The sequence below is a fragment of the Pseudopipra pipra genome, chromosome 3 (assembly GCF_036250125.1).
Source record: "Pseudopipra pipra isolate bDixPip1 chromosome 3, bDixPip1.hap1, whole genome shotgun sequence".
Lineage (NCBI taxonomy): Eukaryota > Metazoa > Chordata > Aves > Passeriformes > Pipridae > Pseudopipra > Pseudopipra pipra.
In genome coordinates this window covers 110,734,881-110,856,776 of record NC_087551.1, presented here as the reverse complement: position 1 = coordinate 110,856,776, position 121,896 = coordinate 110,734,881, and the positions used below count along the sequence as shown (strand labels likewise).

The following is a 121,896-nucleotide window of genomic DNA, read 5'->3' as shown; positions in this document are numbered from 1 at the left end:
CCCCATTCCTTCCTTTTCTCACTGCTCCCCTGATCCTGCACAAAACCCACTTTCCCGGGTGTTTTCCTGAGCCAGACTCCACTCAAAAGAGTCAATCTCATCTACAAGTAAAAGCAGAGCAGGAGAGCAGTCACACAGAGCAGGGCAATCCTGTTCTGGAAGAAGTGGGGCAGAGAGGACCCTCAGGGCTGGTGTGGGCAGTGGGCTCTGCACCCACCTGTGCCCCCCATGGCCATTCCTGCATCACTGTTTGTGTGTCAGTGACCACCTGTGGAGAGTGACAGGGATCAACGTGTTCACACATCAGTTATCAACCACTGCCAGACAGTGATACAGCTCATCATATTACACTAGGACAGGGCCACAGCAGCAAGACATGTAAACAAAACACAGGTCCTCAGAGTTCAAAGGCCCTGGGTGTGGCTGGGCTTAATTTCTGATTTTAACCTTCAGCACTGTAAATCTCATCACATTCAGTAAGAACTTTCATGATCACAGATCCAGAAATAGTGCATTTTATTGCAGAAATACAAGTTTGGAATTGCCATTGATAAAGGCAGTTACTGGATTAGCACAAATATTTTTATTAAAAAAAAAAAAAGAACAACAATTGGTAATTCATTGAGCTTTACCATCAGTTGAGCCTAAAAACCCAATTTCACCAGGGCACAATGTGACATAGCTGGAGGAGCAAATCTTACCAAAGAGGCATCCCTGCTTTTGGGGCATAGAGAGAAGCAATCCCATTGACCCATCTACAGAGTGGGGTCATATTGTCATCCTCTGCCATGGAGGATTTCAAATGCCAAATTTATACTTTTGGGAGAAGTGGATGTGAGACTGAAGTCCTGAATGGTAGGGATCAGCCATCTTGTATACAAATGAGGGTTATCAAGAGTTTTGATTAGAAAGAGCCTTGCACAAGGGCTGAACAGAGCAGCATTAGTATCACTCCATCATCTGCCTGCCTCAGGCAGAGGTCAAGGGACTCTGCTGGATAATCTCTCCAGCAGATTTTCATGCACACATTGATTCCTCCACCACATATCTCAGGGATTTATGCCTCATTCCTACAGTCAGGACTAACTGACTTTGTTAATTACAGTAATATAAAAAAAGGTTTATCTAAATCAAATCAGAATAATCATTTTTTTAACACACAATAATTTAGTTCAATAAATGTGAATGAAGTTTTCTTTAATTAGATCAGGAAGAGTGAACATCTGTATCATCTACTATGGCTGGAAAGCTCCTTTAGAGATTAAATGACCTGGTTTCATTAGACATTAAATGCTCTGTTGATCTTAAGGGACAGATCAACATTTTCCAAAGGCTCCAGCTTTTCTTGCAGTTCCTACCTCATGCAAAGCTTCATACAAACCAGAATCCTTAGCAGTGTGTTTTCCAGTTTGGGATTGCTGAAAATCAGAATAAGGGAATGAACACCGGGAAAGGCATACAGATACGTGAATACAAGAAACATCATGGCATTTTCATTCTTAATAGAATAAATAAGAGTCAAGATCAAACATATAAAGTTGATGCTGTACATTATGAAGAAGGAGAGAATGGATTTCATGGCTTTGATGTGGGCATCCATGCTGAGGTCCTTCATGGAGTTTGTCTGCATGTTGCGTTTGTGTCTCCAGAGGGAAAAGAGAAGGAGAAGGGCAGACCAGATGACTGCTGTGAACAAAATGGCATATCCAAAACCAATGATAAAATAATGGGGGAAAAATTGTTCTTCTGTGCTGATCCTTGTTTTCCAGATCCTTTCTTGACTGGTGAAATTGAGGTTTTTACATAAAACTTCATCAGTAATATTGTAGACAATGATTCCGATAACCAGGGAGAAAAGCACTGACCCCAACAAGAGGCAGGGCACAATCCTGTCAATTTTTACTTTCAGGTAGATGAAGAAGCTGTTCCTGAAATTGGCAATTTTTATGCAATAAAAGACACAAAGAGAAGCAGAAAACCACAAGTTGGAACAATATAGAAAGCTCTGAGCACTCCCAACTAGTTCAAATATGGGATGAACATGAAGATAATTGGTGTAAATTAACAAGATAAAGTAATATACCCATGACATGCACAAAAACCAAAACCTGGAGCATCCCAAAGCCATCAAGATCTTCTCATTAGAGTTCAAGGTGTTCTTTTTGAACCAAGCCATGCAAATCACAGAAACAATGAAAGCATTTATCCACATGCCAGCAAGCGTCTCAAGGGTGATGACGGCCACAGCCGTGGCAGCGTATGAAGTGACACTGAATTGCTCTGGAGAGTGACAAGCTTCCATCCTGGGAGCTGGGAGCAGGGCTGTGCTGGACAAAGGGGCTGTTGCTCCAATGCCAAACACAGGTCAGCGTCTGCTGTTGCCTGAGTGTCAGGTCTGGAAAGAGGAGCTTTATAGAGCTGCTGGTGGGGGGGATTTTGGTGCCGCTGGTCTTGAGAGCAGGGCAGGTGCAGGGATGTAAATGTGCTGGGTATCCCCTTACCTGGTGTCAGTGTCAGTGTGCAGGATTTGCATGTTGGTTCAGGAGGGCTGTGTTGGGTGACACAAACATGGGGATGTTTTTGTGCAGAGGACAGTGTTGTGGTTGTATGACTGACCCTTGTTTGATCCCTGTTGGGTTTCAAGACTGGATTCTTCTGTCCCTTGGTCACCAATAGGGCTCCCACAGAGTTGGGGAGAAGTGCTTCACCTGCAATATTGGGGCAGTTTGGGCACCACTCTATCAGATAGATATTAAGCCATTAGAGACTGTCCATGAAGATGGTGAAGGGCCTTGAGGGGAAGCCTTATGAGGAGTGGCTGAGGTCACTCGGTCTGTTCAGCTGGAGGAAAGACTGTTGGCAGACCTCATTGCAGTTACAACTTCCTTGTGAGAGGAGAACAAGGCACTGGTGTCTTCTCTGTGGGGACAAGTGACAGGACCTGAGGGAATGGCCTGAAGTTGTGTCAGGGCAGGTTTAGGTTGGACATTAAAAAAAGAATTTTTACCCAGAGGGTGGCTGGGCACAGAACAGGCTCCCCAGGGAAGTGTTCACAGCACCAAGCCCTACAGAGTTCCAGAAGCATTTAGATGATACTCTCAGGCACATGCTGTGACTCTTGGGGATGGTCCAGTGAAGAGCCAGGAGCTGGACTTGATGATCCTTGTTGTTCTCTTCCAACTCAGAATATTCTGTGATTCTTTGAACAAATCCTTGTCAGAGTGACATTTTCTTACTGGTATGTGGTGCTGATCTAAACTACATCATCGAGAGTGTAGATTTGGATTACTGTGTTCACAGAAGTATGCTGATGTCATGAAGAGCTGGAGAGGAATGCTCTGAGAAACAGCTGCTAAGGAGGGAAATTTCCTGACTCTTCTATCCCACCATGTCAATAGGTTTGGAACCAGCTGATATTTAAGGTCCCTTCCAGCCTGAGAAGTAGCCCTGTATAAATTGTATTAGGTACAGGCAGAGTTTGTCCAGCCCTCCAGATGGCTTTTATTTCATTTACTATTGAGTTTTGTTATATTAATGTCACTGCTAAGCTATCCCTTTGCTCATCAGCACTCTTGCACGGCAAAGGCATTTCTAACTGTTTCACTTCTCAATCCTGAAAATTTGGAATGTGACCCAAAGCAGTTTCCATACTCTGCCAGCACTGGGCAGCCCCTCCCATTGAGCTGTGACATGTCTTCTGGGTCAGCTTCCCCAGGCTGGGCACATCAGTGCATCTCTCCATGTGGGCTGTGCACTGTGGCTGTGCTGGTGGATAACGTGTCCCCTCCAGGTGCAGCTGAGTGGGGCTGGTGCACAGGGCAGTGATGCTGTGCTGGGGGTCATGTTCTCAGGGCTTTCCTGGAGATGGCAGAAGGTATCTGCAGTGTGGTTTGCTGGGGCTGCCTTGTTTTGTGTGGTGCTGACATTGGCAAGATGCTGGTTTTGTCTGCTGCGTGTTGTGGTATGTGAGGTTGTGAGGGATGATGTTGCCTGGGATGTAGGGAATCAGATGGGTCTTCCAGGGTCTTCTTGTGAAATCAATTGGAACTGTCCTGTTAAAGGAGGAAGTGCACAAGCAACATGAAGGAGAGAAGGGAGGTGTGTTGGTGCCTGTCATATCAAGGCCTTTCAGGGGGGAAATGTGTCCAGATGAGATTTTTAAGATGTACCTCAGGACCTGAACTGGTGAGAGAAATGACCAATTCAGGTTCTGCTCAGTTCATGCTGGAACTATGTCATGTTTAGAGGACCTGCTGTGGAGGTTGGACCTTGGGCAGCTGCCAGCCCCCTCCCCAGCTGCTCCTTCAAACTCACCCATACACAGGGCAGGGCTGAAAAATAGGATGGAAAAGCTCATGGGTCGAGATAAAGGCAGGGAGATCACTCACCAATTACTGTCATGGAGAAAACTGACTTGTCTTGAATTCAATTTATTTCCTATTGAAAATAGAGTAGGATGATGAGGAACAAATACAAAACTAGAACCCTTGTGTCCACCCCCATTCAACCCAGGCTCAACTTCACTCTTTCATTTCCAGCTTTTCCACTTCCTCCCCCACAGCAGCACAAGGGAAAGCAGAATGGGGATTTCATTCTGTTCATAATGAGTTTTTTCCCCCACTCCTTCCTCCTCTCACTGCTCCACTGATCCAGCAAAAAACCCACTTTCCCAGGTGTTCTACTGAGCCAGACTCCACTCAAAAGAGTCAGTCTCACCAACAAGTAAAAGCAGAGCAGGAGAGCAGTCACACAGAGCAGGGCAATTGTGTTCTTGCAGGAAGTGGGGCAGAGAGGACCCTCAGGGCTGGTGTGGGCAGTGGGCTCTGCACCCACCTGTGCCCCCCATGGCCATTCCTGCATCACTGTTTGTGTGTCAGTGACCACCTGTGGAGAGTGACAGGGATCAACATGTTCACACATCAGTTATCAACCACTGTCAGACAGTGATACAGATCCTAATATTACACAGTTATCAACCAGTGACAGAGACATCTCATCATATGACACTGGAACAGAAATGTAAAGCAGAATTGAAATAAACCTGTTGTTTAGCTTGTTTGTTACAACCAGTAAATGTCAAAGCATTTATGGCAGGTTTGCAGAATTGCAGCCAATCCATGGGTACAAGGTCTAAACGACTTTGTTATTGGCAACAATTCAGCTCCAAGAACTGTCAAAATTAAATGAGAATAATAATTTATTTAACTCATAATAATATTAAATCAGATAATTTTAATGACATATTCTTAACCCTAAAGATGAACACCTCTATCATCTACACTGCCAGGAGTGTTGCATTAAAAATAAATTGACTTGTTTTCTACAGAGAAATATCAGCCTTTTTTAAGGGCTCTGGGTTTTGTTACAGTTCCCTCTTGAGGAAAACTTTGCACTTCCCACAGGGCAGAATCCCTAGCAGTCTCTTTTCCAGATTTGGATTACTGAAAATCAGAACAAGGGAATGAAAACCTGGAAAAGTGTATTGAATTAGGAAAATTAAAAACAGCATGTCATTTTCATTCTTCATTGAATAAATGAGAGTCGAGATCAAACATATAAAGTTGATGCTGTACATAATGAAGAAGGAGAGAATGGATTTCATGGCTTTGATGTGGGCATCCATGCTGAGGTCCTTCGTGGAGTTTGTCTGCATGTTGCGTTTGTGTCTCCAGAGGGAAAAGAGAAGGAGAATGGCAGAGGTGATGACTGCTGTGAAGGAAGTGGCATATCCAAAACCAATGATACAATAATGAGGCAAAAAATGTTGATCTATTCTGATACTTGCTTTTGAAATCCCTCCTTGACTGGTGAAATTGCAGTTGTTACTGAGTGCTTTATCCATGATGTTGTAGACAATGGTTCCAATAACCAGGGAGAAAAGCACTGACCCCAACAAGAGGCAGGGCACAATCCTGTCAATTTTTACTTTCAGGTAGATGAAGAAGCTGTTCCTGAAATTGGCAATTTTAATGCAATAAAAGACACAAAGAGAAGCAGAAACCCATAAGTTGGAGAAGTTAAAAAAGCTATGAGCACTCTCAAGTAGCTGAAATATGGGGTGAACATGAAGATAATTGGGATAAATAATTAAAAAAATGGAAAATACCCATGCAATGCACAAATACCAAAACCGGGAGGATCCCAGAAACAGCAAGATCTTCTCATTAGAGTTCAAGGTTTTCCTTTTGATCCAGGCCATGCAAATCACAGAAACAATGAAAGCATTTATCCACATGCCAGCAAACGTCTCAAGGGTCACTATAGCCACAGTCGTGGCAGCGTATGAGGTGACATTGGATTGCTCTGGAGAGTGACAAGCTTCCATCCTGGGAGCTGGGAGCAGTGCTGTGCTGGACAAGGGGGCTGTTGCACCAATGCCAAACACAGGTCAGCGTCTGCTGTTGCCTGAGTGTCAGGTCTGGAAAGAGGAGCTTTATAGAGCTGCTGGTGGGGGGGATTTTGGTGCCGCTGGTCTTGAGAGCAGGGCAGGTGCAGGGATGTAAATGTGCTGGGTATCTCCTTACCTGGTGTCAGTGTCAATGTGCAGGATTTGCATGTTGGTTCAGGAGGGCTGTGTTGGGTGGCACAAAGAGCAGAGATGTTTTTGTGCACAGGATAGGGTTGTGATTCTCTGACTGACCCTTGTTTGACGCTTGTCAGGCTTCAAGATCTTTTTCTTCTGTCCCTTGGCCACCAGTGATGGTCTTGGTGAGCAGGGTGTGCTCTCAGCAGAGCACAGTCAGGGGAGTCACTGTGCTCTTTTATTCAAGAGTCCAGGAGCTTCAAATTTTATCTGAGCTACTGTAACTGGAATTCCTTTTAATCCTTCAAAGGCATTGAAATCCATGTGACTTTTCCCCATGGTGATGCCTGAAGATTAAGTGAAGAGCCATAAAGTGAGAAGGCACTGAAAGGAAAGTTGGATCTTTTTTGGGTGGGTTAGGTTTAAGCATATGGAGGGAAAGGTTAAAATTTCCTGGCTTGGCCCGTTCTGTGGTTTCTGCTCTGGTGTGTTGTACCTTGGAGAGGTGCCCTGTTCAGTGGGTAAGAAACTGTCTGGATGGTCGGGCCCAGAGTGGTGATGAATGGAGATGCATCCAGCTGGCGGCCAATCAGCAGTGGTGTTTCCCATTGCTCAGTTTTGGGGCCAGCTCTGTTTAACATCTTTATCAACGACCTGGACGAGTGGATCGAGTTCACCCTTAGCCAGGAGATACCAAGTGGTGTGGGACTGTTGATGTGTGGGAGGGTAGGAAGGCTGAGCAAAAGGGATGTGGAGAGGCTGGATCAATCGACTGAGGATAATGGAGCATGAGGTTTGACAAGGCCAAGTGCAGGGTCCTGCAGTTGGGTCAAAACAAGCCCCTGCAGCACTGCAGGCTGGGGCAGAGTGGTTGGCAAGCTGTGTGTTGCAAAAGGCCCTGGGGGTGCTGGTTGTCAGTGGCTGAACATGAGGCAGCATGTGCCCAGGTGGCCAAGAAGGCCAATGGCACCTGGTCTGTGTCAGCAACAGTGTGGCAGCAGGACCAGGGCAGTGACCGTCCCCCTGTGCTGGGCACTGGTGAGGCCTCAGCTCAAATCCTGGGTTCAGTTTTGGGCCCCTCATGACAAGAAAAACATTGAGATGCTGGACAGAATCCAGAGAAAGGCAATGGAGCTGGGGAAGGGTCTGGAGCACAAATGTGATGATGAGCAGATGAGGGAGCTGGAGGGGCTCCGCCTGGAGAAAAGGAGGTGCAGGGGGGACTTTACTGCTCTCTGCATCTGCCTGAAGGGATGTTGTAGCCAAGTGTGTTCTCTCAGGCCACAAAGACAAGAGGCAACAAAGTCCAGATGAACCAGGGGGATTTACCTTGGATATTGGGAAAAATTACTTCACTGAAGGGCTGTTCAGGCATTTTTGCAGCCTTCCAGTGCATGCACATGATAGCCTGGGGTCTTGGCTCCATGCCTGGGGCTCCTGCCATTTCCTGCCACCCAGCACACAACCTGCAACTCATACTGTAGCTGCACACTGATCTATCTCCATTGAACATATTCCTGAACTATTTCATGTACAGATAACCTGCTGTGGAGGGTTGACCTTGGGCAGCTGTCAGACACCCACCCAGTTACTCCCACTCTCCCACTTTGCCTAAAGGTATGGTGTAATATAATACTGAAAAAGTCATGGGTCAATATAAATACAGGGATATTGCTCTCCAGTTACTGTCACCAACAAAACAGACTCAACTAGGGAAAAATTAATTACATTTATTGCCATTTGAAAATAAAGTGATGAGGAACAAAGACAAACTAAAACTCTTTGCCTCTTCCCCCCATTCATTCCTGGCTCAAGTTCACTCCTTCATTCCCAGAGTCTCTACCTCCTCTCCTGCAGCAATGCAGGGGGACAGAAAATGGGGTCTACAGTCAGGTCATATTGAGCTGTCTCCACTCCTTCCTCCTCACGCTTTTCTCCTGCTCCAGTGTGGGTCCGTGCCATGGGCTGCAGTCCTTCAGGATAAGGTGGTTCCAGAGTGGCCTCTGCATGGGCTGCAATCCTTCAGGATACACCCACCACACCTTCTCTGCCAGGGGGTCATCCATGGGCTGAAGGATCTCGGCTGCTTCCTGGACTTGTGTGGACTGCAGAGGCACAGCTGCCTCACCGTGGTCCTCTCCATAGGCTGCAGGAGAATGTCTGCTCTGGTACCTGGAGCAACCCCCCCTCTTCCTTCCCTGTCCGTGTTTGCTTCAGGACTGTTTCCCACATTGTTCTTCACTCCACACTGCCTGGCCATATTTCTCCCCTTTCTGAAATATATTTTCACAGAGGAGCCACAACCATTGCTGATGGGCTGAGCTGTGTCCTATGCTTTGTCCACTGGAGTGCCCGGATCTGCCTTTCCCTGGCACAGCCTGGACAGCCCTGCCCTTGCCTCACTGAGACCCCCATGCACCCCCAGCTGCCAGCACCTGGCCCGAGCCCCCTGTACATCTGCCCGTGGGTCATTGCCAGTTGAAAGCAGGACTTTATTCCACGCTGCACGATGCACACAAACAAGGAAAAGCAGAGCAGGAGAGCAGTCACACAGAGCAGGGCAATCGTGTTCTGGCAGGAAATGGGGCAGAGAGGTCACACAGGGCTGGTGTGGGCAGTGGGCTCTGCACCCACCTGTGCACCCCACAGCCATTCCTGCATCACTGTTTGTGTGTCAGTGACCACCTGTGGAGAGTGACAGGGATCAACATGTTCACACATCAGTTATCAGCCACTGCCAGACAGTGATACAGATCCTAATATTACACAGTTATCAACCAGTGACAGAGACATCTCATCATATGACATTGGAACAGAAATGTAAACCAAAATTGAAATAAACCTGTTGTTTAGCTCAGTTGCTACAACCAGTAAATGTCAAAGCATTTATGGCAGGTTTGCAGAATTGCAGCCAATCCATGGGTACAAGGTCTAAACGACTTTGTTATTGGCAACAATTCAGCTCCAAGAATTATAATACTAAATGAGGATAATAATTTATTCAACTCCTAATATTAATTCAAAGAATTTTACTGACATATTCTTAACCCTAAAGATGAACACCTCTATCATCTACACTGCTGGGAATGTTGCATTAGAGATCAATTGACTTGTTTTCTACAGAGAAATATCAGCATTTTGTAAGGGCTCTGGGTTTTGTTACAGTTCCCTCTTGAGGAAAACTTTGCACTTCCCACAGGGCAGAATCCCTAGCAGTCTCTTTTCCAGATTGGGATTACTGAAAATCAGAACAAGGGAATGAAAACCTGGAAAAGTGTACTGAATTAAGGAAGTTAAAAATATCGCATCACTTTCATTCCTCATTGAAAAAATTAGAAACAAGATCAAACATATAAAGTTGATGCTGTACATTATGAAGAAGGAGAGAATGGATTTCATGGCTTTGATGTGGGCATCCATGCTGAGGTCCTTCGTGGAGTTTGTCTGCATGTTGCGTTTGTGTCTCCAGAGGGAAAAGAGAAGGAGAAGGGCAGAGGTGATGACTGCTGTGAAGGAAGTGGCATGTCCAAAGCCAATGATAAAATAATAAGGAAAAAAATGTTGATCTATTCTGATACTTGATTTCCAAATCCTTCCTTGGGAGGTGAAATTGAGGGTGTTACTGAGTGCTTTATCCATGATGTTGTAGACAGTGATTCCCATGACCAGGGAGAAAAGCACTGACCCCAACAAGAGGCAGGGCACAATCCTGTCAATTTTTCCTTTCAGGTAGATGAAGAAGCTGTTCCTGAAATTGGCAATTTTAATGCAATAAAAGACACAAAGAGAAGCAGAAAACCACAAGTTGGAGAAGTTAAAAAAGCTCCGAGCAGTAGCAAGTAGCTGAAATATGGGGTGAACATAAAGGTAATTGGGATAAATAAGTGAGAGAAAGGAATATACCCATGCAATGCACAAATACCAAAACCGGGAGGATCCCAGAAACAGCAAGATCTCCTCATTAGAGTTCAAGGTTTTCTTTCTCACCCAGGCCATGCAAATCACAGAAACAATGAAAGCATTTATCCACATGCCAGCAAATGTCTCAAGGGTGACAATGGCCACAGCTGTGGCAGCATATGAAGTAGCATTGGATTGCTCTGGAGAGTGACAAGCTTCCATCCTGGGAGCTGGGAGCAGTGCTGTGCTGGACAAGGGGGCTGTTGCACCAATGCCAAACACAGGTCAGCGTCTGCTGTTGCCTGAGTGTCAGGTCTGGAAAGAGGAGCTTTATAGAGCTGCTGGTGGGGGGGATTTTGGTGCCGCTGGTCTTGAGAGCAGGGCAGGTGCAGGGATGTAAATGTGCTGGGTATCCCCTTACCTGGTGTCAGTGTCAGTGTGCAGGATTTGCATGTTGGTTCAGGAGGGCTGTGTTGGGTGGCACAAAGAGCAGAGATGTTTTTGTGCAGAGGACAGTGTTGTGGTTGTATGACTGACCCTTGTTTGATCCCTGTTGGGTTTGAAGACTGGATTCTTCTGTCCCTTGGTCACCCATAAGGCTCACACAGAGTGGGGGAGAAGTGCTTCACCTGCAATATTGGGGCAGTTTTGGACACCACTCTATCAGATAGATATTAAGCCATTAGAGACTGTCCATGAGAATGGTGAAGGGCCTTGAGGGGAAGCCTTATGAGAAGTGGCTGAGGTCACTCAGTCTGTTCAGCTGGAGGAAAGACTGTTGGCAGACCTCATTGCAGTTACAACTTCCTTGTGAGAGGACAAGGGGGAGCAGGCACTGGTGTCTTCTCTGTGGGGACAAGTGACAGGACCTGAGGGAATGGCCTGAAGCTGTGTCAGGGCAGGTTTAGGTTGGACATTAAAAAAAGGGTTTTTACCCAGAGGGTGGTTGGGCACAGAACAGGCTCCTCAGGGAAGTGTTCACAGCACCAAGCCCTACAGAGTTCAGGAAGCATTTGGATGATACTCTCAGGCACATACTGTGATTCTTGGGAATGGTCCAGTGCAGGGCCAGGAGCTGGACTTGATGATCCTTGTTGTTCTCTTCCAACTCAGAATATTCTGTGATTATGTGATTCTTTGAACAAATCCTTGTCAGAGTGATATTTTCTTACTCGTATGTGGTGCTGCTCTAAACTACATCACTGAGAGCGTAGATTTGGATTACTGTGTTCACAGAAGTATGCTGATGTCATGAAGAGCTGGAGAGGAATGCTCTGAGAAACAGCTGCTAAGGAGGAAATTTCCTGACTCTTCTATCCCACCATGTCAATTGTTTTGGAACCAGCTGATATTTCAGGTCCCTTCCAGCCTGAGAAGTAGCCCTGTATAAATTGCGTTAGGTACAGGCAGAGTCTGACCAGCTCTCCAGATGGTTTTTATTTCATTTACTATTGAGTTTTGTTTTATTAATATCACTCTGAGCTTTCCCTCTCCTCATCAACACTTTTCAATTGGAAAAGTATTTTTGACTGTTTCACTTCTTGATCATGAAAACTTGGAATTGACCCAAAGCAGTTTTCCATACTTTTCCAGCACTGGGCAGCCCCTCCCATTTACCTGTGACATGTCTTCTGGGTCAGCTTCCCCAGGCTGGGCACATCAGTGCATTTCTCCATGTGGGCTGTGCACTGTGGCTGTGCTGGTGGATAACGTGTCCCCTCCAGGTGCAGCTGAGTGGGGCTGGTGCACAGGGCAGTGATGCTGTGCTGGGGGTCATGTTCTCAGGGCTTTCCTGGAGATGGCAGAAGGTATCTGCAGTGTGGTTTGCTGGGGCTGCCTTGTTTCGTGTGGTGCTGACATTGGCAAGATGCTGGTTTTGCCTGCTGCATGTTATGGTATGTGAGGTTGTGAGGGATGATGTTGCCTGGGATGTAGGGAATCAGATGGGTCTTCCAGGGTCTTCTTGTGAAATCAGCTGGGACTGTTCTGTTAAAGGATGAATTGCACAAGCAACATGAAGGAGAGATGGGAGGTGTGTTGGTGCCTGTCCTTTTGAGGCCTTTGAGTGGGGAGATGTGCCCAGATGAGATTTTTAAGATCTACCTCAGGACCTGAGCTGGTGAGAGAAATGACCAATTCAGGTTCTGCTCAGTTCATGCTGGAACTATGTCATGTTTAGAGGACCTGCTGTGGAGGTTGGACCTTGGGCAGCTGCCAGCCCCCTCCCCAGCTGCTCCTTCCAACTCACCCATACACAGGGCAGGGCTGAAAAATAGGATGGAAAAGCTCATGGGTCGAGATAAAGGCAGGGAGATCACTCACCAATTACTGTCATGGAGAAAACTGACTTGACTTGGGGAAAATGAATTCAATTTATTGCCTATTGAAAATAGAGTAGGATGATGAGGAACAAACACAAAGCTAGAACACCTGTGTCCCCCCCCATTCAACCCAGGCTCAACTTCACTCTTCCATTTTCAGCTTTTCCACTTCCTCCCCCACAGTAGCACAAGAGAAAGCAGAATGGTGGTTGCAGTCTGTTCATAATGAGTTTTCTCCCCTACTCCTTCCTCGTCTCACTGCTCCCCTGATCCAGCACAAAACCCACTTTCCCAGGTGTTCTACTGAGCCAGACTCCACTCAAAAGAGTCAATCTCATCTACAAGTAAAAGCAGAGCAGGAGAGCAGTCACACAGAGCAGGGCAATCCTATTCTGGCAGGAAGTGGGGCAGAGAGGACCCTTAGGGCTGGTGTGGGCAGTGGGCTCTGCACCTGTGCCATCCATGGCCATTCCTGCATCACTGTTTGTGTGTCAGTGACCACCTGTGGAGAGTGACAGGGATCAATGTGTTCACACATCAGTTTTCAACCACTGCCAGACAGTGATACAGCTCATCATGTTACACTAGAACAGAGACACAGCAGCAGGAAATGTAAACTAAAACACAGGTAAACCTGTTTTTTAGTTCAGTCTTTTCAATCAGCAAATGCCAAAGCATTTGTGGCAGGTTTGCAGTGTCATTATTGCCCTTTTGCAACCAGCCCATGTATCAGTTTTGCATATTTTTCTGTCACATTAAGAGCATAAGAGTTTGGCAGAAGATTAACTCCCTTGCATTTCTGCTGGTCCTCAGAGATCAAAGGCCCTGGGTGTGGCTGGGCTTAATTTCTGATTTTAACCTTCAGCACTGTAAATCTCATCACATTCAGTAAGAACTTTCATGATCACAGATTCAGAAATAGTGCATTTTATTGCAGAAAAACAAGTTTGGAATTGCCATTGATAAAGGCAGTTACTGGATTAGCACAAATCTGTTTAAAAAAAAAAAAAAAGAACAACAATTGGTAATTCATTAAGCTTGACCATCAGTTAAGCCTAGAAACCCAATTTCATCAGGGCACAATGTGACATAGCTGGAGGAGCAAATCTTACCAAAGAGGCATCCCTGCTTTTGGGGCAGAGAGTGAAGCAATCCCATTGACCCATCTACAGAGTGGGGTCATATTGTCATCCTCTGCCATGGAGGATTTCAAATGCCAAATTTATACTTTTGGGAGAAGTGGAGGTGAGAGTCAAGTCCTGAATGGTAGGGACCAGGCATCTTATATACAAATGAGGGTTATCAAGAGTTTTGATTAGAAAGAGCCTTGCACAAGGGCTAAACAGAGCAGCATTAGTATCACTCCATCATCTGCCTGGCTCAGGCAGAGGTCAGGGGCCTCTGCTGGATAATCTCTCACCCCCTCAGCAGATTATCATGCACACATTGGTCCCTTCAGCACATATCTCAGGGATTTATGCCTCGTTCCTACAGTCAGGGCTAACTGACTTTGTTAATTACAACAATAGAACTCAAAGGTTTATCTAAATCAAATCACAATAATAATTTTTTGAACACACAATAATTTAGTTCAATAAATATGAATGAAGTTTGCTTAAATTAGATGAGAAAGAGAGAACATCTATATCATCTCCTATAGCTGGAATGTTCCTTTAGGGATTAAATGACCTGGTTTCATTAGAGATTAAATGCTCTGTTGATCTTAAGGGACAGATCAACATTTTCCAAAGGCTCCAGCTTTTCTTGCAGTTCCTACCTCATGCAAAGCTTCCTACAAAGCAGAATCCTTAGCAGTGTGTTTTCCAGTTTGAGATTGCTGAAAATCAGAATAAGGGAATGAACACCTGGAAAAGCATACACATACATGAATACAAGAAGCATCATGGCATTTTCATTCTTCATTGAATAAATTAGAGTCAAGATCAAACATATAAAGTTAATGCTGTACATTATGAAGAAGGAGAGAATGGATTTCATGGCTTTGATGTGGGCATCCATGCTGAGGTCCTTCATGGAGTTTGTCTGCATGTTGCGTTTGTGTCTCCAGAGGGAAAAGAGAAGGAGAAGGGCAGACCAGATGACTGCTGTGAATGAAGTGGCATATCCAAAACCAGTGATAAAATAATGAGGGAAAAAATGTTCTGTGCTGATACTTGCTTTCCTGATCCTTCCTTTACTGGTGAAATTGAGGTTTCTACAGAAAGATTTATCAATAGCATCGTAGACAATGATTCCGATAACCAGGGAGAAAAGCACTGACCCCAACAAGAGGCAGGGCACAATCCTGTCAATTTTTCCTTTCAGGTAGATGAAGAAGGTGTTCCTGAAATTGGCAATTTTTATGCAATAAAAGACACAAAGACAGGCTGAAAACCACAAGGTGGAAAAATTTAGAAAGCTCTGAGCACTCCCAACAAGTTCAAATATGGGATGAACATGAAGATAATTGGGATAAAGTAGTGAGAGAAAGTAATATACCCATGAGATGCACAAAAACCAAAACCTGGAGCATCCCAAAGCCATCAAGATCTTCTCATTAGAGTTCAAGGTTTTCCTTTTGATCCAGGACATGCAAATCACAGAAACAATGAAAGCATTTATCCACATGCCAGCAAATGTCTCAAGGGTGACAATGGCCACAGCCGTGGCAGCATATGAAGTGACACTGAATTGCTCTGGAGAGAGACAAGCTTCCATCCTGGGAGCTGGGAGCAGTGCTGTGCTGGACAAGGGGGCTGTTGCACCAATGCCAAACACAGGTCAGCGTCTGCTGTTGCCTGAGTGTCAGGTCTGGAAAGAGGAGCTTTATAGAGCTGCTGGTGGGGGGGATTTTGGTGCCGCTGGTCTTGAGAGCAGGGCAGGTGCAGGGATGTAAATGTGCTGGGTATCCCCTTACCTGGTGTCAGTGTCAGTGTGCAGGATTTGCATGTTGGTTCAGGAGGGCTGTGTTGGGTGACACAAACATGGGGATGTTTTTATTCAGAGGACAGTGTTGTGATTTTGTGGGTGACACATATTGGATCCCTGTGAGGATTTAGGATGTGGGTTCTTCTGTCCCCTGCCCACTAGCAATGCTCTTGGTGAGCAGGGTGTGCTCTCAGCAGAGCACAGTCAGGGGAGTCACTGTGCTCTTTTATCCAGGAGTCCAGGAGTTACAAATTTTATCGGAGCTGCTGTAACTGAAATTCCTTTTGATCCTTCACAGGCATTGAAGTCCGTGTGACTTTTCCCCATGGTAATGCCTGAAGATTAAGTGAAGAGCCATAAAGTGAGAAGGCACTGGAAGGAAAGCTGGAAGCAACCCCCTGCAGCACTGCAGGCTGGGGGTAGAGTGGTTTGCAAGCTGCCTGTTGAAAAAGGCCCTGGGGGTTCTGGTTGGCAATGGCTGAACATGAGGCAGCGTGTGCCCAGGTGGCCAAGAAGGCCAATGGCACCTGACCTGTGTCAGCAATAGTGTGGCAGCAGGACCAGGGCAGTGACCGTCCCCCTGTGCTGGGCACTGGTGAGGCCTCAGCTCAAATCCTGGGTTCCGTTTTGAGCCCCTCATGACAAGAAAAACATTGAGATGCTGGAGCAAGTCCAGTGAAGGGCAATGGAGCTGGGGAAGAGTCTGGAGCACAAATGTGATGCGGAGCAGCTGAAGGAGCTGAAGCGGCTCAGCCTAGAGAAAAGGAGGTGCAGGGTGGACTTTAATGCTCTCTGCAACTGCCTGAAAGGACATTGTAGCCAAGTGTGTTCTCTCAGGCCACAAAAACAGAACAAGAGGCAACAAATCCAGATGAACCAGGGGGATTTACCTTGGATATTGGGAAAAATTGCTTCACTGAAGGGCTGTTCAGGCATTTTTGCAGCCTTCCAGTGCCTGCACATGATAGCCTGGGGTCTTGGCTCCATGCCTGGGGCTCCTGCCATTTCCTGCCACCCAGAGCACAACCTGCAGCTCTCACTGTAGCTGCACACTCAGCTGTCTGCACTGAGCGTATTCCTCAACTATTTCATGTACAGATAACCTGCTGTGGAGGGTTGACCTTGGGCAGCTGTCAGACACCCACCCAGTTGCTCCTACTCTCCCACATTGCATAAAGGTGTGGTGAAAAATAAGATCAAAAAAGTCATGGGTCAATATAAATACAGGGATATTGCTCACCAGTTACTGCCACCGACAAAACAGACTCAACTAGGGAAAAAAGGATTACATTTATTGCCATTTGAAAATAAAGTGATGAGGAACAAAGACAAACTAAAACCCTTTGCCTCCCCCCCGCCATTCATTCCAGGCTCAAGTTCACTCCTTCATTCCCAGAGTCTCTACATCCTCTCCTGCATCAATGCAGAGGGACAAAAAATGGGGTCTGCAGGCAGATCATAATGAGCTGTTTCCAATCCTTCCTCCTCACGCTTTTCTCCTGCTCCAGTGTGGGTCTGTGCCATGGGCTGCAGTCCTTCAGGATAAGGTGGTTCCAGAGTGGCCTCAGCACGGGCTGCAATCCTTCAGGATACACCCACCACACCTTCTCTGCCATGGAGTCATCCATGGGCTGAAGGATCTCAGCTGCTTCCTGAATTTCTGTGGACTGCAGAGGCACAGCTGCCTCACCGTGGTCCTCTCCATAGGCTGCAGGGGAATGTCCTGTCTGGTACCTGGAGCAACCCCCCCTCTTCCTTCCCTGTCCCTGTTTGCTTCAGGACTGTTTCCCACATTGTTCTTCACTCCACACTGCCCAGCCGTATTTCTCCCCTTTCTGAAATATATTTTCACAGAGGAGCCACGACCATCGCTGATGGGCTGAGCTGTGTCCTATGCTTTGTCCACTGGAGTGCCCGGATCTGCCTTTCCCTGGCACAGCCTGGACAGCCCTGCCCTTGCCTCACTGAGACCCCCATGCACCCCCAGCTGCCAGCACCTGGCCCGAGCCCCCCGTACATCTGCCCGTGGGTCAGTGCCAGTTGAAAGCAGGACTTTATTCCACGCTGCACGATGCACACAAACAAGGAAAAGCAGAGCAGGAGAGCAGTCACACAGAGCAGGGCAATCGTGTTCTGGCAGGAAATGGGGCAGAGAGGTTACACAGGGCTGGTGTGGGCAGTGGGCTCTGCACCCACCTGTGCTCCCCACAGCCATTCCTGCATCACTGTTTGTGTGTCAGTGACCACCTGTGGAGAGTGACAGGGATCAACATGTTCACACATCAGTTATCAGCCACTGCCAGACAGTGATACAGATCCTAATATTACACAGTTATCAACCTGTGACAGAGACGTCTCATCATATGACACAGGAACAGAAATGTAGACCATAATTGAAATAAACCTGTTGTTTAGCTCAGTTGTTACAATCAGCAAATGCCAAAGCATTTATGGCAGGTTTGCAGAATTGCAGCCAATCCATGGGCACAAGGTCTAAAGGACTGTGTTATTGGTAACAATTCAGCTCCAAGAACAATCATAATAAATGAGGATAATAATTTATTCAACTCCTAATAATATTAAATCAGATAATTTTAATGACATATTCTTAACCTCAAATATGAACACCTCTATCATCTACACTGCCAGGAGTGTTGCATTAGAAATAAATTGACTTGTTTTCTACAGAGAAATATCAGCATTTTGTAAGGGCTCTGGGTTTTGTTACAGTTCCCTCTTGAGGAAAACTTTGCACTTCCCACAGGGCAGAATCCCTAGCAGTCTCTTTTCCAGATTTGGATTACTGAGAATCAGAACAAGGGAATGAAAACCTGGAAAAGTGTATTGAATTAAGAAAATTAAAAATATTGTATCATTTTCATTCTTCATTGCATAAATGAGAGTCAAGATCAAACATATAAAGTTGATGCTGTACATTATGAAGAAGGAGAGAATGGATTTCATGGCTTTGATGTGGGCATCCATGCTGAGGTCCTTCGTGGAGTTTGTCTGCATGTTGCGTTTGTGTCTCCAGAGGGAAAAGAGAAGGAGAAGGGCAGACAAGATGACTGCTGTGAATGAGGTAGCATATCCAAAGCCCAACATAAAATAATGAGGCAAAAAATATTGATCTTTTCTCATACTTGCTTTTGAAATCGTTCCTTGGCAGGTGAAATTGAGGTTGTTACTGAGTGCTTTATCCATGATGTTGTAGACAGTGGTTCCAATAACCAGGGAGAAAAACACTGATCCCAGCAAGAAGCAGGGCACAATCCTGTCAATTTTTACTTTCAGGTAGATGAAGAAGCTGTTCCTGAAATTGGCAATTTTTATGCAATAAAAGACGCAAAGAGAAGCAGAAAGCCATAAGTTGGAGAAGTTAAAAAAGCTATGAGCACTATTAAGTAGCTGAAATATGGGGTGAACATAAAGGTGATTGGGATAAATTATTAAAAAAATGGAAAATACCCATGCAATGCACAAATACCAAAACCGGGAGGATCCCAGTAACAGCAAGATCTTCTCATTAGAGTTCAAGGTTTTCCTTTTGATCCAGGACATGCAAATCACAGAAACAATGAAAGCATTTATCCACATGCCAGCAAATGTCTCAAGGGTGACAATGGCCACAGCCGTGGCAGCGTATGAGGTGACATTGGATTGCTCTGGAGAGTGACAAGCTTCCATCCTGGGAGCTGGGAGCAGTGCTGTGCTGGACAAGGGGCTGTTGCACCAATGCCAAACACAGGTCAGCGTCTGCTGTTGCCTGAGTGTCAGGTCTGGAAAGAGGAGCTTTATAGAGCTGCTGGTGGGGGGGATTTTGGTGCTGCTGGTCTTGAGAGCAGGGCAGGTGCAGGGATGTAAATGTGCTGGGTATCCCCTTACCTGGTGTCAGTGTCAGTGTGCAGGATTTGCATGTTGGTTCAGGAGGGCTGTGTTGGGTGACACAGACAGAGGAGATGTTTTTGTGCAGAGGACAGTGTTGTGGTTGTATGACTGACCCTTGTTTGATCCCTGTTGGGTTTCAAGACTGGATTCTTCTGTCCCTTGGTCACCCATAAGGCTCACACAGAGTGGGGGAGAAGTGCCTCACCTGCAATATTGGGGCACTTTTGGGCACAATATCGGATAGATATTAAGCCATTAGAGACTGTCCATGAAGATGGTGAAGGGCCTTGAGGGGAAGCCTTATGAGGAGTGGCTGAGGTCACTCGGTCTCTTCAGCTGGAGAAGAGAGTGAGAGGAGACCTCACTGAACTTACAACTTCCTTGTGAGAGGAGAACAAGGCACTGGTGTCTTCTCTGTGGGGACAAGTGACAGGACCTGAGGGAATGGCCTGAAGTTGTGTCAGGGCAGGTTTAGGTTGGACATTAGAAAAAGGGTTTTTACCCAGAGGGTGGTTGGGCACTGAACAGGCTCCCCAGGGAACTGTTCACAGCACCAAGCCCTACAGAGTTCCAGAAGCATTTGGATGATACTCTCAGGCACATGCTGTGACTCTTGGGGATGGTCCTTTGCAGGGCCAGGAGCTGGACTCAATGATCCTTGTTGTTCTCTTCCAACTCAGAATATTCTGTGATTCTGTGAACGAATCCTTGTCAGAGTGACATTTTATTACTGGTATGTGGTGCTGATCTAAACTACATCATTGAGAGTGTAGATTTGGATTACTGTGTTCACAGAAGTATGCTGATGTCATGAAGAGCTGGAGAGGAATGCTCTGAGAAACAGCTGCTAAGGAGGAAATTTCCTGACTCTTCTATCCCACCATGTCGATGGGTTTGTAACCAGCTGATATTTAAGGTCCCTTCCAGCCTGAGAAGTAGCCCTGTATAAATTGCATTAGGTACAGGCAGAGTTTGTCCAGCCCTCCAGATGGCTTTTATTTCATTTACTATTGAGTTTTGTTATATTAATGTCACTGCTAAGCTATCCCTCTGCTCATCAGCACTCTTGCACGGCAAAGGCATTTCTAACTGTTTCACTTCTCAATCCTGAAAATTTGGAATGTGACCCAAAGCAGTTTTCCATACTCTGCCAGCACTGGGCAGCCCCTCCCATTGAGCTGTGACATGTCTTCTGGGTCAGCTTCCCCAGGCTGGGCACATCAGTGCATCTCTCCATGTGGGCTGTGCACTGTGGCTGTGCTGGTGGATAACGTGTCCCCTCCAGGTGCAGCTGAGTGGGGCTGGTGCACAGGGCAGTGATGCTGTGCTGGGGGTCATGTTCTCAGGGCTTTCCTGGAGATGGCAGAAGGTATCTGCAGTGTGGTTTGCTGGGGCTGCCTTGTTTTGTGTGGTGCTGACATTGGCAAGATGCTGGTTTTGCCTGCTGTGTGTTGTGGTATGTGAGGTTGTGAGGGATGATGTTGCCTGGGATGTAGGGAATCAGATGGGTCTTCCAGGGTCTTCTTGTGAAATCAATTGGAACTGTCCTGTTAAAGGAGGAAGTGCACAAGCAACATGAAGGAGAGAAGGGAGGTGTGTTGGTGCCTGTCATATCAAGGCCTTTCAGGGGGGAAATGTGTCCAGATGAGATTTTTAAGATGTACCTCAGGTCCTGAGCTGGTGAGAGAAATGACCAATTCAGGTTCTGCTCAGTTCATGCTGGAACTATGTCATGTTTAGAGGACCTGCTGTGGAGGTTGGACCTTGGGCAGCTGCCAGCCCCCTCCCCAGCTGCTCCTTCCAACTCACCCATACACAGGGCAGGGCTGAAAAATAGGATGGAAAAGCTCATGGCTTGAGATAAAGGCAGGGAGATCACTCACCAATTATTGTCATGGAGAAGACTGACTTGACTTGGGGAAAAATGAATTGAATTTATTGCCTATTGAAAATAGAGTGGGTTGATGAGGAACAAACACAAAGCTAGAACCCTTGTGTCCATCCCCCATTCAACCCAGGCTCAACTTCACTCTTTCACTTCCAGCTTTTCCACCTCCTCCCCCACAGCAGCACAAGGGAAAGCAGAATGGGGATTGCAGTCTGTTCATAATGAGTTTTCTCCCCTACTCCTTCCTCCTCTAACTGCTCCCCTGATCCAGCACAAAACCCACTTTCCCAGGTGTTCTACTGAGCCAGACTCCACTCAAAAGAGTCGATCTCATCTACAAGTAAAAGTAGAGCAGGAGAGCAGTCACACAGAGCAGGGCAATCCTGTTCTGGAAGAAGTGGGGCAGAGAAGACCCTCAGGGCTGGTGTGGGCAGTGGGCTCTGCACCCACCTGTGCCATCCATGGCCATTCCTGCATCACTGTTTGTGTGTCAGTGACCACCTGTGGAGAGTGACAGGGATCAACGTGTTCACACATCAGTTATCAGCCACTGCCAGACAGTGATACAGCTCATCATATTACACTAAACAGGGCCACAGCAGCAAGACATGTAAACTAAAACACAGGTGAACCTGTTGTTTAGTTCAGTCTTTTCAATCAGCAATTGCCAAAGCATTTGTGGCAGGTTTGCAGTGTCATTATTGCCCTTTTGCATCCAGCCCATGTATCAGTTTTGCATATTTTTCTGTCACATTAAGAGCATAAGAGTTTGGCAGAAGATTAAGTCCCTTGCATTCCTACTGGTTCTCAGAAATCAAAGGCCTGGGGTTTGGCTGGGCTTAATGAAAGTAAGAACTTTCATGATCACGGATTAAGAAATAGTGCATTTTATTGCAGAAAAACAAGTTTGGAATTGCCATTGATAAATGCAGTTACTGGATTAGCACAAATATGTTTAAAAAAAAAAAAAGGACAACACTTGATAATTCATTAAGCTTTACCATCAGTTAAGCCTAAAAACCTGACTTCACCAGGGCACAATGTGACAGAGCTGGGGGAGCAAATCTTACCAAAGAGGCATCCCTGCTTTTGGGGCAGAGAGCGAAGCAATCCCATTGACCTGTCTACAGAGTGGGGTCATATTGTCATCCTCTGCCATGGAGGATTTCAAATGCCAAATTTATACTTTTGGGAGAAGTGGAGGTGAGAGTCAAGTCCTGAATGGTAGGGACCAGGCATCTTATATACAAATGAGTGTTATCAAGAGTTTTGATTAGAAATAGCCTTGCACAAGGGCTGAACAGAGCAGCATTAGTATCACTCCATCATCTGCCTGGCTCAGGCAGAGGTCAGGGGCCTCTGCTGGATAATCTCTCACCCCCTCAGCAGATTATCATGCACACATTGGTACCTTCAGCATATATCTCAGGGATTTATGCCTCGTTCCTACAGTCAGGGCTAACTGACTTTGTTAATTACAATAATAGAACTCAAAGGTTTATCTAAATCAAATCACAATAATAATTTTTTGAACACACAATAATTTAGTTCAATAAATATGAATGAAGTTTGCTTAAATTAGATGAGAAAGAGAGAACATCTATATCATCTCCTATACCTGGAATGTTCCTTTAGAGATTAAATGACCTGGTTTCATTAGAGATTAAATGACATGTTGATCTTAAGGGAAAGATCAACATTTTCCAAAGGCTCCATCCAGCTTTTCTTGCAGTTCCTACCTCATGCAAAGCTTCCTACAAAGCAGAATTCTTAGCAGTGTGTTTTCCAGTTTGGGATTGCTGAAAATCAGAATAAGGGAATGAACACCTGGAAAAGCATACACATACATGTATACAAGAAGCATCATGGCATTTTCATTCTTCATTGAATAAATTAGAGTCAAGATCAAACATATAAAGTTGATGCTGTACATTATGAAGAAGGAGAGAATAGATTTCATGGCTTTGATGTGGGCATCCATGCTGAGGTCCTTCATGGAGTTTATCTGCATGTTGCGTTTGTGTCTCCAGAGGGAAAAGAGAAGGAGAAGGGCAGACCAGATGACTGCTGTGAATGAAGTGGCATATCCAAAACCAATGATAAAATAATGAGGCAAAAAATGTTCTTCTGTGCTGATACTTGCTTTCCACATCCTTCCTTTACTGGTGAAATTGAGGTTTCTACAAAAAGATTTATCAATAGCATCGTAGACAATGATTCCGATAACCAGGGAGAAAAGCACTGACCCCAACAAGAGGCAGGGCACAATCCTGTCAATTTTTCCTTTCAGGTAGATGAAGAAGGTGTTCCTGAAATTGGCAATTTTTATGCAGTAAAAGACACAAAGACAGGCTGAAACCCACAAGGCGGAAAAATTTAGAAAGCTCTGAGAACTCCCAACAAGTTCAAATATGGGATGAACATGAAGATAATTGGGATAAAGTAGTGAGAGAAAGTAATATACCCATGAGATGCACAAAAACCAAAACCGGGAGCATCCCAAGACCAGCAAGATCTTCTCATTAGAGTTCAAGGTTTTCCTTTTGATCCAGGACATGCAAATCACAGAAACAATGAAAGCATTTATCCACATGCCAGCAAACGTCTCAAGGGTGACAATGGCCACACCTGTGGCAGCATATGAAGTGACATTGAATTGCTCTGGAGAGAGACAAGCTTCCATCCTGGGAGCTGGGAGCAGTGCTGTGCTGGACAAGGGGGCTGTTGCACCAATGCCAAACACAGGTCAGCGTCTGCTGTTGCCTGAGTGTCAGGTCTGGAAAGAGGAGCTTTATAGAGCTGCTGGTGGGGGGATTTTGGTGCCGCTGGTCTTGAGAGCAGGGCAGGTGCAGGGATGTAAATGTGCTGGGTATCCCCTTACCTGGTGTCAGTGTCAGTGTGCAGGATTTGCATGTTGGTTCAGGAGGGCTGTGTTGGGTGGCACAAAGAGTGGAGATGTTTTTGTGCAGAGGACAGGGTTGTGATTTTGTGGGTGACACATGTTTGATCCCTGTGAGGATTTAGGATGTGGGTTCTTCTGTCCCCTGCCCACTAGCAATGCTCTTGGTGAGCAGGGTGTGCTCTCAGCAGAGCACAGTCAGGGGAGTCACTGTGCTCTTTTATCCAGGAGTCCAGGAGTTACAAATTTTATCGGAGCTGCTGTAACTGGAATTCCTTTTAATCCTTCACAGGCATTGAAATCCATGTGAGTTTCCCCCATGGTAATGCCTGAAGATTAAGTGAAGAGCCATAAAGTGAGAAGGCACTGAAAGGAAAGCTGGAAGCAACCCCCTGCAGCACTGCAGGCTGGGGCAAAGTGGTTTGCAAGCTGCCTGTTGAAAAAGGCCCTGGGGGTTCTGGTTGGCAATGGCTGAACATGAGGCAGCGTGTGCCCAGGTGGCCAAGAAGGCCAATGGCACCTGGCCTGTGTCAGCAACAGTGTGGCAGCAGGACCAGGGCAGTGACCGTCCCCCTGTGCAGGGCATTGGTGAGACCTCAGCTCAAATCCTGGGTTCAGTTTTGGGCCCCTCATGACAAGAAAAACATTGAGATGCTGGGTGAGTCCAGAGAAGGGCAATGGAGCTGGGGAAGGGTCTGGAGCACAAATGTGATGAGGAACAGCTGAGGGAGCTGGAGTGGCTCAGCCTGGAGGAAAGGAGGTGCAGGGGGAACTTTATTGATCTCTGCAACTGCCTGAAAGGATGTTGTAGCCAAGTGTGTTCTCTCAGGCCACAAGGACAAAACAAGAGGCAACAAAGTCCAGATGAACCAGGGGGATTTACCTTGGATATTGGGAAAAATTGCTTCACTGAAGAGCTGTTCAGGCATTTTTGCAGCCTTCCAGTGCATGCACATGATAGCCTGGGGTCTTGGCTCCATGCCTGGGGCTCCTGCCATTTCCTGCCACCCAGAGCACAACCTGCAGCTCATACTGTAGCTGCACACTGAGCTATCTCCACTGAACATATTCCTCAACTATTTCAGGTACAGATAACCTACTGTGGACGGTTGACCTTGGGCAGCTGTCAGACACCCACCCAGTTGCTCCCGCTCTCCCACTTTGCCTAAAGGTGTGGTGGAAAATATGATTCAAAAAGTCATGGGTTGATGTAAATAGAGGGGTATTGCTCACCAGTTACTGTCACCGACAAAACAGACTCAACTGGGGAAAAACGAATTGAATTTATTGCCATTTGAAAATAAAGTGATGAGGAACAAAGACTAAACTAGAACCCGTTGCCTCAACCTCCCATTCATTCCAGGCTCAAGTTCACTCCTTCATTCCCAGAGTCTCTACCTCCTCTCCTGCAGCAATGCAGGGGGACAACAGATGGGGTCTGCACTCAGATCATAATGAGCTGTCTCCACTCCTTCCTCCTCACGCTTTTATCCTGCTCCAGTGTGGGTCCGTGCCATGGGCTACAGTTCTTCAGGATAAGGTGGTTCCAGAGTGGCCTCTGCATGGGCTGCAATCATTCAGGATACACCCACCACACCTTCTCTGCCAGGGGGTCATCCATGGGCTGAAGGATCTCAGCTGCTTCATGGACTTCTGTGGACTGCAGAGGCACAGCTGCCTCACCGTGGTCCACTCCATAGGCTGCAGGGGAATGTCCACTCTGGCACCTGGAGCAACCCCCCCCTTTTCCTTCCCTGTCTGCTTCAGGACTGTTTCCCACATTGTTCTTCACTCCACACTGCCCAGCCGTATTTCTCCCTTTTCTGAAATATATTTTCACAGAGGAGCCACAACCATCACTGATGGGCTGAGCTGTGTCCTATGCTTTGTCCACTGGAGTGCCCGTATCTGCCTTTCCCTGGCACAGCCTGGACAGCCCTGCCCTTGCCTCACTGAGACCCCCATGCACCCCCAGCTGCCAGCACCTGGCCCGAGCCCCCCGTACATCTGCCCGTGGGTCAGTGCCAGTTGAAAGCAGGACTTTATTCCACGCTGCACGATGCTCACAAACAAGGAAAAGCAGAGCAGGAGAGCAGTCACACAGAGCAGGGCAATCGTGTTCTGGCAGGAAATGGGGCAGAGAGGTCACACAGGGCTGGTGTGACAGTGGCCTCTGCACCCACCTGTGCTCCCCACAGCCATTCCTGCATCACTGTTTGTGTGTCAGTGACCACCTGTGGAGAGTGACAGGGATCAACATGTTCACACATCAGTTATCAGCCACTGCCAGACAGTGATACAGATCCTAATATTACACAGTTATCATCCAGTGACAGAGACATCTCATCATATGACACTGGAACAGAAATGTAGACCATAATTGAAATAAACCTGTTGTTTAGCTCAGTTGTTACAATCAGCAAATGGCAAAGCATTTATGGCAGTTTTGCAGAATTGCAGCCAATCCATGAGTACAAGGTCTAAATGACTTTGTTATTGGCAACAATTCAGCTCCAAGAACAACCAAAATAAATGAGAATAATAATTTATTTAACTCATAAAAATATTAAATCAAAGAATTTTAATGACGTATTCTTAACCTCAAAGATGAACATCTACACTGCTGGGAGTGTTGCATTAGAGATCAATTGACTTGTTTTCTACAGAGAAATATCAGCATTTTGTAAGGGCTCTGGGTTTTGTTACAGTTCCCTCTTGAGGAAAACTTTGCACTTCCCACAGGGCAGAATCCCTAGCAGTCTCTTTTCCAGGTTGGGATTACTGAAAATCGGAACAAGGGAATGAAAACCTGGAAAAGTGTATTGAATTAAGAAAATTAAAAATATCGCATCACTTTCATTCCTCATTGAATAAATTAGAATCAAGATCAAACATATAAAGTTGATGCTGTACATTATGAAGAAGGAGAGAATAGATTTCATGGCTTTGATGTGGGCATCCATGCTGAGGTCCTTCGTGGAGTTTGTCTGCATGTTGCGTTTGTGTCTCCAGAGGGAAAAGAGAAGGAGAATGGCAGAGGTGATGACTGCTGTGAAGGAAGTGGCATGTCCAAAGCCAATGATAAAATAATAAGGCAAAAAATGTTGATCTATTCTGATACTTGCTTTTGAAATCCTTCCTTGGCAGGTGAAATTGAGGTTCTGGCTGAGCGCTTTATCTGTGATGTTGTAGACAGTAATTCCCATGACCAGGGAGAAAAGCACCGATCCCAACAAGAGGCAGGGCACAATCCTGTCAATTTTTCCTTTCAGGTAGATGAAGAAGCTGTTCCTGAAATTGGCAATTTTTATGCAGTAAAAGACACAAAGAGAAGCAGAAAGCCACAAGTTGGAACACTTAAAAAAGCTCTGAGCACTATCAAGTAACTGAAATATGGGATGAACATAAAGGTGATTGGGATAAAATATTAAAAAAATGGAATATACCCATGAGATGCACAAAAACCAAAACCGGGAGCATCCCAAGACCAGCAAGATCTTCTCATTAGAGTTCAAGGTTTTCCTTTTGACCCAAACCATGCAAATCACAGAAACAATGAAAGCATTTATCCACATGCCAGCAAATGTCTCGAGGGTGACAATGGCCACAGCTGTGGCAGCGTATGAGGTGACATTGGATTGCTCTGGAGAGTGACAAGCTTCCATCCTGGGAGCTGGGAGCAGTGCTGTGCTGGACAAGGGGGCTGTTGCACCAATGCCAAACACAGGTCAGCGTCTGCTGTTGCCTGAGTGTCAGGTCTGGAAAGAGGAGCTTTATAGAGCTGCTGGTGGGGGGGATTTTGGTGCCGCTCGTCTTGAGAGCAGGGCAGGTGCAGGGATGTAAATGTGCTGGGTATCCCCTTACCTGGTGTCAGTGTCAGTGTGCAGGATTTGCATGTTGGTTCAGGAGGGCTGTGTTGGGTGGCACAAAGAGTGGAGATGTTTTTGTGCAGAGGACAGTGTGGTGATTCTGTGACTGACCCTTGTTTGATCCTTGTCAGGCTTCAGGATCTGGATTCTTTTGTCCCTTGGCCACCTACAATGAGCAAGTTAGTTTTGCATGCAGCCATTCAAAAATATTATTTCTTTTGATAATGGTTGATGTTAGGCAGAGCATTGCCTCGAGAGAATTTTCATTTCCTCATACTGCCTGTTCTCTTCTTTATGCTTTGCTTTGAGTTTCTTGTGCTTTTATTAACAGAAGAGAAAATGTGTTGTAAGGTTGGATGGTTTTTTGCTAGTTTATTATTTTCTTACTTTATTTCTTCATCTCTCCATTAGTATATGAGAAGAATAGAAGTAATTTCTATTACAACAGGTCTGAAGATGAAATGTCTGTGCTGGGACTGTGTTTGCACAGGCACACTAAATGAAAGTGTTACACCAGCCAGACCGTGCCGTGGCTGGGGTTTAGACTCAGCTCTGTTTGAGGAATCTGACAATTTAAAACTAATATAAGGGTATAAATTAGAGTCTCAATGCTGGGTTTTCAATGAATAGAATGTGTGGCTCATGTCCTTGAAGTACAAGGATTTGGTTTTAATGCAAGTCCATCCCCTACAGGCACCACTCAAGAAGGGGAAGGAATCTCCCAGACTTTGTATCTACCAGCCCATGTGCATATTTTGGATGTCCCTGTGCATCTCAAATGGCACCTGAGCTCTCTGTTTCTGCATCTGGGTGGACACGTGTATGTGGGATCTGAGAGACATGGCCGAACCCTCTCCATAATCCTTGTCTTTCTCCTTTATTGTAGAAAATCCCAGATGGTTAGCCTTGGTTTGCTAACTACTTAGGCTCTTAGATGCCCAGTTTATTCTGGGCAAATCCATTCCATCCATAACTCAACTTCAATGCTCAGAAGGTCATAATTGTTTCAGGACACAATCCTGGGAAAGAGAATAAAAATCTCCTCTGGGCAGGTGTTATGAACTTGTTATGGAAATGTTAATTCAACCTCAAATCCTGCTTAGGCACAGAAGGAGGGCTTCCATGTTCTAAAGTGGCATTAGTTATTTATTTACTAATTTCTGGGGAGTTGCTGTTTAAAGAGATGGATTGGTAGTTAGGCAGTCTGATAGACTGTGTTTGGAAAAGGGGATAGCACAGTGGTTGAGAAGTTGCTCTGGCCTAAATGGTTGTTTTTTCTCATTTCATGGATAGGGAGGAAGCTTTTTGAAGGTGATATTATGAGAAATGCACACCTTGGCCTTGGGCATGAGGTAAAACGTCCCCCTGAGCTGCCTGAGCTGGTGACATAAAGAAACAATTGAGGTTCTGCTCTGTTCATGCTGCTGCTGAGGAAACTTTCCTGTCTCCCCATCCAGGAGGCACTCTGGCAGTCCCACCTCTCCAGCAGAGACTTTCACTGCTGGGAATGAAACCCCTTTGCAGGGGGCAGCTCCTGTGAGCCCCCGGGTGCCCCACTTGAGCCCCTACATACACCACACCCCCTGAGTCAGACCAGGTTTCCTTACCAGCTGCACACTGGGTTTCCCACAGCAGAGTCTCAGACGTCTGGATCTTTAAAGCAATTTAATCATGACACAGTAACAGAGAAGAGCTTGAGCTTGGTGCCTCTGAGAAGGGACTCTCAGCTTGGGGTTTTGTACCCTTCCAGTGTATGCACATGCTGTTTTGGGGACTTCCTTCTGAATCATTTGCTCCTGCTGTGTCTCTGCGTGTCCGGTCACCTGGCTGGTGCCACAGGTCCCTGGGCCCTTTGTTGTGCAAGATACTGGCACCATGCCTGGGGCTCCCTCCATTTCCACACAACCTGCAGCTCTCACTGCAGTTGCACACTGAGCTGTCTGCACTGAATGTGTTTCTCAACACTGGTCTACTTCACGTTTAGAGGCCCTGTGATGGTGGGTTGACTGTGAGCAGCTGTCAGACCCTCAAGCCAGATGCTCCTTCACTCTCACTCCACAACAGGGCAGGGGTGGAAAATAGGATGGAAAAGCTCATGTGTCAAGATAAAGACAGGGAGATGACTCACCAATTACTGTCACAGACAAACCAGACTTGACTTGGCAAAAATCAGTTGAATTTATTGCCTATTGAAAAGGGAGTAGGAGGAAGAGGAACAAACACAAAACTAGAACAGCCTGTCTCCACCCCCCAGTCATCCCAGGCTCAACTTAACTCATTCTCAGATTCTCTACCTCCTCATCCCTGCCAGCAGTACAGGGAGATGGGGAATGGGGGTTACAGTCAGCTCATAACAAGTTGTTTGCTTCAGTCCTTCCTCACTCTTCCCCTGCTCAAGTGTGGGTCTCTTCCATGGGCTGCAGTCCATCAGGATAAACTGGTTCCACTGTGAGCTCTCCGTGAGCTGCAAGAGCTCCAGGAGCTGCAATCATTCACCCACCCCAGCTACTCTGTGTGGGGTCATCCAAGGGCTGAAGGTGGATCTCTGTTCCACTGTGGACCTCCATGGGGTTCAAGGAGCACAGCTGCCCCTCCATGGTCCTCTCCATGGGCTGTAAGGGAATCGCTTCTCCAGCACATGAAGCAACTCCTCTTTGTCCTTCCCTGTTGCTGTTTGCTGCAGGACTGTTTCTCACAATTTTCCTCACTCCACACTGCCAGGTCTGTTTTGGCCCTTTCTTCAATATATCCTTCCAGAAGAGCCATGAGCATTTGCTGATGGGCTGAGCTGTGTCCTGTGGGGGGTCCTTGGGAAAAACGCCTTCAAGTGGCTTTCCCTGGTACAGGGCAGCCCTGTCCTTACCTCACTGAGACCCCCACAGACCCCCAGCTGCCAGCACCTGGCCCGAGCCCCCTGTACATCTGCCCGTGGGTCAGTGCCAGTTGAAAGCAGGACTTTATTCCACGCTGCACGATGCACACAAACAAGGAAAAGCAGAGCAGGAGAGCAGTCACAGAGAGCAGGGCAATTGTGTTCTGGCAAGAAGTGGGGCAGAGAGGACACTCAGGGCTGGTGTGGGCAGTGGGCTCTGCACCCACCTGTGCCCCCCACGGCCATTCCTGCATCACTGTTTGTGTGTCAGTGACCACCTGTGGAGAGTGACAGGGATCAACGTGTTCACACATCAGTTATCAGCCACTGCCAGACAGTGATACAGCTCATCATGTTACACTAGGATAGGGCCACAGCAGCAAGACCTTCAAACCGAAATCGAAATAAAGCTGTTGTTTAGTTCAGTCTTTTCAATCAACAGATGATGAAGCATTTGTGGCAGGTTTGCAGTATTGTTATTGCCCTTTTGCAGCCAGTCAGTGTATACAAGATCTGAATGACTTTGCTATTGACAGTAATTTAGTTCTGGAAACTACCTAAATTAAATGAGAATAATAATATACCTAAATCACAGTAATATTATTTCAAAGACTTTGAATGATATATTCTGAACATCTGTATCATCTACATTGGCTGGAGAGTTGCACTGGAAATTAATGGATTTGTTTGCTATAACCAAATATCAACATTTTGCAAAGGGTCCAGCTTTTGTTACAATGTCTACTTCATGCAAAACCTGCATTTCATACAGGATAGAATCTTTAGCAGTGTTTTTTCCAGTTTGGGATTGCTGAAAATCACAATAAGGGAATGAAAACCCGGAAAAGCATGCTGAAATACGTAAAAAAGAAAGACCATGTGATTTTGGCTCTTCATTGCATAAATCAGTGTCAAGATCAAAAATACAAAGTTGATGCTGTACATTATGAAGAAGGAGAGAATAGATTTCATGGCTTTGATGTGGGCATCCATGCTGAGGTCCTTCGTGGAGTTTGTCTGCATGTTGCGTTTGTGTCTCCAGAGGGAAAAGAGAAGGAGAAGGGCAGAAAACATGACTGCTATGAACAAAATGGCATATCCAAAACTAATGATAAAATAACGTGGAAAAAAATGTTCTTCTGTGCTGATACTTGCTTTCCAAATACATCCTTGGCAGGTGAAATTGAGCTTTTTACATAAAACTTCATCAGTAATATCGTAGACAATTATTCCGATAACCAGGGAGAAAAGCACTGACCCCAACAAGAGCCAGGGCACCATCCTGTCAATTTTTACTTTCAGGTAGATGAAGAAGGTGTTCCTGAAATTGGCAATTTTTATACAATAAAAGACACAAAGACAGGCTGAAACCCAAGAGTTGGAATAATTTAGAAAGCTCTGAGCACTCTCAATGAGTTGAAATATGGGATGAACATGAAGATAATTGGTGTAAATTAGTGAGAGAAAGTAATATACCCAAGAGATGCACAAAAACCAAAACCTGGAGCACCCCAAAGCCATCAAGATCTTCTCATTAGAGTTCAAGGTTTTCCTTTTGATCCAGGACATGCAAATCACAGAAACAATGAAAGCATTTATCCACATGCCAGCAAACGTCTCAAAGGTGACAATAGACACAGCTAAGGCAGCATATGTGGTGACATTGGATTGCTCCGGAGGGTGACAAGCTTCCATCCTGAGAGCTGGGAGCAGTGCTGTGCTGGACAAGGGGGCTGTTGCACCAATGCCAAACACAGGTCAGCGTCTGCTGTTGCCTGAGTGTCAGGTCTGGAAAGAGGAGCTTTATAGAGCTGCTGGTGGGGGGGATTTTGGTGCCGCTGGTCTTGAGAGCAGGGCAGGTGCAGGGATGTAAATGTGCTGGGTATCCCCTTACCTGGTGTCAGTGTCAGTGTGCAGGATTTGCATGTTGGTTCAGGAAGGCTGTGTTGGGTGGCACAAAGAGTGGAGATGTTTTTGTGCAGAGGACAGTGTTGTGATTTTGTGGGTGACCCTTGTTTGATCCCCATGAGGATTTAGGATCCGGATTCTTCTGTCCCCTGGCCACCAGTGATCCTCTTGGTGAGCAGGGTGTGCTCTCAGCAGAGCACAGTCAGGGGAGTCACTGTGCTCTTTTATCCAAGACTCCAGGAGCTACAAATTTTATCTGAGCTGCTGTAACTGGAATTCCTTTTAATCCTTCACAGGCATTGAAATCCATGTGACTTTTCCCCATGGTAATGCCTGAAGATTAAGTGAAGAGCCACAAAGTGAGGAGACACTGAAAGGAAAGCTGGATCTTTTTTCCGGGGTTAGGTTTAAACATATGCAGGAAAAGGGTAAAATTGATCATGAGGTGCATTGAGTGCCCTTGGACTCTGCCTTAGTACAGGATCTTGCACACTGGGGTCACAGGTACCAACAAGATCTTGGCTGATGTTGTAATCCAGGAAAATTCTAATCACGGAAAATAGCTCTAGTGCTACAAGAAACGACAAAGAGCATTTTCTGTCTTCAGAATGATGATGCCCTTGTTTTCTGGGATACATAAATGCAATCACTATATCATGCCAATATTCTTATCACATGCTTCTATTTGCATGTTTTTGTAAAGGGCTTTGTTACAGCACTGACACATGGAAAGCTTTATAAGAAGGCCTGGAGATCATTGCAACAGCAAAACATGGTGCCTGCCACATATTCCCATGAAATCCAGACAGTTTGTAAGCTTATAATACAGGTTCTAGTCAGATCTTCAGCACCCTTTATTTTTTGTATTGCCAAGAAAATATGAATGTCCTTGGTTTGGATGCAGTCATGCAAAACTATAGTTTCTTTTGATACTTGATGATGTTGCTGGAGGGCCCAACTAGAACTTGATTTGGCCATTGCCATAAGGGATCACAGGAATTGTTTTTACAAGTCCACCAGCAAGCAAAGGAGGGCCCAGTAGAATCTGCATCCTCTATTGGATGTGAGGTGAAACATTGCCAGAAAGGATGAGAAGACTGAGGTACTTAATGCCTTCTGTGCCTCAGTCTTTAACAACAGTCAGAGCAGTTGTCCTCAGGGTACTGAACACCCTGAGCTGGAAGACAGAGACAAGGAGCAGAAGGAAGTCCCTGTAAACCTGGGGGCAGCTGCTGTGCCACCTACACACTCTCAGGTCTATGATGCAAGATGGGATCCACCCAAGGACACTGAGAATTTTCCTTTCCTGGCTTGGCCTGTTCTGTGCTCTCTGCTCTGGTGTGTTGTACTTTGGAGAGGTGCCCTGTTCAGTGGGTAAGAAACTGTCTGGATGGTCGGGCCCAGAGTGGTGGTGAATGGAGATGCATCCAGCTGGTGGCCAATCAGCAGTGGTGTTTCCCATTGCTCAGTTTTGGGACCAGCTCTGTTTAACATCTTTATCAATGACCTGGACAAGGGGATCGAGTTCACCCTTAGCCAGGAGATACCAAGTGGTGTGGGACTGTTGATGTGTGGGAGGGCAGGAAGGCTGAGCAAAAGGGATGTGGAGAGGCTGGATCAATTGACTGAGGCCAATAGAGTGTGAGGTTTGACAAGGCCAAGTGCAGGGTCTTGCAGTTGGGTCCCAACAACCCCCTGCAGCACTGCAGGCTGGGGCAGAGTGGTTGGCAAGCTGCCTGTTGAAAAAGGCCCTGGGGGTGCTGGTTGTCAGTGGCTGAACATGAGGCAGTGTGTGCCCAGGTGGCCAAGAAGGCCAATGGCACCTGGCCTGTGTCAGCAACAGTGTGGCAGCAGGACCAGGGCAGTGACCGTCCCCCTGTGCTGGGCACTGGTGAGGCCTCAGCTCAAATCCTGGGTTCAGTTTTGGGCCCCTCATGACAAGAAAAACATTGAGATGCTGGAGTGAGTCCAGTGAAGGGCAATGGAGCTGGGGAAGAGTTTGGAGCACAAATCTGATGAGGAACAGCTGAGAGAGCTGGAGGGGCTCAGCCTGGAGGAAAGGAGGTGCAGGGGGAACTTTATTGCTCTCTGCAACTGCCTGAAAGGATGTTGTAGCCAAGTGTGTTCTCTCAGGCCACAAGGACAAAACAAGAGGCAACAAAGTCCAGATGAACCAGGGGGATTTATTTTGGATATTGGGAAAAATTGCTTCACTGAAGGTGCTTTCAGACATTTTTGCAGCCTTCCAGTGCCTACACATGATAGCCTGGGGTCTTGGCTCCATGCCTGGGGCTCCTGCCATTTTCTGCCACCCAGAGCACAACCTGCAGCTCTCACTGTAGCTGCACACTGAGCTGTCTGCACTGAACATATTCCTCAACTATTTCATGTACAGATAACCTGCTGTGGAGGGTTGACCTTGGGCAGCTGTCAGACACCCACCCAGTTGCTCCCACTCTCCCACATTGCATAAAGGTGTGGTGGAAAATATGATTCAAAAAGTCATGGGTCGATATAAATACAGGGATATTGCTCAGCAGTTACTGTCACCGACAAAACAGACTCAATTAGGGAAAAATTAATTGAATTTATTGCCATTTGCAAATAGAGTAAAGCGATGAGGAACGAAGACTAAACTAGAACCTTTTGCCTCAACCCCCCATTCATTCCAGGCTCAAGTTCACTCCTTCATTCCCAGAGTACCTCCTCCTCCACAGCAATGCAGGGGGACAGAAAATGGGGTCTGTACTCAGATCATAATGAGCTGTCTCCACTCCTTCCTCCTCACACTCGTCTCCTGTTCCAGTGTGGGTCTGTGCCATGGGCTGCAGTTCTTCAGGATAAGGTGGTTCCAGAGTGGCCTCTGCATGGGCTGCAATGGTTCAGGATACACCCACCACACCTTCTCTGCCATGGGGTCATCCATGGGCTGAAGGATCTCAGCTGCTTCCTGGACTTCTGTGGACTGCAGGGCCACAGCTGCCTCACCGTGGTCCTCTCCATAGGCTGCAGGAGAATGTCCAGTCTGGTACCTGGAACAACCCCCCCTCTTCCTTCCCTGTCCCTGTTTGCTTCAGGACTGTTTCCCACATTGTTCTTCACTCCACACTGCCCAGCCGTATTTCTCCCCTTTCTGAAATATATTTTCACAGAGGAACCACAACCATCGCTGATGGGCTGAGCTGTGTCCTATGCTTTGTCCACTGGAGTGCCCGTATCTGCCTTTCCCTGGCACAGCCTGGACAGCCCTGCCCTTGCCTCACTGAGACCCCCATGCACCCCCAGCTGCCAGCACCTGGCCCGAGCCCCCTGTACATCTGCCCGTGGGTCAGTGCCAGTTGAAAGCAGGACTTTATTCCACGCTGCACGATGCACACAAACAAGGAAAAGCAGAGCAGGAGAGCAGTCACACAGAGCAGGGCAATTGTGCTCTGGCAGGAAATGGGGCAGAGAGGTCACACAGGGCTGGTGTGGGCAGTGGGCTCTGCACCCACCTGTGCCCCCCACGGCCATTCCTGCATCACTGTTTGTGTGTCAGTGACCACCTGTGGAGAGTGACAGGGATCAACATGTTCACACATCAGTTATCAGCCACAGCCAGACAGTGATACAGGTCCTAATATTACACAGTTCTCAACCAGTGACAGAGACATCTCATCATATGACAGTGGAACAGAAATGTAAACCAAAATTGAAATAAACCTGTTGTTTAGCTCAGTTGTTACAGTCAGTGAATGCCAAAGCATTTTTGGCAGGTTTGCAGAATTGTTTTTGCTCTTTTGCAGCCAGTCCATGTGTACAAGGTCTAAATGACTTTGTTATTGGCAACAATTCAGCTCTAAGAACTATCAAAATTAAATGAGAATAATAATTTATTTAACTCATAATAATGTTAAATCAAAGAGTTTTAATGACATATTCTTAACCTTGAAGATGAACACCTCTATCATCTACACTGCCGGGAATGTTGCATTAGAAATAAATTGACTTGTTTTCTACAGAGAAATATCAGCATTTTGTAACTGCTCCAGGTTTTGTTACAGTTCCCTCTTGAGGAAAACTTTGCACTTCCCACAGGGCAGAATCCCTAGCAGTCTGTTTTCCAGGTTGGGATTACTGAAAATCAGAACAAGGGAATGAAAACCTGGAGAAGTGTATTGAATTAAGTAAGTTAAAAATATCGCATCACTTTCATTCTTCATTGAATAAATGAGAGTCAAGATCAAACATATAAAGTTGATGCTGGACATTATGAAGAAGGAGAAAATGGATTTCATGGCTTTGATGTGGGCATCCATGCTGAGGTCCTTCGTGGAGTTTGTCTGCATGTTGCGTTTGTGTCTCCAGAGGGAAAAGAGAAGGAGAATGGCAGACAAGATGACTGCTGTGAATGAGGTAGCATATCCAAAGCCCAACATAAAATAATGAGGCAAAACATGTTGATCTATTCTGATACTTAATTTCCAAATCCTTCCTTGGCAGGTGAAATTGAGGTTGTTACTGAGTGCTTTATCCATGATGTTGTAGACAGTGATTCCGATAACCAGGGAGAAAAGCACTGACCCCAGCAAGAGCCAGGGCACAATCCTGTCAATTTTTCCTTTCAGGTAGATGAAGAAGCTGTTCCTGAAATTGGCAATTTTTATGCAATAAAAGACACAAAGAGAAGCAGAAAACCACAAGTTGGAACAATTAAAAAAGCTCCGAGCACTATTAAGTAGCTGAAATATGGGGTGAACATAAAGGTGATTGGGATAAATTAGTGATAGAAAGGAATATACCCATGAGATGCACAAAAACCAAAACCTGGAGGATCCCGGAAACAGCAAGATCTTCTCATTAGAGTTCAAGATTTTCTTTCTGATCCAGGCCATGCAAATCACAGAAACAATGAAAGCATTTATCCACATGCCAGCAAATGTCTCAAGGGTGACAATGGCCACACCTGTGGCAGCGTATGAAGTAGCATTGGATTGCTCTGGAGAGTGACAAGCTTCCATCCTGGGAGCTGGGAGCAGTGCTGTGCTGGACAAGGGGCTGTTGCACCAATGCCAAACACAGGTCAGCGTCTGCTGTTGCCTGAGTGTCAGGTCTGGAAAGAGGAGCTTTATAGAGCTGCTGGTGGGGGGATTTTGGTGCCGCTGGTCTTGAGAGCAGGGCAGGTGCAGGGATGTAAATGTGCTGGGTATCCCCTTACCTGGTGTCAGTGTCAGTGTGCAGGATTTGCATGTTGGTTCAGGAAGGCTGTGTTGGGTGACACAAAGAGTGGAGATGTTTTTGTGCAGAGGACAGTGTTGTGGTTGTATGACTTATCCTTGTTTGATCCCTGTTGGGTTTCAAGACTGGTTTCTTCTGTCCCTTGGTCACCCATAAGGCTCCCACAGAGTGGGGGTGAAGTGCCTCACCTGCAATATTGGGGCAGTTTTGGGCACCACTCTATCAGATAGATATTAAGCCATTAGAGACTGTCCATGAGATGGTGAAGGGCCTTGAGGGGAAGCCTTATGAGGAGTGGCTGAGGTCACTCGGTCTGTTCAACTGGAGAAGAGAGTGAGGGGAGACCTCATTGAAGTTACAACTTCCTTGTGAGAGGACAAGGGGGAGCAGGCTCTGCATTGGTGTCTTCTCTGTGGGGACAAGTGACAGGACCTGAGGGAACGGCCTGAAGCTGTGTCAGGGCAGGTTTGGGTTGGACATTAGAAAAAGGATTTTTACCCAGAGGGTGGTTGGGCACTGCACAGGCTCCCCAGGGAAGTGTTCACAGCACCAAGCCCTACAGAGTTCAGGAAGCATTTGGATGATACTCTCAGGCACATCCTGTGGCTCTTGGGGATTGTCCTGTGCAGGGCCAGGAGCATGATCCTTGTTGGTCCCTTCCAACTCAGAATATTCTGTGATTCTGTGAACAAATCCTTGTCAGAGTGACATTTTCTTACTGGTATGTGGTGCTGATCTAAACTACATCATCGAGAGTGTAGATTTGGATTACTGTGTTCACAGAAGTATGCTGATGTCATGAAGAGCTGGAGAGGAATGCTCTGAGAAACAGCTGCTAAGGAGGAAATTTCCTGACTCTTCTATCCCACCATGTCAATAGGTTTGTAACCAGCTGATATTTCAGGTCCCTTCCAGCCTGAGAAGTAGCCCTGTATAGATTGCATTAGGTACAGGCAGAGTTTGTCCAGCCCTCCAGATGGCTTTTATTTCATTTACTATTGAGTTTTGTTATATTAATGTCACTCCTGAGCTGTCCCTCTGCTCATCAGCACTCTTGCACGGCAAAGGCATTTCTAACTGTTTCACTTCTCAATCCTGAAAATTTGGAATGTGACCCAAAGCAGTTTTCCATACTCTGCCAGCACTGGGCAGCCCCTCCCATTGAGCTGTGACATGTCTTCTGGGTCAGCTTCCCCAGGCTGGGCATATCAGTGCATCTCTCCATGTGGGCTGTGCACTGTGGCTGTGCTGGTGGATAACGTGTCCCCTCCAGGTGCAGCTGAGTGGGGCTGGTGCACAGGGCAGTGATGCTGTGCTGGGGGTCATGTTCTCAGGGCTTTCCTGGAGATGGCAGAAGGTATCTGCAGTGTGGTTTGCTGGGGCTGCCTTGTTTTGTGTGGTGCTGACATTGGCAAGATGCTGGTTTTGCCTGCTGTGTGTTGTGGTATGTGAGGTTGTGAGGGATGATGTTGCCTGGGATGTAGGGAATCAGATGGGTCTTCCAGGGTCTTCTTGTGAAATCAATTGGAACTGTCCTGTTAAAGGAGGAAGTGCACAAGCAACATGAGGGAGAGATGGGAGGTGTGTTGGTGCCTGTCCTTTCAAGGCCTTTCAGTGGGGAGATGTGTCCAGATGAGATTTTTAAGATCTACCTCAGGTCCTGAACTGGTGAGAGAAATGACCAATTCAGGTTCTGCTCAGTTCATGCTGGAACTATTTCATGTTTAGAGGACCTGCTGTGGAGGTTGGACCTTGGGCAGCTGCCAGCCCCCTCCCCAGCTGCTCCTTCCAACTCACCCATACACAGGGCAGGGCTGAAAAATAGGATGGAAAAGCTCATGGCTTGAGATAAAGGCAGGGAGATCACTCACCAATTATTGTCATGGAGAAGACTGACTTGACTTGGGGAAAATGAATTGAATTTATTGCCTATTGAAAGTAGAGTAGGATGATGAGGAACAAACACAAAGCTAGAACCCTTGTGTTCACCCCCCATTCAACCCAGGCTCAACTTCACTCTTTCATTTCCAGCTTTTCCACTTCCTCCCCCACAGCAGCACAAGGGAAAGCAGAATGGGGATTGCAGTCTGTTCATAATGAGTTTTCTCCCCCACTCCTTCCTTTTCTCACTGCTCCCCTGATCCTGCACAAAACCCACTTTCCCGGGTGTTCTACTGAGCCAGACTCCACTCAAAAGAGTCAATCTCACCTACAAGTAAAAGCAGAGCAGGAGAGCAGTCACACAGAGCAGGGCAATCGTGTTCTTGCAGGAAGTGGGGCAGAGAGGACCTTCAGGGCTGGTGTGGGCAGTGGGCTCTGCACCCACCTGTGCCCCCCACAGCCATTCCTGCATCACTGTTTGTGTGTCAGTGACCACCTGTGGAGAGTGACAGGGATCAACATGTTCACACATCAGTTATCAACCACTGCCAGACAGTGATACAGCTCATCATATTACACAAGAACAGGGCTACAGCAGCAAGAATTGTAAACAAAACACAGGTCCTCAGAGTTCAAAGGCCCTGGGTGTGGCTGGGCTTAATTTCTGATTTTAGCCTTCAGCACTGTAAATCTCATCACATTCAGTAAGAACTTTCATGATCACAGATCCAGAAATAGTGCATTTTATTGCAGAAATACAAGTTTGGAATTGCCATTGATAAATGCAGTTACTGGATTACCACTAAATATTTTTTTTTAAAAAAAAGAGCAACACTTGGTAATTCATTGAGCTTTACCATCAGTTGAGCCTAAAAACCCAATTTCACCAGGGCACAATGTGACAGAGCTGGAGGAGCAAATCTTACCAAAGAGGCATCCCTGCTTTTGGGGCATAGAGAGAAGCAATCCCATTGACCCATCTACAGAGTGGGGTCATATTGTCATCCTCTGCCATGGAGGATTTCAAATACCAAATTTATACTTTTGGGAGAAGTGGTGGTGATACTGAAGTCCTGAATGTATACAAAAAGTCCATTTTGGATACAAATGAGTGTTATCAAGAGTTTTTATTAGAAAGAGCCTTGCACAAGGGCTGAACAGAGCAGTGTTAATATCACTCCATCATCTGCCTGGCTCAGGCAGAAGTCAGGGGCCTCTGCTGGATAATCTCTCCAGCAGATTATCATGCACACATTGATTCCTCCACCACATAGCTCAGGGATTTATGCCTCATTCCTACAGTCAGGACTAACTGACTTTGTTAATTACAATAATAGAACTCAAAGGTTTATCTAAATCAAATCACAATAATCATTTTTTAACACACAATAATTTACTTCAGTAAATGTGAATGATGTTTTCTTTAATTAGATCAGGAAGAGTGAACATCTATATCATCTACTATGATGAAAGTTCCTTTAGAGATTAAATGACCTGGTTTCATTAGAGATTAAATGCTCTGTTGATCTTAAGGGAAAGATCAACATTTTCCAAAGGCTCCAGCATTTCTTGCAGTTCCTACCTCATGCAAAGCTTCATACAAGACAGAATCCTTAGCAGTGTGTTTTCCAGTTTGGGATTGCTGAAAATCAGAATCAGGGAATGAACACCCGGAAAGGCGTGCAGATATGTGAATACAAGAAACATCATGGCATTTTCATTCTTAGCAGAATAAATTATCGTCAAGATCAAACATATAAAGTTGATGCTGTACATTACGAAGAAGGAGAGAATGGATTTCATGGCTTTGATGTGGGCATCCATGCTGAGGTCCTTCATGGAGTTTGTCTGCATGTTGCGTTTGTGTCTCCAGAGGGAAAAGAGAAGGAGAAGGGCAGAGGTGATGACTGCCAGGAATGAAGCAGTATATCCGAAGCCAGTGATGAAAGAAATATGGAACAAATGTTTCTCCATTTTGATACTTTCTTCCCAAAAATTTCCTGGACAGGTGAAATTGCGGTCCTTACTGTGCAGTTTTTCAGCGATATCATAGGCAAGGACACTGATAGCCAAGGCTAAAAGCACAGACCCCAACAGGAGGCATGGCACAATCCTTTCAATTTTTACTTTCAAGTAGATGAAGAAGTTGTTCCTGAAATTGGCAATTTTTATGCAATAAAAAACACAAAGACATGCTGAAACCCACAAGCTGAAATAATTAAGAAAGGTATAAGTAGATAAAATTAGTTGAAGTGTGGGGTGAACATGAAGGTGTTTGGGATAAATTACTGAAAGGAGGGAATTTACCCATGAGATGCACAAAAACCAAGACCTGGAGCATCCCAAAACCAACAAGATCTTCTCATTAGAGTTCAAGGTTTTCCTTTTGAACCAAGCCATGAAAATCACAGAAACAATGAAAGCATTTATCCACATGCCAGCAAATGCCTCAAGGGTGACAATGGCCACAGTCATGGCAGCATATGAAGTGACATTGAATTGCTCTGGAGAGTGACAAGCTTCCATCCTGGGAGCTGGGAGCAGTGCTGTGCTGGACAAGGGGGCTGTTGCACCAGTGCCAAACACAGGTCAGCGTCTGCTGTTGCCTGAGTGTCAGGTCTGGAAAGAGGAGCTTTATAGAGCTGCTGGTGGGGGGGATTTTGGTGCCGCTGGTCTTGAGAGCAGGGCAGGTGCAGGGATGTAAATGTAGATGTAAATGTAAATGTGCAGGGTATCAGTGTCACTCTTCAGTATTTGAATGTTGGTTTAGGAGGGCCGTGTTGGGTGGCAGAAACAGCGGAGATGTTTTTGTGCAGTGGACAGTGTTGTGATTTTCTGAGTACCCATGTTTGATTCATGTCAGGCTTCAGGATCTGGTTCTTCTGTCACTTGGTCACCTATGGTGCTCATGCAGAGCAGGGGTTGTGCTCACCAAAGCACCATCAGGGGAATGCAGTGTGAGTAATGAAGTCCAGGAACCCTAATCTGGAGGTCATACATGTTGATCTCCTTTACCCTTTGTGCCCTATCTCTTCCTAACAGTCTCAGCTCAGTACAGGCCAAGAGGACATGCAAATATTTTAAAATGTTCAGAGCATTATCCTTGTTCTCATCTAACTTTAGGCACTATTTTAATTTTTGAGCAATTTAGGAGAAAAAACAAATAGTTAATTGGTGTTAAAATCATATGTATCTCTTCTGTTTTTACTGGTCTTGAGCTCAAAGTTGACAATATGTGAGATTATGTTATAACATGCAATAAAATTTCCCAGCAGTACCTGAGCAATGCCCTGGAAGTCCAAAAGCCTCCTTGTTTATTTCAGCTATCAGCTATCTCAGCTGTCTAAACTACTGGTTTATCTAACAAAAGATATTATCTCTCCCTATGCCCTCTGCCAAAATTACTCCAGTCAGGGAATTTTGCTAACAGTCTCCTGCTCTTTTATCCAGGTAGATATATTTTATATATGCTCCTATTTTTAATGCACACTTATTCGTTCTTTTTATCTAGAATTATAGGTATGTAAAATGCTATAAAAGCAGAACAACTGCTGTTGTTATCTTGTGCTGTGTGTTTCAGATCTGAATGCTGAAGTTGTTAACCTGGATGCTTTTGACAAGTTCAGTCTTGTGCTGCTTTCAAATCCTATGAAGTGGAACAAACTCACCTGAATTTTGAGAAGCTGAGTGGGTAATTTTTTATTAACAACGTAGTTGGTATCACTTTGATATGATAGTTTCTCCAGCTCAGGAGACATTTGTTTTCATTCTTGCTCGTATGAAGGACATAAATACCTGAGCCACATTTCTGCCTCAGAGTTTATTTGTTTTACAATGGAGTCAAAACCAGTGCACACAGATTAGCAAAAGGTATTATCTGCATTTAGTGACACCATTTAATGCCTGTGTCTAGGAATCCAGGGTAGATCTGCCACTGGGTGTGAGAATAATGATGCACAGCAATTTTGGGCACTTCATACAAGGCAGTGTATGAGGCTCTAAGGCACCTGCTGTACTTTCTGTGGTCTCATGTTCTGCTACTTGGTTGAGCCCAGAGTGGAAGAGTAATAGCATTTCCCATCACCAACTTCTTTACAGGAACTGCAGCCAGTTTAAGATCGTACATGCACTGCCCTCCAGGGAGAACAAAATGAAACTAGTGCTGGAGCACCTCTGCTGTGGAGACAGGCTGAGAGAGCTGGGCTTGTTCAGCTTGGAGACAGGAGGATTCCAGGGAGACCTTAGAGCCCTTCCAGTGCCTAACAGGGGTACAAGAGAGCCCTTATATATGAGAGTAAATATATGCCCTCAGAATGACTTATCTTTAGATGTCTTTTATATGTTCTTGGGTTATTTTAAAGTTAAGGGGACTAAAACCAAAATGTTTTTCAGACTGCTCTGATTTTTCTTCAATTTTTTGTTCCTTTCTCACATCCACTGCTGCACATCTGCAAATATAGCCTTTGTGATGTGTTTTGACTCTCTTTACTCACCTGTGGAAACAGCCTCTACATGGTGTATCTCGAGACATGCTTCGCATTTACTAGAAGTGTGTCCTGTTCAGCTTAGGTATGTGTCCTTTGAAACAATCATTCTAAAAGCAAGTGTTGAAGAAAACCCATTTATGCTGCATGAAAGATCTGTCCTCTGGGGCCCTTCTTCTGAAAACAAGAAAAGATCTCCATAGTTTTTCCTCTGCAATGTGACCTCTTACCAGTAGCTTCCTACTTTGATTTGTCTGGAGGAAAATATGTGGCTTAGGTTGAAGGACTGACTCCTTTCCAGGCCAGCCACATTTCCCACTCAAAACCTGCTTGCACTTGAGGTTTCTTTGCAGTGAAATCCACTGTCTCCCACCAGCACTGCTGGGTGCATTGTGTGAAGCACCTCCAAAGCACTTTTTCTTCTCTTCCTACTCAAGCCCTCTGCGTTGTGCTGTGGGTGGTGGTGTCCACAGCACAAGCCTTTTCCTACCTAATTGCTGAACACAGAGGTGAACATGCTCACTTTTCATGTCTTGTAAAGGTTTTTCAAACCACCACAGATGTGAAACGAGGAAGCAGGATTCCACTGCCTGAGTTAAGGGCACTGAGGCACTCCAGGGCACATGGGACATTTACAGGAATCATGCAGGACCTGGGGTAGAACTAGAGATTTCTGGAGCCTTGGCTCAGTTAGCCCATGTGCCCTTCCTGCCCCATGTCCCCTGAGAAAGAAGACAGCAAAGAGCAGGACAAGTTTGTGATCTCTGAAAACCACCAGAAAAGAAAGGAACATCGAGCTGGAAGGCCAGGGATCTACTGATACATGTGACCACTTCTAGATGCCTGTTGTGCATCGGGGCATCAGTTCTCAGATGGGATCAGCTGTGGGAAAACACTGTCAGGGCATTCATAATCATATCTCTTGCACCTCTAATCTTACAGTGTGATGTTAATTATTAATTGAAAGTGGCACTGGGCCAAATTCTAATGGCACTGGAGTGCTATAAACCTGGAATAATTCTGCTTAAGAATGTGGCTTTTCTCCTGTGCAGTCAAGATTGTAATGCTGACAGGTAACAAACACAGTGGAAGGAGTCAGCAACTTTGGGCCTGATTGAGAACTTCCTTTGTGAAGTCTGGGTGGGTCTTTTACCAGCTGTACTGAAGACACGAAATTACCACGTTCGTCTCTGTAATATTCCTCCAATGTGGACTTAGGTAGTTGATAACAGCAATGCCATCATGTGCCATTCAGGAGGCAAATTTTGCTGCTATAATAATATTTCAAAGATGGAAAGTCTGGTGCTGGTTGGTTGATGCTCCACGGAAAGCTCAGCAGCATTCCTTATATATTGCAAGACATGAGAGGGACCAGCTTCTTTTCCCATTGCAGAAATGGGCTCCAGCATCTTCCCACTGTGCCTAACGCTTCTACTATGTTATGTTTATGGTTCTCCACTCTCTGTAAGTAAATCCTAATTTCTACAGACTCTGAGTAAAACCCGAATTCTACAGGCTCCTCTCAGTTCACAGACATCTCATACCTTATAGTGACTGTATTTCATTCTCTTTCAGGTGGGGAACCACTCCAGTGGAGCTGGTAAGTGCTGTGTGAGCTGGTTTGAGTTTTGAAGCTTCTTGTGCTTTGAAGTTTCTTGTGCTTGCATGTGCCACCACATCCGAACACATAACGTTTTGTCTTGTCTTGCAGATGCTGAAGCTGGTGAGATATTCAAAGACATTCCAGACATCAACTTAGGTGAGTTCACGTCCAGATTCTGATGAGGCCTGAAAAGCTGTGAGCAAAATGCTGAATTTTCTGTATTGTAAAAAAGATTAATGATAGGTAGCTCACAGTAACAAGAGAAATATGATCAAGTGAGCTCTGAGTTACCTTCCTCTGGCTATGACACCTGAATCTATGCCAGGACTATGACCCTATGTAAACAAGGGATGCAGAAGTCTTTAATTTCTGAAGTTTGGACAGACCCATGGTGTTACGATAGAAACACATTGTATCAATTGGAAGGGATCTGGAGTCCCAAAGCGTTTTCTACCCATCTTTATATGATTTTGATAAAGTTTTTCAAAGATGGAAAACAACTTAGATGTTTATTGAGCTTCTATGTAAGTAGGAAGAAATCAGAGGGAAGAGACACAACACACTGTACTGTCTTCCTCCATGATTTTTATTTCCTGCAAATTTCCATCAAATATTTCTTTTGATGGTGCACTGTGCAATATTCTTCCTCATGCATTGCTTGACATTACTATGTTCTCCAGAGCACTGTCTCACTTCATGACTGTTGTCACTGCCTGAGAGCAAGCAAGATGTTATCAAAAGAGACATAGATAGTGGTGGCCACCAGATTTCTGCCACCACAAATGCAGACATTGCCAAGTGTAAATATTGAGTAGAAACTGCTGTTACTTTTATTATTACCTATATTTGAGTGTATAGAGGCTGGTCCTTACATATTTTCTGTAAACACTCAGGTACATTAACCTTGTATAAGTAGATTCAATATGGTTTATGAAATGAAATATATTTGATCTTTCATTTACATTGTCTTTCATTAAATTGCTTTCCAGCTGCTGGACAGGACCTCTTTCAGGGTGATATCATGCTCCCTGTAAGTAGTTAAAACTTTCTGTCACTTGTATTTTTGCTGCAAATCTGCTCATCTCCCCACAGCAGATGCATCACCAGCTGTTAATTCCATTTTCAGAAAGATCAGCGAAATGCTCTTAGAAATGAGACTTACAGGTGGAAGTTCCCCGTTCCCTATATTCTGGGTGATGACCTAGGTAATTGAGACACTTCATTCAGATTTTATCTCCAATCCTTATTTGCACTGGAGTCACTGTAATAAAAAAATCTCCCTTTTTCAGAACTGGTTCTCTCATACTGAAATTTTAAAATTCACTAATAACAAGATAAACTAACTTGTTTATGTCAAAACCATTTTTATTTCTTCTACAGCTAACATAACAAAACACAATTTAATCAGATTCAGTAATTTTTCTCTTCAATTATTTTTCTTTTCAATCATTTTTCTTTTGAATAATTTTTCTTTTGGTCCCCTGTGTGTGTCTGTGTACATATGTTACCTCTCTAGAGGGAATGATCTGCGGTTTGTTAAAGGTATCTTCCCTATGCATGTTTTCCAGATCTGAATGCCAAAGCAGTAATTCTCCAGGCATTTGAAATGTTCCGCCTGAAGTCCTGCGTTGATTTCAAGCCATATGAAGGAGAAAGAACCTACATAATCTTTAGAAAAGAAGATGGGTAAGGGTTATATCAGTTTCTGTTTAGTTTTGCTGTGCAGAATCAGCAGGGAATTAATTCCATTTGACTTCAGCAGTCTAAAGGCTCACTGTCAGCAGAGGAAAAGAGGCCACCGAGAAAACAATCCATCTTACCTTTTTAGACACAAAACTTGTAAGATGCTGCCTCCCTCTGCTGACTGCAGAGGCTACTCAGACAATGGACTTGGAATGGGAATCTGATGTTTGTTTGGATGGTTACTCTTCAGTGAGGTGAATCCCAGCATTGTTGTGTTTTCCTCAGCTGCTTCCACTTCACTACCAAGGGTTGTTTTCCATTTCAGTGGAGGGTGAAACAACCCCCATGTGCACCCTCTTGAATTACCAAGGATGTGAATAGCTAGAATTTAGATTTTGAAATCTTTACAAGACAGATCAAAAAAAGCTGTGAAAAGCCAGTTTATTTTAATATTTCTGTTATGTTAATATGTTGATATGGCTCTTTTTTAATGAATGCTTCTCTCAAAATCTGAAAGGGTTTTGTACACAAAGATTCAATTTTTCAGGAACTGGAAGGATTTATTTTATTTCCTGCAGCTAAATGTCTTTTGAAAGAAAATCCAGAAAAGCACAAAAATTTTCTCACTATATCAGCTGTGAATATTTCTTGTTCTCCCAGAACTTCAGGTCTATAGGCACTGTTATCAGGTCTATAGGCACTGACATTTTTGCCCTCAGCCTTTCCTTGGGTAATGTGTTCTATGACGTTTCTCTTACAAGACCACAAGCACCACAATTTTTGGCAAGTTGGTGATGGAGAGCCTGATACTGGAAACGCCCTGGTAGCAGCTATTCACGAGACCATAGGCTCAAGCTCTTTGTTTTCAGTGCCCACATTAGTGTATTCAGAGCTCCTTAGTAAACTCAACCAGACGCTGCTTTGTGATGAGCAAATGAAGCTGCAGCCAAAGCAGATGCTCTTCAGCACTTGCCTCTCACATCAGTCTAGGGCTCCCCTAAAAAGTTCCCAGTGAGTTGGTTGAGGAGCTCCTTTACTTGTTACTTATGATTAGCATCTGCTGAATTGTGGATGAGGGGCTTGTCACTCACAGAAAAATGTACTTTCACACCTCTGTCCAACGCAAGGCATGGTTGCTGTTAAAAAGAACCAGATACAGCTATTCTAAATCCTCTTGGATCATTTCTCTAGCCCAAGTGATTGCAGGCCAGCTCAGTCTGTCTCGATGAGTTTACTGATTCTCTGTGTGTATTATGCTTCTTGGCAAAATGGCAGCTGATGTAGGACTAAACTTCTGTGTATCTCAAAACTCCGTGGTGAGCTTGTCTAACACAGAGGATAAGTGAAATACTGGCCTCATGCAAGTGATAGTGTGGTTTTGGAGGTTAGTCTGCTTTCAGAGTGCAGGATCTGTAGAGTATCAAGGCATGTGGTCATCATCTAAATAATGATTTATATTACTGCTTTTGTATTTAAAACTTTTATTATATTAATTTTAACTTAGTGAACACACACAGAACTTAAATACAGAGAAGAAATCTCTACTTAACAGAGAGTAAGCTCTCTCTCTTCCTCAGGTGCTGGTCCATGGTGGGGGACCAGCATACTGGACAGACCCTCTCAATTGGGGAAAGGTGTGACTACAGAGCAATTGTGGAACATGAAATCCTGCATGCTTTAGGATTTTACCATGAGCAGTCAAGGATGGACCGGGATGACTACGTGAAAATCTGGTGGGATGAAATTATTGAAGGTAGGTATTAACCTTCAAATCAGATTTTGTAAAGTGCAGATGTATCTGTATCTCATTTTCACTCCTAAATTTTAAGACCTTCCTAAAGGTATAATTTTAGAAGCACCTAAGACCACTGTAAATCAACAAATTCTGGTACAACTTCTGGTCAAAGACCAGAGACCGTCTAAGGCCAGAAGTGAGAGGCCCTGCTTGGGAGTCAGAGGACTTCATTTTACCTTGGCTCCAGGACTGGTATGATCTCTAAATTTTGAACAAATCGTTTCACCTCTCTCTGAGTCTGTTTCCTTTTGCCATTTAATGCAAATTGTAAACTTATTTAGATGGTGAGCTTTGAGGTGACTCTTCTTTAATCAAAGGTCCTCTCAAAATCTGAAAGGTTTTTATATTCAGAGATTCAGGCTTTCCTGAAACTGGAAATACTCCCTTTGCACATGAAGAAGCCTCAAAATTATTAGTTCAGATGGGACACATAAAACAGAATTCTATCCTGCTCTCTTCTGCCCAGTGTCTCTCTGCAGGTTCTTTCCTTCAGGCTTAGTATCATCAGATTCAGTGGCTTTATGAGTTTCAGCAAACTTCACAGGCCCCTGGTCCCTAGAAGGCAGTTTCTCCTGTTGTCCTCTGTGAGATCTGGTTCTGTATTACTTAATGATAATTTATTTGAAAAGGAGTGACTAAAAGAGGGTATTTCTTTTTAATTTTTGATAAAAGGTGCAATTCAAGTGTCTGTAAGAAAACGATCCCAAGCTCTTATATAATCTCAAACCTTGGACTGAAGACCTTTGCAATCTGCAGAAGGGAAGGGCACTCTTTATGCAGAGAATCTGTAATTATCCATCAGCACAGTCATGTGCTGTTTCTTCTTTGAGAAAGAATGCCAACTATTCTGAAAATATTATTTGTAGTTGAAAATGCTGGTAATCTCTCTTTGCTTTTTTTTAGCAAAGCATGTGAAATGTCTCCCTCTCTCTGCCCTAGCAGACACTTTCATAAGGAAAAACTTTCTCTCAGGACAAATTATTTCACCAAGAAACCATGAGAAACATGTTTCCAAAAGATATTTCAATAGAAATATCATATCAATATTGTAAATCTAGGGTAAAAATATCTTTCTTTTTTTCTCCAGATTGCTAATGAATTCTTTGCTTCAAAGAAAAACAGAACCTGGAGGCACTCCAGGACTGTCATATCTGTCCCCTTAGTGAGCGAAGGACTCCAGGGCTTCTCCTTGTCCATATATGATCTAATATCCTGGGAAATGTTTGCATCAATATTCACAGGTTCTGCAATGGATACATTAATCTTAAATACATTAATCATTAAGCTTAATCCTTCAGGATCCTTACTATTAGACTGTCTATTCTGACCTTCTAGGTATCCCATTCTTTATAGCTCATTGATATTTGATCTTGAACTTGCTGAAATCACTTGTGGGGGCACAGAACTGCAATCTAAAGGCACTGCTTTGTTGTCCAAATGACAAACAGAAATCTTGCTAAGTTTGAATATTATAAAGTAATTGCTTTTGAGTATATCAATTCTGCCTCAGGAAACTGTATCCAAGGGGCCATGCTAAAGCCATTCCTTTCCAATATCTTTAAAAATGAAGCACTTTTCTGTTCTTTTATTAGGCAGAGAGCACAATTTTGCGAAGTATGATGACAGCTACATCACTGACCTGAACACCCCCTATGACTACGAATCACTGATGCACTATGCACCATTTTCATTTAACAAAAATGCCAGCGTCCCCACAATCACAGCAAAGATACCAGCATTTGATGACATAATTGGACAACGTCTAGACTTCAGTGCCATTGATCTGGAAAGACTGAATCGCATGTACAACTGCAGTAAGTCATAATTTAACCATGGCAAACTCTTTCTTTGATTATACTTGAGCCAGGCTGGTTCACCTCCCTTACATGTTTAAAACCACAAAAAATCTTCTCAGGTGTGCTTGAGGACAGGACCTGTGGTGTGCAGGCACAGTTTATTCCCTCCTCATACCTCTCTTTGGTTCTCCTGTCATTACTCTTGTAAAAGTTAATTAGTCAAGGAAAGTCATTCTGTTCATATCTTTTCTTCCACACTGCTCCTGGGGGTTCAGACCTGTGGTTGTGTTCTGCTGGTGTGTGGGCAGCTTTGTTGTGCTTTTGTGAGGTGAATGCAGCTGCACTTTGTCCTCTTTTACTGACATTTGGTCTTAATTAGATTATTTTGTACCTGAGATTGGCCAAGTCTAGAGTCCAACACTGTCTATTTTGCTAATCTGGTTGAAGATGTTATCACTGATCATGGTTGTCACTGAGAAGTTATTGTCCCCAGTGATCTGTCAGCAGAAGCATCACCTTAGCTGAACTGGCCTAAGGTAACTGCATGGACTTTGCTTGAAGTGGAAGAACAGCTCTCATGCTCATCAAGCAGATAAGTGAGACATAATGAGCAATAACCTCAGCCAAGGAATGGTTAAATACACCACCCAGGGTCAGAGAGGGACTTATCTCTCCAAGGCTGACAAACAAGCACAAAGACACCATCAGTCACTACCACACGGGTGCTTGTTAACCTTCTGCAAAGTGGTCAAATGTTGTTTTTAGGCAGGGAATCTCTCCAGAAATCAAATGTTTCCTCTTTTGAGCTGTTGAGCTCACATCTGCTAATGTGAGGATTGTCTTCTCTACAGGACGTTTATACTAGTGTAAACAAAACTACCGAAAAATAGAGCAGAAATTACTCAGAGATGACCGTGTGTGCATTTTTTTTTCAGCTTCAACTCACACCTTTCTGGACCAGTGTTCTTTTGAGTTTGACAACATCTGTGGTATGATTCAGGGCACCACAGATGACCTAGACTGGGTCCATCAACTGAACAATGTGACAGGGCAGGAGGACCACACACTTTCTGGGCGCTGTAGAGGTAAACCAAAGTAACAGAACACTTTTCTATTCTATGGAAAAAGGCTTAGCTGGAGTAACAGCCCTTGTGCATATCTGTGTGCTTTAAATACAGTCTTTAACAACTTCTCTGAACCTGTTGTTGTCAACCCTTGACACAATCCAGCACTGACTGCTCTAAAAACACAAGATTAAATAACCATATTTAAGACACAACCCAGAAAACATCTGAGTTGTAATTTTTTCAGTTAAGCAAAAAGCCCTTTTTCTTCTCACTTGTCTTGACCCTTTGAGTGTGAGTTTATGTTTGCACTCGTGCTCTCAACAAAGTTTTTCAACTCAGTGTAATGTTCTCCACACCAGCAAAATAAAAGGGGACAAAGAACAATCTTAACTAGAGCCCATTTAAATATAACATGGACAATAATTTACTGCAACTTCCAAAGTCTGAGTAAGAGTTTTGTTGCCTCATGATAAGAATGAAACAGCACTCATAGCCACTCATAAATGTGTTTGCAATGCACATTGTTAGTTAAGCTTGATGAATGCTGGTTGTGGAGGTAGAAGAAAGTTGCAAAGTATTTTATGATAGTAATTTACAGATAATTTTTCTTTTCAAATGGTAATTTTGCCATTTTTTTAAAGGAATAAGATCTCAAAAAGATTGGAGCCAGCCCCAGTCACAGTCACAGGGTGCTGGCTTACAACTGAGAATAAAGACTAAATCACAGCAGACAGTTCTGAAAAGCAAAAGCCTTATTTGTTATTATTTAGACAGGGCAAACTACTACACACTTGCAAACAAAAAATTACTTCTGTGGTAAATTTTGCCTAAGTATGGGAGGAAAGAACCCTGACCGAAAGCATGTTCAATTATGCTTTGTTAGTCTTTGATAAAGGGAAACATTGACTTGCTGCACTCAGGAGTAGGTTATTCCCCTCATGTGACCCACCCACTGGAAAAAAAACAGATCCCCAACTTCTTACAATGCTGGTACTTGTCAGAGGGGTCCAAGAATACAATATAACTCAAGAAAACCATCTGACAGCTTCTAGAAATACATGCTTCTAACCCCCACTGACTCTTAATTCTCTCTCTCTTTTTTCTCACTCTGTACAATATAATTGTAACTGAGAAAATAATTTAACTGAATTGTTTGAGTTTATTGGGAAAAATCCAATCTGTCTGAACTGGGCATTTAACTTGCACTTGGGCTTTAGCTTCTATTGACTCACTACAAAATAAGCATTGAAGAGTTAATGGAAAGGGATGGGTGCCTCTGAGAATCTCCAGAGTGTTGAAATTAATTGCATGAATAGGGAATGTCTCTCCTGCTGGTGCCTCCAAAGGGTCATTGACTCCATCAGGAATTTAGACCTTTTTTGATAACTGGTTCTGCAGTCATCTCATGTGGGGGTAAATTCTGAGTTTCTAACAGACGTGGATCATATTTCTCCCAGATAGTTTTGATATCCTGGGTTTTTTGACTTATTGCCAGCTAAAATGAAGGAGGGAAAGTACAGCTTAACATTTAGGGAGTCTACTGAAGTCTTCTAGGGCCATATTTTAATTGACATAGATGCTTAATGTTGCCTTTATTTGACTTTCTTATAAAAAAAGATGTAGAGTCCAGATCATTTGGGGGTTTGTTACTATAATAATTTCAACAACAGGCTCCCAGCCCTGTTTCTCACTTGAAGCAAGAGTGATGATGCTTACGTTTAATACAGTTAAATTTAAAGTGAAGTGTCACACATTGCATAGAGCAATTAGGTACCTTTGGCAAGGTTTCTATGGATATGAGTTCAAAGCATTGCTACCATGTGGGAGGGAATGGAGAGTATTCCCCTGACCTGGTTAGAGAGAACCTGATAAACAGCTCAAACAGCTCCACTAACCATGCAGGAGACTGTTCTGCCTTCATGCAGCTACAGTACTGTTGGAACTGTTGGAACGAGATGATCTTTAAGGTCCTTTCCAACCCAAACCATCCTGTGATTCTCTGTTATGTTATCTTGGACAAGACTCCATGGAACCAGCCCCCAACAGAGGAAACTTTCACTCAACAGCTAAAAGAATTTCACTTATTAGTTTAACCATTAACTATAAAGAATAGTTAAGAATAAGTAAAAAGCAACACAATACAGATAAGACAAGACATCACAACTTCATATCTTATACCAAGATATGTTATGTGTGCAAATGGTAAATCCTTGTAAATATAAGGATAAAAGTAAACACTGCAAATCTAAAGTAAAATACACCTCACAAAATGTTAACGGGAAATTAAACTAGAGGGGCAGGAATTCTTAAATAATTTCCCCAGACTGAGAAATTGAGTTTCGGAATCTTTGGGCAAGCTATAAAAAAATTGCTTCTTCATGTTCAAGGTCAGGACAGTGCTAATTTTGTGTCCAATCCTTTTTTATTATCATTATTGCTGATAAGAAATTATTTTTACAAGGTAATATAACATACAATCTCTAAGAATCTCATCTTTAGATTATCTTCATTATAAATGAAGAAAAAAAAATGTATTTACTTGTTACTTGTGGTCAGCACTGAATCCTCTGTCTCATACGTTTCTAACATTCCTGAGGAATACAACTTCCAGTTAGACCAACTAACGCAAAGTTGACATGAGCCGACAGCAAGTTCCATAAATGTGCTAAACTGCTACTCCTCTTCTTATCCTGGTCTGTCTTGGATGGTTATCACATAACATTTCCTCTACTATTCATGTTAAGTATGAATGTTAAGTATTACTCTTCTGATTTTTGAAAGAGTGCAGTTGAAATGATAAATTTACAACATGAAGTTAGTGAAAAATCTGGAAAGAGACAGTGACAGTCTACCCTTTCTCCCCAGATGCTGGCCATTTCATGTACTTCGACACCAGCTCTGGCACAGCAGATGAGGTGGCAGTCCTGGAGTCTCGAATCCTTTATCCAAAGAGAACTCAGCAGTGCCTCCAGTTCTTCTACAGGACCACAGGAAGCATTTCTGACAAGCTGATCATCTGGCTTAAAGAGGATGATGGCACTGGGAATGTTCGCAAGATGAGGAAAATCCAAACCTTTCAAGGTAGTTTTGGAAATTAGCTGAATATTTGGGTGGAGGGGACGAGTTGTCTTACTCTAACCATCAATGCAGATGATTGGCTGAGAAACCCAAAAATTTTCCCGAAGCTACCACAATGTCTTGCAATATGGCTAAGGATTTTGGTATCACAGGAGGGCATTTAGCAGACAAACTGTGGTTGTAATAATGTAATTTAGGTGCTTCACAGCAGAAGTCACAACATTCCTAATATTATGTTATGCTTGGTGATTGAGAGGAATTCCAAGCTGTTCTGGAGATCAGTGGACTATATCTCCACTGGTTATATGATCTAACACTGAGCTGCTCAAATGTAAGTACTTGTGCTCCTCTGCAGTCAATAAGAATCCCAGTCTGACTTTTAGATGATCAGAAATATAAAAGCATATGCAGTTTTGGAAATGTGAACTGGATTCCCACTTCATGTGATTTTATTAAATAGGACAAATTCTGCCACCACTAGACCATGTTCGAGGTTGTCAAAACTCAAGACCTTCTATAACTGGATCTGCCTATATCAGGCTGCAGCAGTTTGCAGGGAAGGATAAATCCCTGCGAAAGTGTCAGGCACAGCTAATTCTAACACAGTGGGTCATTGATTCCCACCCTTTTGTTTTGTCTTAGCCCTTAGCTTGTTGCTCTTTATACTAGGGACTGTCATTCCCTAACATGTGAACAGTTCCTTGTACAAAATGTCCAAAGCATTTGGATGATAAAGCAATGTGGATATATTATAATCACAATATCAGCTTAAGATCTCTCACCTTCAGGTCTTCATGAGAGGTCCAGTTACCTAAAAATGCAGCTGGGATGGATGGCTAGGAACTAGTTACTTCGTGATTCCTCTAATCACACTGATGGCAGTGTTTTGCTTTCCTTTCGCCAAAGCTGACAGTGACTCCAACTGGAAAATTGCCCATGTAACCCTCCATGCTCAGAAGAAGTTCCGTTACCTCTTCCAAGGACTAAAGGGCAACCCCAGCTCTTCATCCGGTGGGATTGCTATCGATGACATCACCCTGACAGAGACCCCCTGTCCCACAGCCGTGTGGGTCATTCCTAATTTCAGCAAAATCCTTGAGAACACATCCATTAGTGTTATTCGAAGCCCTCGCTTTTATAGCCCTGAGGGTTATGGATTTGGCATAACTGTGATCCCCAACTATAACAGCGCTGGCTACGCTCGCATCGCCTTTCACCTGTGCAGTGGAGAGAACGATGCTGTGCTGGAGTGGCCGGCCCTGAACCGCCAAGCCACGCTCACAGTGCTGGACCAGGACCCCGACGTCTTGAAAAGGATGTCCTCGAGCAAAAGCTTCACCACAAGCAAAGACCATGTTAGCTCAGGTGAGTGTGTCTGCCTGGGGGAATGCTGACAATGAGAGCCAAGGAATCCAATCCTACTGAGTGTAGGACTCAGAGCTGAGCAACCTCAACTCCATTTCCCAGTTTGAGACACTTTCCTGAGTACGACTTCCCTGTGTGTGATTCAGAATCTCTGTCTGTAGAAGATCATGTAATGTGAAAAGTGGCACATATAAGGTTGGTGTTATTATGAACAATGCCTGGGATGTCTGAGTTTGACCCTAAATACAGAGTTCTCACAAGAGCTGGCAACTCCCATTCTACCTGTGGTTTGTTCACTATGGGAGGTGACATATCACCACAGACTGGTGCAATGCCAGCAGGGTGCTGTATCCATTACTAAAAAAATAATTTTAGTTAAAGCTCCATTTTGGAAGCTCAGTTAACTTCAACATATTTGATTAACTTCAACAAACATAGTCTGAATGCACAGCATTTACACTGTAGCTGCATTTAAGAAAAAAATACATGAAAATACCTGCAAGATCTGTCTGCACCACTTGAAGCCTTTCTTGCTTGGCTGGGAGTAGACTGCAGAGTATGAACTCTTTCAAACAGGGACCACCTTTTAACTCCAGGTTTATATAACATGTAACACCATAAATTCACATCCAGCCCTAGGATTTCCCATGGATGTGTTAATTCAGAAATGTTCAGCCTGGAGAGGAGAAGGCTGAGCCCTTCAGTACCTGTAGCCCTTCAGTTCCTGAAGGGAGCCTACAAAAAAGATGGAGGGAGATTATTCACAGAAGTATGGAGTCACAGGACAAGGAGGAATTGGCTTCAAACTGAAACAGAGTAGGTGGTGAGGCACTGGAACGGGTTGACCAGAGAAGTTGTGGATGCCCCATCCCTGGTGTGTTCAAGGCTAGGTTGGATGGGGCTCTGAGCAACCTGGTCTAGTGGAAGGTGTTCCTGCCCATGGCAGGGGGGTTGGAACTAGGTGAGCTTTAAGGTCCCTTCCAACCCGAATAGTTCTATGATTCTATGAAAGAAATAAGAATAATAGGACAATGTTAGGTTTGCTACAGAATGAAATACTAGGAATGAATCTTCATCCCTTTCCATTTTTCCCAGTGGAAATTTAGTATATATTTTTTCAATATGACATTTAAAACCTTAAGTACGAGTATGTTTAACAGAACCATGGAAATTACCAAAATCTGATAAACCCTAAACCATAAGTACTTAAAAACTAATGGAGGAATGTCTTTATGCAGGAGGGAGCTCTGAGCTGGTGACAATGAGGAGGTAACTGATGTTTGATTAGTCCTCAATGAAAGAGGAGTTGTGAATTTCAATGCCCTCACATAGACTAGGAATCCTCATGCAGACCATACTTAAGGATCTGCTGGCACCCTTAGTTTGTCAGTCTTCTGTGGTTTGTTTGGGCATTTTAGCTCTGAACTCGATTTTATAGATCCCATTTAACACTTTAATGCAAAAAAAGTCATGTCATACTGCCAGCTGCAAAACTTTGTGGTTCTTATTCATCACTCATAATCTCTTTGCAGATGGTAGTGGAGTTGTAATATGGGATAAACCATCAATTTCTGGAACGTTTGATGAATCATGCAATTGCAACAGAACTGTATCCTGGGGGTGGAGTAACTTCATATCCCACAGCGAGATGAGACGGAGAAGCTTCCTGAAAAATGATGACCTGATTATTTTTGCAGAATTTAATGGTAAAGACCCTTTTCCTTATTCTCCTTACGAAGTGGGTGATTCTTTCTGTTTTCGCACATTCGAGTAACTACTACACCTATCTCCAAGTTCTCTTCTAATGAGGATCAACTTTAAAAAGCATTTCTGTGTCTTAGTTTCAGGTGGGTGATGTTGACTAAAGTGATTATGAGTTCAGAGGGATCTAAATGGCAGCAAGTTTTGGAAGGTTAACTTCTCAGACAGCTTTAAGCACCCTGACCAGTAGCTATGCCCATTTCTAACTAAAAGGCCATCCCCATTGTATTTATTTTCAAACACATGGGGTGTAATTTTTTGAAGTACATAGTATCACAGATTTACCTAACCAGTTTCAGTAATTTCAGTATTATTTTCTGTCTTGTGCTTTAAATACACAGAACATGCTGTGGAACAGCAAGAGTTCTTTAAAAGGCAAAAGGAGTACCCTCTGGTCCACAAAACACTGTGTGAGCCCCAGATAGGAGGTGTACTACATACAGCTTCACTCACTGATATCTGATGTCTTTCTCTCCACTTTCCTTTTCTAAAAGATATAATTCACCTCAATAACACTGAAGTTCCTGTTGAATCTGTACAATCTGCCCTCATGGGAGGCCTCATCCTTGAGAGGCAGAAGAGAGCAGCCCAGGATATGAAGCCTGTTCAAGACCAGCTGCCTTATCTGCAAGACCCCTGTGACCCAAACCCTTGCCAGAATGATGGGGTCTGTGTGAATGTGAAAGGAGAAGCAAGCTGCAGGTACCACAGACCTCTTCCCTCCTTGCTCTGTCTTTCTTCTTCAAATTATGCAGCTAATCAGTGTTCAGAGCTACAGATTTCAGAGGTCTAAGCTGTTAGATCTTCAAGGAACAGTAGAAAAAAAACACTTTGCCACAGTGACTGATTTCTACCAGCAGCCACAAGGGGAGGTTTCTTTGCATAAGGCAAAGGAAACCCATTTTGTGGTGCTTCCAGGGTATGTAAATAGCACCCAAACAAAGTGGGGATGTTGTGACATGAACTCCTCTAATGGGAACTGCTCATCCAGGATAGTGAATGTGAGGACCTTCAGGTGAGTCTATAGGGCAGGGCAAAACTCCCAATACGTGTATTTTTTTCCCAGGTGCCTATCAGGACAAGCCTTCTTCTTCACGGGTGAGAGGTGTGAGTCAAGACAGGTCCATGGGGACATCCTGGGAATGGCAATTGGTGGAATAGCTGGAACCATTGTCTTAACCATCGTCCTCATTTCCATGATGGCTAGAAGATAAAAAAACTGCGGGGGAATAAATCTCAACCTGGTGTTTTTCCATAGTTCATAAAACATTGGTTTTCAGTGAAAAATGATGAATAAAAGCTCTACCAACACCTTGGCAGAAATCTGCTTTCTCTGAGGGTTGTGGCGATTAAAATGTGTCATGTAGAACTGCTGTCTGATGGAAGTTCATGCAATGCCTTTCTCATGTGTTCTTTGAAAATTTCATTTCTTCATCCTATAGCAAGCAGCAGTGCTGAGAGTCCACGCATTTTCTCTCAGCCACAGTTCAAACTTAGATCAAATAACTGGTAGAACCTCTGAAAACACTGGTAAAAGTCACATAGAAGCATATATATAAAGATTTTAGAAGTGTTACTACAAAAATTGCTCAAGAAATCTAAAGGGTACAAATCCATAGTTATGTAAGCCAGTCATGGCTGGGCTTCACGAATGAAGATTTGGGAAGGCTCTATCCACGTTTGTCACAAGCACTCTGGTGGCTCATGAGGCCAATACGAGATAGGCATGTCCGATTGCAAAAGGCACAGCAGAAAGACTCCTTAGGTGGTATATTCTGCAAGACATGATTCTTTCTGTGTTGCCTTTTCTCCTCAAGAGTGATCCTGCGTGTGTTCTCAAAGGAAACGGCAGCGTTATAGATGGTGTGTCTCCAGGCCTCCCGATTGGAGGCCAGAGTAGACCAGTTATGATGATCAGGGAAATAATCTCACATTAAAGCTAGCAGTCTTTCTAAAAAGTCTCATCACATAAGGTTTTCAAATCTTCAAATGTAAATCTATTCTGTGGGCATAATCCAAGGGGTTTTTAAACATCTATAAAACTCGCATGATTTCAGCAGGCTCTGGATGAAATGGGAGCAGATTATCTGTTATCAAAGGGTAGAATCTGTCATGGCTGCCATTAAATTCTCATCTCTTTGGAAATCATCATTTTGAAAGTCAAGGAGAGCAGTGGGAAAATATGAAAATGAAGAGTGTGATGAATAAGGTGAATAACACCATTGAACTAACTGCAGATGTCAGGAAGTAACTGATCTAGTATGACCTAAGATCTCTGCTTTCAAGGGCTCTAACAGCTTTCACACCTGAAACTTGGATACCCAGGTTTCCTTCAAAAGCATTGCTTCTTGTTTGAAGCAGTTCAGAAAGCAAATAATCACAGAGGGTGACACTACCCTTGTACTTATCAGATACCTGACACAAGGGATGGCAGTCAAAGCAAAATGCACTCTCATGGCAGTAGTAGTACACAGAGGGCTGTTTTCGACTTGGGTTCATCCTGGTCCTCAGAGCAAGCTTGTGAATAGGGACAAGCCATCCATTTAACTGAGGCATTACCAGCAAGTTAATACTCTGCCTTTGGAATTAAATCAAAACAAACACTTATATCAATTTTTCTTGCAACGCACCTGACTGGCTGGACTCATAACAGGCAACAGATAATTACAGATTGGATTACCTTCTGCCAGATTCATCCCAAAGTTCTGGGAATAGGTTCACCATTGGTAAATATAGGCTTGATTCCCTCACAACCAAATGGTGCTGTACCACCTCACAGCAGTATTTGAAACTGGCCTCAAATCTAAATCTTCATGATTCCATCTATCATATTTTACATTAAATTTTGTACATTTGTATGTGTTATAGATACTTTGCAGGCTCTCTTATGGCCCTCTGCTTAAGACAGGAATCCTGCCTTTAAAGGTATAAAGGTTTGGAAATAACTGGTTCCACAAATGTAGTGTTAGAGCAATAATTTATATCAAACCATTCATCCTGCCTGGCACATAGTGATTTATATTCACTGCAGAGCTGACACTCTGAGCCCTCCAAGTGTGATTCTCCTCTGAGAGGATACCCAAACATACAGACTTTACACAAGACATTCCTTGTAGACTTAACACTACTATGCATTAAATAAATGCAGTCCTCCCTGTGGTAGAGGGCAGCAACCATCTCTGTCTTATCACATTACATATCAAGGGAAATATACAGGACAAATATTGTTAAGGATATAAAGCTTCCTTTTCTTCAAAAATATACCACATACGGCTTTCAGTACGTTCCATCTGAACGAAGACCACGCAGGAGTCATCACGGTCTTCACTTTAGCTCAGTCATAAGTGAAGGTCTGAAATGGACCTTCTCAGCTGGGAATTTTTGGTTCCAGAAAAGTCTTAAATAGACGGTGAAGACCACTATACCCTATGGCCTTTCCAGGCTGTAATACGAGGGCAGGAGAGAAGCTATGAGGTACTTGTGTATCTACACAGGCCTTTGGGATCATTCAGAGGGTTGACAGGGGAAATACCAAAACCACTGGACAACAACTGTGCATAGCACTGCAATTCATGGCTCAGTACTGCATATGCTAAGCACCCGCTCAAGGGCTGAGAATTTGTCACTCCCAATGTCCTTTCTCGCACTTGAAGGCCTTCAAATCTTTGTCATCTCTTCTGAGAGATTGGCAGACCCTGTAAAATTCCACCTCTCACAGCTTCCCTGCCTTACACATTAACGAGAAATGATTGTTCCAGAAGAATGCACCAAGGCACAGTTTAGTCAAAATGAAGCAGTCTACTTCTCCATGACTCCCAGGTACTTTTTGTGTGTGTCTTGGAAAGGGCAGAGGTCCTTTCAGAGTTATGTGATTTAGCATTTGCAGTGCTTCAGTTAAGCAAAGAATATGCCTTGGAAGTGTTTTCAGAGGAAGAGGTGGATGGCTCCGAAGAAGATACTCTGTATTTTCCTGTAAAACAAAGAACAGTGATAAGACATTAGGACAGATACCCTGGGACATGTTGGCAGTGTAAAGTAGGGATAGTTACCCCTGTGCTGATGACCCAGGTGGCTCTGATTTGCCCTGCAGCCCTGACACTGCCTGGATTACAGCAATACCAGCAACCACAGAACTCACCGTGTTTCGTGACACAGCCAGGATAAGTCAGCTTGGATGGCCACTCAAGTCATAGGACAGTGATTTACTCACACAAACGGAGGGACTTAGTGGTCCTCCTTGAGCATGGGGATGCATCCAGAACACAGGCTCTTGAGATGAATCCCAGCTCACTCCTCTTGTGAGCACAAGGCTACCTAAGACCCAAGTGCATGGAGCCTGAGAGCAGAGTGTGGAAGAGGGGAGTTTCAGGTGGCAGAAGCATGGAAAACAGTTGTGGGCAAGTCTCATTCTTCTGGTGGGAGGCTCCTGTGTCTGGCTAATGTGCTCATGTCTCCTTGTTCCATTATCTGACTAATAAACAGGCTTTTAAAAAGCACATGCTTGTCTACAGTAAACTCCTTCTTATCCTGCTTTGACCGTATCTCACCGTCTTCTCTGGACAATGTTTGGATGCAAAGACTACCCACTTAGGAGTGAAATTATATTTCCAGCAATGCTTTTTGCAAAATAAAGTCATAACTGAAATGGTGATGTCCATAAAATGACAGCCAGAGAACCTTTGCAGAGATACAGCTTTAGGGTGGTGAAGAGTACATAGAATAATAAATGAACTGTGTCACGATCTTATTAAGATCAAAACAAAGCTCAGTTAGTGGGTTTTAGAATTGGTGAAACATGCCACCTGTTTCAGAGACAGACAATTATACTGCTACCATTAAGCTACAATTGACTTCTTACAGCTTCTTTGCATTAGAAGATTAAATACCATTTATAGACGCATGGAGAGACAAACAGGCTGATAGATATCAGGACAGACAGACTCTGACAATGAGAACACAGGCAAAGCCCCTTGTCTGTGCTTCAGTAAGGGAGGTCTATTGTCACATACCTGTTTTCCCACATAAGTTGTTAAAGGTTCTTGAAAATGGGTAGCTCATAGCAAGCATTGGTGTCACCAGGATCAGGGAGGATGACTGAAAGAGAGAAAATTGGTTTTTGTCAAAAGCCTAGAACTTTTTTGTAGCCGCATTTGAGGCAGAAAAAAAAAATTCCAGTAAACTGTTGCTCAGTAATACAAGCAAGCAATTCACAGAGGGCCAAGTTAGATGTTTGTGAGGCATCAAGGTCACACATTTGTGTGTTTATGGTGGAGATGAAGGAGATCAGCTTTAAAAAAAACTACAGGACACAAATAGCTTGTCTCTAACTTTTGGTCAGGGAAGATAGCTTAGGCTCCAGAGCTATATCAGGCAGTACGGGGTTCTGGTCCCTCATCTGAGGCAGTATAGCCATTAAGATAAACAGAAAAGCTAAGATTTATGTGAATGGGGATTGTCCTTGATGGCCAATAGCCCGAGATAATCCGAGGCAAATTTAATTTGACACACTAGAGGGCATTAGAACACAACTCACTGCAGTCCTGATGGGAAGGAAGGAAGGAACTTTTTGCTGCTAAAATGAAGTTTCTTTTTCAGTTCTGGAGTGGTTTGAGAATTTAATTAGATTCCTCCAAAAGTTGTGTTAAAAAAAAGGCACGGAAAACACATCTTTTTCTGTTTGGTCCCTCCTCATTTGTTAGTTGTACCTTGATGGGGAATTGAGGCAGTGTTGTGTATTGTCACCTATATCATAAGGTGGTAGAGGCAAAAGGTAAATGAATCAAGTATAAAAAGTTCGACAAAAGACTTTACTATTGTTTTATTTGTTAATTATCAGACCTCAACAGGCTGGAGAAATGAGATGACAGGAATCCTATGAAGTCCAGCAGAGGGAAATGCAAAGTCCTCCTGTCCCTGGGGAGGAACAAACCCACATACCAAGACATGCTGGGGGTTCTCTGACTGGAACAGAGTGAAGGCAGAGCCAGACTTTTCTCCTTGGTGCCCAGTGAAAGGACAAGAGACATTGAAACAAATAGAAACACTGGAAATCCCACTTAAGAGGAAACTTTTCCACTGTGAGTGTGGTCAAACATAGGAAAAGGCTGCAGAGAGAGACTGTGGTGTCTCCATCCTTGGAGCTACTCAACCCCCAACTGGATAGAGCTCTGTGCTCTAGATGACCATGCTCTGAGTGGGAGGGTGGTACTAGATGATCTCTGGAGGTAATTTCCCACTTCAGCTGTTCTGTGATTCCTGTGGGAGCTGGAGTGATTTGATCCAATGCTGCTCTTCTGAACTGACAGTTCAACCTTAATGGACTCCTTAATTCCTTTCAGCCAATATACTCATCTTCTTAATTATCCTGGCTTTTAAGTCGGCTTCCTAGTCCTTTAGCAATACCTGTACAGGCTCTTCTGAATAAACCCTGTCCAGATACCAATATAAAATTAAGCTTTATTGTCATATAAGAATGATGGTAACACCATTGGGGGAGAGGGGAAGGTGGGTGTTGGAACCAGAAGATCTTTAAGGTCATTTCCAACTCAAATCATTCTATGATTCCTACACATCCTGGCATCTTTGGTAAATGCAGAAGTGCAAGTGGAAACAAGCATTTCTGTGTCAGAATACGCAGTTTACCCATCCTCATGCAGCCATCTCAGATAAAGGTATTTTATTCCTGTTGGCTGAAACTTTTCTACGATCTGTGTCTGGGAACGTGGCTCCTTTTGTGCAGAAGCGGAGATGAACACACCTTTGGCATCAGCAAGAAGAGGACAACAAACAACTCTGAGGGCAAAACATGTCCTCAACCAGCAGAGCTCTTTGTGAGGTGAATATCAGTCCACAGCCTCAACTCTTGGCCCTCTCCTCGGGCTGTAAGACACATCCTGGGTCACTGAGGACATGAGCTCCCTGTGTGGTCAGCCTGCCATATTCTGCTTGAAAAGTTTGTCAAGCCTCATCGTAAAAGCCTTTAATTCTGTGCTTTTACTCTTTTGCTCACACTGGGGGACCATTCCCCATCCTTTCTAATGGGTCGTAGTTGCTTAATGCCATAAGCAGATTTGCCCTTGGTTGGATCCAAGGATCATCCAGCCAAGTTGTCCCCATGCCAGCATTTTCCGGTGGCTTAAACAGCTCAGCTTCCCTTTAGTTATTTTGGATGAAAAGCCTATGGTGCTGTGAGATCTGTGGTGGTGAAGGACACATGGAGAGAGGAACGAGGAGCTGCTAAAGTTGGAAGGTGTGAAGGGAAGGACATGTGACTGGCACAGGACAGTCCAGCTCCAAGGCTGCCCAGTAGCCTATAGCAACTGAGCCTTAGTTTACCCTTTTCAAACAGCTTTGGGACATTTTTCTCAGAGTCTTGACCTCTGCAGCACAAACTGAAATTGAAGAAATTCCCCTCAATCATAAGAAAAAAAATTAATATTTTTTTATGCTGAAGGTGACAAAACACCGTAGTTTTTGTGTCAAAAGAGTTAGTGTGTTCTCCAGCTTTAGAGATACTGAAAACCTGATGGGACAATGTCCTAAGCAACCTGCTCTAATTTACCTTGCTTTGATGAGTGGCCAGCTATTTTCCTCAGGCACTCTGTAAACTTTATTTTTCTTGTAAAGATGGTAGTAGAACTGGTTTTCCCCCTTTAATGTGAATGTCTATCCCAAGCAGAGGTATTTTCAGATGCCTGTTCAAGTTGTGCTTCAATGCAGAGAGGCATGTAAGAGCCACTGGGCCAGAGGAACACTGTGGATGGAAGAGAAGCCTTCCAGGATCTTCCTTAAGAATCCAGTCCTCGTTTGCAACAATTATTTATTTATTTATTTATTTTTAGGCACCGAATATTTTGTGTTTAACTCAGGAATTTGCAGGGTGTGGGACCAAAGTCTCTCCTCTTCCAGAAGCACATTCATTTACATTCTATCATTTGCTCATTAAAACATGAGTCTTTGCAACACATAGACATGCTTTGACAAAAGATTCATACTTCCTCCTGTTTTCTGTTCCGAGAAAAAAGGGTAGGCTAACCTGTCTCCTTGTCTCATGACTTCAAGTCACAGTAACTCCATCCTCTCCTGCTCATAGGTGAAGGGGATCTTACCCAAGAAGTCCCCTTTGCATTTCTCTCACATTATGAATAAGTAATAGAGCCACAGAAATTTTCTATTTACTATCTAAAGTTTCAGTTACATTTTATGGTTTTTGTTGTGGAATTTAGAGCAAATGTCCACCAACCTCCTTCTTATTTTTTACCAATTATAGGTAAAATAATGAACTTTGAAAAATGGGCGTATGTTCGTATTTATGTTGTTAGTGTCTTCTCTGACTAGTTCTAATAAAGAATTCAAAATATAAAGTGCATTTGACTTAAGAAACACTTGGAGAATGTTAGACTATTCAGCAATAACTGAAATGCATTCTTAGGTCTAGGTTCTAACCTTTGATTGCTGTGAACTCCATTTGGATGTTGAATTCCTCTTCAACAGGGCTTCTTGTATCTATTTGTTAAAAAATTAATCAATCAGTAAATACAGAAAATCTGTTCAAATTCCAATACTATTTTGACATAATTTAGGAAATAGTTTGAATCCTTACCTTCTTGTCCCAGAGAGTCCCAAACACCAAAATGAATAATCCCTAGGAAACAGATAATTACATGCAGTTTGATGACACCAACCTTTAATTGCAGCACCTCATAATTATCTCAAACATTGTCCATGGTGACTATTTAAACTCTGAACTCTTTGGTAGAGGGCATTTTTCTAACTTCATATTACATAGTGGACTGCTGATGTGGTAGGAGTTCACCAGGCCTGGCCTACTTAAATTCTGTGTACACCTGGTCTACAAAGTAAGACAGATAGTTTCCTTGCACTAAATATATTTGGAAGAAGGAACCTTTGTTTATGGAAGACATGTCCTGCCTATTCTCCCCAGATGAACCAGCAGGTTCACAATGTAAAAAAGCAGGTTCACAATGCAAAAGGTCAATGAGTCTGGTTTGAAGCACACAGTTTTGATGCCATTCTTAAAGAGAGAGAATAGACATAACTGTTTTATCATCAAGAAACCTTCCTGTATTGGGATCCTGCTGGCCACCTAAATAGGTTGTTGTAAAAATCATACTGACAGAAAACTCTCAATCATGTGTGTTTTAGTTAGTTCCTCTCTTTATTATTAGTACTGCTCAACTGTTTTTGGTGACTTTTATGTTGTTTATACTTGAACCCACAGCTGCAAAGAGCATAATATGATGCCTCCAGGTGCACTGTAAATGAGACCAGAAATGCTCAAGCTTGCCCACTTGAACATAATAGGGCTATTTCTGAATTTCAGAAATTAAGATCTTCCCAAAGCTACTGGCAAAGTTGAAAGTTAACTTTAGGTCAGTTTTATCTATAAGGCACATCTGATAAGGCAGATGAGAATATGAAATACTGCTGAATTCCTGGAATGGGTTTCCCAAAGAGCCCTTTTGGAATAAGGATGTGTAAGGCAAATCTGAGCATTTCCTCTGAGCTGGTTTTATGCCCTGCCAAGCACAGCACTGCAATAATGTCACTATATTAAATGATCACAGAGGAAATAAAAATATGTGTAACTCACCTGCAAAGCATTGAGCAGAGCAAAGAGGATGTGGAAAGCTCGATGACTGTTTTTGATGATGGTGGCAAGGCCAAACCCCCAGGTGAGGCCTAACAGTGGTGTCAAGATGGCCACGCTTTTGCCAATTTGAAACAAAGAGTTCCTCTCCTGCCTGTTTGACCTATCCCCAATAGTTGGTCTCAGTATTTTTATTATAACAACTGCGGTGATGGACAAATTCATGGCCACAATGATCAAGGCAGGTATGACGAAGGCCAAGAGAGCTTTGCTGTCCATCCAGTTGAGCCAGCAGACATCCTTTCTGGTGTAACTGTTCCTTGGCAGTGTGACAGCGATGGTGATGACTGCAATGACAAAGGGGCACACATATCCCAGGCAGAATGCCACTGCTTTCTGAGCAGTCTTACTTGTGTTATGCAAGATGAACACCAGTCTGTAGAAGAGAATGAGGCCTAGGCTCAGCATCCAGAAAAAGACACACAGGTAGAACAAATGGATGAAGAACGTGGCCATGACGCAGATATCTCTGCTCAGCTGTTGGTTTTGGTCATTGAGGGAGGCAGTGACAATGAACCACACATCAGCAATGAGGAGGGATGCAGCTATGTTGACTATACAGACGTGGCGCATGTAGGAGGTTGTGTTGTTTGTCACGTATTTCCAGACCAAGGATTCAATTATAATGCAGATCACCAAGCTCAAGATCGAAATAGCCAGGCCAACATAGGAAATATAATCTTCAAAGATTAGCTGGGAGGATTTGTCAGGTGACATCAGAATGGAGAATGATGTCAAGTGACTGCAGGAGCAAATGACATAATCTTCTAACTCTGTGGGTGTGCAACCACGAGTATCCCAGTCCCCACCACGTTTGTTGAGTGTGAAATTCCAAAAGACACATTTGGGCATCTTTAGAGATAAGTTTTTCTTTGCAAATGTCATATTAACCTCAAACTTCTGGCTTCTGTTGCTGCTCACAGTTGTTGTTATCAATAAGCCGTTCACATATTCAGACTCATTCCTGGGCAAAATATGTCCAAGTTTTGAGTACATCACACTGACAATAGTTGAATTTTGGGTTAGAGTTTGAATTTCACTCTCACCGATGAGAACATTAACCGTGAGGTTTTCTGTACTGCGGAAGCCCTTACTATAACCTGTGTTGCTGTTTTCTTGGATAACTGTGCCTTGTAGCTGCACGGTGTTTGCAGAGACAGAAGGGATGGTGTTATTAACTGGTTGGAGGCGCAGGGAGAAGTTTTCTACTGACTGTAGTAACAAAGAACTTTTTAGAGTCTTCTCTTTATTCAGCTCTTCCCAAGCTTCAGTTGTGGAATCACCAACAATTAAGTCCACTGTGGAGAGGAAATTCTGGAATAACAACAGAATAATGTAGTTACTGAAATGCTACACAAATCATTGTTGTTTCTGATGGTAATTTATGCATGCTCCTAGAATTGCCTTTTGAAAAAGCCCAGCACTTTCTTATTTTGCTCAATCCATGTGAAACCTTCAGTTGTTAACCCTCAGCATGCTCTGTTTTCAAGTTAAGGTTTCCAAAAGAAGATCGGTGTGACTATTTCTTTTTACATATTACTTAATGTTTTTTCTTCTCCAACCTTCTTTCCCTTTTTTCTCAGACTTTGTGCTATCTTTGATTTCTTGGTCTCTCTCATGTAGTGTCCTCCATCTATAAACTGTCAAGTCTCTTTGCACTTTTCTGTTCAGAAGAACAGTGCTTTTCCTCTGTAGCTCACAATGAAGGTTCCCAACTATTTCTAAGATTTCTTTTGTTATTCATTTGTTGTAACATCCAATTTCTTTTCCTTGCTTGATCTTGGTTCCTGGAATTTAATATATAATTTCAGCCTACCCTGTCTTAGAATGCTGGAGACTTTTGTGGGTCCTTAGAACATTTCTAGTTGCTAAGCACACAGCAGCCTCTCTTTCAAGCATAGGCTGCTTATCCTCATAATTTTGACTTTTTATAAACTCTTCTGTATCTTTGCTGTTATTTTACCTCATTCCCTTCCTTTCCTGCTCCTGATCCTAACTAATTGTGAAACTTCTTCAAGAAGAACATCATCCCCTGTGACAAAAGGAGTCAAAGGGCTTGGTAAGTGTAGGTAAGACTTAAAATAAAACCTCACCTGAATAGTGAGCTCGTCTGCATCTGCCGGGATAGAGGAGACCATATCCAGGATGGAAACAACTGCACCTAAGTTTGCAGGAGAACTGTTTATTGTGTTTAGCTCCTTTCCAATCTGTTCCTTAAGCTCTGCAAGGTAGTTAGGCAGTTTTGCTTTTGACTCAGGGCTGTTGACCAAGGACTGGAACAGAAGATAGCAGAACATCACACATGTGAAATTTGTCTCTCTAGCCTCACTGAGAGAAAGGTAACTCTGGGTGAAATAAAGAGCACTACAGTAGGATACCAGGGCTGAAAACAGAAGCCTGGCACCTATCCATAAAGTGAAGTGACCAAGGGAGTGGGCATTGTAAACAGGGCCTGGGGACGAGGTTGGGTAGTAGCCTGGAGTTGTTGGTGTGCTCTGCAGCTTCTTCTGGGCTTGTGCCAACCAACATTCATCGAGGCAGTCCCTGAGCATGGCTCAGGGAACACTCCGGGTCAGCACCTGCTCCTTATGGATGCTACGAACAAGGTCACCTTGCCTGGGAGACAGAGCATTCATGTGTGTGCATATGAGCCATGCAGTGCCACACGGCCTTTGGGCCAGAGGAGGGGGACCTTGCCTCTTCCACTGACTTGTGTAGATATAGCCAAACATTCCTTAGCTTTTAAAAGAAAGTTTTAATGCTTCATATGTTTTAGATTATGATAAGAAAAACCAGGCAACAAAATTTTTTGCTCTTTCTTCTCCCCCCACCTCTCTACCCCAAACTCTAGAACACTCATAAATGTTACCTCGGCTCTACTCAGCAGATTATTTATTGATACGGACAGGCAGTCATTCCTCGCAACCTTCCATGAGTTGTTGATGCACTTGTAAGTTGTACTGCCTCGGGTAAAACCATCTGGAGTATCTAACTCACGGCACGGCTTTATCAATGTGCCCCTTTCTATTCCAGTGCCTAATCTGTCTGAGCAGGAAACTTGCTTATCTGTACAGAGAAAAATCATAGAGGCAGAAAACAAGAAGCAGAGAGATTAATAAATTACCCCCATCAAACCTGTGACTTCCTGAAGTTCAGAGGTCTTTAAATCAGGACTTCAGCTACCTCTCTTCATTAATTACAACCTTTCAGGATGTATATGTCTTGCATTCCCAATTTTTTTATGAATAATGAAATTAAAAAGGAAATCTAATAAAGCTCCAGTTTTTGAGTACTGAATCAAATCAACAGACCAATACCAAAAGTTTTAGGATTTATCTGTTAGATTACAGGGTTGGACAGAGGTGGAGTGAGATTATATTGACCACTAAGTGAACAATAATTCATACAAAGTTTGTTCTGCTAAGGGACTCAATGCTGTTGTAGCACTAATAGGAAATTCATTAAGACCTTGATAGTGAGGCCTCAACACCTTTTTGATGAACAGTGAGTCTTGCTAATTGGCCTTGATTGGGTTAGTCTGATTAAAGTAATTAAATTGTCTGCATATTTATTGCCCAAGAGAGTGAAATCTGGTAGATACACTGATTCAACTGTAGGCACCACTACTGTGGAAAAAACAAAATTTCTGCCTCATGGGAATGGCCAACATTACTGTCTTTCCAATTTAGAATAAAAAGCTGAAATATCCAAACACTTGTCAGAACTAAACATCAAAGCTGGATTTAGTGATGCCAAATTCTAACTATTGAACATTCCCTACAGAGCTGAATGCAAGCTGGGTCTGTCCTGGTCCCTGCAGCACCTCATGGAGGTTGCCCTTCTTGTGTTCCAAGTGGATATGCTCTCCCACAGGCTGATCTCCTGAGTCAGATGACTTCTTGAGACACCAAAACATTTGATCTTTGATAAATTATTGGTGCAAGCTGGGAGATGCATGATCACATTTCAACACAGGGGATGATACTTGGTGGTGCAGCCCACACCAGAAGGAAGCAGGAACAGAAGATGACTAAACTATTGCTGCTTTGAACACGCTGGGATCACTGTCAAATACAGCGAAGACAAAACACCTTGTCTATTTATTTTTTAAAGTTACATCAAAACTGATATTTTCCTCTGTATGTAATAATTTCCCATAAAGAAAAGAAAGGAGTCAAAAATTCTTAGCTAACAGAAACTGTTCCTATTAGATGTCACTGGTGATGAATTTGTGGCATCTGATTTAACAAAGACAATGGGATTTCCGATTTAATAGCTATAAATAGTAACTTTTTCCTTACCAGGTATCAGGTGCAGTCTTATATGTGCACTGTCAACTCCCTGTCGATTTTCAAACTTGTGGTTTTTAAACTTGCAGTATGCCGTGAGCTCTTTCTCTTTGCTACAGTCACTTCCTGTGTAATTGTACGTGTAGCAAAACAGATTTCCTTTTTTCTCTTTCCCTGTATGGATGGATGAAGAGAGGTTAACACAGATTTGGGGTCAATCAGCTGAGAACAGCAGAAAGCTTCAGCAAAACTTTCCTTTCTGTGGGTCCTACAAAAAAGAATTCCTCTGTGAAAAAGCTCTCTCTCTGTACACTGATCTGTCTCTTACTCCCTGCTTAATAAATCTGGAAGCTGTTGCATGATCAATATGTTTTCTCTTACTGGTGTATGAGCAAATCCTGCCCAAACCTTTATAACTGTTCAGGAACCAAAATTTGCCTTGGAAATCATTTTGGGGAATACTCTTCCTGCCTCTACCATAGGTGTTTCATAAGATAGGATAGTTTTTGCTGTTCTTATGGTTCTTTTGAACTCAGGATCTGTACCACACTCCCATTGCTTTTCAGTATGCCTGTGCCTGAGGGTCCCTGGATGAAGCCTCTTCCAAGAAGATCTTGGGATTTTTCCTGTCTACCAAAGGACTCCTCAGTCTCTACCTGCTTTACTCTTCAGCCTGTTGTTTTTGCACTCCTGCATGTTGTTTTCTGCTTTTTTAAAATTAACTGTTTTGTAACTCACTTGAAAACTTCCATTATATAAAAACAAACTCACTCGAAAACTTACAGTATATAAAAATACATGAGAGAAGCTGCAGAATTGCCCTAAATTTTAAGATGTAGAAACTTGGGTTTTGTGTTGTTAAAGACCACGTTACCTGCATCCTTGAAGAAAACAGAACAGCCCTTTAAATTGCATTCTTAATGGATTAGTCTACATTTTCTGTGAATTATTAGATTTTCTAAAGTAACATGTTCTCAATACTCCGTTCAGAAAAAGTGGCAGAGTGGAAGATAAAAGTGAATAAATGGAGTTCAGCAATTTCTAATCTGAACACGGGTAAGAATGCCCACTTCTCCCTGCCTGGCAAGTCAAACCAAGCATTGTGTTTACCCATTATGTCTTTATCACTACAGCAGTGACTTCAGTTGCTCTTCTATTAATCCCAGTCATGTTCTTCAGGCATGCTAACCATCCTACAAAAAAGTCCATTTCCCTTTTTTTACACCCTCAGGAGTACTTCTGGGTTGTCCTAAAAGCAGTAAGTATGAATTGTTTGCACAACTGAAAACAAAAAACCCAGAGACTGGGTTATAACATACAGTGAAACTAATGATTCTGCAAGTTTATTGTATCTTACCAACTGGAAATCCATTTTGTCCAATCACAAACGTAACAGAGAAATCTTCTGTGGTGTTCGCACTTAGGCAGCACTCGAGGGTTTGTGGCTTTCCACAAGGTATCGATGCTGCAATGGGGTCTATCAGGATGTTCTGCTTCAGGGGTAAGGAAATAACCTCTATTGTCATATTGGCAGAGCTCTCCAAGTTTTGCTGGGAGACTGTGCAGATGTGGGTGCCTAAAAGAAGTGGTACAAAAAAACATGTCTCAGTTGACAGAAGCGCTCCTCAGGTTTTGCAAGGTGATGAGCCCTAATGCTGGACAAGTAGAGTGCTATTGGCAGCATCATGCCTTGCTGTCCTCCAACACTTATAATTTTAACTGTGGGCTTTTTATTTACTGTGGCCTTCACACTGATTTGCAGGGCTAGGGATGCTGCAAATGATGTGGCACAGAAATTTCACTGCCTTTGTAGCCAATAAGATCATATTCACTCACCGCTCCAGTCCTGTGTGGCAGACTTCACTGTGAGCACAGATGTGGCTGGGAATTTGCTATTTTTGATGCACATATCACAGTCTACTGTTTTTGTCTCACTTCCAGACTGGATTTTCCAAGTGATACTGTCATAACCGCTCGCATCACTTTCGCACGTTAGATTGAATGGATATCCCTCGGGAACTGGTGAGTTTGTACTTGAAGATATTGTTACGTGGGCTGAGACAACACAAGACAAAAATCACATTATTGAGAGTCACTTTTAATCATTTTCTTGCAAATGCCATGTGCCACAGAGGCCACCTACATGTTAAAGAGCTGCTGGTCTGTCACAGCCACCTGACTCTCACCTTTCCAGAGGTACGTCACTCTGATGGTTTGACTGGCCCTGGCTCCGTGTTTAGTCTGCAGCTCACACGTATATGTTGTCACTGTACCTGACTTCTCAGGTGGGCATAGTGATTCCTTTATTTTGAGCTTGTATTCAGTGCAGTTTCCACTCGAACTGGAGACTCCTAGAGACAAATAAAACATCCCTTGAAGGGTTATAGATGTCCAAAAGCACCTCTGGAAATTACAAGCAATCACTCCAGGTAAAGAAACCCTCACAGGCTTGTATGTAATTGACAGTATGGCACTTTTAAATCCTCATTGCTGAAGTTCATTCACATCTTTTATTCTGGCAACACTCACAGTGGTGTCCCAAGTGCCTGAAGACGAATCTCAGCACAGTGCTGGGCATCTACTGCCAAAACCAGTCAAAGAGCAACAGCATTGCTTGGAAACCCCAGGGTAAGACAAAACAAAGAGCATTTTGGTTTAGCCTAACCTGTGATATTTAGGTTTAGCCTAATCTGTGATATTTAGGATGAGTAAAGATAAGTAAACCAGGAGTAAATATTGCAGATGTCAATGTCATCTAATTTTGAAATAAAAATTTGTAGGTACTTGACAGTCATTCGACTTTAAATCTGAAGAGTGATGGTTTAGCTGGAAGCACTAAATCTGTCCTATGCTGCAGCTGACAGTGCATCTGGCATAAAGGCACAGCAGAGTTCCTGAGGGAAAACCTGGCCCAGGGAATTAAGGGCAAAACAGCTCATTGCAGAAGGCCAGGATCCCCTCCTCTCTCTGCAAGCAGTGCTGTACACCAGTACCTGTTCTCTGTGGAAATGACTGTGTGCATGAGCTTTGAAGGTTTTCTCTCATTCTGCTGTCCTGCTTTCTGCTAAATTTCATTTATAGCAAACAGTTAACAATAAACAGTTAATTTATACACATAAAATATTAAGAGGGTAACGGACCATTTAGGATGATGGTTCAATAGACATTTATGAGCATTTCTGTTTATGTCATTTTGTAACTCTTTGTAGCACATTTACTTGGTCCTTTATTAGCTCTTTATATTAGAAGTAAAGCCTTATGTAATGCCACTGACACAACTGGTATGTGCTGAATCACAGCTACAGGTGGAGAGGGGAACTGTGCTCTCAGTATTTAGCTGTGCTGCAGGTGTTTCAAAGCACCTGCCTCTCTTGGTTGTCAAATCATGATATGTGGTACACAGAAGCTCTTTGTACCCCAAGGGTGATCCTGGAGATAGCAGTAGAGACTGATGCACCCACCCTTGCTCCCAGGATTCGACAATGCAGAAATAAGCTTTTTGGAAGAAGTTGGTGTGATGTTGGTCCAGGCAGCTGTTTCCATCCAGGATGTCACAGTTTAAGGTATCGATGTCTGCACAGTGCATGGAGATGCTCAGAGCCCCACTGGCACCTGCATGGCACATATGGAGTCTGCACCTCCTCCTGCCACATCTTTGGAGCACACCCGGTATCTATCCTAGGACTTTGTGGTAGCCAGTTAGGAGGAGATTAAAGCATGAACAAACCCAGCAGGTGAAAGACAGCCTTTTGTTAATCTTACCTGTAATATTGATTGTTCCATTTACGTTCCAGGAAGCAATAAGTGATGGTAAGTGTCTGTCAATGCAACAGGACAGTTGAGGACTGTTCTTTTGGGTTTCAGGACTGTTACATATGACTTCGATGTCCTTTACATTTGGAGTGATACGTAGTGGAAAGACAGATATTGTTTCTGTGGCCTTCAATCTGTAAGACTGACTGCCATTTGTGAAAGTGCATTTATAGGAACCTGTAAAGAATAGACAGTATCTTAGCACTGAGAACAGTTCTTTTGGTTTTGCCTCTATATTTGGAATTAGGATCTACTTCCATATCTAGTTTTCACATCTCTCTGCTCTGCAGTAGCTTTGCTACTTGCTGATCAACATGTACCCTCAGGTCACCTGCAGGATGCTTTCTGCAGACTTCTGGTGCCAAATACATCCAGATTAGGAGGGGTAATGTTGAGGGGTACTTGAAAAGAGACCAGTGTTCTGGGACTGAAATACTTAAAATCTTGTGGACTTGGTGCTTTTGGGACCTGTATATTACCCATAGTCCTTCTGGCATCAATATGTCAGGGTAAGAATGTAGACAGTGCAAAAGTCTCCTACACAGAATGGGTGAGAGATTAAGGGCTCAGAGTGGACTCCACTAGAACTGGCCTTGGAACGCAGGCTCTTAGGCTGCTCAGAAGGGACCGCCAAAGAGAGCAGAGTATTTATCATAGAATGTCCTGAGCAGAAGAGACCCATCAGGTTCACTGAGTCCAACTCCTGGCCCTGAGCAGGACCATCCCCAGGAATCACACCATGTGCCTGAGAGTGTTGTCCAAACGCTTCTTGAACTCTGTCAAGTTTGGTGCTGTGACCACTTCCCTGGGGAGCCTGTTCCAGTGCTCAACCACCCTCTGGATGAAGAACATTTTACTGATATCCAACCTAAACCTCCCCTGATTCAGCTTCATGACTTTTCCTCCAGTCCTGTCACTGGTCATGAGAGTGAAGAGATTGGTACCTGTCCCTCTGCTTCCCCTCACCAGGAATTTGGAACTCCAATGAGGTCTCCCCTCAATCTCCTCCAGCTGAACAGACCAAGTGCCCTCAGCCACTCCTCACACAACTTCCCTTCAAGGCCCTTCACCATCTTCGTTGCCCTCCTCTGGACACTTTAATGGCTCAATATCTTCCTTATATTGTGGTGCCCAAAATTGCCACAATATTCCAGGTGAAGCCGCCCAAGTGCAGAGCAGAGTGGAACAATCCCCTCCCTTACCCAGCTGGTGATGCTTTGCCTGATGCCCCTCAGGACACAGTTGGCCCTTGTGGCTGCCAGGGCACTGCTGACTCATGTCCAGCTTGCCATCGACCAGGACCCCTAGGTCCCTTTCCCTTTATCAGTCACTCTCTTAGGCACAAGTGCCCTGAATGCAGCCTGCCTTGTTTTTGAAACTGGCGATCAGGGCTCCAAACTTCCCTCATACTTTAGGTATGTGGGTTCCCCTTCCCCACAGGGTAGCCAAGTGAGTAGGCCACTTACACAAGAATAGAGACACCAAGGTTCAGGGCATCCTCAGTCCAAAGACTTTTGGACTCATGATTTATACCTCACATGTGTGTGCCCGAATACCTGGCCACAGGCTACCCTTTTTGGAGCTGAGTGTATAATTCATGGACCAAAGAGAACTGAGTGGGAACTTGAGTCCAAACTCTGATAATACATAATAATTCCCCTAATAAGTCCTCCCAGCAAAATGCCACCAGTTCACATGTTTCTGATTTTCAAAAAACCCTAAATGTCAACACATGTAAAACTGTAACTCCGAACTAGCCCCACTAGTGGTTACATCTGCTGTTTTACTGATATAAAATCATACCAGAATCCTCCATCGTAACATCGGTGATTTTAAGGATCGACCTTCTGGTTTCTACAGTCATCTCTATTGAACGCCGGAAGCTGGGTGAGATGATCTGATCCAAGTGATACCAGGTCACACTGTGAAATGCTGAATTTATCTCACAGGTCAGTGTTACTGTATCCCCTTCAAAAATGTTCGAGGGTTCCACGTTGAAATTTACCTGATCTGGGAAAACAGAGAGAAACATTCTGCATTACTGTCATTTCATCTCATGACTATGTGGTGTCTTTCATCTTACAGGGTTCCCAGGTGTTTCACAACTAATATGCACCCAGCAACAGTGGCAGGGCACTACCTCTGATACAAGCCATGAGATTTTCCCTGTGTGTATTCTTTTCCTATCTTTTTCGGCCAAAGATATCAGCAGGTTTTATGCAGAGAGCTAGAAATATCACCACCACTGCTTTCTAAGCTGATAAACTGGGAGGAGAAGCAACCAGGTTGAAGTAATCCTCTGAGACAGACATTCCAGCACTCTGAGAGTACAGCACCTCTGGAGCACTTGATAAAGCAACTGAATTGTAACACATTGTCCAGCAGCAGTATGGAAAATGTGCCAAGGAAGCCAAGGGGAATGTGTTCTCATGTAAACTGCAAGAGGTTTTAATTTTGCTCCAAAGAGTAGGAAGTGCTGGCAGCCTGACATGCTAAGAGCTGTCTCAGTTCTGGAAGTGAACTTAAGGGTGTTCAATCTCTCTCCCTTTCAGAGAGACTGCATCAGGGATCATCAAATAGTTTAGGCTGGAAAAGACCTCTAAGATCATCAAGTCCAGTGGAGTAGCTGGAAGGCTTTGGTTTTTCATGGAAGGTACTGCATGCATGGTCCTCTCATGAAAGTCCTAAGTTTTGATGACAAAGGATAAAAAGATACAGCCAGAGAAACAAATGGTTTTGAAGGCCATGTACCAAATAATCAACAGTATAAGGAAGCTACGTGATTTAGGCTAAAAATACTAAAGTAGAAGTTGAAGGAAAGTACTGAGAGAGCTTTAAACTTACAAGGCACTTCTGTTGTGAAGGTAGATGGTTTTGGCTGGTAGAATGGTTCTAGAACTTGTAGTACAGCTCTGTTGGAACTATCAATCTGACTGGCGCTTGCTGGTCCTGCTTTTACTTCATATTTCACAAAAACACTTCCAGGACTAAACAGATACAAGAACGAGAAAAGCATCAGAATTAAATATTCTTGTCTATTAGTTGTTTTCTATTTGTGGTGACCCATCTTATATGGCTGGGAAGGCTTCACTGGGCTCACCTGTGAAGGCTCCTGTTGGGACTCAAGACTTGCTCTGATATACAAGAAGGTTGTGCTACAGCTTTTTCCTAAGAACAAACACCTTTATGTGACATCTTCCTCGTCTGGTGTTTATTTCTAGTAAACTCTCCTTAGAAAACCTAAAATACAGCTGCATTTAAATATCTGTGGGCACAAGTAATATCTCTTTTATGCAGTGTTGCATCCAGAGTCAATGTACTAATTCATCTTCCTTATGACCTAGGAAATGATGTGAAGATTACTCGCATCCTTTTCCCCTTTTGGGTGGAACTCAGTCTTTCCCATAAAAGGCTTTGAATTAGATGGAGAATGACTATGTTTCTTGGACTCTTGCAGAGTGTCGAATTTTACCCTATTTCCAGGCTCATAGCTGGGCTTTCCTTTGCAGCATTTATACTGTTATTCAGTCTGTGTATAATGGGAGTGGGTTCTAGCCAGAGTGAACGTAGCCTTTGCTAACTCGTGTCTCCTTGAGACTGGACAGAAAGATTGGTGTGTTCAGGAAAAAATGAAACTATTTACTTACCTGAAACCAGTCACTGTTGCCGATACAAAGCCTGGTAAACACCTGTAGCTGGCATTAAACTGTAAACAAAGACATACCACATGAGGTAAGTGCTTTGTATATTATTCCAGTGCGCTTAAAATAGGAAACCCTCCATTCAAGACTGATGTATGAGCATGCAGCATATCTGATAGAACGGGCCTGGTGCTCTCACTGCTGTCACGGGGTAAATGTCTGTTGATGGTTTCATTCCATGTGTGTTCCCATGGATTTAAGCTTGGAAAAATAACGTGATTTTTTTTCCCATGCTTTAGATAGAAAAGATCCCTGAATACTTCCTGGTTGGCCAGTGTATTAAAAACAATGGGAATACTGTTATTCCTTTTAATGGAGTCAGCTTTGGCCCACCTTGTATCTCCCACTGCTGCATACTTCCCAGTTCCCCACACAGTGACAGGCCACCCTATGTCCCAGACACTTAGGGTAAACACCATACTTCTTAGAGGGCTCTCTACCTTCAGAGATGAAAAACTAAAGTCATTACCGCTTTTTCAAGGTCAGCTTTGTATTTTTGGTATAATATAGAGGAAGAATCCCTGAGATCATCCAGAAAGTCTATGCCGAGTCTGACTGACATATACATTACAATGGGCTCTCCCATACCACATGAGTCTGTAAGGAAAGACATAAAAATAAAGGTAAAATAACCAGAAGCAATGCTTACAGAGTGATTTCTTAGCTTTTTCTTCTAACTTAATAATTCTAGAATCATATAATGATTTGGGTTGGAAGGGACCTTTCAAGATCATCGAGTCCAACCCCCCAGCCTGGCCTTGAACACCTCCAGGGATGGGGCATACACAGCTTTTCTGGGCAACCTGCTCCAGTGTCTCATTACTCTGATCTTAAAAAATTTCTTCCTAAATTTAATCTAAATCTACCCTCTTTAAGTTTAAAATAATTGCAACTTGCCAAGATTCATCTGTATAATAAGAAAGTTGTGATTCTTCTAATTTTCTATGACTAATTTATGTGTCTGCCATCTGCTAGATACCTAGACTCCCTTTCCAGTTGATGCAAAGCTGTAGAAATCTTTAGAAGATGAAACATTCAGAAGATGATAGCTTTCCTGAAATGGTTGAATTCCTACATTGCTCTAGATATGAGGATGTTATATGGATGAATAACTGATCAGAGACTTAACTTTTACATAGTGAAATGTACACAGGATGAATCTCCACCTATGTTTCCCTGCAATGAATGGAAAAATCCCCAGTGCTTTGGGAGGGCAATATTCTGGGTGGAGACTCATCAGTGAGTACAAAATAATGTAAAATGCTTAGAGAGATACTGGAATTTTCTATGTTGGGTTCATTTAAGGACATGTCCATACCACATGTGAAGGAGCTCTGGATCCAGAGGCCTGGACTTCTAAGGGGTGTGCAACCTCAACATGAAACAGGTGTTAGCTCTAGTCCTGGAAATAGTATGGCAATATGGATATGGGACTGCCAAGTAATAGAAGCATTGCCTACAAGCAGAATTAATTGGAATGGGCATGCTGACAATATCGGATTGCTTCCAGATCTAGTGCTGCCTCTGGGTGTCTCTGCATGCTGCTCCATCACAAATAAGAAGCAGAGCCTCATGGGTGTTTGTCTTGGACTGCAGAGACAACATGTAGTACTCCACCCCAGTGCTGTCAGGCCTAAGTATCCATTCATCAGTCAGGTTCCTAAAAATTCCTGGGCACCTTGTCACAGGACTCATGAAATAAAATCAAACACATGTGCTGGGCTTTTTAGTTCCTTCTCTTCTCTTGAGCACTCTGGCACACTTTGGTCACATTTGTGAAAATCTGATGAGATGAAACTTCCTTTGCTTGGCAAAAGCAGAAAGTCACAAAGAGGCATGTGAATGACTCCAGGAGCTGGGGATCCAAATGGCACTAAATATCTGCAAGTAAGTTGGGTCAAGGTGGGCCCATATCACAAGGAGAAGAGCTCTAGACCATTTCTACAGTTTCCACGTTCACAGGGAATGTAGCAGCCAGCTCAGTCTTGACATGCTGCTTTATCCCATCTTTTAGCACTATTCTATTCTGACTTCTTACCAGTATATGAGCTGTACAGTGATGGAGTTCAGCATTGTGTCCCCTTACCTTCAGTCTGGGGCTCACAATAAGGTCCATAGAAAGGCATTTTCTGCATGTAGCCACAGGGCAGGGCAGGTTCCAGGCTGAGAGAAGGGCAGGGTATCATGTCACTGCACACCCTGCTTGGCCAGGCATATCCCTTTTCACAGGAACAACGGCTGCTCTTCTCACCACTGGGCAGGCAGACTGTCAGACAGACAGACAGAGAAATACCATGGGAATGGTGATACGTATTTTCTGTATCTTCATGACAGTGGTCCCAATTAAATGTTGCCCTTCTTGTGAGTTCACTTGAATGATGCAAACAGGATGAGCAGAAGACTTGCAAATCTTACTCTACTAATTGCAAATCACTAAACAGAAATGGGAACCAGACTGGTACAGTGGTAAGCCTGATCAATAACTTCTAAGTAACCGAATGGAAATATGAGGCCTGATCCTAAAAATTTATCTGGCATACTGGCCAGGGTCCTATGATACTTTTCAGATTGGATATTTCTATGTTACTTGGGCTGAAAGCAAATATATCAGCTTTTAAAGACTGTAAGAGCAAGATCATTCAGAATGCAGCTGTTGTGTTGTTCTGACTATGTCCTGACAGATGCTGTGTGACAGAAGGTAACATTACCACAAAATGCTTTAAAACACTAAAAAAAAGAAACCAACCAACAAAAAAACCCCAACAAAATACTTGACTGTAACTTTTTCTGCTCCTAATGTGTCATTTGTAAAGCAAGATATTAACAAAATTACTTTTACACATTGCATGTGACCCAGAAGGCCTTTAAAAGATCCATTTGCATGTTGTTTTGGGAACTGCTAAACACTTCCTTTCACTGTTTTATGGGCCAGCGATAAGGAGGTACCAAATCTCCTCTACTATTGTAAATGATTGGTGTGTTTGTACTAGTTACTCAGATATGATGTTGCACAACCCCAGCTTATATAATAAAACCTGCCTGATATCATGCCCTGTAAGAATAAGTTAAGTGAGTTATACAGGAAAAGACTGCATCTCATGTAGCCTGTCTCTGTCAGGGTCAGAGTACAGCCTCTTACAGCGAATTACGTCCCAAATACAGGAGGAGGGAAGTAAACAGTCTGATAACCGCTGTCCCAGCTTCCTGAAACTTGAAAGTAACTCAGACTGCTTGTTAGTCAAACTGGAGCAGGATCCTTTGGCTCAGGCTTCCTCTGGCTTTGTCCCTTCCTTAGGAAAAGCATTCAGAGCTGTTCCTAATGCCAACATTATATAAAGAGCAGTGGTAAGACACAGATAACAAAACATGCTGTTTTGAAGCTAGAGCTTCAGTCTTGCTGGATCTTTCAGTAGGCAGCAGAGATGGTTCAGTTTTGCTGATTTCTAAGTGTGCTGGGTGGCAGAAGTGGGAGATATCAAATACTGACAAAATAACACATCATCCAGAATATTAAAATCAATAACTAACCCACCTGTTGTAACGTGGATGTTTGAAATTGTTGTTTGTATATTTGAAATGTTTGTTGGAACTGTAAGATTTTTGAAATACTCTTTGATTGGCTGCAGGTAAGATGAATCTGTAAGGCTTACTTCAATGTCAACCGTGTACTCTGGAAGGGGAACGTCAAAAATATACTCTGAAAGAGAAATAGAATTTCACTGCAAAGCTGTGTTTAAAGGTAAATCAAAAACTGATTTGGCATTTGGGCTCTTGGTTGCTATTTAATGGTAACTTTGGTGGCATTCTGCTTAGAGAATCTTCTTGCTTCCCCCTCAGCAGACATTCTGCCTCTGTTTTATCTGTTTTGTCTGAGAAAAGCCAGATTTCTTTGGTCTCAGAGTGATAGGAAAAAGATATAAGTGGCATAATATATACAGAGAAAAATTGTCTCATCTCGTCTCTCCTTCCAGTCAGTAAGTGGATGGGATGTCAGCCACAGCCTGAGGTGATACAGGATTATCTTGTGGCCCCTGTCCTACTAAGAAGCTTGGGGAGGGTATTTTCTACACTGGTATTTCAATTGCAGAGAAGCTGTGCTGATATACGTCATCAAAGGGATACCATCCAGAGGGACCTGGAGAGTTCTGCTTTCCTGGAAATGATTGAACACCTGCCCAAAAATGGGAAGTAGCAAATGAATCCTTCTTTTGTTTTACTGAGTAAACTGTCATTATCTCAACCCATGGGTTTTCTCACTTTATCCTTCTGATACTGTTCCACATCCCACAGAGGGAGAGTGAGTGAATGGCACTGTGGTGCTTCAATGGGGTTAAAGCACAACACCTCCCCCTTGATGTTCCCAGTTCAGGACATCAGTAGATGCTGTCCCTAACAGTGATTTCACCCTTGGTTTACTAGAAAACTGCTCTATTACCATACATTTGTGTACGTACCGTTTCGCTTCTGCCTTTGCATATCTGGGTGGAAGCTTTCCTCTCCTAGCATGCTGTCAATCTGTGGAAAAAACAGAAAGTGAAGCTCTGTGAGAAAAACAAAGTAAAGCTTTAGCTGCCATTGTTGGCAAAAGAAATTAGTGAAGAAGATAATGACATAGGCAATTTTTTCCCACCACTCTTGGTCCCAACTCTCCAACCTTCCACCCCATCTTCCTCTTTAAACAGAATATTTCTATCTTCCTAGCAGGGAAGGGTTAAACACCAGCTGAGGGATGTACTGAGTTTGCAGATGCCTCTTTGTATATCTCTGCAAGGCAACTGCCCCAGCTGAAAAGGATTTCTGTGTCTGGGCTGCAGTCCCCACTATGGGGCAGATACATGCCCCTAGGCCTGGGCCAGACTTGTGGGGGTGGTCCCACTGCTTGGGAAACCCAGCCACTTGGCCTTTGAATTCAGAAACCAAACTCTCATCACCCTTTTCTTTCCTCTTTGCTCTGAGCTTCCATCTCTGCAGCAGCAAAGCCACCCTGAGTAGGAAAAGAAAGAGGATTGAAAAGTCTTGGCTCCAGCTCAGTTGCCAGGTCAGCTACTTTTGGGCCATCAGTAACACACAGTTGACCTGGGCAGTGGTGGCACAGCTTCAGTATGACTGGTTTATGCAGGCTGCAGCCAAGTGAGATGCAGACCATCTTATCTTTTTCAATCGTGCCCTAAAAATACGTTGGCACCACCGTTAGCAAGAAAGGCTAAAGAACAAGCACAGACGCAGGCAGGAAATTTGCAGCTTTGCCAGTTTCTTGATTCCTACTGAAACCTTTATTTACAGAAAGGGTGAATAGCTTGGCAACTCTTAAGTCATCTCTTTACATAAAGGAACCATCTGGTGTGTGATTAGAGCTGGGCTTTGTGCCGCAGCTGTGTCGGAGTGAAGATCCCAAGGCACCCTGGCAGTTTTTGCACTGCCGGGGTACGACCTCCGTGTTAGAGGTTGGCTGCAGAATTACAGAAATCCCACTGCAATCCACCTCTTACTCCAGGTTTGGACTCAGTGGTTTCCTTTTTCAATTATTCTCCCAAATAACTGAAGGGTGTTGTTATGTTCCTAAATACTTCACATATTTCACACCATTAAATAATGACTCATTTGCAGGGTGTACCATGGATCAATGATGATTAAAAAAAAAAAAAAAAAGGTGTTGCTTTTTTCATGAAAACTCTTAAGTGCTGAGATGGAGACTGCTTGAAAAAAACAGACCAAACAAGATACTTGGTCACTATTAGACATCTACTGAAGTGCAGGTGAGGCTGCTGGAACCAGACGTATCTTGGTTTGCCAAGACAGGAGATAGTGGTAGAAACAGCTTAAGGAGTTTCTATCTTCCTCTTCATGTTTCCACTTTTCAACCTGCTCAATAAAGGAAGTTCTCCCATTCTCTCACAATGGAGAAGACAACCGAAGTATTTTCTGGTCTAACAATAATAGTGATGACCAAGAGTAGGTAGATTTGTAGACTAGTTTTATTTACCAGACTATATTAACTATATTAACTTCCATTAACTTGCTTTCTCTGTTCCTCTTTTTGTTAGGGACTATTTGTGCAGAAACTGTCTGTTAACAAACCCGTACACAGGATGAAGCACAAAACAGCTTTCCATAATTCCTGCTACAGATGAAGCAAAAGAGGTATGTGAGGATTATCAAGAAAAGTGGGAAACTGAAGTGAAATCTGAGTCCAAGAGCAACATCTAAACACAAATCACTCAGGAGTGGCATTTTGGTCTTGTGGACTTGTCCTATTGTCAAGACAGTGGTGAGACACCTATCCCCCACCTGTAACACCTTTGTGCCTGAGCTAGTTTTGTTGACATGTCACTTCTAGGCAAGATACATTTGGATCTTCTCTCATAGGATGGGTGAATTCCATCCAGGAGCAATGCCCACGTAACTGTTACCTAAGCTTAGCTCCAGGGACAGCAATTGAAATCCTTTGCAGACTAACACAGGTGAGAAACCAGAAGTGTTTTTTTCAGTGCCTTCTGAAGAGGCTTTAAGACTGGGGAGCAAGAAGAGCGCAGTTCCTGGATTTCTCCATCTCTTTTACACACTCTGGGTTCAGTTTCTCTACCTGGTCTTATCCTGACTTCCTCCAAGGTTTTGTGGATGTGAAGGAGAGCAACAAGGTGCTACAAGCAGAGACCAAATGAAAACTAATGCGGCTGGGAAAGAATACTCACTACATATCGGAATGGTTTGAAGTTTGAGTCCTGTGATGTCTGGCAGCAGGCTGAGACCAGCAGAACCAGGCAGTGGAGACCTGCAGTGATTGGGGATGGCATTTTTTCCAGTGACCTCGCTGTGTGACCTGAAAAGATAATGAAACAACAGGGAATTTTCAGCTGACTCACACAGTAGGAAATACCAGCATACTCTACAAAAACAGTGTGTTCAGATTCCTTCAGCGCACTCTGCCTGTTCACTCCATCCAAGGCAAGGCATGGTACAAGGCCTGTAATTATTCCTCTGCCACTGTCATCAGATGGTTTCCCTCATATTTCCTTTTTTTTCATATTGGCTGTAGCTACTCAAAATAAGAGAAAGAAATTGCTTGGAGAAGGCAGAGTCCTAAGCAGGTTCCTAACAAGAATAAAGGAGGTGCTGGAAATCCATCTGCCATGAGGAAAGTTGACTTTGGATCTTCAAGTATTCCTTACAGTGGTACTTGGGAAATGCACAGCCAGGACATGAGGGAACAACTAGAAATGTTGCTGTAAGTGAGGGCCTGTCCTGTTGCAGAGGGAGAGCTCTGCTACTGGCTGTATCCCACTCAGGAGAGGGCTGTAGCAACACCTTGGACTCAGCTAGAGATTTCTGCATGTTTGTTATGCCTTGGATAACAATGGAAACAATGAAGAGTGGTATCTCCTTGGAAAAAAAGTACCTGTTATCTTGAGTTTTTAGTATGCATCTCCATTAATTGCACTGGAGTTAATAAATAAGTAACCTAGAACCCAAGAATACTGACACACCAGAATATAATGTGGTGCTTGAAATCAAAACCCAGAAAAAAAATAACCTTTTCCAGCTCATTAATACCTAAGCTAATTTACTCACACAGTAGATGATGAAACACAAAGGAAGAGGTAAAACAAGCATGGACCCTCATAACAGATGCTGACACATTTATGCAACCAAAAGGGAATAGAAAAAGGGAGGTGAAGAATACATAAAAAATACATATTTTGCTATGAATATGCACTTTCTGGCTATTCCTAACAAAGCACTTCCCTACCTCGAGAATTAATGGCTAGTAGAGAGCTACAGAAAAAGGCAGAACCCAGGCAGATTGTGAAAATCATTTTGAGAGAGGAAAGCACTGAGAAAAGACTCTTAAGAGTACTACTGAACAGTACCTGAGTGGATAACAGCAACCTGATTAAAGTCATGAGCTTTTGTAAAATTATGATCTTTTTGCACTGAAGAGGCTGTTCATCCAAACTCAGGCTTTGCACGGCTGTGAATCACAAGGTGAAAGCAGAAAAATCAGCACCTCCTGAGATGATAATGAACATTGGCAGTGGCTGCTTACTGCCACTATTGCATATCAGAGCTGGTGCTCCCAAGCAAGCAGGGCACTTTGCTGTGGCTTTCTAGCTCAGAAGAGACCACGACAGAAAACTTTAATATCAAAATGATCTCTGGTCTCACCTTGGGAATTGAAAGAGGATGGCAATGAGTTATAGTACTTGATGTCACCAGTGTGGGTATCCAGCAGGGATTTATCACCGAATGTGGTTCTTAGGGAGATCCATCTGGAGTGAGACTTCACCTGGATACTGACCTGGTTGAAACATAGGAAACAAAAGTAGGAATAAATTATTTTCTATTCCAATATAGAGATGTCATCACCAGAGCTCTGCAGGAATGTGGTGTAAGCCTGTATCTTACCCTCTGTTCTCAAGTGATGTGGAAAAGGCAGTGGTCAGTGATACAACACTGTGGAAAACTTCACATGATTGAGAAAGTCTGCCTGTGAAGATCTGCGCTGGAGCCACAGGATACTGAGTGACTCAGTCATGAAGTTCATGAAATTCAGCACCAGTAAGTGTAAGGCAGAAAGAAATGATCGTGACATTATGTGTTCTGTGATGGACACTGAACTGACTATTACCACTCAGAAATGGGGTCTGAAGAAATGTCAACTGAATTTCGAGATGTAATTGAAAAAGGAAAACTAATTTTAAGATATTTTAGGATAGCAACAGAGAGAAAAACCAAAACCAAAAAAGCCGAACCCAACCCGAACAAAAGCAAAACACACCAAACAAATTTAAACAAAAAACCAAACCAAAACAGAACATGCCACTGTTATGTAGACATTTGAGCTAACACAATATAGCTGCTCTTATACTCCTATACAGGTATAACCAGAAAGCAAGACATCACAGTGATTCAGAACATCTTCCCACCCCACCCCAAAATCTATTAAAAAAAAGACTGTTACAGGAGGGGGGTTTCAGTTTCCTGGGCCTGTCTGTCAGTATACCCAGCATTCCACAAAATACACTGCTTTTCTATTTTGGAGACATCATCTGCTTGTAACTCAAGACTTCCACGGATCTGGCTGAACCCAAGACCATGATTGATCAAACTGGATCAAGAGGGAAACATTATAAGCTTTCCCTGAGCTAGTGGCATGACTTAATAACTGAGGCACTAACAAAACAAAGGTTTCTGGTAGGTTTGTATGTGCAGCATATGTTCACAGCATGTGGTAACATAGCTCAATCTGTACAAAGAACTTGTATTACATAGGTGATGGGTTGATGAAACAGACAATAGGAAGGGGAAAGGTCATTAAACAAAATTTATGATGAAGTTAAACAATATCTGGTACAGTTTTGCATTTATCTTTTGCACTGTTCCCAGACTTGTGTTCATATTCAAATGTTATGGGTCACCTCTATTTTCAGACACATCCTTTGTGTGACCATGTAGCTGAAAGCAAATGCCCTGTTAATTGTACATGTAAAACACCATATAGAGGACAACTCATGTAAGAACTGTGGTGCTACTCAGGCTTCGATAGCAATTTAAAACTCCAAAACATCCCAAGCCAGGATCTAGAAAGCCAGAAAACTAGCAAACAAATTGCAAATAGGGAAAAGTATTAATGTTCTTCTCAAGTAATGCGGCTGTCCCCCTCATTCATTTAATTTCTTAATGAATAAAGCACTGCTGTAAATTTTTTCAGTCAGCAAATTCCCAAGTATCTATCTGCCTTCAGTGGGTAAAGCAGTTGTGTGGACACATTCCTCATTTTTCATACAAACTGTCTCCTGAGAAGCAATAAGTAACTTCAATTTATAAAGCCTCAGAGAGCTAAAGAAGTCAAGATTTACTACGAAATCTCTTATTCTCCACAGAATTCAGGCTGGAAAATATTGTTCAAAGTTAATTCTAAAATGCAGAGGATTCTTAGAGGTAAATAGCAAAGTCTCACTTTAACAGAAGAAACAGGTGAGCTACATGACCTTCTTTTTACTTTTCCTCTAAGCTTCTCTTTTTCACGAATGTTGCAAAATAATTACACCTTCTCTTGCAAAGCCACCCAGCACAATAGCTACCACCACACATGTTTTAGAAAATAAAGACAACACCCAGAGATACAACATGGTTTACCTTCTCAGGTCGTTCAAAGAGAAGATCTTCTAATTAGATCCATTTTAAACATCCTTTGCTTTCTACTGTAGCCCAGGTTGCTCTCTCAAAGAGAAATTAAGACACAGGAACTTGTATAATTAGTTGAACAAGTTATTGCTGCCCAGAAAAGAACTTGTCTCTAGAGCCTGCACTCAAATTTCAAGTGTGTGTCTGAGCAGATATGCCACTGCAGAAAACCCACAAGGCATTTTAAGAGGAAATATTTCCTGATACCATTCATCAGGTAGTACTCATTATTTCCCCCTGCACTCATCTGAGTCCTCCAGTGTCTTATCTGCAGATTAGTGGACTAACTTGTTCCGCTGCTGTTACTCACCTGCTTTGTTCTAACAAAAGAGGGTGTTGAGGACTGAAAGCAGCAAAATCATGTTTTGTAGCTATGGAAAAATGTTTGTGGGCTTTGACTTAAATTATAGAGGAGGAAAACCCTGAAGATTTCCCTGTCTGAGCTGGCAGCATGCTTGCTGTGGACTGTGCCTGGAAAGCTCTGGGGACACACGTTTATTCCCTTGGAGAAGCTCTGCAGAGATGCAGACCTATGGCTCTGATGGCTACTGTGAAAGGTGGGGAAGAGCAGGAAATTCCAAGAAACCAAGAGAAACTCTGAAGTGTTATGTATGTTTCTACCTGGAACAAAATCTGGAGCCAGGAACCCACTGCACAAACAGGGACCATCTGTCCAAGTAACAATGGGGCCCTTCTCTGTACAGTGTTTGATCACAGCCACTTCATCAATAGAATTTGTTTCCACAGCAGTGCACGAGGCAGTGACACATTGAGCTCATGTAATGTCTGTGGAAAAGCCTGGGATTAAGTTCATGTTGTGGGGGATTATTTTTTAAGCAGCGATTAACTCATGAGATAGGTCTGTTCCATTGTCTGCAAACCTCGTCACTGGCTACTGCTTGCAATGTGGTGAGTCAGACCTCAGCCTCTTCCAGCAGTTTTAAGGTGATTAAATTGACATGACTGATGCTCCCTATGGGAAACTAAAGCAGCAATAAGGTGTCAAGCTTGCTTTCACCTGAGCAAGTCTAATCAGCTTAGAGAAGGAAGGGCCCAGTGAGTGCCAAGGCCAAAGCGAGGAGAGGAGCAGATAAGTGGCCCCAAGCAGGGAAGGGAGAAGGAACAGGGGTTGGCAGATGGGGCAGGATGATAAGAACAAAGAGGCCCTCTTACTTTCTGCCCTGGCAAGCTGTTCAACACCAGTCCATAGTCTGTCCCTACAGAAAAAGCTGCATTATTTTCACCCAGTGTTGCTCCCTTGGCTGACTGCTTGCAGGTTAGACAAGCAGCAGTGCCAGTGCAGAGGCTGAGGTGAAGAGGAGGACAGGCTTGGCTTAGACTGAGTTAGCTGTGGTGGATCCACACTTTCCACACTGACAGCACTTGACTGGAAAACTGGACTGAGTTAAACTCTCCTTTTCCCTCACCCTCTCCTCCTTTTTTTTGGTGTCTTCTTTTTTTTTGCATTGCTGTGACTTTCAACAATTTTAACCAACAGCACCTTGGGGTGTGGGAATGGGAAAGAAGGTCAGTGAGGCTTTCTTAAAAGAGGGTTTCTGCTCAAGACATTGTACCATTAAACTGCAGGCTAAAGGTATGAGAAATCTTGGTTTAAATTGCAGAAGAATGTGAAAATTACACAATGCCAGAGCTTTAGGTATGTAATCAACTTGGTATGCGAGCACAGGGGATGTCCTGATCATTCTGATGTTTTTTCCTGTACTCATTAATCCCGTACTGTCATGTCACCAAAAACTGTGAACTTCCTGGATTTTAAAGTTCTAAAGTTTCAACTCCAGAACACTTTTTTGTTTAAACATCTGAGACTGCACTTAACCTTCACAGGCTCAGGAAAGCAAGCAAAAGGTGTGTTAGAGGACAACTGCTCTGAATGAGGAGCACTCATTCAAAACAAGGCAGAGCTACGTGGATCCTGTAATTCAATGGAAACGTGTACTTACAAAAGCATGTGAACACATTTCATCTGGCATGAACAAAATAGACCAGTGTAACATTCCCACATAGGTGCAACATTAGAGATACTGTTCAAAGCGAAAGTTAACGAGGAAACAACTTGGAAATTAGGTTAACATACAGCCCTCTTGACTCACCTACCTTCATTCCAGTCCTAGCTGTTAACACTTCAGTTTCATCTCCACAATCTAACCTCAGCAATTTGTGTAACCAAATCCAGTTGTGTATCCAAATGCATAAAAAGATGCCAGAAGCTCTCAGAAGCTGGATGCAACACTGCAGGTTCTTACACCATTTGCAATTCTTATTAGTGTTGAGTCTGAATTTTGCGTGTTCAGCCACTCAAAGATTGTTACCTAAATTCATGGTGATGATGTTCAAAATAAGGCAAATCTCATTCTTAGGTTTTTTTTAACAAATATTTTTCATTTAAGAGATAACAGAAGTGCTCTACGTGATGCTGTTGATGTTTTGGCTGGAGCGCTGTGTCCGGATGTTGCTGCATTGGAGAGCATCCAAAGGAGAGCCTTATGAATGCTAAGACATGATCAGAGTATAATCTTGTGAACAGGTTGTTCAGTTTAGATGGGATAAAACTCAAATATGGACACAATTACAGCCTGTCAGTTGGTAGAGGACTGACATGTGTGTTCACAGTGACAGCTGGGTGAAGGATGAAGTGAAGTCACACAATCTGAAGCAAAGCTAAATACGCTGGTGATTATGGAAAATGTGTAATTGTAACATTTAAAAGCATTAAATTAGGCCACCCAGGGCATCTGCAAAGTTTCCTTCAGTGGAGGTTTTTAAGAACAGGCAATAAAACTGCTGACATGGAAGAGAGTCTTTGATTCTACCTCCATGCGAGTTTGTGGCAATGGGGTGCAAGGTAGATGGTCGATCTCTTCCAATTACCTCTGGTGGAGGTGGAGGTCAGTCTCTTCTCCAAGGTAACAAGCAACAGAACAAGAGGAAATGATTTCAAGTTGTTTCAGAGGAAGTTTAGATTGAATATTGGGAAAAAATTCTTCACTAAGAGGGTGGTAAAGCATTGGAACAGGCTGCCCAGGGAAGTAGTAGAATCACTGTGCCTGGAAGTACTTAAAAATACATGTAAATGTGGCACTTAAGGACATGTTTTAGTGGTGAACTTGGCTGTGTTGGATTAATGGTTGGAATTGATGATCTCAGAGGTCTTTTCCAATGTAATGTTTCTATGATTCTATCTTAGACAAGTTAAGGAATTCCTTTCTGGACCTCCGCAGTACAATATTCCCACTAGTTTAAGCACAGAGGAGGTAAACTGTACCTGTAGCCTTATCTAGGGTTTCCCCAAAACAATATTTCCAGAGGAGGCTCTGATTCACATCCTTTTCTACATCAACTCACATATTCCATCCTTGTTCATGAAATATATGCTTTTTCTTCTTGACCTATGACTTTTCTATTTCTCTGTAAGCTTTCCTGTGAATTGGTGATGACCTTTTTACATACCCAAATAGCCTACATGGAAAATGAAAATAATTCAGCCCCAGCTATCTGCAGATCAAGCTCAAATCACACCATGACCAAGCAGGACTTCCTGCAAGGAGAAAACAGCTCTGCAGGACTCATGTTTGCAGGGAACAGTAGCTAGAATAGGAACCACTCAGCCAGATGATTGAGAGCACAGAAAATACTGCCTGGCTGAATGGCCAAATTATCACATCCTTCAGGCATTCCTAATACTCTGAGAGCAGCCGACAGAACTTTCCGTGAGCATTTTAACACATTCTGGAAAGTGCCAGCCAGCCCTGGAACCTTGTCCTAGCCCTCCCAGAACAGTTCACAGTTGGACTTATTCCTTGTCACTGGAGAACAGCGATCTGCCAAATCAGTGAGGGTATTCTTGCATGAATAAGCATCAACTGCCACAGTTATTGGTTAAGCATTAACTCAGGGAAGAAGGAAGATAAGAAACAGTCTGACACATCTGGCACAAAATTAACACTGTCTCAATTTCTGGTCATCTGTACAGTTGACCTGTCTGGGAAGGTACCACACCAATGCTAGACCTCTGTCTGGCCTCTCCCCTGGGGCTAGGTAACAATTCACCTGCACTTACAGCCATGTCACTGTGTTTAGTAGGTAGGGCTGCCGAGAACTGATTTTTCTTCAGAGTAAGTATCTCTGTCTTTGGCAGGGAGGTGATGGCCACATAGTGCATGGGTTTTATGGCCTCACCAGGGTAGCATGATCAAGAGACATCAGAGACAGAAATAACATGTTGTTGACATGCTGTATAATCCCTCACAGCAGGGTTTGGTAGTCCATGTCTGGCGGCCAGGTTGCTTCTACAGACATTCTCACAGACCTGTGGCTCCTTACATGGGATCCCTAGCTCAGAAAAACTCTCTTCACCCAGCAGAACCTGGCCTATTCCACCTTATCCTTCTGTCTGACTTATCCACTCTCTGTCTCTTACAGCCAGACACATTTGGAATCCTCTCTTATCCTGTCAATGTCTTCTTTCTAGAGTCTTTGGGACAACATTTCTCATTTGATATCAGACTCAAAGATGAGATTTTCTGGTTCTGGATGCATCTTAAGCACAGTGTTCAGCTCCCAGGTTCCCCAGTACAAGAGAGACAGACACACTGGAGTGAGTCCAGTAAAGGTCTACGAAAATAATTAAGGACCTGGAGCTTCTGTCACACCAAGAGGCTGTGAGAGCTGGGACTGGTTAGCCTGGAAAAGGAGAGGGGGATCTTGTCAATGTCTATAACTAACTGATTAGGGGACCTAAAGAAACACTCATCCTGGAGTGACTTCTTTGGTAAGGGGTTATAAATGCAGAAGTTGGAACAAGTACTTCTGTTTTAGAATACACAGTTATCCATCTCCATGCAGCCATCTCAGATAAAGGTATTTTATTCCTGTTGGCTGAAACTTTTCTACATTCTGTCTGGGAATGTGGCTCCTTTTGTGCAGAAGTGGAGGCGAACATACCTTTGGCATCAGCAGGAAGAGGACAACAAACAACTCTGAGGGAAAACATCCTCAACCAGCAGAGCTTGCTGTGGGGTGAATATCAGTCCACAGCCTCAGCTTTTGGCCCTCTCCTCAGGCTGTAAGACACATCCTGAGTCACTGAGGCCACCAGCCCCTTATGTGGTCAGCCTGCCATATTCTGCCTTAAAGGTATGTGTCAAGTCTCATTGTAAAAGCCTTTAATTCTGTGCTTTTACTTCTTTTTTCACACTTGGAGACCATTCCCCATCCTTTCTAATGGGTACTAGTCACTTAATGCCATAAGCAGATTTGCCCTTGGTTGGATCCAAGGATTCTTTAGCCCAGTTGCTTAACATCCAACATGGGCTAAAGCAGAGGTCCTTGGGAAGAATTTCACAAAAGTGAAGTAAGGTTGGAGCAGCACATCTTCAGAATGTTCTTTCCACTTCTGGCTACCAGAGGTACAGGGACTTCTGGAGGCAAAAGCAAGTCCTTAGTGTTTAACAACCCTAATACCCTCTCAAGCTGTGCAAAGGAAGTAAACTGTGAGAAAACCTAGGAGAGTGTCCCATATCCATAACTTCCAAGAGCAAGGAGGTCTGAATTCCTTTGCTTGCTTTGAATCTGCAACTCTTAGGGTCAGGTTTGGTCCTTAATTGTCAAACTGGATGGTGCATATTTTCTCTGTGGCCTCATAGCAGCAGACATCATGTTTATATTCCCCATCAGTTGCCTAGGCTGAAGAGTCCTATGCCATTCTAGCACAGCAATCCTCCCACCTCTTTGGTACTTGTTCTGTGTCTTTCTAATTGGGCTTTATATGTTTAATGCGCTTTATATGTTTTATATGAACTTAATTAATCTCTGTTGTCCCCATGCCAGCATTTTCCTGTGGCTTAAACAGCTCTGCCTCCCTTTAGCTATTTTGAATGAAAGGCTTATGGTGCTGTGAGATCTGTGGTGGTGAAGGATGCATGGAGAGAGGAACCAGGAGCTGCCAAAGGTTGGAAGGTATGAAGAGAGAGACGTGTGACTGGCACAGGACAGTCCAGCTCCAAGGCTGCCCAGAGCCTATAGCAACAGAGCCTTAGTTTACCCTTTTCAAACAGCTATAGAACATATTTTCAGAGGCTCGATCTGTGGGACTAAAGCCTTGTTTTCAGTGCCTGTCCTCAGTGCCTGTCTAGTTTGTTATTCCTCAGCCAAAACAGAAGAGCTTTCCTTTCTCTGCATAAAGCATGACCTTTGGGTAGTGCGTAATAAGCTGGATGATCAGACAATGTTTGTTTCAGACAGAAAACATACAATGACTTTAAGAAATACACACCCAGGCACAACAATATTTCATGGGAGAGTTGGCTAAAAGGGAAAGGGGGGACAAGGGAAGTTGCACTGACCTTAGATAACACATCTGAATGAGAACAAAAATAAAATAAACACTAATTAATCAAGGACTCCAAACTGAACTGCTTAGTGATAAGGATTCCAACAGGCAATAAACAGGCTGTGGCATGCTTTCTCTGTGATGTTTGAGCAACTGTGCTATTCCAGCTTTATGCCTAGCATGGTGCGGGGGGCTGAGCTCGATGGGATGTTCAGGGATGTCGAGGACAAGAGCAGAGGTATTGTTTCTGAGGGGAGTAGGGGGGTAGTTTTTGTTTATGTTAGTTGTGCGCAAACAGATGTCCTGGCACACCATAAGTGAAGGGATGAATGCTGCCCATGACACATGGCATGTTAATATGCCAGGCTGAAAACAGTGATAGCTGAAATGAAAGTGAAATGGCCTTTAAATCAGTACTTTACTGGAAAAAGAAAGACCTGCCCATCTCTTGTCTTCTTCCTGGTATTTCTTCCTCACCTCCACTCAGGAGGTTTTTTCTCAACTCCAGCTAAGGGCTCCTGCTTGACTTCCATGCTGGAGTTTGTAGAAGGAATAATGAAAAAAAGAAAAAAAAATGGAAGAAAAAAAAGAAAGCTAAACAATGAGTTCCACCCTGCTATTCCAGCTCTTTGCACGCAACTGAAAGGCTGTGGAAAAGCACCCACCAGAGTACATTTGTTCGCCTCTGATGATTGGGATGAGAGAAGGGATGTAACCATGAACTTTCCCTTCTTCTCCTCATGCTCTTTGGAGCATCTGCAGCTGGATGTAGGCCTATCTCACAGCTAGAAGTAACAAAACAAGATATTTGAAGCTCAGCACTGTCTGAGTACAGGGAAGGTGGAACTCTCCACGTACTCCCATATCAATACAGTGAAAAGCGAGGCCCAACAACATCTGCTGCAGTGGAATTTCCATGGGCTTCAATGAGTTTTGGATTGGGTCCCTAAGTCAGGCCAGACATGGGTTACTTCTATAGACTGGAGTACTAGAAAGTCTGATGACTGCATGCTTCCTGCTCATTTCATTTTATTAACCTCTTGATTTTTTTCCGGTTATTGCTGCAAACACAGCTGGTTGTATAGGAAACTCCTGTAAGTTGTGTAGGTGTCAGCCATTTGGAGTTTGTATAATCCTGCTCTGGACAGCGGGAGTTTCCTGCCTGAGGGCCTGCCCTGTCACACCTAGCAATAAAAATGTAGAAGTACAAAATAGCATCCACCTTTCGCACACAGAATCATATAAATGGAGGGAAATCCCCTAGAATGGTGAAGGCAGGTCTCTGCTGTCCATATCTCTTAATTGCCTTCTGTAATGATCAAGCCTGAGAGAAAAAAAAAATAATTGTTTACATGTTGTTCCACTGATTGCACTTCCATCTTTACTATTTTTGTACTGGTCTGTCTTCCAGAGCACAGGATAACTTAGAAAGACTAAATAGTGCTAGTATTTAACTTCTTTGAAGCTAAATTTTGTTAAACATGAAGTTAAACATTGTCTATAATATTTTCAAAATCATCAGAACTCTTATATCTTCATCATTGGCATTATGTGTCAGATCAAACCAGACTATCATCAACCCAGATGGGACTATTTTGCTTTACTAATGTTCAGAAGACTTTAAGGAATAATAAAATTCAGTCATGCTTATCCTGGTTCAAAATTACATCACATTTCGGGCTGAGACCAGGGATGATCCTGATTTGTGAATCCCTAAGGTGCTTGTTGGGCTCACACAGCATAAAAAACCAGCAATGCAAAGACAACTTGCACCTGATGGCAGGTTTGCTTATGAGATTCAACACTGATCTGGGCAGAGGAATGGCATTTCTCCAGCTCCTGGTGCCTTCAGAGAGCTTAAACAAACAGGAGATGCAGGGCTGGGGTAGATGACCTGCTGGGGTCTCTGCCTGCCCTGTTCTTCTAGGAGATCTAGTCCATAGTCAGCATGTTCCCTGTCTCAGCCAAGGCCAATGCCAAGACTCACAGAAATGATTTAAAGAACATTATGGGCCAGGGGCCATTCCCAGTCAATGGTACAGCCTGGGCTGCCTTGTTGAGAGATAAAAGGAGACTTCAGGCACTGGAGGTGAGCTGTGCCCTGACAGATGGCCTCAGGGTTAACTCATGCTGTGACAGGTGTTTCTCCCAATCCTAGCATGGCCTAAGGTAAATCCTGCATTTCAACAAAAGGAATATTCTGCCCTAAATGAGACAAGGCTGGTGCCACTTTGGCGGCATGTAGAGACAAGCCTTCAGAGGCCCTTGTGTTTCTCTCTGCTGACTGTACAGGCAATCTAGGTCTTACTTCAGTAGGAATCTTCTCTGCTTCAGCACCCCCAAAAGCACATGTACTTACATTAGGGACAAGGGAAGCTTCCATTAACTGCAGTTGGGTGGATTAAGCCTTTGCTAGGTTTGGTACTATGATGCTGGAACATTGCTGGGGCAACTACTGCAACTCTGTCCATAAATAAGGCATTTAGGAAAAGAGAAGGCAGCTTTTAAGGCAGATTTTCAGTAACAACACAGAGCACCTCCTTATAAAGACAGGATGGGAGAGCTGGGTCTTTTCAGCCATGGGGAGGAGAAGGGTTTGGGGAGATCTTGGAGCCCCTTCCAGTACCCAAAGGGGCTCCAAGAGAGCTGGAGAGGGATTTTTTACAAAGTCATGGAGTGATGGGACAAGAGGGAATGGCTTTAAACTAACAGAGGGTAGGTTTAGATTAGATATTAGGAAAAAACTATTTACTGTGAAGGTGGTGAGGCACTGGCACAGGTTGCCCAGAGAAGCTGTGGCTGCCCCATCCCTGGAAGTGTTCAAGGCCAAGTTGGACAGGGCTTGGAGCAACCTGGTCTAGTGGAAGGTGTCCCTGCCCATGGCAGTGGAGTTGGAACAAGATGATTTTTTCAGTCCCTTCCAACCCAAACCCTTCTGTGATTCCATGATTTTAACATTTTGTGTGTCCCTACTGCAATAAGGGACAGTGGTTACGAACAGCAACTGGACTTTTTAAGCCATAGACTTAAAACAGGATGGATAACAAGAGGAAGGAAGGAAGGAAGTACCATCAGTCCTGCCTTACAGTCAGAGACACTTAAGGCAGGCACAGCCTCATCCGGGATCTCAGACACAGGATCAGTCAACCCAAATTCTAGCAACACCATGAAGGAATTTAAAGAATTTCTCTCTCAAGAAGGAACAGTAAAACAGTTTCAGGAGCAAGGGACATGTGAATAGCCTGTCATAAGGCACGTAGGGACATCTTTGGAATGAAGATGGTTTTCACACACCCAGCCTGATGGCCATGGAGGGCCAAGCCTCTGGTCACAGGATTGAGCCGAAGCAGGAACTCTAGTAGAGCTTTTCCTCTGTGCATGAACAATTGGGGGAAGCTCTGCTGTTTTGAGGAATTTCCGAGGACAGTAAATTACATACTAGATCACAGCTCTATTATGTTTTGAGGGAAGGCATTTGGAAATTAATATTTCGTATTAAGATTTAAATGGGGGATACATACAGCTCTGCTACTCACAGGCATCCTCAAACCTGGCCTGCCACAGTATTTTCTTTCCTGTTGAGGTGGGTTAAAGCAGAGCCTGGGTTGGCAGCAGCCAGCCTTGTAAGCAGACCCTGACTATGTCTGTGCTTCAGTGCTCTGCTGCCAAACAAGGGTGGCATTTGCTGTCTCTGCTTCACAAGGTGTTTAGAGAGACCCTGGTGCAGGAAAAACCCATCAGTGCTTGCACCAATGGCCTCATAAAGCAAGACCTGTAGAAATACCTAAAAGGCAAATGAGACTCAGCTCCCCTTTCATCCAGAATGGAGAACTTCAGTGCCAGGAGTGGTCAATATTGGGTGACTGACCTTTGACTTCTTCCTGAAACAAGTATTACCTTGTGCAACTCAGATGATTGAGAAGGCACAAGGGAGTTAAAGGGGCTTTTTTCTGGGCTGGGAAAAACCTTCTGTTTGTTCAAAAGTGGTCCACTGGAAGGCGTCTAAAGGCTGGGCTAGATATTCTGTTGTGGTGGCTTGACCCTGGCCTGAAGCTAAGCACCCACATGGCCACTCACTTACTCCTCACCTGCCAGCAGGATGGAGAACAGAATAGGAAGAGAAAAACTGAGAAAACTAGTGGGGTGAGATAAATAAATGTTAATAAGGGAAAGAAAGATGAAAGCAAAAAAAAAAAAAGGTGATATGAAGGCAATGTCTCACCACCTCCCAAAAGCACAGGTATACCCAGAAAGTCTCCAAGCAGTGGCCACCTTGAAAGACCACCCTGACCCCCATCACTCTTTTTTACTGCTGAACATGATGTTATATGGCTTGAAACATCCTTTCTGTGAATTCGAGTCAGCTTTCCCAGCTGTAGCCCCTCCCAACCCCCATCCCACTCACTACAGAGCCAGCGGAAAAAACAGAAATCCCTGATGCTCTGCAAGCACTGCTCAGCAATAGCCAAAACACTGGTGTGCTATCAACACTGCTTCAGCCACAAATCCAAAACACAGCACCTTATGAAGAACATCAGCTCCATCCCAGCCAGACCCAGCACATCCATCTTGCTTGTCTTGCTCAGGTGGGAATTATGATGGAGAGGGGAGGGCTTTGGGGCAGAATGCATTGCAGGCTTCCACAGGAATAAACTGAATTTTGGAGAAAAGGTATGGACTACGTGCAGAGACGTAGGATTAAGGTTACAACATCCATGTCATGTCATAGGATGGTTGTTGGAGTGAAACATCTCCCACCATTGCAAGCAGACAAGCTCCCAGAATAGCCTGTAAATGTAGTCAAAAATTCCTTAACAAAGTCCATTGAGGCAGCATTATAACATGCAAATATAGCACTGTAATTACTATACAACCTGCTACACTGAGTTAACTGCTCTGCAGGAGCTGCTCTTTTCTGAAAAAAACCAAACCAAAACAAAACAAAAACAAAAACCACCACAAAACCAAACATGGACTGGACCATACCTCCATCAGAGAGAAAACAAAGCCACTGTAAATCTTTCTTTTGAAATCTCTGTTTTCCCTGTTCCTGCACATCCACCTTGTGCCTTCACTCTCATTCACATTCCTAACACAACCCCTCCAGGGCCACTCTCACAACCTCCACAGCTCCTGCCCTCACCCAGTGCTGGCTCAGTCCTCGTTCAGGATGTTGCTGAGCACAGATAAGGGGGACAAGCTGCTGCTCCATTACCAGCACAGCAGGTGCTGGATCAGATTAGCTGAAGGGTGGTAACTGCCCATAGGCAGGATGAGCCACATGCAAGATCATTTAAGAAATAAACTCTGCATAATCATGCAGTTATGTTGGATCAGCTCATGAATGGCAATTGAACCTCTCCTGGTGATCACAGTCCTAAGAAACTGTTTCATGGAAAACTGGAAATGGTTTTCTGCAAGGAGTTTGGTTTTATTGTAGGTTCTTCCCACTTGCTTTAAAAAGCCATGATTCTTACATGAGGCTGAGATTAATTCCAGCAACAAATAATTTCAGCTTCAAATGCAAGGGCATTTCATTTATGATGTGCAAAGAGAGCCCCAAAACTAATTATGTCCTCATGGACGATGCAATTCACATCCATGCTTGTCTGCTGTCTTCTGGCAAACTGCGAATCACAGCCCTGAGCAGCAGCAGGGAAGTGTTCTTGATCAAGATGAATGGGTTAAAAAAGGAACTCTAGTAAAGGCTGCACTGGTCCTTTGTGTTACAACAATGAGAGGAAGCTCTGCCTAGTTTGAGGAATTTCCCACGTCTCCAATTCAGATGTCGGAAAACTGCTTTATTAAGCCCGTCTGAAAGGTGTTAAAAAAATAAAAATAACCGAGAAGATCAGGACAAAGATATCTTCCAGAGCCTACGCATGTTCTGTTTGTTTGTTTTTTAAACCTGGATCACTGGAGGCAAACTCAGATGAATCCAGGAAAGCTAAATAATGACAGATGCCAGATACTCTCGCCAGGTTCCTTCTGAGCTGGCTGAGCCATCACTGAGTTCAGTCAAGTGTCACTGCTGTGCAGATGCTAAAGATTTGCCCCTAAATTTCCTTAAATATCACTTTGTTCTGCAATGTTGCCAGACATCTCAGGACAGGTTAAGTGATGATGAGGAATTTTCTGGATGAGAGGAAAATCTATGGGTTGAGAAATACCGTTTTCATTATGCAACAGCAAGTGATGGAGGAAGGAAAAATGGAGCCTCGGGCTTTCAAATTCTCAGCATCCTTTCCCTTGCTATTCCCTTGCCTGTTGCAAGCTCATTGCCTCCCATAAAACTGTCACTGGAAGTGAGAGTTACAGCATTCAAACATTAACACCTTTCTTCCCCAAACCCAAGCTCCTTGTGCACCAGTGGGCATCACCTTCCCACTGATGGGAAGAGAGAAACAAGGTTGTACAAGGTGACACCAAAGCCGTGTTTCTTTCTGAATCATGGCCATTTAAGCAAACAGTGGATACTGCTCGGAAATGTAGATGTTTGGAAAGGGAGCAGAACTTTTGGGAATAAAGGAATCAACAGAGGTGAAAGCATCAGAAAGCATCCCTGTATCCCCCCTGACACAGAGCACTGGCAGCAGCACATCAGCACTCCAACAGAACACTATAAAACTGGCTTTCATTTAAGCAGCTCAAAACACAGATAGAAAAGAATGGAAACAAGATAAATGTGATGATTGAAGACTTGTGCCCACAAGTGCCCCAAGTCCCTCTTCCCTGTCAGCGAATGTCACCTAATATGAAACTGAAGGCAGATGCAAGAGATTGCTCTTAAAAGAAACAAACCCACAGCTCTACACAGCTGACAAAATTACAGTGCCTGCATTTGCATTGCAAATCCCAGCCACTGTAAGCATAAAACGAAGTGGAAAAAAAAAATCTGGATGCTGTTGCAGTTGATTTTTTTTTTTCTGAAACTCTGTAGCACGATTTAGGAGGTAATAAATGCAGTCTGGATCAGCACGGCATTTCCGTGCACGTCCCTCTTCACCTCTGCAGCCCCGAGCTTAAACTAGTCACAGCCTCTATTAACATTCATTAGCCAAGCGAATAGGCAGCAGCACTTTGTCAGAAGCTTGAATGGCTTAATTCACATCTTGAAAAGCCAAAAGTTTCCTACAGAAAATTGCCAGCTAATCACCACAGAACGACACACGTGCCGATCACAGTCCTCCTGCAGCAGGTTTACTGCTGATGCAAAGCTCTGCAAAGCCAGAATCTGGCCCTGAACATTCCTTCAAGCCGCCTTCACCTGCCCCAAATGGTTAAAAGAATGCCGCATTTCACACACATCATCCATACCTGTAGGATAAGTGCTGATCCTGTCCGAGCCTTTTCCAAACTTGTCCTCTTGTGCTGGGATGGGAACTTCCCATCCAAGTGTCACTTTCTGCCTCAGTCTCTGCCCTTTGTTTTCCCAGGATCTTGAGACACACCTGCTTTTCCGTGTGTGCTGTTGGTGGTTGGGCTTGGGGTTTGGGTTTTTTGTTTTGTTTTTCTTTTTGGAACAAATTAAACAGCCTCTGAGCAATTCTCAGTGAGAAGAGAGAAAGAACCTTTTGGCTCGTGGTGATTTAATCAAGCAAACCCCGTGACCTCCCTTTCCTGCGATCAGTAGGAACTGATCCCTTTTCCACCAGCACGGGGTGGAGTTGCAGCTAAAAAACGCGAGCTTGAAAGCACTGTGCTGGATGGGCAGGACAGACCTTCCTTCTCCGGTGTTGTGTCAGAGAACACGGTGATTCCTGCTGGTCCGAAACACGGAGATGACCTCTGGCCAGGAAGGAACCTGGGAAATGTTTTCTAAGTGATTTCCTGCCTTTAGGGGGAAGGTGGATGTAAGGGACACTTGGGCGGGGGTGCTAATAGAGCTGCTGGGGAGTGTGATTTCGAGATGAGCAAAACACTTTTTTGGTCATCGGGGTGTGGAACTAAAAGAAATTACTTTTTTTTTTCTTTTTCCCTAGGGTAAACTGTTCTGAGAGCCTTAGCTGTCACTATACTTAATGATCTGGAGCCCAGGTTGTGTAGATGCTCCTCAAACTTTCAGCTACAGTGCATTTCATGCTAAGAGGTGCTGAGATACTCTGCAAATTAATATAGGAGAGCCATTTCACAAGGAGCTTGTCTTCATCAACATCCCAGCAGTGCATCTGTGGCACAAGGGCTCCTTGTCAAGGTGCAGAAGAAATCTGGGCAGGCTCAAGCATCCACAAAGATAACTACCCCTGGAATAACCCATAAACTCTGCTGCACAGGTCCTTCTGCCTCACATTGGAGCTCCCAGAGTGGGTTTTTCAAGCACCAGCCAAATGACTGCACCTCAGGAAGGTGGGGGTGGTGCCCTGAAGCTCAGTCCTGGTTAGGTTGATAAAATGAAGGACAGTGTAATGGCTTCCTTAGAATCACAAAATTATAGAATTGTTTTGGTTGGAAAATGCCTCAAAGACTGAGGAGTCCAACCATTAACCCAGGACTGCCAAGTTCATCAGTAAACTGTGTCCCCAAGTGCCACATCCACACATCTTTTAAATCCCCTCACCAACGTGGTCATTGACACATTCTTTTTCTAGCAACAGAGATGGAGAGAAAGAGACAAGAAAGGGAGCCTGGACCATGTACCCTTTTTTTACATGCTGTTGATTTATGAGTATATTTACCTGCAGCCTCTACATCTAACAGCAGTCACTTAATTTCAGGGGGTTTTCAGTTTCATTTCCTTCTGTCTGCCTAGTGCTGGAAGTTTTATTCCTATTTATCTCCTTTTGCTGGCTGGTATAAGTAAAATATGATGTTTGGGATATCTAGAAAAGCAAATCTTGTTGTGATACTTTGTTAAAAGTGACAGAATGATTACTCCTTTAAAGTAGAGAACCTGAGTGATTAATTTTCAAAGAATATAGAAAGTGCTAATAGTATGTCTATTGGTGAGTCTCGTTCTCCCAGCTTCTATTCACATCTGAATTTTTCAGTTGGATTGCTTTCCAAGTCCATGGTGTTTTCCAAGGTTTCAGAACTGTTCCTGTTCAACACAGAGATAAGTTTAAAATCTTCAAGAAAGCCTGGGGCAGATTTTGCTGTCACATCTGGGAAGTGGAGAGAAATGAGTGCTCTAGAGAACAGTTAGATAAATACCTAAAACAGTTCAGAAGAAAGTATATAAATCAGGTCAGACTAGAGATGCTCATTCTCTCTGTTGACTAATAGGAGCCTTGAAGACCAAGTCAAGAGCAGCTATTTACCTTGCTGGCCTTTCCAGTGAAGGGAAATGAATGCTGCTCTTTTGAAAAGACCTTGCTGCAATCAAAGTGTTGTTATATTGTGCAAAATGGAATGGCTCTTGGGACTTCAAGGTAAGAGCTGACAGGTGCAGTTCAGAAACTGCATCATCCAGCAACAATTCCATTTACCAGAGTCCAGAATGGTGCTTAGGCTTGACATACAAATTTTGAAAGGAATAAGGAAAGCTTGAACTCTGGATATTTGACAAAGCATGAGTAAATGCAAGTTATGCCTCGGTTTGGATTAATCTGTTTTAGAGATTGGGAAAGTCTTGCAGGACCTCAGAATAATCCAGTCACCTTCTTTTATATATCCTGTGTTCTGTCTTTGCATGGCAAACTTTAATCAGTTTGTACAACACTGAGCACTACGGGACTCTGCAGCTGGCTGGGCCATCTCAGTACCTATATCCAACACAAATTAATGCCATGGGTCACCAGAGGCATGAGGTAGAAGGTATTTGGGGATATCACAAGCTTGTCCTGTCATCAAGGAGTGTCATGACATCAATGACTTGCAGTACTCTAATGTGCAGGGGGCCAATAAAGGGATATTTCAGCTGTCCTGGTTCTCCTGGCAGACAGCAAAGAATTAACCTTTGCTCATATCGGGGAGAGCAAATCCTGGCTCACTTTGCTCTAAATGTGCTGAGAAGGAAGGAAGTAATGAAATGTCTCATTATACATCTGACTTGAGGAATATATTTAGAACTAACTGTAGAGCTGAAGGCTGCATGGTTTCACACCAAAAGGAGTGACATGCTCTGGACTGTCTCACTGCAGCCAGGTCAACTGAAACTATTTACTGCATGAACAAGGTCCCTGAAGATGACTTTTTTTTTGTTTTTTATTTCACTGAAGGAATTCATTGCAGTGACAGAACAATTAATTTGGGTATTCAGAGTACTTCACTTGCATACTGTCATTGCCCAGCTTTAAGAGTTTCTTTCAGGTTTAAGTGATTTGGGTTTATAATGAGGATTTTTTAAGGCTAATTACCCCATTTGTATGAATTTCATCATAGGAAGATGATGACTACAAAAATGTGTAATGTAATCATCTGTCTGAGAATGCACAAAAAGCTAAATGGATATTTAATCTTAGAGAAAAAAAAAAGCACAGAAATAAAATGTAAGAAACTGAAGCTGGAAAATTTAATTTAAAAGCAGAGGTCCATATTTTTTATCATCCCAGCAGTCAACCATACATCTAAACCTCGACATGATTCACTAATACTTGACGTATTTGTATCACAGCTGGCTGCTTTCCTACATGAAGTGCTCCACTTTTCTTCATTATTGGGCTTAGACAGAGATACAGCTATCTGACATCCCTAATAAAGGACCTACTCTTTCAGCTTTTAGACTTACTGGAGCTCTCTTATTACTAAATTAGGGATCTGGGTGCCTTAGTGGGCTGTGATTTTAACAACATGTTTTGTCTGGGATTATAAAAAGCTTTATCTGCTAAAAGGAGTTATTGAGAATAGGCAACCAAGGGCCTTTGTAGTTGGTAGGAAATCCCAGTGCAGAGACCCAGGACAAAGCAGGGACTTCTGCAGAATGATGGAGAACTCATTGGGCTCCTGTGAAAACCAATGGAGGAAGTGGGAAAGGCCTGTTACTGGTAGCCTTTGTGCTCATGCAATCGCTGGATTTCCCTAGCAGAATACATGCAGTAATTCCCCCAGGGATTTTTGAGTCCCTTCCCACAAAGCACAGCCCACCCATCCCTTTCTGGAACTTCAAACAGCTTCCTTTGGGTTAGCTGGGCTCTGTTTAAAATGGATGGGTCCAGGCAATGGACTATTTTCCCATCATTTCTTCTGACAATGGACAATGAAACACTTTTCAGTTGTGCACTACCAATAAGAAGTGATCATCACCCAAGAGGTCTGGGTGTGGAGAGCTCTGCAAAGCTGTATTCTACATAACACGGGGCTTGAAAATAACTGGGCAAAGCAGAAACTTCTGGCTATACAGAAACCTTCGTACTTGGTACAATTCCACATGAAAGGCACTTTTCCTGCGTGAATCTGGTCTTTTTTCTCCTTTGCAGACATAAATGAGATCATCACAGGTCCAGCTCCCAGACCTATTTTTTTTATTAAATCTAATTATTCTTTGCTGTCCTTCCTTGCTCTGGGACAAGAAACACTCTTTGTCCTGTTGAAGAGAAAAAAACATTGTCACAAATGTCCCCTAGCCAGATATCCACAGCACTTGTAAGAGAAAACTGGAATAAGTACTGGGAGAAGAAAACTGATTTGAGGAAGGGGATTTTTAGCCGTGTGTTTTGTGTATAATGACATTTGTTAATTCCTTTGTTAACACTTTGTAGACTGATCTCACAGTTTCTCTGAGAGACAGAGTGGGGCAAATGAGTGTTTTAATGTGAATGGGTCACTTCACCACCACCAGAGATATCAGCAAAAGTAGGTTCAATAAAAAAGTGAAAGCATGACAAAGTTAGTTCTATGGTTTATAAGACAGTTTTTTCTTTTTACAGTCCTACACTAAGCAGGTGGGAGGTTGCTGAAGAGTCTCAAAGGCTCCTGCACCTTAAGGACTCTGGAGAGAGAAGCCCAGGCCAGTAACCAGGGTGTGGGGCACAGCAATTAGCCTGGAGCCAAAGCAATGGGTAAAGACATCCTGGCTCTATTGGAGAAGCATTTAAGCAGGCTTTTGTCAGTGTTACGGGAAGGAAAGAGGTAGTTCACCTGAATTCCCATCTTCTAATAGAGATTTCCTTGTTTGCTTATAGCCCTGTGATATGAGGAAAGTCTGCCCTGTGACAGCATTAAGGAAGGGTTAAGTTTGTTTTCTGGGTAAAGTGAAAGCAATCTGGTACAACTGAGTTGCTTATCAGGGGAATGCTGACAAATGCCACTCCCATCCCTCACAAGATGGGACCATCTGGTAGAATTTTTGCACTATTAAGTTCTTGTGGCAGTTGGATAAACTTCCTCCAAGGTCTTTGCTTTGTGCCTGATCCATGGTGTTCATCAGTCCATTAGCTGATTTTTACTCAAGATACATGGGTCTTAAGGAACTGAATTCTATTGCAGATCAGAACCACCAGCAGATATCCCAAATGCACAGGTATAAGGGTGAAGTGCTGTGTCCAACAACAGTTTTGGCTGGAAAGTCCTTGTGCTTTTTCAAAGGAGACAAAACTAAGTGTCCATAGGGATGTCAATACTTAATCACCATTTCACCTGCAAATTTCTGTGTCCATTGTCAGTACCTCTCTTGAGTACTCTAAAAGTCTTCATCAGCCACTGTCTAAGTCTACAGATAACTCTGCCTGCTCAGTACTTATTTGGGTAAATCCATGTTCGGCTTTGCAAGTTTCTGAGTCCCCTCCTGAGGAGCTCAGCCTGCATCAGGTCCAGATATCATCCACACAGGGAGCCTGCCCTGACCAAGTTAAAGATCTGGGGCTGCATCTTCCAGATAGCCTTCTGGATCTCACCTTTAGAAGTTAAAAAAAGAAGCTTGTGGAATCATAGCCCAGTACAGACATGTCACCTGTAGAGCAGATCTGGAAGGAAAACTCCTGCTGCATATCCTAAAATTCCTTCAAGAGAGGAAGAGGAACACAGGGCAGGGCAATACCAAATTATCAGGTTAATGCATCCTGAAAATGCCATTTATGGATTGAAAAGGTTTGTTTGTTTATTAACCAACACACCTAGCCCTTTTCTGAGTGCAACACAGAGGTGGTTCTTTCTGAATGGTTAGCACAGAAACGGAGAAAAAAATATCAACAGTGGACTGTGTACATGAAAATAAATCCCAATCTTAGATTACAGTGGGCATTCAGCAAGTGCAGCTGATATTGAGCATGGGTTTGACCTTCTCACTGGTCCCAGCTGAACAGAAAGGACAGAAATGTTTAGCTTGAACTTCCTCTCACTCCACTTTTGTGCCAACATAACTTCACTGGCATCAGTGTAAATCCTCTGTTGACAGGGGTGGATGGAAAGCGCTACTAGACCTGTGGACTGGCAAGTGGAGCCCCTCCTCTGGCACTTTTCCTCATCAAATCCCAGAACACTGAACATGCTGACCCTTACAGGAGGGCTGATGCATCACAGGCTCTCTTCTGGTTCAATTTTTTGCATGCCCAATCTGTCCAAGGAGCTGGAGAATGGAGAATGAAAATAGACAAGATTAGAGGTGGCTGAAAGCTGGACTTTCCCGCCAGCTGAAATTCATCACATACTGCAAAACATATATCCTGCTCTGGGACCTTAAATGAGAATCTCTAGTGAGGTCTCTAAGAGAAGGAAATACAGGAAAAATATTTTGAAACAAAAAAAAACCCCTTCATTTTAATTATCTAATAAATGATACTGGGATTGAAACATAGGTTTATCCAAGGTTGTTGATGGTTTCTCTCATCTTTTTTAGCTGGTTTCTAGCACATGTAACCCTGTCAGTGTTCCATCCATAGTTTCGTGGACTCAGACACCCTTCCACAAGGCTTTATTTGTGACAAAATGGCATTTCTCAGTTAAAAAACAGTCCATGAAGATGAATCACCAGCTTCCAGCACTGGCTTTTCTCCTTGTTCCCATCTGCACACAAGGCTGATCCAGAGCAAACCTTCTACCTTTGCCTGGGTCAGCTGTACATTTCCTGCATTTATTGTTTGCCTGCTATCCTTCCTGTTACGAAAGGGAAGCTGGCAAGATAAATTTATTGGGACTAGTCTGCACTTGAAAGCACTGTCCCTGTCCTAACCCCATCGAGGAATGCAGAAGGACACATGCTGTCCCCTGACACACCTCGGAGGGACCTTACAGGGGGTGCCACTGGCAGCAGGTGAAAGAGAAACAGTGTAGGATGACTTCATTGGGTGGAGGTGGCACATCCTCTGCTCTCTCCTTTCCCCAGAGCCCTTGCACAGCCCCTGGCTCAGCACACTGCAGGCTCATCCAAATCCACTATCCTCATGGTCCCAGCACCAAGGGGCAGGGCACAGTATGATGCTGCTGACGCACACAAGGGAGTCTGTGGGCATGACCTTGGGAGCCGTGTGGGCAAGTGACTCGAGCACAGACTTCATTAAATGCTTCACTCTGGCCCTGCTGATTTTGCAGGGTTGTGTTCCTGGGGTAGATGGGCTGTGGGTGCTGGGGGAACTCTCTCTCTTATGTGTTGCAGGATGTGTCCAAAAGGAATTTTTGGACACATAATTTCTGCTCCCACCAGCCAGCACAGACCAGAGCCCCTCACCGCTGGTGGGTTTTACTCCTGCCAAGGACTTCAGACCACTACCACACCCTTCCTACCCATTTAATCCCATCCATCTGCAAGAGGCAATGGGGCAACACTAATCTGTGTACATATGGCAACAATATCCATTCCCATGGCCAAATATCAAGGTCGGGTGGGACAGGCGCCAGTCCCTGCTGCTTCCTGGGGAGAGCAGCTTTTGCTTTCTCCTTCTGTTCCAAGCTTTACAGTTGGTCAGGTGCTTCTGTGGAGCACAGCCCAGCTTTCACATCAGTTCTGCATAGAAACACACATTGATACAGCTCAAACCACGGCAAACCTGACCAGCCTGAATTGTGTGCTCATGGGGTATTGGCTGCAGGTTGTCCGGTTCCCACTGCAAAGGATGCTCATAGGATGTCTCTGAGAGGCATCGGGTGAGCAAACTCTGTTTGTCTTGTCTTGAGTAAACAGGTGACATTCCCTGATAAGCAGACAGGATAGAAGCAGGAAGGAAAACCTGAGGTATGGGTATCCAGCAGCATTGCTCGGCTGAGAAAGAAAATAAACCTTGCCTTTTTATGCAGTAGGGAGAGCCAGGGAAGCCTTTCATCCCGGTTGCTCTTTTTAAAGGGAAATGGTTCCAAGAATGCAATATTTACTTAGTATTAAATGCATTCTTTGCCAAACATTGAAAAGGATAGGTCTAGCTCTCACTGTAGTTGTGTAGTGAGAGCCTGCCTGACCACTTTTATGTTAGAATTACTACAGAAACCCTGAGAGTTTTGTACCAGGCTCAAAATCTGCTGGGCAACTCCAGCCAGCCTTTGGAAACCTTTTTAATTGAGGAAACTAAGACATGGAGCACTAAGTCCTCAGCAATATTCCATGTCTTTGGAACATATTCCAAATAGCACAATCATTGCTTGGCCCTTCCTGGACCCTCTTCCCAATTTTAAGAAGAACTTTTAGCTGGCAAAAGCCCCAGCAGAACTGCATGGCATGCTCCAGTCAAGCTGTCCTAGCAGCTCACCCCTGCTCTTAAGCAAGTCTGACTGCCCTTGCTGCTTGCATCTTCACCTTCCTTGGCACCCCTTGGATGCCCTGCTGGGGCAGTAGGTTCAGCCCACTGAGCTGGCAGGAAACCTCACAGATGTTTCCTGAGCTGGTTTGTAGCCAGTGTGGTGGGATGAAGCAAAGTGGCAAATGGAGGAACTGGCTGAGCACTGGAGATGCCACAGGGCAGGGACAAGAAGGGGACACAGTTAAGACCATGAGGAGAAGAGACAATCAGCTCCATTCAAGCCTTCGTGTGTCACATAAAGGAGAGGAAATAAAGTCAAATGGACACACCCACATGAATTTTCCTGTTTGGGTGGTTTCAGCAAGAAAATTTGTATCCTCACAGTTAAACATTATATTTAGAGAGGAATTTTGCCTGGTCCTACCAAGAGTCCTTGTTTTATTCAGACGAGCAAGAGGTTCACACAGATATTTCTCATGGGACCTCAGGGACAGCTCCAAAGACTTTCTTTAGATGTGAAGGACAAATCCTTTTAAATCAGTTCATTCCTCCCTTTTGGAGCTGTGTAATTCCATTTTGCTCCCTGAGCAGATGAAGAAACGCTCTGTGCTGTCAACCCAAGGGACTGCTTTGTATTGCAAATGAGTTTTCCTTCAAGAAGGACCCTCTAACTCCCTGTTCACATGTGAAGCATTAAGGGAATTAATGAACATCTCATTTGCACAAGTCTCTGAGCGGTGCCTGCTCCCTGCTACCCCGGGCTGCTCCATGTGCCCTGTGCTTTCTGCAGCGATCAAGCAGGACCTCCGGCTGTGCCTCCAGGTCTCATCCTGCTCCATGGATGTAGCTCCTGGGAAGCTGCATGTGGCTCAGTGCAGCTTTTCTGTTCACAATACGAGCAGGAACTGGAGTTTGCCTAGTGCTGCAAGTCCACGAGCAACTTCGGGCAGAGAGGGACCCTGGGGACAGACAAGGTCCCCATGGGAGTCGGGTGAGCTGATTCGTGTTTATGCAGCAGCACAGCTGTGCTTGGGCTCTTGTGTTCAGGGAGCAAAGTTCTCATTAATTTTATTAGTGCAGCAGCTCTTGGCATGCCAGAGCTAAAATTCTCTGAGCACTCACAGGGAGGGTGAGTTTCGCAGGCTTTAGGGCAGCCAGCAGTTAATAGGATTTAATAGGTACCCACTAGAGGTGGGCTCAGATGGGAGGGATGACTAGGAAACCACCCATTTTGAGTCATCCCAGCCAAAAATCTGGGAGAAGGAAACCAAACTGGGCACTGCTCCTCCAGTACACTGGCAAAGGATGAATCAGTTGATTTAACAAACAGTGGGTTTTCAAAGGAAGAAAAGGAAAATGTTAACAGGAAGATAATGAGTAACACAGGATACCTAATCACTTCTGCAAAGCTTGATCATAACTAGTGACTGTCCTTATCTCGGTGTCCCCAGGGAGGCAACTGCAAGATCAAAAGCTCTGGAAGTGAGAAGGTGGGTTTCCAGTGCCATAAACTGCACAGGTCCCTGAGGACTCACACAGTGCGCAGGGGCTGGAAGGCATGAACAAGCTGCAGCAGAGAGAAGGACAGACCCAGCACAGGCAAAATCTGCAGTCTCCTCCCAGAGAGGGGTGTGTGGGGAATGCAACCCCTGTGAGCAGTTACACATCAGTTCTCCATCAGTAAGGGGCAGTTGTGCCTCCTCTGCTGCCCACCCTGACTCCCCAGCTGGCAGACAGAGATGGGCTTGGTCCAGTGTGTTTGTTCCAGTCTGCTTAAAACAATCCTTGGTATTTATGGCTATTGCAGAGCCAAAAATATGTCCAACACCCAGTCAGCTGGCTTTTCTCTGAGCAACACAAATCAAATCAGCTCTTAATTGAATTTCCCTCTGTTGAGGCAAACTGGAGCTCGAGCACTGGGATTTCCTTGGATTGTTCCCTCCAGTGAAGCTTTCATCCAGTTTCACTCATGTGCCTGGAACTTCTTAATGACTTCACACAGAGCTGTATGCAAATTGGCTTAATGAGCTGGGGATGCTCTCAGCTGGACAAGGGGAAGGTGAAGCATCAGGCCAATTAGTGTGGTGTGCTCAGGTGCCAACACCAGTGTCAAAGGTAGCTCACTGGTCCAAACATCTGGAAGCAGCTCTTGACTGTGCTTCTCCAGTCTGGCCCCAAATCCTGGTAGCCAAACCAATAAAGCAGATGAGCTGAGGGTGCTGCCAGTACCTAATTTCCAGGCAGCACCCCACCGTCACCACAAACAGAACGTGAGCATCCCTCCCTCAGTCATCATCCTCTCAAGCTGGTAGGTTGTTTTGGGCAAGATTTTTTCACATCTTTTCATGGTACGTGATCATTCACCACATACTCCTTCTCCTAAGTCACTCCAAGCCCCACAGGAACCTTGTGCTCTTCCTCCCTTCTCTGGGAGGTGACAAGAAGGACCAGTATTTTCCTTTCTGTGGTTTCAAAGGACCATTTCCGGCCACCGGGTCTGCCTTGGCTGCTCCCCATCCCGGGGCCAGCCTGCCACCTCGTGTTCAAAGCCGAGGATTTTCAGTGGTTTTGCTCAGGGCACTGAAAATGCCTCAGGCATTACTTAATTGCTTTGTATTTAGGACTCCTAAAGCCCTGAAGAAATGAAGAAAACCTTGAGGAGCTCAGCGCTGTGGGGGAGGCAGGGGTGCAACAGAAATCACCCCAGTGTGACACCCCCAGTGTCCCCAGTCCTGGCTTTGGTGTCACAGCTGATTTCAGGGAGGTTGTTGCCTGGTGTTTCACTACCCAAGCAAGGGCGAGCACCTCCTGGATTCTCAGCAGCTGTTTTAGAATGTCCCTGCTACAGTGGAGGATTTGGGTTCATCCTTGTTGTGGTATCCCCTGCAACTGGATGTGACCATTCTTGCCCTTGAGCCTGGCCTATGATTTGCAGCACCCATAGTAAAAAGCCCATGGAAGCTCCACTGCTTTGCTTCACTGAAGATCTCAAGCATCATCGAGGTGCTCATGGGCATCAGAGACAGAGATATGGGCTCCAGAGTCCACCTGTGGGACATGACTATCCACTGAGTGGTGGTTGGAGGCCAGGCCATATGTTCAGGGTACCTTACACAGCCCTAAATACCTGTGTGAGCCAAGGACTCCAGGTCCTTATGTGCCTCAGTGTCTTCACCTCAAACTGGAGCCTGATCGCCTTACACTTGGCTGCTTTTACTTCCTGCACTCTTAACAAGCATTAAGTATTCATTAGAAAGGATAGATGTTTATAGGGTGTAAGATTTTTTCCAGATTATTTTTTCATTTTCCTAAGTACTCCTAAGAGTGTGACAAATTCTTCTCATAAATCCTATTAGTGGTTAATGAACCCAGAGGGATGTGTGCCATTGCCTTGTTGAGCTCTGCTGTAGCTTTCTACTGATGTTCTCTTTTATTTCTCCTGTCTTTCATAGTTTCTTTCGTCCTTTTCTTCAGTACCATCTTTTCTATCCTTTCTATGCTATTTGCTCCTGCTCCTGTTCTTGCTGCAAGCAGTGTGATGTGCCACATATGCCCCATTAATGGGACATGAAACAGCACACAAATGATGTGCAGAGGCTATGCAGAATGGCAGGTATGGCTAAAATATTCTCAAAAAAAATCTCATTTGCCCAACTCTATTGACCTTTGCAGCTCACAGCTGAGGGGTAACACCAGCTGGAGTAGCTGTTACCTGCCCATGGCAGGGGAGTTGGAACTAGATGATTTTTAAGGTCCTTTCCAACCCAAAAAATTCTATAATTCTATGATTCTAGGAAGTCAGCTGCCTTCACTCAGTTTTCACAGTGGACACGTAGGGACTGAGCTAGAAAATGATGATAGGTCAGAAACAGCTTAGAAATGGGGAAAAATATCATTTAATTATCCTGGGTTTGGATTTCACTTCTTACACAAACCTGATTCCTCTTCTCTGTGCACAGGCAAAGAGCTGCCCAGCTGAGAAGGGCTGGGTACCTGTACACTACAGGTGTCACCCAGAGATACCTGAATGGACCCCAGTGGGCTATGACTCAACCAGGCACCATACAGTGCTCATGTGTGACCATGGCAAAAGTCAGTTTCTGGGACTAAGTGGAAGCACCAGCTGCTTCCTGAAATGCGTTGGACATCACATGGCACGTCCGTGTCTCTGGTGTAACCCACAGGGGTCACGTCGAGATGGTGCAATTCTGCCTCGTGAGCGACCACAGGCTGAGCGAGGCAAAGTCGTGCTGCCGTTTCTGAAGTGACCTTCCCCTTCCTTCTCACGTGTCTGGGCCAGCTGGGAGTCAGACTGCAGGATCAGCTCTCCACGAGCACTGAGATGAACCAAAGGGAAGCTCCGTGGCGATGATTTGTCCCCATTAGCGGCGGGCAGCAGACGCGGTCTGGCAGAGCGGCACCCATTGAATTCTGCCCGGCTATTGAAGAGCCTCTTGGCAGCTCAGCTGGAGGATGACTTATGGGTTTGTTTACTCGCTGGGGCTCCGACTCATGTTCAGTGTAGGCCAAGCTGAGTCAAATCTGCACATTTTGCTAATATGGCATGTGCACATCAGGCATGAGGAAACACGATAAAGCTGCAGGGACTCAGCCATGTGTGTGCACTCCTTGGTTTCCTTGTTCCTGCATACCAGTGATGGTCGAGGCAGGAGGTAAGGTCACAGCAGACCCTATTGTTGGCTCCAGCTTTGGCTGCTGACCTGCTTATCCAAGTGCAAAATGATGTGTAAGATGATAAAATCGTCTTCCAAAGAAGGTCTGAAATCCTTGCTTTTCCAGTAAACAACCAGGTAACTGTTTACTGGAACAATGTGAATCTCGGCCAAGAAATTGTGCAGAGTGCTAGAAACATTGAAAATGACCCCATGTGTCCTCATAGCAGCAGGTCCTTTAATAAGATGAAGAACAAGTAGATGGCAAATTTCCAATTACTTTAACACGCATAAAAAATCTGGTTGTGCTTGGTCACAGCTTTGTGATCTTCCAGTGGAACGGCTATTTGGTACTGACTTGGTCTTGCATCTTTATTGCTTATTTAAAATGTGCCTTCACTTGGACTGGGGTTTTGTAACAGTGGCACTTTAGGCTCCCACATCTATTGCCTCGGAAAACATCACATTAAAACCTGCTCAGCTGTACAAATCCCAGCCCTGCAGACAGAATACAAAACATCTCTGGCGCCTTCCTGGGCTCCCTGTAAAGTACTGACAAAGCCTACCCCGAATCTGCAGTGGTGATCACACCCCTGTGACTGTGCCCTCTCACCACACGCTATGAAAGTGCCCTCCAGGCTTCTGCTTCGATGTGACAACCTCAGCACACAGCAGATGGACTGCAACACTGAAATGCATCTACCTCCACTCCTCCACCAAAGTGTGTTTATCTCTGTTGCAGAGCACAGTTTTAAATTATTAAGTCATTTACTGCCTCCAGGAGCTGGGAATGGTGTTGCTGGCATTAGGAAGTGCTGGGATGCACAGGTAGTGCAAAAGTTAAACTGATGTTGTCCTGCTCCTGATGTTTTCCAGAACTGCTGGAGTTTTTGTCCCAGCTTTGTCCCTCTACTGCACAGTGACACATCTGTCTCTTTCTCTAAAATCTAACTTGGTTCATGGACACTGTATAATAGCCTTGAAAAAAAGGGAGAAATCTCATATCTCAGCCTTCATCCACAACCAGTGCCATGCTCAGGGAGCCAACTTGCCGAAATTGCCCTCACACCCCCTAAAACAGGGATCAGGAGAGAACAACCTCAATAGTGCACAGTAAGATATGGTCTTGCTTTTTAATTGAGACAAGTGATTTTTTTTCTCCTTTTCTTTTGGTTTACCTTGTACAAGGTTTTTTCCCACGTTCAGGCCTATCCAAGCATGAGAAGAGTCTCTCTTGGAGGTCTCCTCAAGTCCTGTATGAAGACACAGAGTGCTGAACCCACAGCTGTGGGTTCAGGTGCTGAGGGACCAAGAAACATCAAAGCTTGTTGAGCTGAACCCTGCACAGGCCTGCTGGTGCTGGCCCCAAGGAGTCATGGTGGCTGGTGTTGGCCCTGGACAGTGATAAGATATTGGCCCAGAGCAGCCTGTGGATGACTGAGTGACCTGTGGACCCCGTAGTGACAGCAGAGCACAACCTCGACAAGCTCAGGAATGGGAAGTCAAATTAGTCCCATGGAGAAGTTAATAGCCAACCCAACCCTGTTCTGTAGAACTGGACAAGTGCCACTGTATAAACCTTCGTGACTTCTCTGGGTCAAGGACCAAAAGCGTGGAAAATCCCATCTAGGTTTTCCTTATGATCCCTCTCCTCTCTGGACTTTGTTTTCACACAATCTCTGTTTTTCCCCTTGGAAAAGGTTTGTGCTGTTCCTTTCAGCAGCCCTGTGGGATGGAGCTGACTCTTATGTGTGTTGAATGTTGGGGAGGTGGAGGTGGGCACCTTGTTGAGATTGGGAATTAAGTTGGGCAGGATAAGAGGCTGCTGGTTCTTGATGTTGCCCATCTTCTCTCCCTGCCATGGGTGGTGATGTAGACCTGTGACATTTTGGTGGAATACAGAAGCTTTTTGAGTTCTTGAGGTCTGCAGATCACAGGTGGGTAACTCTTTCTTATAGCTGAATGGACAGAAGTGTAAGAAACAACAAGCAAATGCTTCTGAGGCTGTGGAAATCTGATAATCCTTGGGGCCCCTGTGCTTTATGTTCTGGAATCATAGAATGGTTTAGGTTGGAAGGGACCTTTAAAGGTCATCTAGTCCAAGCCCCCTGCAATGAAGAGGGACACCTTCCACTAGAACAGTTTGTTCAGAGCCCTGTCCAACCTGGCCTGGAACACCTCCAGGGATGGGGCATCCACAGCTTCTCTGGGCAACCTGTGTCAGTGTTTTACGATCCTGATTAAAAAAAACACTTCTTATACCTATTCTAAATTGATCCTCCTTCAGTTTAAAACCATCACCCCATGTCCTATTGCAACATGCTCAGCTAAAAAGTTTGTCCCCAGCTAAAAAGTTTGTCTTCCAGTTGTGTTCTAGAAAAAATATCCAGGTCCAAAACAATTTTTAGGAGCATCATTCCTTTATAGGCTCCTTACCTGTGTCAGCACCCATGGGTGTTTCTGACACTGGCAGGAGTTAGGTGCTAGCTACTGTTCACACATCTGGATTCCAGCTGTTGTTTTGGCAGGTGTGCAAGGACCTGGGCTGGCTGGAAGAGAGTAAACACAAAATACAGGGAAAATACAACTGCATGGGAACAGAGTTGGGAGGGAATGTTCTGTATCTCTGCCTCCAGCTCACTGAATCACATCACCCACGCCCGGACAACGGCCTTCATCGGGCATGTCTTGGCATTGTGCCTCCATGCACAGCCCTGTCTGTGTTCTCCCAAGACTCTTGAGGCTGAGCTGTGTGTAGCTTGACAGAGAATATACAAGAGGATGGCAAGAAAAATCCAGAGGAACAGAAGGACCTCACAATCTATCAGAGTCTCCAGGGAACTGGGATGAAGTCATGGCAGAAAGACATCGGGAAATAAAATCAGACAGATATGTAGATGCTGCTAGACCAAGTCCAGTGCAAAACAAACCTGAGCTCATGGTTTCAGTGTCACCCTTTTCCCTCCAATATCTTGCATCAAGAAAAAAATTACTATTTTTCACCTGTGGTTCTATTTGCAAGCAAACAAATGGAGCTGTGTTTGATGACAACAAACTGTGGAGATTTCAAAAAGATTTCCAAACATTTAATTTTGAAGATTGAGAAATGTCATGTGCATTTTAGCCTCTGTGTAATCCTTTGTCATGCACAACCTATTGCAAAGATGGGGAAAGGGAAAAAAGGAATAAAATAATTGCAAAATGAACCAGATCAGCAGGTCTCATCTGGAATTGTCAAGGCAAAATGATTCAACCTTATCTGGACATTTTTCAGTGCTATTGCAGCAGGAATGGGGAAGCCAAGGCTCAGCACAGTGCCTCTGGGGACCCAATGAGACAATGCCAGAATTGTCCTTGCCCACCTCCAGTTCTGGGATCCTCAGCACAAGAAACATGCACCTCTTGTATTGGGTCCACGGGAGACCATGAAGGTGCTCAGAGGGCTGGAGCACCTCTGCTATTGAGACAGGCTGAGAGACCTGGGCTTGTTCAGCCTGAAGAAAAGAAGGAGAGACCTTTTGGCACCTTCCAGTACCCAAAGGAGGCTTATAAAAAAATGAGAGTGACTCGCTCTAAGACAGGGGGGAATGGTTTTAAACTAAATGATAACTAATTTAGATTAGTTATTAGGAAGAGATTCTTAACTGTGAGGGTGGTGAGGCCCTGGCACAGGTTGCCCAGAGAAGCTGTGGCTGCCCCATCCCTGGAACTGTTCAAGGCCAGGTTGGACAGGGCTTTAAACAACCTTGTCTAGTGGAAGGTATCCCTGCCCACAGCAGGGGGTCGAAATGAGATGAGCTTCAAGGTCCCTTCCAACCTAAACCATTCCCTGATTCTATGATTGCTAGGAGTCCCTGGACAGCTTTTCAGTAAAAGCACTTTGAAGCCCACCAGCTCTTTGCAGATTTATTCTCATGGGGGCTGCATTTCTGCAAATGTATAGTTTGACTAGTTCGACCCTTTTTTTTTTTTTTTTTCAATCTCGCATTTGCTTTCCTAATGTCAGCCTCCAGAGGGCGAAAACCTTTCGGAAAGACGCTGGGAATTGCTCCGGCCAAGCTGGAGGTGATCTGCTTGCAAAATCCCAGCAGAAAGACCCGTCACAAGGGATTCCGGCCCAGATCGTGCATTTTCCGACTCATTTCTGTGTTGACGTCTGCGGCTCCCAAGCCTGACCACTGCTGGGAAGGCCAGGACGATGGACTGGGTGAGGGAAGTGGAACATTAATTCCTAAATTGGGGCTTCCTGGAAAGCTTTTGGGATGATGAAACCAGCTGGTGTTTTAGGTCAGATGGGAAGTTTTCTGGTAGTTTGTCCCGGGAGCTGATTCACAAGCCAGAAATCTTGGGCAATGCAGGAAAGTCCTAATTTTGGTGATGCAGATGTTATTTACAATATCTTTGCAAAGTGCTGTAGGAAAAAAGGGGATCTTCCACTCGCCATCTTCAGAGAGGGTACAAAATCCTGCCAAATCAGCACATCTGGTGCTCTAACTCTAACCTAGAGCCCAAAGTCGTGGAGAAATGTGTCCCAGGAGAGCCAATATTAAAGCAGGGGCTGGATGCTTGTTGAAGACACCCAATTCCTGGGAAGTGCTGAGTGCCTCCTCGGAAAAAAACCCAGGTCTTTTGTATGTTTCCACAGAAACTAGAAAAATAACAACTGGTGGGAATATCATAGTCATGGACAGAGATGTTATTGTTGGAAAAAAAGGGTTTTAAGAGGGCATGGAGATAAGGTGGAACGAGAAGGAGCAGTTTGGAAGTGAGAAATGATGCTGAAGAAAGTGAAGGAAAAATAGGACTGCTGGGGCCTCAGTGTATGGAATATTTCAGTGTATACATGCACATACATCAGCTATACCACTAATAATCTCAGTATTTACAGTATAATTCAATTCTGTAGGGTACAAGAAGGTCACAAGCCACAGGCTTGCCCCAGGCATGC

The 121,896-nt window shown here is 44.0% G+C and overlaps 12 protein-coding genes across 14 annotated transcripts; 1 reads left to right on the top strand and 11 right to left on the bottom strand.

Moving 5' to 3' along the window:
• Positions 1-1,354: 1,354 nt before the first annotated feature.
• Positions 1,355-2,308, bottom strand: LOC135412189 (taste receptor type 2 member 105-like). The gene has a single exon (XM_064650700.1). The coding sequence runs from the start codon at positions 2,300-2,302 to the stop codon at positions 1,355-1,357; it is 948 nt and encodes a 315-aa protein (XP_064506770.1). The 5' UTR covers positions 2,303-2,308.
• A 3,054-nt stretch (positions 2,309-5,362) lies between these two features.
• LOC135410707 (taste receptor type 2 member 105-like) lies at positions 5,363-6,377 on the bottom strand. Its single transcript, XM_064647416.1, has one exon. It carries the CDS (start codon positions 6,323-6,325, stop codon positions 5,363-5,365), a length of 963 nt encoding a protein of 320 aa, XP_064503486.1. The 5' UTR covers positions 6,326-6,377.
• A 3,294-nt stretch (positions 6,378-9,671) lies between these two features.
• On the bottom strand, positions 9,672-10,697 carry LOC135410652 (taste receptor type 2 member 40-like). The gene has a single exon (XM_064647367.1). It carries the CDS (start codon positions 10,643-10,645, stop codon positions 9,683-9,685), a length of 963 nt encoding a protein of 320 aa, XP_064503437.1. The 5' UTR covers positions 10,646-10,697; the 3' UTR covers positions 9,672-9,682.
• Positions 10,698-14,468: 3,771 nt separating this feature from the next.
• On the bottom strand, positions 14,469-15,714 carry LOC135410651 (taste receptor type 2 member 9-like). Its single transcript, XM_064647366.1, has one exon. The coding sequence runs from the start codon at positions 15,460-15,462 to the stop codon at positions 14,518-14,520; it is 945 nt and encodes a 314-aa protein (XP_064503436.1). The 5' UTR covers positions 15,463-15,714; the 3' UTR covers positions 14,469-14,517.
• A 2,682-nt stretch (positions 15,715-18,396) lies between these two features.
• LOC135410706 (taste receptor type 2 member 9-like) lies at positions 18,397-19,464 on the bottom strand. The gene has a single exon (XM_064647415.1). It carries the CDS (start codon positions 19,357-19,359, stop codon positions 18,397-18,399), a length of 963 nt encoding a protein of 320 aa, XP_064503485.1. The 5' UTR covers positions 19,360-19,464.
• A 3,719-nt stretch (positions 19,465-23,183) lies between these two features.
• Positions 23,184-24,510, bottom strand: LOC135410650 (taste receptor type 2 member 9-like). Its single transcript, XM_064647365.1, has one exon. It carries the CDS (start codon positions 24,129-24,131, stop codon positions 23,184-23,186), a length of 948 nt encoding a protein of 315 aa, XP_064503435.1. The 5' UTR covers positions 24,132-24,510.
• Positions 24,511-27,049: 2,539 nt separating this feature from the next.
• LOC135410705 (taste receptor type 2 member 9-like) lies at positions 27,050-28,114 on the bottom strand. Its single transcript, XM_064647414.1, has one exon. The coding sequence runs from the start codon at positions 28,010-28,012 to the stop codon at positions 27,050-27,052; it is 963 nt and encodes a 320-aa protein (XP_064503484.1). The 5' UTR covers positions 28,013-28,114.
• Positions 28,115-31,829: 3,715 nt separating this feature from the next.
• LOC135410649 (taste receptor type 2 member 9-like) lies at positions 31,830-32,789 on the bottom strand. The gene has a single exon (XM_064647363.1). It carries the CDS (start codon positions 32,781-32,783, stop codon positions 31,830-31,832), a length of 954 nt encoding a protein of 317 aa, XP_064503433.1. The 5' UTR covers positions 32,784-32,789.
• A 4,244-nt stretch (positions 32,790-37,033) lies between these two features.
• LOC135410704 (taste receptor type 2 member 40-like) lies at positions 37,034-38,230 on the bottom strand. Its single transcript, XM_064647413.1, has one exon. It carries the CDS (start codon positions 37,994-37,996, stop codon positions 37,034-37,036), a length of 963 nt encoding a protein of 320 aa, XP_064503483.1. The 5' UTR covers positions 37,997-38,230.
• Positions 38,231-41,593: 3,363 nt separating this feature from the next.
• On the bottom strand, positions 41,594-42,661 carry LOC135410648 (taste receptor type 2 member 117-like). The gene has a single exon (XM_064647362.1). The coding sequence runs from the start codon at positions 42,618-42,620 to the stop codon at positions 41,673-41,675; it is 948 nt and encodes a 315-aa protein (XP_064503432.1). The 5' UTR covers positions 42,621-42,661; the 3' UTR covers positions 41,594-41,672.
• A 3,251-nt stretch (positions 42,662-45,912) lies between these two features.
• Positions 45,913-60,099, top strand: MEP1A (meprin A subunit alpha). Its single transcript, XM_064650698.1, has 14 exons — positions 45,913-46,042; positions 46,154-46,178; positions 46,290-46,337; positions 47,171-47,211; positions 47,308-47,386; positions 47,750-47,867; positions 49,442-49,617; positions 51,252-51,473; positions 52,391-52,540; positions 55,388-55,603; positions 56,507-56,965; positions 58,498-58,671; positions 59,221-59,428; positions 59,793-60,099. The coding sequence occupies exons 1-14, from the start codon at positions 45,974-45,976 to the stop codon at positions 59,938-59,940; spliced, it is 2,133 nt and encodes a 710-aa protein (XP_064506768.1). The 5' UTR covers positions 45,913-45,973; the 3' UTR covers positions 59,941-60,099.
• Positions 60,100-61,686: 1,587 nt separating this feature from the next.
• On the bottom strand, positions 61,687-104,394 carry ADGRF5 (adhesion G protein-coupled receptor F5). Of its 3 annotated transcripts, none has more exons than XM_064650697.1 (23): positions 104,051-104,394; positions 90,337-90,420; positions 88,363-88,495; positions 86,892-87,019; positions 84,654-84,714; positions 83,732-83,896; positions 82,286-82,465; positions 80,669-80,796; positions 80,146-80,204; positions 79,343-79,485; positions 78,302-78,508; positions 76,448-76,675; positions 74,872-75,036; positions 74,522-74,740; positions 74,043-74,261; positions 72,698-72,859; positions 71,266-71,462; positions 70,490-70,669; positions 68,340-69,710; positions 67,329-67,370; positions 67,172-67,231; positions 63,736-63,820; positions 61,687-62,696 (listed from the first exon to the last, which is right to left on the bottom strand). In XM_064650697.1, the coding sequence occupies exons 4-23, from the start codon at positions 86,991-86,993 to the stop codon at positions 62,617-62,619; spliced, it is 4,053 nt and encodes a 1,350-aa protein (XP_064506767.1). In that variant the 5' UTR covers positions 86,994-87,019; positions 88,363-88,495; positions 90,337-90,420; positions 104,051-104,394; the 3' UTR covers positions 61,687-62,616. The 3 variants fall into 3 exon arrangements, with proteins under 3 accessions (XP_064506767.1, XP_064506766.1, XP_064506765.1); XM_064650696.1 differs by lacking the exon at positions 90,337-90,420 and adding an exon at positions 88,068-88,168; XM_064650695.1 differs by lacking the exon at positions 90,337-90,420.
• Between the last annotated feature and the right edge of the window lie 17,502 nt (positions 104,395-121,896).

Excerpts from the sequence above, each read along its gene's own strand:
- LOC135412189 (XM_064650700.1), bottom strand. The coding sequence starts at position 2,302 with ATGGAAGCTTGTCACTCTCCAGAGCAATTCAGTGTCACTTCATACGCT.
- LOC135410707 (XM_064647416.1), bottom strand. The coding sequence starts at position 6,325 with ATGGAAGCTTGTCACTCTCCAGAGCAATCCAATGTCACCTCATACGCT.
- LOC135410652 (XM_064647367.1), bottom strand. The coding sequence starts at position 10,645 with ATGGAAGCTTGTCACTCTCCAGAGCAATCCAATGCTACTTCATATGCT.
- LOC135410651 (XM_064647366.1), bottom strand. The coding sequence starts at position 15,462 with ATGGAAGCTTGTCTCTCTCCAGAGCAATTCAGTGTCACTTCATATGCT.
- LOC135410706 (XM_064647415.1), bottom strand. The coding sequence starts at position 19,359 with ATGGAAGCTTGTCACTCTCCAGAGCAATCCAATGTCACCTCATACGCT.
- LOC135410650 (XM_064647365.1), bottom strand. The coding sequence starts at position 24,131 with ATGGAAGCTTGTCTCTCTCCAGAGCAATTCAATGTCACTTCATATGCT.
- LOC135410705 (XM_064647414.1), bottom strand. The coding sequence starts at position 28,012 with ATGGAAGCTTGTCACTCTCCAGAGCAATCCAATGTCACCTCATACGCT.
- LOC135410649 (XM_064647363.1), bottom strand. The coding sequence starts at position 32,783 with ATGGAAGCTTGTCACCCTCCGGAGCAATCCAATGTCACCACATATGCT.
- LOC135410704 (XM_064647413.1), bottom strand. The coding sequence starts at position 37,996 with ATGGAAGCTTGTCACTCTCCAGAGCAATCCAATGCTACTTCATACGCT.
- LOC135410648 (XM_064647362.1), bottom strand. The coding sequence starts at position 42,620 with ATGGAAGCTTGTCACTCTCCAGAGCAATTCAATGTCACTTCATATGCT.
- MEP1A (XM_064650698.1), top strand. The coding sequence starts at position 45,974 with ATGGGCTCCAGCATCTTCCCACTGTGCCTAACGCTTCTACTATGTTAT. Across the intron at positions 47,212-47,307 it reads AGGGTGATATCATGCTCCCT|AAAGATCAGCGAAATGCTCT; the intron begins GTAAGTAGTTAA and ends TTCCATTTTCAG. Across the intron at positions 49,618-51,251 it reads GTGGGATGAAATTATTGAAG|GCAGAGAGCACAATTTTGCG; the intron begins GTAGGTATTAAC and ends TTCTTTTATTAG.
- ADGRF5 (XM_064650697.1), bottom strand. The coding sequence starts at position 86,993 with ATGCCATCCCCAATCACTGCAGGTCTCCACTGCCTGGTTCTGCTGGTC. Across the intron at positions 74,741-74,871 it reads AGTGACGTACCTCTGGAAAG|CCCACGTAACAATATCTTCA; the intron begins GTGAGAGTCAGG and ends GTGTTGTCTCAG. Across the intron at positions 67,232-67,328 it reads GGACTCTCTGGGACAAGAAG|ATACAAGAAGCCCTGTTGAA; the intron begins GTAAGGATTCAA and ends TTTAACAAATAG.